This window comes from Macaca fascicularis, chromosome 8 (genome assembly GCF_037993035.2).
Source record: "Macaca fascicularis isolate 582-1 chromosome 8, T2T-MFA8v1.1".
NCBI lineage: Eukaryota > Metazoa > Chordata > Mammalia > Primates > Cercopithecidae > Macaca > Macaca fascicularis.
Window position 1 is genome coordinate 152,239,540 of NC_088382.1, and position 114,842 is coordinate 152,354,381.

At 56.9% G+C, this 114,842-nt stretch overlaps 3 protein-coding genes and 1 long non-coding RNA gene across 7 annotated transcripts; 1 reads left to right on the forward strand and 3 right to left on the reverse strand.

Moving 5' to 3' along the window:
* Window positions 1-40,507: 40,507 nt before the first annotated feature.
* ARC (activity regulated cytoskeleton associated protein) lies at window positions 40,508-43,952 on the reverse strand. Its single transcript, XM_005564182.4, has 3 exons — window positions 41,941-43,952; window positions 41,569-41,713; window positions 40,508-41,318 (listed from the first exon to the last, which is right to left on the reverse strand). Exon 1 carries the CDS (start codon window positions 43,735-43,737, stop codon window positions 42,547-42,549), a length of 1,191 nt encoding a protein of 396 aa, XP_005564239.1. The 5' UTR covers window positions 43,738-43,952; the 3' UTR covers window positions 40,508-41,318; window positions 41,569-41,713; window positions 41,941-42,546.
* A 17,754-nt stretch (window positions 43,953-61,706) lies between these two features.
* On the reverse strand, window positions 61,707-64,671 carry LOC107130733 (uncharacterized). The gene is made up of 3 exons (XR_001493248.4): window positions 64,515-64,671; window positions 63,470-63,594; window positions 61,707-62,621 (listed from the first exon to the last, which is right to left on the reverse strand). It is a non-coding gene; the product is annotated as an uncharacterized lncRNA (long non-coding RNA).
* Window positions 64,672-67,440: 2,769 nt separating this feature from the next.
* On the forward strand, window positions 67,441-114,170 carry PSCA (prostate stem cell antigen). Of its 2 annotated transcripts, none has more exons than XM_073999568.1 (3): window positions 67,441-67,981; window positions 112,550-112,657; window positions 113,372-114,170. In XM_073999568.1, the coding sequence occupies exons 1-3, from the start codon at window positions 67,918-67,920 to the stop codon at window positions 113,581-113,583; spliced, it is 384 nt and encodes a 127-aa protein (XP_073855669.1). In that variant the 5' UTR covers window positions 67,441-67,917; the 3' UTR covers window positions 113,584-114,170. The 2 variants fall into 2 exon arrangements, with proteins under 2 accessions (XP_073855669.1, XP_045254713.1); XM_045398778.2 differs by lacking the exon at window positions 67,441-67,981 and adding an exon at window positions 111,251-111,319.
* On the reverse strand, window positions 75,490-101,526 carry JRK (Jrk helix-turn-helix protein). Of its 3 annotated transcripts, XM_015455281.4 has the most exons (4): window positions 101,475-101,526; window positions 95,517-97,548; window positions 81,006-81,045; window positions 75,490-77,018 (listed from the first exon to the last, which is right to left on the reverse strand). In XM_015455281.4, the coding sequence occupies exons 2-3, from the start codon at window positions 97,095-97,097 to the stop codon at window positions 81,019-81,021; spliced, it is 1,608 nt and encodes a 535-aa protein (XP_015310767.3). In that variant the 5' UTR covers window positions 97,098-97,548; window positions 101,475-101,526; the 3' UTR covers window positions 75,490-77,018; window positions 81,006-81,018. The 3 variants fall into 3 exon arrangements, with proteins under 3 accessions (XP_015310767.3, XP_015310765.3, XP_045254712.2); XM_045398777.3 differs by lacking the exons at window positions 75,490-77,018; window positions 81,006-81,045 and adding an exon at window positions 89,734-89,976; XM_015455279.4 differs by lacking the exons at window positions 75,490-77,018; window positions 81,006-81,045 and having other exon boundaries at window positions 88,512-97,548.
* Window positions 114,171-114,842: the final 672 nt, after the last annotated feature.

The window sequence follows — 114,842 nt, forward strand, 5'->3', positions numbered from 1 at the left end:
GCATAAAATACTAAAAACACAACCCATACGAGAAAGACAGATGAGTTTCCTTAAAATAAAGAACTTCTGCTCTTCGGAAGGCATTGTTAAGAGGATAAAAAGACATGCTGCAACCCAGAAGGAAGTATTTTCAAATCCTAGAGCTGACAAAGGGCTCACATCCACAATATAACATGAACTCTGAAATCTACATAATAATCAAACAAACAACTCAGTTTTAAAATTAGGCACGAGGTTTGAGCAGACGCCTCACCAGAGAGGTTCTGGGGTTGACAAACAGGTGCTGGGACAACGCCCAGCACTATTAGCCAGGAGGAAAATGGAAACTGACGCCAATGAGCTGGCGCAATGCGCATGTTCGACAGCCAACATTTGGAAGACTGACCAGACCAAGCCTTCACGAGGACGTGGAGCAGCCAGAACTTCCACGTGCTGCTGGTGGGGACGTCAAACAGAACAACCTCTTTGGAAACGGTTTGGTGATTTGTTAACACACACCTGCCATAGGACCCAGCTATCCCATTCTTAGGTATGGCCCCCTGCAATTTAAAATACGTGTCTAAAGAAAACCTGTACACAGAGGTTCACAACAGCTTTATTTATAAAGGCCCAAAGCTGGAAACAGCCCAAATGCCATCATCGAATGAGCTATGAACAAATGGTGGAATGCCCACAAATGAAATTCCACTCAGCGATAAAAGGACGCTGCAAGCTACAACACGCATGATCCCAAAGTCATCATGGTGAGGCAGCAGAATCCAGACAAAGATAAGTGTGTCCCATTTGATCCCATCCACAGGGAGCCCTGAACCACACAGACCAGCCCACAGCTATAGACGCCCAAGGTCAGCGTTCACCATTCAATTCCATCCACCCAGAGCTCTGAAACATACAGACCAGCCCACAGCCACAGAAACCCAGCAGTGTTTTCAGTGAAGACAAGTGAGGAGGAACCCCACAGGTGATTGGTGGGGGTGAGGAGGAAGGATCCTGCAGGCGTGAGGAGGAGCGACACTGCAGGGGTGAGGAGGAGGGATCCTGCAGGGGTGAGGGGTGAGGAGCAGAGATCCTGTAACGGTGAGAGGCTAAGAAGGAGGGATCCTGTAGGGGAGAAGGGTGAAGAGGAGGGATCCTGTAGGGGAGAAGGGTGAGGAGGAGGGATCCTGTAAAGGAGGGATGAGGAGCAGAGATCCTGTAGGGGTGAGAGGTTAAGGAGGAGGGATCCTATAGGGGAAAGAGGTGAGGAGGAGGGATCCTGCAGGGGTGAGGGGTGAAGAGGAGCCAAATCTTCCCCAGGGCACAGGGAAGATTTGGGGGTGATAGATTTGACTTCATGATGGTTTCATGCTCACACTTTAAAACATACCGAAGGGCGCATGTTGAACACGGGCAGTGTTTTATATCTTGGCTATGCTTCAATAAATCTGTTGAAACCAAGGGACCCCTGCTCAGGGTCATGCCCTCATGGCCCACCTCTGACGCCCTTGGGATGTCTGCCTCTGGCTCCCAGGGCTCAGGTGATAGTGGGTGCAGTGCCCCACTGGGTCCTCCCCAGGCCTGGCACCAGCCCTCCAGCAGCTGCCAGCTCTCAGAGGGGTCAAGAGGGGGTGTGCAACTGCCAGGGACCAGCCAGTACAGCTGCCGGATGGCCCCAGTTGACGCCCCCAGCACCAGAGCCCTTCGTCTGCCCCTTCACCTGCCACAGGAGGCAAAGCCTTGACAAATGGGCCCAGCCCCGGGCCCCACCACCTGGAGAGAACAGGAGGACAGCCACAGGAACAGGGATCACCGTGAGGTCGCGGTCCGGCTCCTGCAGCGAGGGGCGGTTCCTCAGTGCCTCCATCGGGGAAGCACGTACAAGCTCCTCAGGCGGGTCTGCAGGATCCTGGACTTGACCGTGGGTGTGAGATGGGGCTGCAGGTTGCTAGAAGAAACAGAAGGTTCTGAACTTCTTTGAACAGCCCGTGGTCCTGGGCATGAACGGCCTGGCCGAAATGGGCTCCCAACAGGCACAGGCACAGGTGGATGTGACTTCAAGTGCTGGATATGGGTCTGGACCGCACACAGGGTGAGACTCCGGCTTGTGGGTAAGAGGTGGCACTGCTGGGGACAATGGAGCTTATATGAACTGCAGAGGCCCACAGGGGACAGGGTCTGAACCACTGTGACACATTCAGTCAGTTCTCTCGGCTTCATTGACATGTTTGTGAGAAAACGCAGGGACTATTCTGGGGTCAGGGTTAGGGCTGCGAATGGTATTAGGGGTTAGCTGGTGATGGAGGCCAGGGTCAGGGCTCAAGGGGGCCAAGCCGAGAGCTTCAGGCATGGCAGAGTCAGGGCTCAGCCTAGGACCAGGTTCAGGGGTTCGTGTCTGACCAAGATCAGGGCTCCGTGTGTGACCAGGTCAGGGCTCCGTGTGTGACTGTCACCAGGGCTCAGCCAGTGCCAACGCTAACAACTTATCTTGGATGTAAACCAAAGCCAATCTCACCAGATGGAACGTGGCCCCTGGCCAGAGCCCACCCGGAGCTCAGTTTCAGTCCCTGCCGCCGGTCCCTCACCGCTCACCACCTCCCACGCGACCCCCAGTCCCTGTGCGGAAGCCTGGACTGCGTTCCTTCCGGGGCCCGAGGGGGAGATACCTGAGTCCCATGATGACTAGTATGATCTGCTGCCACGAGAGAGTGACCGGGACGTTGGAATCCTTCTGAAGGATGTGCTGGGATGGCAGAGAAGGAGCCTGCGTGGCAGGGCTGTCCGCCAGACCCACCCTCCCACAACCCTGGTGGCCGTGCGGGCCCCTGCTGGGCAGGACCCCGGGGGACACGCCCCAGGAGGCACTGGATGAGCTCTGGGATCTGAGTGAACTTGTAGCCCTGCGCACCCCGACCCGGCTGAGAGCCTCTGAGAGCATCATGGCCACCAAAAGGAAGCTGGTTTTGAGAACATGGTCCTGCCAGGCGCAGGTGGATGTCAGGGCCAAGTCGGGGTGTCGGCAGAGAGTTCCCCAATATCCTGCAGCAGAACTGCACATCCATGTACCCTGAGTGCAAGTAATACACACACAAACACACACAGCACAACATACACGGAGCACACCCACACACGCAGAACATACACACAGCATGCACGGAGCACTCACACACACACAAAACATACACAGAGGACACATGTATTACATACACAGAGCACACGTGTATACTCATAACACGCAACATAGAGCACACATGCATGCCTACAACACACACAACAAACACAGAGCACATACAACACACAATGTAACATACACAGTGTGCACACACAACATACATAGCACACACAACATCCACATAAGATACACAGAGCACAAACATGCACATCACATACATGCAACACAGGACACACATGCACAACACACATCCCCCTCCTACACAGGTACCCTACCACCCACGCCTCACGCTGCGCACGTCGCACCCCTCCCCAGGCGCCCAGGCAGGTGCAGGCTACTATGCTCTTAGTGTTTCCTATGCAGTGTTTGGATGTGGGAGCACTTGATTTGATGCCTTTTAAAGCAAAGGGCATGCCCACCTCCCTAGGCCCAGGGCTGTGCCGGGAGGGGGCCCCACCACCCTCTGCCTTCTGCCCTGGCCTGGTTAGGCCTCACCCCAGCACCCACAGCCAAGGCGGCCGGACCCAGAGCGGCAGGTGATGGTGGGGTGACCTGGAACTCGGGGAGCAGCACCCTGGGTGGGCTCCACCTGGTCACATCCCCCACCCAAGCCCTGCATCCCTTTGTAAGCGCCGCCTCGGAAGTCAGTGCTGGATTGGGTGAGGTGACGGCAAGGGGCCTGTCTCCTAAGCTGCTCCTTGAGTGTGCGGCCCCCTGGCCCCCACTGCCCTTCTCTGCTTTTCGGTCTCTGCTGTGTGGGGGACTCATGTGGGGGCTGCATGAGAAGTAGTACACCATCCTGGAGGCGACGTTGTCTACCCAGGGCAGGATCTTCTTGGCACGCAGGGCCATCTGTCCCTAGTGCAGCAGGGCAGAGCCGCTGGCCCATCTCCAGTGCCGGTCGAGGCCTGGCTGGTGTGGGATGGGCAGTGGGAGCTGGGCCTTCGGGTGACTCTGCTCTTGGCTCACCCCTGGCACCAACCCAGCTCTTACCCCCTCCCACAGGGAAGAAAGCATCAAGCCCTGTGCTCAGGGTCAGGACAAATGCCAGCCATGTCCATATCCTGCGTGAGACCATGTTCCTGGGACTCGTGCCAGCCCCCTCCTCCAGGAAGCCCCTCTATTGTTACGCCCTCCGGGAACCTCATGCATGCCCGGGCAGCACCTCCTCCTTCCAGTGTCTCTGATCCTCTCCCAGCGAGGCCCCAGGGCAGGGATGGCCAGGACAATGAAGTCATTCCACATGTCCTCCTGGCTCAGGTGCACAGGTGAGGACACTGAGGCCCAGCCACACACACCACCTGGGGTCAGGGCAGGTCCCATGGCCCTGGTCCTCAGCCCAAGTGCAGTTCCAGACCCCACTTTGGGGTCCCAGGACTCACCTCTGTGGCCAAGGCAAGTACAGAGACGCTTTTGCTATGGTCCAGCCTGGGTCCCCCACACCAGACCCTCAGGGAGGGCAGTGGGGCCAGAAACCCATTGTGTCATCAATGAGCAGACCGAGGCTCAGAGACACAGGTGATGTTCCCCAGGCCCAGGGACCAAGGCCTGGGCCCTCCCTGCCACATCACCCTGGCATCAGCCCCGTGCTCAGGGCCTCTCTACCTGGCTGTCTGAGGACGTGAGGGCCGACCTCAGGAACCTGGTGTGGCCCAGGTGCTCCAGCAGGGCCCACACCTCCTCCAGATGCGAGGTGGACGTCCAGCCCACAGCAATCACAATGCCCTGCGGACCGGGACCGGGGGACCCTTTGAGACAGTCCTCAAGAGACAGTGAAGACACTCCCAGCCCTCCCCGGGGGCCGCAGCTGGCACTGGGCAGGGGGTCTCATTCCTCCTAGCAGGGACCCCTCTGCCAGGGTGGGTCCAGGACGCACGCAGCCTGGCAGGTCTCAGTGGTTCCTGACAATCGGTGCCTGACAGGACGCTCCAGGGCCTCGAGGATCACACAGGATTGTGAAGTAAGGGACAGGGGCCTGGAATCAGAAGGGGCCCATCGGAGGCAGGGCCAGGGCTGTGCTGACCAGAGGGTCCCCAGGGTGCTAACCCACCTCCCTTTGGTCGGAGGACTGGTGGGGCATCTCCAGGAGGCAGCCCACGTGCTTCCGCACCAGCTCCACGCCAGCACACTCTCGAAGGACCAGCCTGAACAGGTGGAAGAGGAAGGTCTGGAAGGGACACGAAGGGAAAGGGGACACTGCTGCCTGGGGTCCTGGGCCCACCTCTCTGAGCAGCACTCACAGGTCCGTCTGCAGGGCCACCCCAGGCTGGAGGGACGCAGGTGCTGGGCCTCTGCCCCCGCCCCATGGCTGCCTGTTGCTCCCTGGCTGCTCCGTGGGGGCTGCTCCAGCGACTTCAAGCCTGTGACTCCTGCAGGCAGTGCCCACACTGGCGCCTGAGTCTGGAGCTGGGGGAGCTGCTTTAGAACATGGAGCCCAGGACTGGGCCAGCCTTGCTCCTTGTGGGTCCCACGCACACGTCCCAGCCCACTCTGAGTGCTGCCGTCACCCTGCCTGCTGCTTGGGCCATGCTGTGCACAGAGCCCTGGCCACGCTGGACTCCCAGCCTGGGGACCTCAGACGCCCTGGGCAGAGCTCTCACTGCGGGGACACTGCCTGCTCCCCTCCCCTTTGCACCCCCCAGAGCCTGCACCGGTGCAGGAGCCACACAATGGCAGGTCTCGTGTCCATCCACCACCTTCCGGGTACACAGGGTTTGGGGTTCCTGCAGTCACTTTGGGAGGGGAGGGGACCGACAGCCCCTCCACACCCGGGCACCGACCTTCTCTGAAGCCTGCTGGGGGTCCAGGCTCAAGAGCTGCAGAAGCTCCTGGATGCCACTGTCCTCAGTGTCTGATGCCTTCTCCTTCCTGGCCAGCTGTGGCAGAACAAGGTGCCCAGGGCATGGACTTCCTGTCCCTGGCCCTCCCACCAGGGACAAGACAGGGCCTAGAGTGGACAGAACAGAGATGGTCCTACCAGGACCCGTGGGCAGGTGGAGAACACAGCCGACTCTCAAAGGCTGGAAGGAAAGGGTTGGGGTGAAGCCCTACCAGCAGGTGGGGACTCAGGCTCAAGCGTGATTCTGGCCACACCCTCCTCTGCTTAACACCCCACCACACCAAAGACCTTACCCTTAGGACAGAGGCCGAACCCTTAACAGGGCAGCCGGCAAGCCTGACGCCCCGGCTCTGCCCCCACCTCCTCGGAGTGCCCCCACTCTTCTGCGATGCTTCGTGCTGGCCCCAGGGCCTTTGCACAGCCTGTCCCCACCACCTGGGCAGCTTTCTCTCTCACCTCCTGTGCCTTGGTCAGCGGTCAGCCCCAATGCCCCACTGTGTGTCCCCCTTTGTAAGCACTCGGGCCCTTCTGGGGTGCCTCCACCTGCCTGTTTACAGGGCCTTGGCCCCCAAAGAATCTGTCCCTCAGAGCAGAGGAGGCTGACAGCAGCCCTAGGAGGTGAGGGGCATGAGGAGGCTGCACGTGAATCAGGTCGCAGCAGGAATGCAGAGGCAAGGGGCCAGGACAGCCCCTGCGTGCCTGGGGCCCTCAACAACCTCTGGCAGGGGTCCAGGCCCTTAGCAGGTCTAGAGGACGGCCCTGCAAAGAGGGCTGGGGCACACAGAACAAGGGGGTCCTGCTGCCCCCACTCCCAGGCCTGGTATGAGAACAAGCCCAGGAAGCTGAGCTGGGTGTCCTGAGGACACCTCAGTGCCCTCTCCATCCTGCAGGAGCAGGCAGACCAGGGCTGGGCCCAGAGGTGGCTGCAACCTGGGCCACCCACTTCCCGTTTCCTCGCAGGGAGCGGCAGTGTTGGTCCTGACTTCCTCACCACTTCTGCAACTTCAAGCAGGAAAATCAGGGGCTCTAGGGATGGCCGGGGCCTATAGGAGCCAGAATGACGACAGAATGATGGCAACTGGGCTTGGGAGGCGTGGGCTCCAGGCTTGACAAGGCCACCAGCTGCCCAGTGAGCCCTGCAGAGACCCCCCAGAGCTCCATGGCTCTACATGTCAGGGCCACAGAAGGTGTGGAGTGTGGCTAGGGATCCTACCTGGCTGTGTTCCACCAGCTGGTTTAGGATGGTCTCCAGCACCTGGCTCTGCTCCACGACCTCCATGGCCCTGATCCTGCTGGCCAGCTCTTCCTCCCTGGGGAGGCCCTCACCCGAGGACACTCCCACGAGCCCTGGGTCTGGGCGATCTGCGGGGACCAGGAGGCAGAGAGGCACCCCTTGCCCTGCTTGCCAGCCTGTGGCCTCCTGCCCCCTCCAACCCTGGGACCCCTGTGGGTGCTGGGAGCTCACGGGAAAGTCTGAGCTGCCCTGGAGGCTCCAGACAGCCCATAACTGCTGTCTCTAAAACGCACATGCAGCAAAAGGATGTGAAAGTAGCTGAGAAGCTGGAAGCACCGAATGCAGAGGCCCGATCACCCCTGCGGGGCCGGGACACACCGCAGAGGCCCAGCGGCGGCTCAGGGCCTGGACCAGGTGCAGACCCACACCCAGAGCCTGAAACCAACGCCGGAAGCCTCGGCCGAAACCAACGCCGGAAGCCTCGGCCGATGGACAGCGCCTAAGCAACCGCCGAGCATCTGAAACCAAACTTCACCTGCCTCCTGTCCTATTCCCACCAGACTACATTCCAAACCAAAACTGAACACAGAGGAGATGTGGGTTCCATCACCCCAGTCTCAGGGTAGACAGGGGGTCTAAACATGAAACGGAGGCAGTCCTGAGGGAAGCACCTTCACAGTTAGCAACGTAGACCACAATTCACCCAGAAAGCCCCTCACAGACAGCCTGAGGAGACCATCCCACGCCTGGAACGAGAGGTGAGTGCCGGGGGCACAGGCCTTGCACCACAACCCGCACCAGGCTACGGCCATGGATAGTGGCTTCCAGAAGAAGGCTGACTGGTCAAGAATTAAATCAAAAGATGCTCCACCCCACCAGTAATGAAAGAAATGCAGGTTAAGGCAACAAGGAGATGGGATTTCTCCACTGTCAGCAAGACAAAGACAAGGAGTGTGAGGAAACCATCCTCCTGCCCCAGGACCAGCTGCTCCTCCTCTTTGCAAAATCAGTCAGTGACCAACAGGTCTCCGTGTGGAAATTAAAGAGCCTGCTCGAGCTGCACAGATGATATGACAGGATTCCTGTTTCGTGAACAGAACGAGGCCAGAAGCTTGGCTGTGAAGGCGAGTATGAATTTCAATCTGACAAACCCTTTTGCAAAGATGACCAATGCTTCTGCAATCAGAAAAGAAACGGTAAAGCTGCCCGCCAGGGTCCTGCTGGAAATAGGGATGACGTCAGAGAGAGCCTCGGACAGCCAGCGTTGGCCACCGCCTTGCACGGCGCCCACGCTTGGAGCCCCAAGCCCCAGGCCAGGCCCTGCCTGCCCGCTCAGCCCTGCTCACCATGCTCTGGCCCGGGTGGCCGGCAGGGAGCCCACAGAGGCGCAGAAGGAGGCCATTGCCAGGCGCTGCCGCCATGAGAAGTCCCAAGTCCTGGGGAGACAGGTCCTGCGCAGGGAGCAGAGGAATGTGTCACTCATGCCTGCCGGGCCCAGAGCTCAACTCTGAGAGACCCTCAGTCACCCCAGTTCTTACCCGGTCCCCTCACCGCAGGAGGTTGCCCCCACCCATACCAGGGCCCTCAACACCGCTGGTCACTGCAGCACAGGAGGGCTCTCTGTGGGACCCGGGAAGGAGGGAAGAGGAGGCTGCCACACTGGGCCTAGCGTTGGAGCCCCAGTCACTGGGACTCCTCAGAGGCTCCTGGGGATCCCCTGGGTCCCATGCCTGTCACCCCAGCCTCCCACTCAGCTCAGGGTCTCAGTCCGCACAGCAGGGGCGGTGGTGCATTGGTGGGTAGTCCTGCCTCCTCCCCAGTACTGGGAGCTCAGCTGCAGCTCAGGCAGCCTCGGGGAAGCACAGCCAGGCCAGAGCCTCTCGGGCTGGGTGGACGGCCGCACGTCTCAGAAGCCAGCCAGGCTGCACCTGCCTCTGAGGGCCTCTCTACCACCCCCCAATCTGCCCTCTCCCTTGGGGGTCTGCAGGGCTTGGCACCTTCCTCTCCTCAACCCTGAGCCCCTCCCTGGACTGCCACCCTTAGACCTAGCTTGGAAACATTAGGGGGTCATCTGGGGATCTTGTTAAAATGCACCTTGGGGTTCAGCATATCTGATCTGGGCCAGAACCTGTGTTTCATACAAGCTTCCAGGTGGCCCCTCAACCCAGATGGAGGAGGCCTGGTGCTCACCCTGGCCCCCTAGCCCCAAGCTGACGAGCCAAGGGGCTCCACCCCAGAGGGCCCTCTACCCGAGACCCTCCAAGACCCCTATTCCTTGCTGCCCAGCCACACAGTGGCCCAGAGACTCAGCCCCAGCACCTACCCTGCCCCACTACTGTCAAGGGAAAGGTCCCCCAGACCCTACAGCCCTGTTCACTGCCGACTCCCCTTGCCCCGTGGCCAGCCCAGCCCACTCCCACCCCGGCCAGGCCACAAGGCCATCTTCTCAGTTCTTTAAAAGAAGGCATCTGCCCTGCCCTCCTGACCCGCGGGTTAACGGAAGAAGCACCTGCCAAGAAAGGTCTGTTAGCTACATGTGAGGTTTAAGGGTTAGGAAGGATTGCAGCCAGCTCCCAGGCGCAAGTGCAGGACACGTCACACCTGCCCAGGGAGGACTCCCACAGGTGGCCAGGCGCCCTTAGGACCCCCCGACCACGGCACGTAGGGTTTGGCTGTGAATCCCACCTCCAGGGAGTGAGTCTATAGGAAAAACTAGAAATGCCTAAAAAAATTCACTACTTAAGGCTTCTTTCCAGGTTTAAAATAGCCACGCGTGTTCAAAAATAGAGCAAGAATGGGCACGTTTCTGAAGACTATTTAATGACTGGGACCGCTCAGGATCCAAGTGGAATGAAAAAGCCTCATGATTCTCATTTAAAATTGAGTTATCTCTGGGTGCTGGGATTCCGGGTGATTTTTTTTTTTTTTTGAATCCTTTTCAAAATTATCCAATGAGTCTGCAATGAGCATGGGATTTACCCTTATCAGAGAAGAAAATGCTTATTTAAAGCCAAAATTGATGTGTTTCTTAAGGCAAGAAAAAGATAAACCAGCAAATACTCCCTTTGGGTTGAGGAGGGCCAGCCCGAGAGGACGCCGAGGGGCAGCCGGCACAGGCTCTGCCCTGCCCTGGGGGTGCGAGGTCCAAGAACCTGGTGGCCTCGAGCCTGAGGAGAAGATGGGAGGGGTCAGGTCTTCCGGGAGAAGGTGGGAGAGGCTGGGGTGCTGCCGGCCAGGGAGGGGCCTCAGGAGTGTGGGGAGAGGCGGCTGCTCTGCTCCGGGCAGGACACCAGGCCCTTTCCCCTCTCCGCCTGGGGCAAACTTGCTGAGTTTTCTGGGAGGAAGTTCCAGAGTGTGGCTGTCCTGACCGAGGGGAATTTAAACCAGGCTGGGCCCAGCCATGGGATGGAGCTGGAGATGCCAAGAGGCTGTACCCTGAGCTCACCCTCAGCCTGGGGCTCCCGCTTGTCCCAGGAGAAGCTTTACTGGGGAGACTGATCAACTACGGCCGTGAATGGCTGCCCCGTCTGCCCGTCCACCCCCAAACAGCAGTTGCTTGCTGGGCTCCTAGATGTCATCCGACTAAGGAGAAGGGACCAGGCGGCAGGCAGGGGAGAGCCCCGACTGCGTCACTCTCCCTTGAGGGCGGCGGAAAGGGAGGCATTCTCAGGAGGCGTGTGTACCACTGGGCCCCCAGAGGCCTCTGCTGCAGGGCGGCTGCTGCGGAGGTGCTGGGAAGGGATTCCTGAGGTGAGGTTTGGTTCTCAGCTGCAGGGGACAGACTTCGAGGCACCCTGAGGGAGCTTAGAACTGGACCAGGTTGTCCCGTACCCCCCACAGGTGGGCCCAGCAACTGCCACCGTGCAGGGCTGGAGGTGATACCTTCCCACAGGTGCCTACCCCGGACCCAGCGAGCCACTGTCCGCAGGGTCAGCGAGGATTGCTTCCCGAGAAAGCCTGTCCAGCAGCCAAGAGTTTGCGAGGGACCAGTTCTCAACAGTCTGGAGGTCGGGGGGAACTTCGCCCCAAGGATTCTGGCCTCTACTGACTCTGCAGGCAGCTGAGGGAATTCCTGAGCGCACGTAGCCCTGAGGCTGAGACGGAGGCAGCTCTGGAAACTGAGGGAGCCGCTGCACACTGACCCAGGCAGGGGTTCTGAGACAGCGGAGCCCCCAGTCTGTAGGAGGAAGGGTCCTCCAGGAGGGGCCACCGACCAGGGCTCTGTGGAGGGGCTTCCCTTCCTAGAAACCCTCGCCCGGCCCTAACCATCCCCGGGAAGAGGCTGGAGGGTGCCCAGAACACCACGGATGGGGCGGCCGCCTTGGCTCATGCCATGGGTTTGAGCTCATGTCGTTTGGGATCGTGCGTGTCCTCCCTCGAGTCCCCGCGCCAGCCCCACTGCCTGAGGCTGCGGCCCGAGATTGACTGGAAGAATGGAACCAGTCCAGAGGCGGGGGAGGCTGCCGCCATCGGGCTCATGACCGACAGCCCAGGCATCTTCAGACGGGCTTTCCTGGGATTACAAGCCCCCAGCAGGGACAGCTAGGGCGTGGCTAAACCCACTGCCATGTCAGGAAACTCAGCAGTAAAGCCTTCTCCTGCTCCCCACAATGGGACACGCTGGTGACAGCAGCCTCAGGCCTGGGCAGGCTGGAGAAGGATGTGGCCCCTCAGTCCTGCTGGCAGCCTCGGGAATGACCCCAGCCTGGAACACAGCCAGCTCCTCTGCGGGGTCATCCTGAGTCTTCTTTAGGAGGATCTTAAGAGATAACGCCCCTGAGGAACCTCTGTCCAGTAATAGAGTTTTTTTCCTTTTTTTTTCTAAAGAGCTGTCCTCTGAGAGGCATTTGTCACCACCACCCGCCCTGGGGAGCTGGGAGAGTCCCTAAGAGAATATCCCAGCTTCATAGCTGCTGCAGAGGGGAGCTCCCTGACCATGACCAGAGCCTCTCTCAGGGGCGCATGTGAGACTGGGGGACAGAAGGGAGTGGGGATGTTGGAACCGAACTGTCGATTCCCTCCTGGGCAGGGGCCGCCGCGAAGGACCACCGACACGAGATTCACAGCAGAGAGTTATTTATTACTAGCGCGCTAGGGTCCCAAGCTCTAAGTTGGCCCTGGGACCCCGACTGCTTGTTACAGGCTGTTTATATAGGCAAACACAAGTTCAAACACAGCTTATGGCGTGAAATTCAAACAAAGCTTAAGGCGCAAAATGATTGGGTCTAGCTATGGCCTGAGCAAGGTGTCTTATGCTAATTGGTTAGAGCAGGACCTTATGAGGTTTTTTCCTGGAGTTGTTGATTCCGAGAACTTCGATGCAGGGTGGGACCCCCAGAATTGGCAGGGTGGGACCCCATGAGGTTGTTTCCCAGAATTGGCAGGGTGGGACCCTATCAGGGTGGGTCCTTATCGAGGCAGGGTGGGACCCTATCCAGAGCCACCTGGTGTTAATTTTTTCTATATGAGGCCTAGTTTCTAAGTTTTATGAGGCCTAGTTTCAGGGACATGGCTCCGGGCTCCGGGTGGCCGTGGAGGGGTGTGTGGAGGGCGTGGTCCCCAGGGTTTCTCCCCCCATGCCAACAGCTGCCCCTGGAGAGATAGGCCCGGCGCTTTGAAGAAAACTGGGGGCCTGGGGCCTGGGCCACTGGGCTGGGACCTTGGTCTGGGACCCCGTCTCCGGCCATGGAAAATGGTCCTGGCACAGAGCTGGAGGGCTGGCGGCCCGGCCTAGAGAGAAGGCCCCTGTGTGTAACTCCCTCGGTGGCCAGTGGGGATGACCACAGGTGGCCTCCTTCAGGGGCTTGGGCCCCAAGCGCCCTCCCTGCTGGACAGCCTGGCTTTCAGGACTATACGGAGACCCTGGGGCAGGCCTGCTGCCCCTCTGTTCCCTGACAGGACCCCCAGGCTCACTCCTTCTCCAGACCTCCAGAGGGCATTTGGGGTGAGGGTGGGATGAGGCAGAAGTGGGGGAGGGACAGAAACCCTGACCCAGGCCCCCAGGCTCCGGAGGGACACAGGAGTTTCCCAGTCCCCAAAAACCCTGCAGACAGCAGGGGACCCTCTAGAAGAGGGGCTGGAATTGGCCTGGGAGACCCAGGGACAGAGGTGACAGGGCCAGGCTTGGCTGGGCAGCCATTGGTCTAACCAGGCTTTAGAGGGCCATTCTTAGAGAAGTGGAGCTCAGTGGCACACAGCTTCTCAGGGGCCTGTGGTGCAGCCAGCCAGGCACAGGGACCAAGGGGTCAGAGGCGGGGCAGAGCATGGGTGAGAGTCAGGTTCTCCCGGGAAATACTTGGAGAGGGCCGGGGAGGAGGAGCTGGGGGCGCCATGGGTGTGCAGTGGGGGTGGCGCCATTGGCGGGAGCCACAGCCAAGGCCTAGGGGAGGTTTTGTGGAGAACGGGAGCTGGGAGCAGCAAAGTCAGGACCCTGGGGAGGTGGGTGGGAGGAGCTGCCACCTTGGGGACCCCGAGGCCCTGTGGGGTGAGCACCTCAGGAAAAGCAGGCTGGGGGTTGGGGGCAAGCTCTGCTTTGTCCGGACTGAGGTCAAGGCACCTGTGAGTGAGCCAGAGTGAGGGGAGGAGCGGCAGGGCCCTGGAGTGGAGTCCAGGGGATGCTCTGAGCCCAGGGAGAAGCAGCTGTGTCCTGGAGTGAGGACAGGGCAGAGACAGACTGGGGGTTGGGAGGCCATGAGAAGGGCTGGAGCCAGGCACAGGGGTCTGCCCCACTGGTGTCTGAGAAAGGACTCCCACAACGTTCCCAGAATTTGGTCTGAGTTCCTCAGTGTGCACCAGTCACTACTAGCATGGACTGGAAAGCTGGACGTGGAGTACATGGAGATCCAGACTTCACGGGATGAGGCTGAGCACAGCCACACCTCCCCAACAAAGGGGACACGGAGCCCAGAGAGTGGCTGGCTCTGCAGAGGCCCCCCAGCACCTGCGGTGGCTGGGCTGTGCCTTTCACCTGTGGACGGTGCTCCCCGCCATGCCGCCTGAAGTCCACAGAGGGGATGGGGGGACTGTGGGCCTGGGGCACGGGGTGGCAGAGGCAGCGTGGAGCTCATGCGTAGGGAGGGGCCCCATCTCGGTGGGACACAGGGTGGGCGTGCACAGTTTCCTCCCCTGTCTCGGCTGAGCCCTGCTGCAGCCCACGGCTCCCTGAGCAGGGCTGTCACCCGCCGACTCACGCATCCTGCATAGAATAATTGAGTGCCCAAAATGTTCTGTCCTGCATTGGCTTGGGAAAGGGAGAAAAAGATGTAACCAAGGTCGTCTTCAGCCCTGAGGGCTCAAAGCCCAGGAGGGGAGACAGGCTTGTCAAGGGAGAGCCATCCAAAAAGGCCAGTGGAGAGAATCTGGGCAGGCCTCCCAGAGGAAGGGGCTTTGGGTTGGAGCTGAAGGCACAGACAGGAGTTTGCTAAGTGGTGAGGAAGGAAAAGTTCTTGCAGCAGAGGGAATGGCATTAGAAGGCACGGAGTGGGACAGGTGCAGCCGTTCCCGGGGCCGGAGCACTGGGCGCGATGGCCGGGCCTGGGAGAGCCACGTGGCTTCCGCCGCAGAGCAGCGAGTCGGTGACGGTTGGTAGAGCTCTTTAGAAACGTGGGGCTGGGGAGCTAAGGTTTTATCTTAGGACTGAAGGGAGGCTTCACAGTAGCACAGCGAGGACAGGAGGCTGACGGGCCGAGGGGCTGCACAGGTGGGAGCCTCCCTTCCTTCTGCTGGACTCCACAGGATGCCCTTCTACTCAGCAGCCATGGTGGCCTCCGTGTGGCCCCCGCCGGAAGACAGCACGAGGGGGTCGAGGAGACCCCATCAAACTCCAGGTCCTTCCCTTGCATTTCTCAGGCTCTGCAAGGGGCACTCAGCAGCACGTCCTAAAAAATCCACTGTGCCTCCTGTCCCTGCCCACCCAGGCCGCAGCTGCTTCCGTGTCTGTCTCCTCTGCCTCCCTGGAGTTCTCCCCCACCCCACCCCACACACCACCTGCTGTCTCCCTCCCGCCTCCTTTCTTCCTAGTTCTGGGTCCCCAGATGCCCCGGGACTGGGTGGGGTAGGAGCCTCGCTAGCAGAGGCGGGGGACGGGTGGTGAGGATCAGGGAAGCTGAGCTCTCAGGACTGGAGGCCCCTCCTGCAGCCGTCTCCACAGCAGCACCTTCCTGAGCCCGAGGTGGCCAAGCCTTGGGTGTGACTGTGAACCAGTGCCTGCCGCAGGCCCCGCCCTCAAGACCGTCCTCCACTGTGTGCTGTGAGGCCTGGGGAAATGACTGAACGGCTTAGTGCCTCAGTTTCCCCACCTGTAAAACAGTGGCTGCTGCATGTGTTTGTGATGAAGATGGAGCGTTGATTTGAAAAGCGTTTGGACAGGGCGGGTCACAGGAAAGCTGTGCCATAAACGCGATCTGTCCTTTGCTCAACGGTCTCCTTTCCCCACATCCCTCCTGCCTTCCTTTGACAAATAGAAAATAAGCCCCACCACAGCCAGGCATGGGGGGCAGCCAGAGGACAGTGGGTGTGGGGGTTGGGGCCCAGCAGCCTCGAGGGCTCAGGACCTGGCTGCCCTGATGGGCCTGTTCCCCAGTCCCGAGCTCCTGGATTGTGGCCGCTTACCAAGGCTCCAGACACTTGTCAGGTAGCAGAGTTGGCCACAGGGCTTGAGGCTGACATGTGCTTCCCTTCCCTCAGGCTGCTCGGAGGACGCCCACCCCGAGAATGGAATGCAGGGCCAGCCTGCTGTTGCCCGACCAACCGGAACCTTGAAGAAAAAGCGCACATCCCGGCCGAGGGTGAGGAGGAGCAAAGGCGCTGGGGCCCCAGTAGGGAGGAGGAGTCCCCAGAAGCACAGGCCCAGCTACTGGGTGCAGGAGGTCCTGGCAGGCCAGCCAGCTCCTATCAACCAAAAGCCTCACCGGGAAGGGCCCCACTGGGGCTCGGGAGCTGGGTGCCAGGTCACCCGGCAGGCCCCAAGCTCACCAGCCCTCTGAACTCAGGTGTCTTGGTCAGGAGGGGACTGTAGTGGCGGAGATGACTGAGTGAGGTGTCCTGTGGGACACCTGTGTGGCTCCACACAGCGGGCGCTGGGCAGGACTTAGCAGCTCCCCCTAGGGCAGGACTGCTCGTGGGGTCAGCCAAGGAGGGGCAGCGTGTAGGACGCCTCTGAGACCCCTCTCAGCTCTGGACAGCTTCCCTAAGGGGCAGAAAGGAGCCACAGGAAGGGAAGGAAGGGGATGGAATGCACCTGGGGGAGGAAAGGCTGGCGGGAAGGGTGGGAAGGTCCGGAAAGTCAGGAGTCTGGGAAGAGAAGCAGAAGCTCCCACCCAGCCCTGCCCTTGGGGCTGCTGGGCCTGTACAACCCCGCCAACTGAGCGGCCTCCTCACCTGCGGGAGGGAGTGAGGAGCTGAGGAGTGGGAGGGAGTGGGGGACTGAGGAGCGGGAGGGAGTGGGAGGCTGAGGTGTGGGAGGGAGTGGGGGGCTGCGGAGCGGGAGGGAGTGGGGGGCTGAGGAGCGGGAGGGAGTGGGAGGCTGAGGTGTGGGAGGGAGTGGGGGGCTGCGGAGCGGGAGGGAGTGGGGGGCTGCGGTGTGGGAGGGAGTGGGGAGCTGAGGAGCGGGAGGGAGTGAGGGGTTGCGGTGCGGGAGGGAGTGGGGGTCTACAGAGCAGGAGGGAGTGCGGGGACTGCGGAGCGGGAGGGAGTGGGGGGCTGCAGAGCGGGAGTGGGGGGCTGTGGGGAGGGAGGGAGTGGGGGGCTGTGGGGAGGGAGGGAGTGGTGGGCTGCGGTGCGGGAGGGAGTGGGGGGCTGCGGAGTGGGAGGGAGTGGGAGGCTGCGGAGTGGGAGGGAGTGGGGGGCTGCAGTGTGGGAGGGAGTGGGGAGCTGAGGAGCGGGAGGGAGTGGGGGCTGAGGAGCGGGAGGGAGTGGGAGGCTGAGGTGTGGGAGGGAGTGGGGGGCTGCGGAGCGGGAGGGAGTGGGGGGCTGCGGTGCGGGAGGGAGTGGGGGGCTGCGGAGTGGGAGGGAGTGGGAGGCTGCGGAGTGGGAGGGAGTGGGGGGCTGCAGTGTGGGAGGGAGTGGGGAGCTGAGGAGCGGGAGGGAGTGGGGGCTGAGGAGCGGGAGGGAGTGGGAGGCTGAGGTGTGGGAGGGAGTGGGGGGCTGCGGAGCGGGAGGGAGTGGGGGGCTGCGGTGTGGGAGGGAGTGGGGAGCTGAGGAGCGGGAGGGAGTGAGGGGTTGCGGTGCGGGAGGGAGTGGGGGTCTACAGAGCAGGAGGGAGTGCGGGGACTGCGGAGCGGGAGGGAGTGGGGGGCTGCAGAGCGGGAGTGGGGGGCTGTGGGGAGGGAGGGAGTGGGGGGCTGCGGAGTGGGAGGGAGTGGGAGGCTCCGGAGTGGGAGGGAGTGGAGGGCTGCGGAGTGGGAGGGAGTGGGGGGCTGCGGTGCGGGAGGGAGTGGGGGGCTGCGGAGTGGGAGGGAGTGGGAGGCTGCGGAGTGGGAGGGAGTGGGAGGCTGCGGATTGGAATGGCGTGGGGGGCTGCAGAGCGGGATGGAGTTGGGGGCTGCAGTGTGGGAGGGAGTGGGGTCTGTGGAGTGGGAGAGAGTGGGGTACTATGGAGTGGGAGGGAGTGGGGCTGCAGAGTGGAACTCCTCACTGCCTCGATGGAGAGACTCACTGGGCAGTGCTGGCCAGGCAGCGCTGGTGCAGGAGGGCAGACACGCTGCTCCTAGCGGGGAATGGGGAGGGTGGCCTAGTTCGGCTCCCAGAGGCATCTGTAGAGTGGGCGTGTGTGTGTGTGTCAGGCCCTCTGGAGTGTGTGTGTGTGTGTGTGTCAGGCCCTCTGGAGTGTGTGTGTGTTTCAGGGTCTCTGGAGTGTGTGTGTGTGTTTCAGGGTCTCTGGAGTGTGTGTGTGCGTGTGTCAGGGTCTCTGGAGTGTGTGTGCGTGTGTCAGGGTCTCTGGAGTGTGTGTGTGTGTGTCAGGCCCTCTGGAGTGTGTGTGTGTGTGTGTCAGGGTCTCTGGAGTGTGTGTGTGTGTGTGTCAAGGTCTCTGGAGTGTGTGTGTGTGTGTGTCAGGGTCTCTGGAGTGTGTGTGTGTGTGTGTGTGTGTCAAGGTCTCTGGAGTGTGTGTGTGTGTGTGTCAGGGTCTCTGGAGTGTGTGTGTGTGTGTGTGTGTCAAGGTCTCTGGAGTGTGTGTGTGTGTCAGGTCTCTGGAGTGTGTGTGTGTGTCAGATCCCTGGAGTGTGTGTGTGTGTCAGGCCCTCTGGAGTGTGTGTGCGTGTGTCAGGGTCTCAGGAGTGTGTGTGCGTGTGTCAGGGTCTCTGGAGTGTGTGTGTGTGTGTCAGGGTCTCTGGAGTGTGTGTGCGTGTCAGGGTCTCAGGAGTGTGTGTGTGTGTGTGTCAGGGTCTCTGGAGTGTGTGTGTGTGTGTGTCAGGGTCTCTGGAGTGTGTGTGTGTGTGTGTGTCAAGGTCTCTGGAGTGTGTGTGTGTGTGTGTCAGGGTCTCTGGAGTGTGTGTGTGTGTGTGTCAAGGTCTCTGGAGTGTGTGTGTGTGTCAGGTCTCTGGAGTGTGTGTGTGTGTCAGATCCCTGGAGTGTGTGTGTGTGTCAGGCCCTCTGGAGTGTGTGTGCGTGTGTCAGGGTCTCTGGAGTGTGTGTGTGTGTGTCAGGGTCTCTGGAGTGTGTGTGCGTGTCAGGGTCTCAGGAGTGTGTGTGTGTGTGTCAGGGTCTCTGGAGTGTGTGTGTGTGTGTGTGTCAAGGTCTCTGGAGTGTGTGTGTGTGTCAGGTCTCTGGAGTGTGTGTGTGTGTCAGATCCCTGGAGTGTGTGTGTGTGTCAGGCCCTCTGGAGTGTGCGTGCGTGTGTCAGGGTCTCTGGAGTGTGTGTGTGTGTCAGGTCTCTGGAGTGTGTGCGTGTGTCAGGGTCTCTGGAGTGTGTGTGTGTGTCAGGGTCTCTGGAGTGTGTGTGCGTGTGTCAGGTCTCTGGAGTGTGTGCGTGTGTCAGGGTCTCTGGAGTGTGTGTGCGTGTCAGGGTCTCAGGAGTGTGTGTGCGTGTGTCAGGGTCTCTGGAGTGTGTGTGTGTGTGTGTCAAGGTCTCTGGAGTGTGTGTGTGTGTCAGGTCTCTGGAGTGTGTGTGTGTGTCAGGCCCTCTGGAGTGTGTGTGCGTGTGTCAGGGTCTCAGGAGTGTGTGTGCGTGTGTCAGGGTCTCTGGAGTGTGTGTGTGTGTGTCAGGGTCTCTGGAGTGTGTGTGTGTGTGTCAGGGTCTCTGGAGTGTGCGTGTGTGTCAGGTCTCTGGAGTGTGTGTGTGTGTCAGGGTCTCTGGAGTGTGTGTGCGTGTGTCAGGGTCTCTGTGTGTGCGTGTGTCAGGGTCTCTGGAGTGAGTGTGTGTGTGTCAGGTCTCTGGAGTGTGTGTGTGTGTCAGGCCCTCTGGAGTGTGTGTGTGTCAGGGTCTCTGGAGTGTGCGTGTGTGTGTCAGGGTCTCTGGAGTGAGTGCGTGTGTGTCAGGTCTCTGGAGTGTGTGCGTGTGTGTCAGGGTCTCTGGAGTGTGTGTGTGTGTGTCAGGGTCTCTGGAGTGTGTGTGTGTGTTTCAGGGTCTCTGGAGTGTGCGTGTGTGTCAGGGTCTCTGGAGTGTGTGTTTCAGGGTCTCTGGAGTGTGTGTGTGCGTGTGTGTCAGGGTCTCTGGAGTGTGTGTGTGTGTTTCAGGGTCTCTGGAGTGTGTGTGTGTGTGTCAGGGTCTCTGGAGTGTGTGTGTGTCAGGCCCTCTGGAGTGTGTGTGTGTTTCAGGGTCTCTGGAGTGTGTGTGTGTCAGGGTCTCTGGAGTGTGTGTGTGTTTCAGGGTCTCTGGAGTGTGTGTGTGCGTGTGTGTCAGGGTCTCTGGAGTGTGTGTGTGTGTGTCAGGCCCTCTGGAGTGTGTGTGTGTGTCAAGGTCTGAGTGTGTGTGTGCGTGTGTCAGGGTCTCTGGAGTGTGTGTGTGTGTTTGTGGCGGGTCTATGCCGTGTGTGGCATGTGACTTGCATGGTTTGTGTACATGCTCCAGGTCACTTCTATCCTGAGGGTCACGGCTCCTTCTGGCAATGCCCCTCGGTTGGTGCCCTCTTCAAGGGGATGTTCTGGCTGTGGGTCTGTGTCACCAGGAGGGGAGCAGGACACAGGCCCTCTGAGCCCCTCTGCAGTGGGCCAGTCCTCCGAGGCTGAGCCCATCCAGGGTGGGTCTGTCCTGTCTCCCAAGTCTGAGCCCCTCAGCGGTGGGCCCGTCCTCTGAGTCTGAGCCCTTCTGTGGTGGGCCTGTCCTATGAGTCTGAGCCCCTCCGTTGTGGGTCTGTCCTGTCCTCCGAGTCTTCTTGTTTCCACACTGGGGCCTCCTCCTGGGCTCAGAAATGCATAGCACGCAGGTTGGCTGCGTCAGAAGGGACCACGGGTGGACTTGCCCTGGGAGCTGCTCTCCCAGCAGCCTGACAGCCCTGCTAGGGCAGACCCACCAAGACTGCTCCCCCACCCCTCAGGGAGTCGCTGCCAGCACCACAGAGCCCAGGCATGTCCGGTGGCTCTGGCAGTCCTGCCAATGTGGCCCGTTTCCCTCCCTATGCCCATTGCCCCAGTTATGCCATGCCGCTCATGGTTCCTGGTTCCGGGCAGGGGTTGGAGGCTAGGCCTGGGTTTCCACCGCCACCCTTCCGGGATGTCTGCTTGGCTGGAAGACGTGGAATCCTTCAGCCGGTTCCCCATCAGTTAAGGGCAAAGAGCCAGACAGGGTCCCTTGTTGAGCTGGTCACTCCTGGGGGCAGCTGGGGCCCTCAGAGGGGTGTGTTGCCCTGGAGACAAGGATGCTGATCTATTTACCTACTCACTTCTGCCCCCCATGAGCTGAGGGACCTCCAGGGACACTCATTCCTCTGCATCGCACACTTGCACCTGCTGGTCCGGCCCCATTCTTTGGAGGTGGCCCTGAAGCAAAGAAGAGAGAAGAGGGAGCTTGAGTGGAAAGTCGTGAGCACGCACAGGAGCTGGCGGCCACGGCTGCGGGAGTCAGAGGGGAGCCCAGAGGGTGTAGCAAGGGGTACCAATGGCGTCTGCTCCCATTAGAATTCCAGTCAGCCAAAGTTGACCTCACCCTGACTGTACTGATTTAAATAAGTGGGCATTTTCTCGTGTAACCAGAAAGAATGGGTATTTTAGGACTGTGTTGGAAGCTCCATGCCCCACCAAAGACCCTGCCACTTTCAGTCTTAAGAAGATTTTCTTCCTCCTCCTCCACTTCTTCTTCTTCTTCTTCTTCTTCTTCTTCTTCTTCTTCTTCTTCTTCTTCTTCTTCTTCTTCTTCTTCTTCTTCTTCTTCCTTCTCCTTCTCCTTCTCCTTCTCCTTCTCCTTCTCCTTCTCCTTCTCCTTCTCTTTCTCCTTCTCCTTCTCCTTCTCCTTCTCCTTCTCCTTCTCCTTCTCCTTCTCCTTCTCCTTCTTCTTCTTCTTCTTCTTCTTCTTCTTCTTCTTCTTCTTCTTCTTCTTCTTCTTCTTGCCCCCAAGATGGCTGCTTCACCTCCAACCATCACATCTCCACTCCAGGAAGCAGAGAGGGTGAAGGGTCTTTGTCAGCTGAAACCAACTGCTTTCCTGTAAGCTCTGTCCCATGGCTTCCCCAACATGGCAAGAGCCTGTGAGGTGCTCTGGGAGAGGTGCACAGTCACCTCAGACAAAATCTGATCTCTGCGATGAGGGAGAAGGGGCGTGGGTGTTGGGAAGGCAGCTCTTTCAGAGGCGGATGCTATTATTTTAATGACTTTCCTTTTTCTTTGACACACGGAGCCAAGGACCGCCTTGGCACAAGCTGCAAGTTGCCAGCCGCAGGAAGGAGCATGACGGGAGCCGTGGTGGGGAGGAAGGAGGTATTTCCTCTCATAGTGGCCTCTGCACGCACTTGGCCTCCCTAGAAGTTGACAGTCACATGACAATTCCTTCATTTCTTCCCTTAGCTGCCTCTCTGTGGCTGGGGTTGTACCCACCTATCAGCCAGGCACCTATGAAAGGACCAGCTCACTTAGAGAGATGCTGCCTGGTCTTATCCAAACCTCAGGCCAGTCCCCTATTCCCAGGATAAAAGTGTCTCCCACAGCATCTGTGGCCCAGGGCCATCTGGCCTCTTGGTTACCACCAAGGCTGGGGAGCTCACTACCTCTATAGCATGTGTATAGGCAGGAGAGGGAGGCAAGGTGTGGGTAACATAAAACCCCAGATTCCCCCTCAATGGTTGTGATCATGAAAAACATCTCCACAAAGCCACAGAGGTTTTCAGGAAACACCCTTCCAAGCCCTTCCTTGAGTGGAGATGGGATAGGCATGGGCAGCCTCCCGGAGTCCCCAGGGCTAAAGTGACCCTTTTGCACAGAGGAGACAGCAGAAAGTGTGTTTCAGAGAGGGGCAACCATTGCCCAAGTTCACCAGTGGAGGAATTGGAATGCGGGTCTGAGCACATCCAAGGGAAGAAAGGCAGGAACGGCAAACCACAGTCCCACCCAAGTCAGCAACTGCCAGGACCAGGGCCCATCGAGGCGGTGCTGGTGAAGCTTGCTGGGCTCCTGGCCCACCCTGTTCTCCCAGAGAATCCAGTCAGGTGTGAGGACCCCCAGGAGAGGCTGCCTGCACAGTGCAGTGTAGTGGGATTCATGGGGGCCACGGGGGAGGGGAGGGAGAGGTCTGGTCTGCAGTTGTACTTGGGATTCACCTTTTTTCCGCCTTCCTGGGCAGGCAGGACTGGACTGGGCTGTGCAGTATGAGTCATTTCTGGGTTTTCTACACTACTCTATTTCTGTGTCCTCCTTTCCACCAATACCATACAGTCTTCATTGGCTGTAGCTATTTAAGAAGTCTTGAAATTGGGTAGACATGTTCCTTCCACTTTATTCCTCTTTTCCAAAATTGTTTTAGCTACTTTAGTTCCCTTGCCTTTCTGTACAGATTTTAAAATCACCTTGTCTGTATCTACAAAAAAAAAGAAAGAAAGAAAGAAAGAAAGAAGAAAGAAAGAAAGAAAGAAAGAAAGAAAGAAAGAAAGAAAGAAAGAAAGAAAGAAAGAAAGAAAGAAAGAAAAAAAAAATCTTGCTGGGATTTTGATAGGAATTTCTTTAAACCTGAATATCACTTTGGGGAGGATTGACCTCTACAGTATGTTAAGTCCTCCAATCCATGAATATGGTATTTCCCTCCATTCGCCTCATCTTCTGTGATTTCTTTCACAAGGCTTTTGTCATGGCCATGTTTCACTAGGTTTGCACCCAAGCATTTCATTTTTATTTCAGCAGTTGTAACTGGTATTGTATTTTTGTTTCTGTTTTCCCCTTCTAGCATTTAGCAGTACAATTTATTTGTATATGTTGATTTTGTATCCTGCAACCTTGCTGAACCTGCCCGTTAACTATAGGAGTTTTATGTAGATTCTTTGTGATTTTCTGCACAGATAATTGTGTCATCTGCAGACGCAGACAGTTTTTTGGGTTTTTTGTTTGTTTGTTTGTTTGTTTTTGAGATGAAGTCTCACTCTGTTGCCCAGGCTGGAGTGCTGTGGCGCAATCTCAGCTCACTGCAACCTCCACTCCCAGGTTCAAGCCGTTCTCCTGCCTCAGCCTCCCAAGTAGCTGGGACTACAGGCACATGCCACCATGTCTGCTTAATTTTTTTGTATTTTTTGTAGAGACGGGGTTTCACCATGTTGGCCAGGCTGGCCTTGAACTCCTGACCTCAGGTGATCCGCCTGCCTCAGCCTCCCAAAGTGCTGGGATTACAGGAGTGAACCACCACGCCTGGCCGACACAGACAGTTTTAAATCTTCCTTCTCAATCTGTATGCCTATGATTTATTATTCTTGCTTCATTTTAGTGGCTAGAACTTCCATTACTGTGATCAATAAGAGTTTCTGATCTCAGGAGGAGAATATGCAGTCTTTCATCAACAGCATGATGTTTGCTGTAAGCTTTTTTTGTTTGTGTGTTTTTGTTTTGTTTTTTGTTTGTAGATGCCCTTTTGTCAAGTTGAGAATTTCTCCTCTATTTCTATTTTTTTCTAAGAATTTTTATCAAAAAATGTCGGGGCATCAATTGCTTTAATGTTATTATACAGCCTGTTCATATGGTGGGTTTCGTTGCCTGAGTTTCAGATCGCGCCAACCTTGCATCCTGAGTGAGCCCCACTTGGTCACAGTATTTGATTCCTTTTACCTGACATTGCATTCTATCTGCTAGTATTTTGTTAGGGATTTTTGCTCCTATACTCATAAGGGTTATCAGTCTGTAGTTTTCTTTCTTTTCTTTCTTTTCTTTCTTTTCTTTCTTTTTTTTTTTTTTGTACTGTCTTTGGCTTTGACATTGGGGTGAGATTAGCATCATAACATGAAATAGGGTGAGTTTCCTTCCTTTTCTTTTTTCTGGAACAGATTGTGTAAAATTGGTGCTAATTCTTTAAACATTGGGTAGAATTATCCAGTGAAACCATATGGGCCTACAGATTTTTTTTTTTTTTTTTTTTTGTGACTTTTAAAATTGTGAGCTGGTTTTAATTCCCTACTGGCTACTTCATGAATTAATGGGTTAAAAAATCTCGTTGAGAAGTGTCCGCTTCATATTTAAATGGATCAGGATTTTACTTTTAAAAAAAGTTTTTCCTCTCATATCTCTTCCCTGGGCAGTGGGGCAAGAGGCAAGCTGACTTCTCACGTCCTGAAGGGTGGGCAGAAGGCAGGAGGGCAGGGGTGCCCGGCCAGGCTCTGAGGAGGCAAGTGGGCTGGGAGGGGCTAGAGCAGGGCTTCCCACTGGGCTTTGGGCTGGCAAGTGGCTTCAACCCCCATCGCCTGCATCCCACTTCCTCTGGTCCTCAGCTCCCTGGTCAAAGGCTGCAGCCTGCTCATCTTCCCCGGCCTCCTGCATCCCCACCCCAGGCTCCCTTGGCCAGCCCCTCGGCCCTCCTCTCAACACATTGCAGGGCAGGTGCCCTTGGCCCTGTGCATCCCCAGCCTCCCATAAGAAGGTAGCACCAATACCTGCGGGTGCTAGGCTCGTGCTCGGGCTGTGGACTTACTTGGCTGGCCCTCAGTTCTCTGTGGAGCCTGCCTGGGAGCTCCAGGACCCTGGCACCCAGGAGCCGCTGACAGGGGCTTCCATGGGGGCTCCTGGCACCAGGACCGGGTTGCACTCACCAGCTGGGACATGAGGGTGACGGTGGCCTTAAGGGTGGGGGCATTCAATGGGTAATCACCCAGGACCCCTCAGCTTATCCTAAGTAAGCACTGTGGGTTTTTCCTGTTATCATTACTGGCCCTGTTCTTCTGGCTGACCCACAAGCTCCCAAGGGCAGGGACCCCTCCCCTGACCCCTCCTGGGGAATGTAGAGGTGGAAGATACGTGAAGGCATGGCCGAAGGCTGTCCTGGGAGGGGAGCAAGTGACTTTAAGGTGCCTGGAAATGGAATTGCAGACTAGAGTACTAGGATGGAGGAGAAATTCCAGAGTGGGGGCTTCAGGAGGTGGACTGTCTAGGACCAGGAATGGGAGCATGCAGGGTGCTGGGGTGATGACCCCGACCCCAGCACTGAAGGGGAGTGAAGGCAGGGCAAGGAGCAGGGTCGTCTCTGGTACCCAAGGCCCCTCCGTGCCCAAAGGAGCAACACCAGGGCGCTATGGAGGGCAGGGCTAACAGGACAGAGGCAGGCGCTGCAGGGTCTGTGAGAGGAGAGGGCGGGTGGGCTGAGGACCCCACCCTGGCAGCCCCTGCCCTAGGGGAGCTCGAGGCAGCAGGAGGGCCATGAGCCTAGGTGGGGAGAAGGCTGCTAGGGTGGAAGGTGAGCAGGCACTCTGGGGTCTCTGGTCCAACAGGTGCGATCACAGGACGATGGGTTTTCTACCAAGGGGGACGAGGAGAGATCTCTGAGTCAATGGAAGACAGGGGCCCTTTGACAGTGGGTGGCCAGGATGTTAATGCCCTCTCTGGTCTGCCCAAGCTCTTTGACCCTTCAGCTCTGCCTGGCATGGAGACCGGCCTTGGCCACCGGGATGCCTGGGACATGGCAGGCATGGCAGCCCCCGGCGGGGTGCTGTGAACAGTACATCTGGGGACAGAAGCAGGCTTGTGGACTGTGCACTGTCACTGGGCAGGCCCCAAGGCATCTGAAGCAGGAAGTCCCCTACGGACCCCTGGGCACCAGCATCCAACAGAGCCAGTGTCCACTGTCCAGGACCCAGGCACCACTGGACACCATGAACGAGGGTCCACTAATGAGGCCTGGCCCAGAGAGCCCCCGCGTTGCCCTCCCATGCTGAGGTGCAGGGGGACACTCTCTGAGCTAAAGGGTTATCCTCCAGAGCAGGGGGCTGCAAGCAGCTGGGGCCAAGCCCCTCCTGGTCCTTTGGCCTAACCCTGAGAAAGATTGGGGTTCAGTAGAACAAAAAGGGCCCCAGCCACCATGGGGAGAGGACCCCAGGACCATTTTCCCTGACGGCCAGCTCTGGACTGTCCATCAGGGTGTCCAGGTCAACAGAGGCCCAAAGCGTGGGGCTGTGTGGCCTCCTGTGTGGGGAGAGGGTGCCTGAGGCAGAGGGCAGGCCCCCAGGGTCTGGCGAGAGTCGGGCCTAACTGATCAGCTCCAGCTGGCGTTTGGCTGGATAGATAGGGATGCAGATTCTGCCTTCCTCCTGGAAGGATTCAGGCCGAGCAGGCCTCAGCATCTTTAATTCACACTCCAGGGGGCAGGGCAGCCACCTGCCAGGGCTGCTGGGGAGATGGACCCGGGAGAGAGCCATGGCCAGAGCAGGAGGAGCCACCCACAGGAGGTGGCTCAGGCTGCAGGCAGGAGGACTTGGGAAGGGAAGGACAGGTTGTCTCAGGACAGGCCTGCAGCAGGAGCTGGGAGCTGGGGTGCCCACCCTCTCACACCCAGCCTGCTCTGCCTGCCCCTTAACCGCATTCCTAAGCTCCACACCCATGGCCAGGCAGCGGGCAGTGTGGAGGCTGAGGAGAGAGGAGTGCGGCAGCCGTGGAAGCCCAGCCAGGGGCTCTCCTCACCCACACGGCTCATCCTGGCCTTCCCCAGCGAGATCAAGATCACAAAGGCAGCCCCCGCCCTCCTCTGGGGTTCACCTGGACCCGAACCCAGCCCTGCACCCAGGAAGAAAGCTCAGCCCGGCTGGCTGGCGTCCCTGCCCCTCCCTCCTGCGGGCTCAGACAGCACTGCTGCCAGCCTGAGGTGGCCATGATAAAAAATGAAGAGAAAGAGGTGAAACTAATTTGAATCATATATTTAACCCAAGGCCTGGAGGCCACGGGTACGGGGCAGCCGCAGAGGCAGCTCCTCACTCAGCTCCTTGCCAGCCCTGAGGCTCAGTCACTATTTTTGATAGGATAAGCATGGAGTTGGCCCTGGGCTCCGGAAGCTCGGCTGCTGGAAGAGGGGGTGGCCGACGCTGCCGCTGGCTCCCCCAAGTGACCTAGATGGAAGGGCACCTCCTTTGCCTTTCTGCCACAGGTTGCCTCGGGCCTCACAGGCCTCCCAGCTGTCCTGGGGCCTGGGCGGCCTAGCAGGACCTACTCCAGAGTGCAGGGCCTCCGGGTCACCAGGCCACCTGCTCAAGAGGGGAGGAAGCTGGCCGGGGATGCCCGGGCTCCTCAGCGCACCAGGGACACCCTGTACTTGGCCCTCCCCAGAGAGATCGAGATCACCAAATGCAGCCCCCACCCTCATCTGGGGTTCACCTGGACCCGAACCCAGCCCTGCACCCAGGAAGAAAGCTCAGCCCCGGCTGGCTGGTGTCCCTGCCCCTCCCTCCTGTGGGCTCGGACAGCACCACTGCCAGCTGAGGTGGCCATGATAAAAAATGAAGAGAAAGAGGTGAAACTAATTTGAATCATATATTTTATTTAACCCAATATATCCACCCAATATATCCCAATATTTAATCCAACATTTCCCCACGCAGGAAGCATTCCAGCCTCTGGCTGAGTGCTATCAGGATGCTGTCAGGGCTGGAGTGGGGTCTGAGGGGGAAGAATGTCCTGGAGCCCACCTGGTGGGGTGAGGCCCCTCTTTAGAGCCCCTCTCTGCAGACCACACCTCCGGCCCTCAGAGCCCTCCCACCCGCAGCCTGCCCTGCCTGCCCCTTAACCGCATTCCTAAGCTCCACACCCACGGCCAGGCAGCGGCGGGCAGTGTGGGGGCTGAGGAGGGAGGAGTGCGGCAGCCTCGGAAGCCCAGCCAGAGGCTCTCCTCGCCACCCACACAGCTCATTAGGACTCCAGGCACGGAGCTCCCGGTGGGGGCAGGAGGCCAGTGGCAGGCGGGGGCTGCTGTCAGCGTGAGGATACGCTGCTCCCGGCTGCGGCTGTGGCCTAGCGCCAACTCCACTCGGTCCCTGCCCCCACCCTCTCTCCCCTTTGCTTACCTGCAGGTGGCTTTGGTGACTTGAGAATGGCCCAAGTGCTGCCATTGCAGAGATGGGGAAACTGAGGTGAGAGGAGGGAAAGCCGAGGGCTCTGCAGGGACCTGCACCCAGCATCTGCGGGGAGCCAGTCCCTGGTGTCACCGTATGAATCTGACCACGCCATGGGCGGTAGCTCTGACCACCCCGTTTCACTGTGGGGAGGCGGAGGCCCGGCGTGGGGAGGATGTGTGGCCAGCTCCGTCCCGCAGAGGTCAAAGGGGAGGTCAAAGGGGAGACAGCAGGGACAGAGCCCAGGCCATTGTGATGGAGGCAACCTGGCCAAAGATTACAGGGGTTGGGGCCCACAGCAGTGACAGCAGGGGGTGGTAGTGACAGGGCTGTGCCCTGAGTGGGGACACTGGATGCAGGGCAGGGATGGGTGTCTGACAGCTCTCCCTCCTCTGGACCCCGCGATTCCAACCACAAGACTTCAAGGACCCTTCACAAACACCCCCCTCTCCCTGCCAACAAACCTGCTCCCCTGCCCAGGCCTGAGACCCGTCTATCAAGGATGCTGCAAGGACCTCAGCCCGGTTCCCATAGCAACACCCGGATGGTGGGGGAGGGGAGAAGAATGGAAATGCAGAGACACCAAATAAAGAACAACAACCTCACAAAATGAGCAGTCAGGGAAAGGGCCACAGAGGGATGGCCCCGGCCCAGGCTGAGGAGGCCCCAGCAGGCACAGCCCCCATCACCAGTCATGTAAACAGCACTGGCAGGTGCCAGCCACTGCACAGGGCCTGAGACACAGAAGCCAAGGAGGCAGCCCCCAAGGCTGGTACACAGGGGCCTGGGCAAGGCTGCCAGACTCCAACAGGGAGTCCTCGGTTAGTCCCCTAGGTCTCAGCTCTAGAGCGGGGAGCAGACAGGCAACCCTGCCCACCTAGCACTGACCTGCCCCTCTCCGTGACCGTCCCACGGGAGGGGCTGATCGCGTGAGACCTTATGTGACCCATGTGTCAGCCCTACATCAGCCCCAGGGGGAGGCACCCTCATCTTCCTGTTTCACCAGTGAGGAGGCTGAGGCTCCGAGAGGCCACACAGTCGGGTGAAGGGGAAGGCCGCAGCCAGGCGGGCCCGGGAGTCTGCACCATGCAGGGATGCTGGACAGGCGAGTCTGGCACGGATCAGGCAGCGTGGAGGCTGTGCTGGTCCCCTACTGCCACCGAGCAAGCAACCACAAATGCAGGGGCTCAGACAGCACGCCTTTCTCGCCTCACGGCTCTGGGGGTCAGGAGCCCAGCCCTGGGGCTCACTGGGCTAAAATCGAGACGTCTGCAACCTACGTTCCCCTGGGAGGTTTGAGGGGAGCGTCCTCTTGCAGCCGCAGCAGGTCCAGTCGTGGTCGCCTAGCAGCACCCGGCCTGCTTCATGCCCACACCCTGTCTGACTCGCCTCCCTCCTCACGGATCCTTCGGTCACCCTGGGCCACACAGATGATCCAGGACAACCTCCACATGTCAAGGTCCGCTGAGGAGTAGCTCGAGTTCCCTGCGCCCAGGAGCCTAACGTGAGAATGCTGACATTTTGGAGGAGCGTTCTGACTACCACAGGGGGATGAGGGAGCTTTGCCAGGTGGAGGAGAGTGAAGGGCTGTGCTACAGAGGAGACGGGCACAGCAGGAGACCGAGTCTGTCCTGGGGTGGCTGGGGGTGGGTGTGGGCATGTCAGGGTGGGGCCTCAGCCTCCTCCTGTGCCTGTAGTCTCGGGAAGACTGAGGATCCATGCCCAGCTGTGAAGCAAGTAATGTGTCCAGGGCTGACCTCCTTGGGACTCACCTGGATGGGAGCAAGCATCAGTGGGGCTTCCTGGAGGAGGCAGCTCAGGCTCCACCTGCAGAGGGTGGAGGATTGGGCTGCAGGGGGAGACACTGGTCAGAGGAAGCTGTGCTGAGAAAAGCCACCGGGGAGCCTGTCAGGGTCCCTTCTTGGGGCCTCAGGTGCTGCAGGAAGAATGATTCCAGCTGCCGCGGTGCGGGAAGGGGCCGTTAGTGATGGGCTTTAAGGCCAAGCCAAGGGGACCAAAGGAGGCACGGAAGCAGGGGAGTCCCTGGGTACCGGACAGCTCCCCAGGCAGACTTGAGGGGGGCATAGGGCTTGGCAGCCCCAGAGTCTCGAGCAGGTCCCAGCCTCTGCTCTGCCAGCTGCCTCTGCTGGGCAACCTCGGGCAGACCCTTCTTCCCACCTCTGGCTGCGAAGCCTGCCTCACGCCAGGGCCACTTCCCACAGGTGCCTCCCTCCCCACCAGAAAGGACCTAGAACCCCCACCCACGCCCCGTCTGTACTTGATAGGGAGGCCCCGGACAGCAACGGATTCGCCTGCAGGCGCGGAAAGGAGCAAAGCCCAGTCGGGCTCCTCCCAGGCTGCAGAGGTTGGGGTGCCCCGGCCTCCTTCTTCCCGTGGAGAGGGCTCCAGGAGATGGAGGGGTCTGAGTGGACCACAAGACTTTTGTTTCATCCAGGAATGAGGAGGCGGCTGGGCCCCATGTCCGGGGAGAACATGTGAACAGAGGAGGCTCCTGGACCAACACCCTCATCCACCACGCCCACTCCCAGGGCGTAGGTCCCATCGTCCCCAGGTCCCCTGAGTGTGGAGAGACATACTGACATTTTCCAGCAGGATTGCACCAGGCACCATGGCAAAACAGGCAAGATAATTACGGGGGATAAGAGAAGCTAAAAATAGCCTCCTTCCCAGCCCAGACTCTTGGCAGGGAAGACACCAGACGAACTTGCAGGAGCCCAGGACCTGGGCCCCCGGGCAGGGGCAGCCTGCAGCAGCACCCCTCACCAGGGAGCGTCCGGCAGCGCCAAGGCAGAAGGGAAGAGTCAGGGATGCCCAAGACACAGCAGCGACACCAGGGGTGGGGTGCGGGGAGGAGAGACAAGGGCATGGCTTCGGAGGATGAGTGGAAGCTCACAGGCACTGACCGTTCCCAGAAGAAGGGGTGGAGCAGCTTCGTGGGTTCCAGGGGGCCATCCAGAGGTAGGCAAAGGTGGTGCCAGAGATCACTTTGAGGGCCTCAGGCCTGGCCCTCCCTCCAAGCTGGAGGAATAGTTGGGAACCATCTGCAGGGCTCCCCCACCCCTGGTAGACACCCTGGGCTGAGTAGCTGCTGCCTCTGGGGGCAGCCGTGGAGCATCCTGCAGCACCTGTAACTGGCCCCACGTCAAGGCTGTGTACTGGGTGGTGGCTCAGAGAAAGGACAGCGGCCGGACAGACCCTGCTCTTTCTGGCTGAGCCCCAGCTCCCAATGTGGCTCCTCCCAGCCTGACACTTCCCCTCAGGGTCAGAGCCAGTTGTCAGTGGGACCCAGCCATGGACATGGGAAAGGACTCAGGACCAGACAGTGGGGGAGGAGACAGGGCCAGGCACTGGGGGAGGGGATACCCACCAGCCCTGGTTCTGTCCAGGGCTGAGCTGAGAAGGAGGCTGAGCTCAGAGGTCACTGAGGCAGGGCCTGTGCCTGAACCCCAGGGCTCGGGGAAGAAGGTGGTCAGAGGGAGGACAGAGGTGGCAGCGGGAAACAGCAGTTGAGGCCAGGCCAGGGTGGGCACCAGGCTGGCTAGGCTGGGGGCAAGGGATGAGGGTGGGGGACCCGGGGAACCCGCCCAATCCTCCCCGGGAGCTTTGCTTTTAAGGGATTCTGGAGGGACCAGAGGGGGCAGGGGAGAGTGGGAAGGGGGCAGGGGAGAGTGGGAAGTGGGCAGAGGGAGAGGCAGGGCTGGGGGAAAGCGGGGACAGCAGCAGCCTGGGAGGGAGCTCCTCGCCCCAGCAGTGAGGCAGGGGAGGGCAGAGCCGGGCGGCCTGACGGTTGGAAATGTGGGCTTTACCCAGAGGTGGTGGCCGGCCCCAGAGGGGCGTGGGCCCAGGAGTTCCTCAGTCATCAATTTTAGCTTTTAAAGATGTTTTTATTCCAGGAGGGAGGTTTCCAGGAAACAAGCAAACAGAAAACAGACGCAAAGGTGCCCCTGTGGAATGTTGCGTAGGATGGAGCCCTGCACCGAGGACGGTGAGGAGGATGAGAGGAAGGGACGACCTGAAATTCCGGAGAATAGAGGTATCTGTCAGAAAGGAGCATGATCACAGTCCCCTGCCATGGAAAGAATTTCACCCTGGTGTATTTTCTTTTTTTTTTTTTTTTAGACAGTCTCATTCCTGTTGCTCAGGCTGGAGTGCAATGGCGAGAACAGGGCTTACTGCAGGCTCAACTTCCCAGGCTCGGGTGATTCTCCTGCCTCAGCCTCCCAAGTAGTGTAGCTGGGACTACAGGCGCATGCCACTGTACCTGCTAATTTTATTTTGTATTTTTGTAGAGATGGGGTCTCACCATGTTGCCCAGGCTGGTCTCAAACTCCTGGGCTCAAGTGATCCTCCGGCATCAGCCTCAGTCTCAAACAGTGCTGGGATTGCAGGCGTGAGCCACCACACCTGACCTTTTTATATATATTTATGTTTTGTAGAGACAGGATCTCGCCATGTTGCCCAGGGTGGTCTCAAACTCCTGGCTTCAAGCCATCTCCCACCTCAGCCTCCCTAAGTGCTGGGATTGCAGGTGTAAGCCACTGTGCCCAGCTGGTGGCAATAAGTGAACACTGAATATTAACTTAGCCCCATGGTGACTTGGGAAGAGGCAGGGAGGGGAGGAAGTGCAGTCAGGGTAGGGGTCAGTGCAAGGCTGGCACACGCTAGCTGCTCCCATGGCAATTATAGAAATAGAGGAGCTTGGCCCAGCAGTCTTGTGGAGTGGGCAGACCCTTAGGAGATGGGGATGGGCAGGACCAGTACCCCCAGGAGGGCTGCTTTGGACTTTCTCAGTTGAAGTGCCCAGGATGTCAGTGTCTGCATCCAATGGAGGGTGGGCTGTGACCCGGAGAGAAGACCAAGGCTGGAGGGTGAGGGCACAAGGTCCTGGGGAGAGCCAACCCTGGTGTTCCAACACAAGTTCCCAGCACAGCTTCTGGGACGAGCACGCTGCAGCACCCGCGGTCTGGCTTCTGCCCCATCCTTGGACCAAGTTGCTCTCAGTAGGGTCCCCATGAGGTGGCCAGGATCAGTACTGGGTCATTTGTGGTCATTTGGGCCAGTATTGTAGTGGGTAAAAGAGAGACTGCCAACCTGGGCGGGCATAGCGATGCCCACTTAGGGCCACACAGAATGGAGACACAAGGACCCTCAAGGACGGGTCTGAGAAAGGATAGCTCACTGCCCGCTGCCCACTAAGGCCCCACAGCTCAGCCCAGGCACACACAGACAGACCGAGGAGGCTATCTTGTTCATGCTGGTAATTTTATGCCTCTCCTGGGCCTCAGTTTCCCCACCCATACCAGGGATGCCACTGCAGCCCCGAGGCCAATCCCAGAGAGTGGTGGTGGTCGAGGGAGGGCCAGGGAACCTGTCCTGTGGCTGCTGCATCTAGGCACCCCCAGAGCCGGGGCTGGGTGGGATGCTGGCCTCATTCCTGGAAGAAATGGGCTATTGTGTGTCACCTGCTACCTACAAAAGCAGGGTGCCAGCTGGGATCCCCACAGACGTGTGAGCCACCCTCAGCCACCCCTCCACCGAGGGATGGCCACCCCAAGTCTCAGGTGCCCTTGTGGGAGGGACCTGGACTGCGAGCAGGGCCGCTGGGGCAGGCCCTGGACTGTGTCTGGGAGGAGTGCTGGGAGGAAGCTTTTCCATCCTGTCTGTGTCTGTAATTAGGGGTCAGGGTCACTGGGTTGCCAGGGCCAGGAAACAGTGACCGACTGGAAGCAGGGGCCATGTATGGCCAATGGGAGGCTCCATGGGTAGCCAGGGCTAGGCATCCGTGAGACTGGGAAGCAGATTGTTTCTGGATAGGATAGGAGGCAGGTTGCTTCTGGATAGGAGCCCTACCTTCACCCTAGGGCAGGCAAAGGAACAAAGGAACCAACTGCTCTCTGACCCTCAGCAGAACAGAGGGTGGCAAATTCAGTGGCCCCCTTCCCATCGCCCAAAACCAGGAAGAAACCTTTAGACAAGGAACCTTGTCTAAAAGGAGGTGGCCCAGAAGGTAGAGTAAGTGGAGGGCTTGGAGTCGGACACAGGAGGGTTCAACAATATCCTGTCAAAGTCGTCATTTCAAGCCTCTCCTGGGCACCAGGCATGGGGAGAGGGAGTCTGGCTGGTTCCATGGCAGTCATGGAAAGATTCCTTGCACCTCTCAAGCCTCAGTTTTCATATCTGAAACATGGGGCTGTGGATGGGGGCCCCAGCATAAGGGAGCCTTGTTGTAAGGGGTGCCCTGTCATGGGGGAGCCTGTTCATATGGGGAACCTCAGCTGGTTCATATACGTGTGTCTTAGTCTGTTCTCTGCTGCTATAACAATACCACACACAAGATAATTTATAAAGAAAAGTTTCTTTGGCTCATGGTTCTGGAGGCTGAGAAGTCCAGCAGCATAGTGCCAGCATCTGGTGTGGCCCTGCTTGCTGTGATCTTCCACGGCAGAAAGCAGGAGGGCAAGAGAGTGCACACGAGACAGCTCACTTTTATAACAAAGCCACTCCCACGATAACTCACCACTCCTGAGATAGCAACATTAATCCATCCATGAGAGCAGAGCCCTCATGACCTAGTCTCACAGGTCCCACCTCTCAACACTGCCACAAGGCAATTATTAAATTCCAAAATGAGTTTTGGTGGTAGCTTTAAACTATAGCATTCCACCTAGGACCCCCAAAACTCCTGTTCTTCTCACATACAAAATGCACTCATTCCTTCCCAATAACCCCAAAGTCCTAATACATCCCCGCATCAACTCAAAAGTCCAAAGTCCCATCTTTGGACGGGATTCTTCTGGGAAGGGAGTGTGTGGACACAGGTGCTCAGCACTCCAACAGCACTGAAATAGCAGAGTCAGCACCTGCCCTCCCTGTCACCTCCCCCTCCCAACCCCACCACCTGGGGGTGGCTCTACGGGGAGGGTCTGCAAACACCCAGCCTGCATCCCCACAAAGAGCCACCCTCAGCCACCCCTCCACCGAGAGATGCTACCCCAAGACTCAGGTGCCCTTGTGGGAGGGACCTGGACTGGGAGCAGGGCCCCTGGGGCAGGCCCTGGAGTGTGTCTGTCCTCTGGAGGAGAGCATGGCCCTCTGGACCTCACAGACTTTATGGAGAAGGGCTGGGTGGGAGCAGAGCTGGGGTGGGGAGCCCAGGACCAGGCTGCATTGAGCCCCAGCATGCCCTCTAATGTCACCTGGCATGAGCCTCCTGATTCCGCCCTCGACCCTGGGACCTCAGCCCCACCGGAGCCAAGGCAGAAAGGGAAGGGCTCCTTGGCCTCTGGATGCCTGGCACTTCTCTCCATTGAACTTCCTCTTCCTCCTTATGAAGGGCCTTTCACCCCTTGTCCACCCTCTTCACTCCGTCCTCACCCAACAGCCACAAGAGTCATGCAGCTCTGACCTGTCTCACCTGCCCCCGCCTGTTCCTCCCCCAGCTCCACCGAGAGAGATAGAGACAGAGGGTCAAAGAACGGGAGAGCAGCTGGACACTTGCCGTTGGCATTTTGAGGGGTGCTCCATGGCTTCTAATTGGCCAAATTCTCTTCAGTGTTAAAATGATGTAAAATATAAAACATGTTATTTCTTGACAAAAATAATAATATTTCAGGTTTGATCCTTTTTTAAGTTTCTTTTTTTTTTTTTTTTTTTTTTTTGAGACGGAGTCTCGCTCTGTCGCCCAGGCTGGAGTGCAGTGGCCGGATCTCTGCTCACTGCAAGCTCCACCTCCCGGGTTCACGCCATTCTCCTGCCTCAGCCTCCCGAGTAGCTGGGACTACAGGGGCCTGCCACCTCACCCGGCTAGTTTTTTGTATTTTTTAGTAGAGACGGGGTTTCACCGTATTAGCCAGGATGGTCTCAATCTCCTGACCTCATGATCCACCTGCCTCGGCCTCCCAAAGTGCTGGGATTACATGCTTGAGCCACCGCGCCCGGCCGATTCTTTTTTAAGTTTCTATACTAACTTGAATTCTTCCTGGAGTTAAAAGACCCTTGCCAACTAGAAAAGAGTCCTGCCACCTGGGAGGTTGGGAACAGTCCACACGACTGTGCCACCCTCACTTCCGACACCAACTATAGAAACCCAGGCTCCTGACAGCCGCCTCAGATGTGATGATTCTCTAGGAGGGCCCCAGCACCCCTGAAAGCCATTATACCCGTGACTATGGATTCCTACAGGGAAAAGATGTAAATTAAAATCAGCCTGGCGGGAGGATCACTGGAGCCCAGGAGTTCAAGACTACATTGGGAAACATAGCAAGACACCATCTCAGAAAGAGAAGGGAAGGGAAGGGAAGGGAAGGGGAGGGGAGGGGAGGGGAGGGGAGGGGAGGGGAGGGGAGGGGAGGGGAGGGGAGGGGAGGGGAGGGGAGGGGAGGGAAGAAAAGGGAGAGGAGGGGAGGAGAGGGGAGGGGAGGGAAGAAGTTAGCCAGTTGTGGTGGTGCACACCTGTGTTCCCAGCTACTTGCAAGGCTGATGTGGGTGGATGGCACGAACTGGGAGGTCGAGGCTGCAGTGAGCTGTGACTGTGGCCCTGTACTGCAGCCTGAGTGACAGAGAGACACCCTGTCTCAAAAACTATAAAAAATAAAACCAGAACGGAAAGAGGTGCCTGGGACAGAGCCCAGGAGGGTCCAGACACAGAGCTCTCGGTTGTCCTCCCCTGGGGTCGTGGACAATGTTAGGCCCCACCCCTCCCTTAGTGATGTGGGTCAGGGCACACGGAGCATCGACATTCAGGGTAGCTCCTGCCCTGGGGTCTGTCACATGGTCCTTGTTGGCGCCCACATGGCTGAGCCGTCTCCATCCCTTCTGGAGGCAGAGCTGATGCCACATAGCCCAAAGCCTCCACTGAAGTCACATGAGACCATAGGTGTGGCCCAAGGCCCCAGGTGGACAAGGACATTCTTACCAGGTCGGACGTTCGGGGCCTAGTGATGACCTCCCAGGAGCCCAGGGCAGAGGCCACGCCATCTTTGGCCGAGGTCACACTCTTCACACACACCACCCTAAACAATTTTCAGTGTGGCTTCTCTCCACTGGTTGTCCACCTAGATCCTTCCTCCCTCCTTCCCATACGAATCCAGGCTTTAGGCACTGGGCAGGGGCAAAGGTACCATGGGTGGCCATGGCGTTCCTGGGCTCAGCTTTACAATCGTGGCATGCCCCTCGCTGTCTCTTGTCCCTTCTGGGTAGCAGTCCGGAGTGTCAAGAAACACAGAAGGTCTGGAATGAACAGGTGCCGCCCAGCCGCCAGCTGCATGCTTCCCTGAGCGGAGACTGTGGGAGGCCCCCACATTTGCAGGGCCTCTGTTACAGCACCCTTGCCTTACACTGACTCACACGGTCTCCCAAGCCCGTCGCTTTCCCTGCAACCCCCAGTGGCACCACCAGCCCTCAGCAGTGACCCTGCTGGTACTGGGAGACTTAATCTCAGTTGAGCCTTGAAGGGCAACAGAGGGGCCCGGGTGTCTGCCCTCTCCCCCTTGCACCAGCTCCTTGAGGCTGGCGGGATTTTATGGAAAGGCACCTGCCCCTATGGGGACCTGACATGGGCTCCCTGGCTCAGAGGCCTCCCACCAAACTGGGTCTGTGGGAAGAACATCTAGGGGCTTCCTGGGTGCTACTACCCCCAGACTCAATTCTTCTCCCCAAACTGAGGCAAGCACAGAACTTCTCTGTGCCTCAGTTTCCCCATGCTACAGTGAGGGGGTGAGACTGAGTGGTCTATGATACCTGGATGGGCAGGAGCAGTGAGGGGTAGAGAGGGGCTGATGGCAGGGAACACCCTGTTCCGGGACCTGGTCTTCAGGCTGACAGACATCTGCACAGGGTCTGGGCCCCTCCGCTCCCAACCACCCACCTGCTCCAGCCTCCGGCCTCTTTTCTTGGGAACAGAGTGACACAGCTGAACCTCCAATTAACTGAAGGGTTCTGATAGCCTGTTCCACAATTACAGGGAGTAACTTTTTACTAAAAGGGAAAAGCATCAACAGCTTCCAGCTTTTCATGTGAGAAGTAGTACTTCCAAGACAAATGACTGCTTTCAGGCAGCACGGTGGTGCCCAGCTTCCTGTTCCTGCCAATTTCCTCTCCCGTTCTTCCAGCAGCTTTGTTATTTAAAAGAAATGTAAGGGAAGAATGGGGCGGAGGCGGCCCTTTCACCGTCGAGAGCCCTGCTCAGCGCCCTGCGCCACGGGTGACGCCATTTCCTGGCAGCAGGTGGCTCTCTCTGCTTAGTCTCCTCTTGTTTCCTGCTCTCCCCGGGCCCCTCACTGCTGCAGGAGCCAACCGTGAGCTCAGTGCCAGGACCCCGCAGGTGCAATGCACCCCGCCCCCCAGTGGGGCTGAGCGGGCACCACCCACCAGCTGCCCCCACAGCTTGGCCCAGGATCCCCAGGAGCAGAGCAACCCCACCAGAGGGGAGGGAAGCTTCCAGCAGCAGATGACCATGAAGGTTGTGAGGGTCAACCTGGCCGGGGTACTGTTCTCAGTCACTCAATCAAATCTTAGCAGAGGTGTTGCCCCGAAGGTCTGTCATAGGTGCTTTCAGGAAAAGCATCCTTGGGAACCTGGGTGGCCTGGTTCAGTCCCTTGAAAGGCCGTAAGAGCAGAGCTGAGGCTTCCCTGATGGAGAAGACATTCAACCGGCAGGTGCCTGCCTCAGCCTGTTCCCCAAGGTTCTGGCCTGCCCTGTAGATTTTGGACTGGCTCAGCAGCCCCTACGTTGAGTAAAACAATTCCTTACAATGAATTCGCTGTCTCCTGTTAGGTCTGCTTCTCATTGAACACTGATGGGCAGGGGCTGATCCCTACCCCAGGCCATCTCTTCCTTCCCCTCGGAATCCAGTGTCCCCACAAAGGCAGCAGAGGCTGACCTCCCACAGCCCCTTGGAATCCAGTGTCCCCCCAAAGGCAGGGGAGGCAGATGTCCCGCAGCCCCTCGGAATCCAGTGTCCCCACAAAGGCAGGGGAAGCTGACCTCCCACAGCCCCTCGGAATCCAGTGTCCCCCTCAAAGGCAGGGGAGGCTGATGTCCTGCAGCCCCTCAGAATCCAGTGTTGTCCCCACAGAGGCGGGGGAAGCTGACCTCCCACAGCCCCTCGGAATCCAGTGTCCCCCCAAAGGCAGGGGAGGCTGATGTCCTGCAGCCCCTCAGAATCCAGTGTTGTCCCCACAGAGGCGGGGGAAGCTGACCTCCCACAGCCCCTCGGAATCCAGTGTCCCCCCCAAAGGCAGCAGAGGCTGACGTCCTGCAGGGCATCAAGTTACCCTTGTTTCCAAGTTCTTCAGCACATGTGCTGTGAGGATAGCATGCCCTGTTTTGCAGATGAGGAAACTGAGGCTCAGAGAGACCAAGTTCATGATCTGGCAACCAGGAATGGCCGGGGTCCCCTCCCAGCTGGGGTCTGCACTGACTAGGTCCCCAGGGCTCCAGAGCCTGAGACAGCCGTGTGGGCCGAGCCCTAGTTGTAGTCCCCGCCATGCACCCAGCTGTACACCCCACATGCCAGTAGGACTTACAGAGGGGCAGGCCTCAGCTCAGCATGAATAGGGCTCCCCCAGTCAGCAGTCACCCTCACTGATGGTCACCCCAGGCCTGGAGGCAGGGCTGAGCTAGGCCTAGTGGGCTGCAGTGTGGAGCCTGAAGGTGCTTCCCCCGAGGATCCAGGACCCTGATGGAGGCTGCCCTGTTGGTGCTCCCCCGAACCCCTGGAGACCTTGCACTACACCCATGGGGCCTTCAGGGTCACCCACTGGGCCGGAGGACCTGTGTCTGCAGCTCCACTCCTGCCCAGCCCAAGCACACAGAAGAAGCAACATGAACACTCCAAGAAGTTTCAGTGTTTTATTAACAAAATCTTACAAAAAGAGTCTGTCTTTGGGGTAAGGTATACAGGGCCTGGACGGACATTTAAGGCCTGGTCTGTGCGGGGGTAAGGGGCAGGGGTCGGCCACAGCCTCATGAGGTTTCCAGGGTCTTCACAGGCTCCAGGGCTTCCCCAAAGCCTGTGCCAGCCTGTGAGGATCGGTTATGGCTTATGTGCAAAAATAAAATCTGTGCGGCTGGCAGGGTGTGGGCTAAAGATTTGTCAGAGTGGTCTGTAGGGCTGGTCCCCCAGTGGACAAGGCAGAAAGATGAACCCTGAGCCAGCGCCTGCTCAGGCTGCAGACGCTAGTAGCCCACCAGCACCACGGTTCTGGTGTCGGGGCAGGGCAGAGTGCCTGGAGGAGCCCCAGGAGCAAAGGCTTCTGGGATCTCCTTCCTGCAGCTGGGCTCAGGGCTGCTGGGCAGGAGTAGGAGCTGTGGCCCCAGCCTTGGGGCTCATGAAAGCCTCTGGCAGAGAGGATGGCCTGGCAGCGGGCGGGGTTTCCCTGCTGGGAGGGAGGCAGGGCCCGACTCCTGCTGCAGTGGCTCTGGGGGCAGGCAGCTGGTGGCCAGCGGGGCGGGCTTCGTGGCAGGCCCTGGCCCTCACGCTGGCGCTTAGGGCTAAGCTGGGGCTCCTGCCCTCTGCTGCAGCTGACTCCTCTCTGTAGCACCCCTCTGGGCTGTCCCGGGACTTCGCCTCCCACGCAGGCAGCCTGCAAGGTGAGGGGTGTGTGATGCCCAGCACAGCAGCAAAGACTTTGTGGGAACCTTGAGACCTGAAAGAGAAGGAGAGAGGGCAGTGAGGGACCGTGCACGACAGTAGCCAGGGCTCCACAGGGAGGATCTGGGGCTGGTGGATGGCGCTGGTCTTCCAGGGCAGAGGACCCCCGACCCTGTCAGGGCCTCCCAGCTTGCCTGAGCACTGGGGAGTGGCCTGGGCCCCAGGGTGTCTGGGGTCCGGGGAGGAGTTCATTTGGCCGGGACAGCTGATGGTGGGGTCTGGGTGGGAGGGTGGCGCCCTGTTACCTGTTGTCACTCTCCTGGCTCCGATGGTGCCAGCTGCTGCCTCAGCCGGATTTGAGGACTCAGCCCCTCTGGGACCCTCCGCCTGCCATGGGTGAGTCACGAGCTGAGCTCTGATTCTTCTCCAGGCGGGCGTGAATCACTGGAGCTGGGGGAGAGAAAGCGCGGGTCCATGTGGAGCTGGCTCAGCAAACTGCCCCTGCCTCCCACCTGGCCCACTCTCCCTGATGCCCCCTTCCATGATGCCACCCCCACCCCATCCCTTCTAACTTGCTGGGGGCCCGAGCCTCAGTGGGCTCTCCTCAAAAACAGCCTCCGGGTCCCACTAGCTCTCAGATGCCCCACAGTGGGTGTTGCCTTGGGGCAGGGGCTCACCTGAGGGGCCAGGAAGCACCGGGACATCAGGTCTGCTGCTGCTGCCTCTGCAACTTCTGCTCTCCCCTGGGAGGAGGGGGAGGGGGCCGTGCTGCCCGAGGCTGGCCAGCTGCCCTGGGAGGCAGGGAGGGCGTCAGCTGGCTCTGCAGATGCTGGGAGAGGGCGGTGGCGCCGGAAGTCGAGGCTCCCTCAGCATTGGCTCTGCCCTAGCTTCTGCTCTGGGGTGTCCCATGAGCTTGGTGGCCGCTGGCCCCTGCTATCCGGACACTTGGTTTTCTGGATGCCCGGAGAGCCTGGGCATTGTAGCAGAATGAGGAAGCTGGGGTGTCCTGTGATGGCCTGAGAGTGTGGAGGGTGGGGTCCAGGCCGGGAAGACAGACAGAGGGAGGGTGATGGGCAGAGCCCTGCAGGGGGGAGGGCTCTTTGATGCTGGGGTGCGGTGCCCACATCTGGATGACACGAGTGTGTGAGAGTCCTCCCAGAGCCCGAGGGGGCACCCAGCTGGACCAGGGCTTCCCCTGCAGGAGTCAGCCCCGGCTCAAAAGTCCTGGTGGGCAAAGCCACAGGCTGGATGTGGTGGGCAGGCTGGGGGCTCCGGGATGCCCTCTACTCGGGCTGGGTCCGGTCACTGGCCACGGACTCGCTGTTGGGGGCGGGCGTGAGGGTCTCCGCCTCATCCTCCGCCGGGACGTGGGGGACGGCAGGCTCCGCCGCCTGCTCCAGGTCATCCTGCACCTCCATGCCCCTCTGGATGAGCTGCTCCAGGGTCTTGGGCAGCGGGTGGCGCAGGAAACGCTTGAGCTTGGGCTGCAGGGTGCCCACCACGTACTGGATGATCTCCTCCTCGTCCGCGTCCACGTAGAGCGTCTGGTACAGGTCCCGCTTGCGCCACAGGAACTGGTCCAGCGGCTCGCCCTGCTTCTGCGGCAGGTCTAGCTCACGCTGGACGGCCTCTCGGGACAGCGCGCCCTCGCTGTACTGCAGGAACTCCCTCTTGAACTCCACCCAGTTCTTCACCGAGCCCTGCTTGAACTCCCACCACTTCTTGGCCGGCCCGTTCATGTGGTTCTGGATCTGGGACAGCCAGTACTCCTCAGAGCCGCCCACCTGCCGCAAGTACTCCTCCAGGTGGCTCAGGAATTCTCGAGGGTCCTCGAAGATCTGTGTGTCCACGCCAGGGCTGGGCTGCCCGTCCTCGCCGGGGACCCATGGCTGGTACTGCTGGGCCTCGGCGGGCTCCTGTCCGGGCAGCTCGCCAGCGGCTGGGGGCGGGGTGATGGCGTAGGGGCTGACGGTGTAGTCGTAGCCGTCCGCCTCGTGGCAGTAGCTCTCAGGACCCCCCACGCCCACGGAGACGGTGTGGCGGGCCGGCTCGCTGCCCACCGGGTACTTGCCACCGGTAGACTCCAGGCGGTCGGCCCAGCGCTCCAGGCGGTAGAACACCTCGCGCCACACGTGCATCTCACGCTTGACCCAGCGCTCCAGGTTGGCGATGGTCTCCTGGCAGCGGCACAGGCAGGCCTTGATGGACTTCTTCCAGCGCTGCGAGTCGCTCGTGGGCACGTAGCCGTCCAGGTTGCTCTCCAGCTTCCCCACCGACCGGTGCAGCCCCTTCAGCTCGCGCTCCACCTGCTTGGACACCTCGGTCAGCAGGTGCCGGTGCGTCCGCCGCACGTGCTCTAGCATCTCCGCCCGGCACTTCCCGATCTGCAGGATCACGTTGGGCTTGGCCGCGGGCCCGCCCCGCGGCCCAGGGTAGGCGTGGAGCCCGCCGCTTGTCCGGTGGTCCAGCTCCATCTGTGGGCAGGTGCTCGGGCAGGCGACAAACTCCTCGGGGCGGACGGAGGGAGGGCGCTGGAGTCCGGCGGCGGTGCCCGGCGGCCTGGGTCCCGTGTGGAGCTGCGGGGAGCGCCTGTCTGTCGCTGCGGGCCGGCGGCGGGGCTGGTGGAGCGCGCCCGGAGAGGCAGGTCCAGCTCTGCTGCTGCGGAGGGAGGACGCGGCGCCCGAGCTCTGCGCTGAGTCCCGGCCGCCGGCTCTTTATGCCTCCAGCGCGGCCCGTGGGCGGCCGGCTCGCCGAGCCCCGTTTCTCATTGGCCCAGCCTCAGGCTCCCCGCCAGCGCCCCGCCCGCGCCCCTGCAGGCCCCGCCCCGCGCCCACTCGGCTCCTGGGCGGCGAAGGTACTGGAGGTCCCACCCCTTGCACACATGGAGGGGCCGGGATGACTAATCCCTCCGCTCCGCACCTCCCACCCCGGGCGGCGGAGCTCATTCAGCCTGCGGGGACCGGAGGGACTGAAGCTGGGCACTGGGAGCCCCTCCCACGCCTCCTCCCGGGCGCTGGGCGGGCTGTCATCTCCTGCCTCCCAGGGTCCCAAGGTGGGCTTCCTCCTCTCCACTCGCCTCTCTCTTTGGGGGGCTGAAGGGGGCTGACGCTGGCCACTGCTCTCCTGGGTCCTCACTGCCCCTGACCCTGTCCGCCCAGCTGTGCAGGATGTGCAGCTCAGCCCGGGAAGGACCCTCCCGATCAGCCTCCTGTGCCCAGGGACTCGGCAACTCTACACGCACACATGTGAGCTCCTAGATGCGGCTTTGAACTCCCACCACCCCTGCCCAGGCGGTCCCGAGTCCAGGTCTTGGGCTCTGTTTGAGGGACACACAGCCAGGCCTAGGCGCTCTCTGTCTGACCCTTGCGTTGGTGTGCATGGTGACACCTACCCGTGTGGCTGTGACTGGACAGGGTTGCCCTGTGCCCCCACACCCAGGTCTCTGGTGAGGCCCAATACTTTTCTGTGTTCCCAGGGAAATCTGGAAGCTGCTACCTGGGGGGCTGGGGTTTGGAGGATATGGAGGGGACATTAGCCCCCAGTGAAGAGAACTGGGCCCTGAAGCCCCTGGCTATATCAAGAACCTGGCCAGAGGCTCCAAGACTTCTAAGAAGATGGCAGAGGGGAGGAGAGAGGGAGACAGGGAGGGAGGAGGAAGGAGGAAAAGGAGAGGGGGAGGGGGGAGACAAGAGCAGGGAGGAGGGAGGAGGGCCGGTGCTGGCAGCACAGTGCATCAGGAGAGGCAGAGGGAAGCCAAGCTCCATATAAGGAGCGGGGCTCCGGAAGCCGAGACTCCCTCCGGAGGGAGGCCCCTTCTGCCTCCCTGGCAACCTGGCGGGGGTAGGGACGCCCTTCCTGAGTTACTCCAGTGCTGGCTGGATAGGCATGGGTCTCAGGTCCTCTGATGCTACCCGGGCATGGGTGACACACACCATTCCCCACAGCCAGAGGGCCATGAGCACATCATAGCTGACAATCAGGACACCTTGTCCCCGCTGCCAGCTGCCCTTTCCCTCTCTCAGCCACATACATGCTGCACACTCATATCACCACTCACACCCCCACATACACATTCATAGCCCCCACTCTGACTCCACCCCACACACTCATGCCCTCACTCACAGCCCCCCACACACACACTCATGCCCCCCACTCACAGCTCCCACACACACACTCATGCCCCCCACTCACAGTTCCCACACACACACTCATACCCCCCACTCACAGCCCTCAGTTCCCCCCTGTCTTATTAATACTCCCTGTGTTATTCAGGCACTGAAGGGCACACAGGTACCCACTTGCTGGAATCCCCACTCCCTTCCCACCCTCTGAGGCCCCCCCCACCGGCTCTCCCAGGGAGACCTCTCCCTGCCTCAGAGCCAGTCTGTCTCCTCCTTCCTTCCGCCCCTGGGGGGAATGTCTTTCTGTCAAAAACTCCCCAAAAATGGCTCTCCTGGCATTTCTAATTAAAGGTAAGTGGGCGGACAGAGAAGGGAGGGCGGAGGGGCACCGCAGAGCTGAGAGCGGGGAGCCAGGCAGAGAAGCCTCCAGCACAGGGACCTTCCCACTGCTCCACTGCGGAATCCCGGGGAGAGGAGCTGGGTGGGCACATGCGGGACGGGCAGATGCCAGCAGCCTCGGGTGAGTGCAGCCGGCGGTCACCGAGGGCCACATGTCTGGGTTGGGGCCAGTCTGAGCCTGTAGGTGTTGTCTGGGTGCTGGGCACTGACCATGTATGTGTCCCTGTGAGAGCCAGCACTTCAGTGATCGGGGGCCAGCCCCACCAGGGTTTATAAGCCCGTGTGGCTCCTGACGTCCCCGCCAGGGCACAGCTCTTAGGCCTCTGGCCAGCAGTGGCCTCCAGCTGCCACCCCCACCTGAGGCATCAGCAAGCTGACAAGGAGGCAGGACTGGGGACACGTGAGCCAAGGTCGCAGGAGGTGCCACTGCCTCAGTTCCCTCACCCGTGTGGAGGGAGGCAGGTCTGGAGAAGGGTGAGTGCCCAAGGTGGCCTGGTGAGCAAGGCAGAGCTGGGCAGGAGCCAGCCCCTTGGTGAGGAATCCTGGTGTCCTCTGCTCAATGCCCCATGGCCTGTCACCACCCCGGTCACCTGCTGAACAACAAGGCCAGAAGTGGCCAAGCGGAGACTGGTGGGAGAGCACAGAGCCTGCCCTGGATGGCACGAGGGCAGGCAGTGTCGGGGGTGCCATGCAGAGCCCCATCCTCCCCTCCCCAACCCCCTCCAGCAGGGTCTGCAGAGGCTGTGAATGCTGGCCTGAGCTGACAGGTGACAGGCAACAGCCGCAGCTGCCGGGAACACTTAATCGCTGCCCAATTATCGCCCCAGAAGCCCTCAGCAAACCCCCGCACTGCAGCCTGAGGAAAGGAGGCCAGGCTGGCTCCCATCTACCTGGAGCGGGGGCCTCTCCCAACAGGGGCCCGCCCTGCCCTCTCTCCAGCCCACCCGCACCCCCGCCCATCCCTGACAGCCACTGGAGCTGCATGGCTCAGGGGTGCAGGTGGGGGAAGCAACAGGGGAAGGGGATGGAGGCTAAGCCTGCACAAGGAGGTCAGGAGCACCTGGGGGATCCCCACTCTCAAAGCCAACCCGGTCTGCTGCTAGGTGGGTCTGACAGCTCTGAGGCCCCACCTACCTGAGAGAAAGGGTCCTGCAGGGCAGTGTGAGGTAGCCCATGACCCCCAGGTTCTGTTCACGGTTGAGATCTCCACCAGGCTCACAACAGCCTCAAAGGACCTCTTAGTGCTGGTTCCTGAGCCCCTGCCACCTAGGTCCCCAGAGGTGTGGGGGTACCTGCTCTGAAAGGCAGGGACCACCCTGTGCCCTGGACTCCCTTCTCCTTCTGGGGTGCCCAGCCGCCTCTGCTCCTGCCTGATCAGAGCGAAGGGAGTCGGCTCTCTCCCTGCAGCCCCAGACCGTCTCAGGCCTGGCTGACCCACTCCGGCAGGGCCTTTCTGGATTGCCAGGCTCGTTCACAGGACAGATGCAGACCTTGGGCATCCTGCTGCTCCCCCAGGCTGGCCCTGCTGATCTCGGGTGCCGGAAGTTAGCGCGGCTCAGCAGGGAGAGGCAAACACAGGCCCCTTCAGGCCAGAACTCACGTCCACCCCCACTCACACACATGGGCACACATATGGGCACACGCAGAGGCACACACCTCCCCCATCTCCCCTGCCTCCAGGCTCTGTCCTCTTTGGAAAGAACCCAGACCGCCCCCAACTCTCCCTTAGCCCCCAACACCACCGTCTTCATAAAGGCCCTTCCTCACCTACCCACTGCTGGCCGCACACACCTGCCCACCCCACCCTTTGCACACATTCCAGGGCTCCTGCTGTCCTTCTGTGTGGGCTGTGTGGAGTGAGGAACTGGCAGCAGAGAAGGAATGCGGCAGTCCTAGGGGTTGGTTCGGGCACCCGCCCCCCACATGTGACCACGCCCCAGCCTTGTGGCCTCATCTGTCACCACCCACTGCACGGTGGGGCTGGAAGAGAGGAACCAGGCTGCCCTATGCCCTCCGGGTGCCCACTGCTGGGCCAGGCTGCATGGCCAGACCTGGGGGCCAGTCTCTCAGCCACGTGCTCGCACTGGGTGTCCCTTGCTGTCCAGCCCAGAGCTCCACAGGCTACAGGAGCTGCTGACCGCCAACCTCGCTGGGCTCCTGGGCCCAGGTATCCTCTTTTCACGTTGCCTCTTCCTCACTGGCACAGGGCAAGGCTGTCCCAGCTGCCTGGCCTGGCTGAGTCCCTGCGCTACCCTACAGGTGGTGCCCACAGGTGAACACCTGAGTGTAAGCAGGGCCTGGCCCAGAGCAGGCACTGGCGACGGTCTGAGGCTCGAAAGGTTCCTGTTCCATTCCTTTCTAGTCAGGAAACACTGGAGCCTCAGCTTTCCATCCGTAAAGTGCGTGGCAATGCCAAGGCCTTAAGGGCTGGCGGGAGCTCCGGGGCTCCAGGAGCCTTGTCCCTGGCCTCGTGTCACCTGGTCTGGCGAGGTTTCTCCCAGCTGTTCCTGCTGGAGCGTCTCATCAGCGCCACTCTGGAGCCTCAGAAGTGGTCAGGGGCGTCCCGCCCTCAGCTCCTCGGGAAAGGTTCTGGGGACTTCCTCACCCTGCCCACCTCCTCTGTCCTCTGAGACCTGGCCAGCGCCCACCCCCGGTGTCACTCCTGAGGTGGCAGCACAGACCTGGTGACGAATTGCGGGAGATCTGGGTCCAGCTGGGAGATCTGGGTCCAGGCAGCTGGGAGGACACCTGTGCCCTGCTGTCTTCATCCTGAGGGCCTCCTGCAGTGGGGACGGGCCAGGGTAGGCAGACAGCAGAGCTGGGGGTAAGGGTCCCAGTCCACCTCCAAAGCATGGGCGGGGGGTGGTGCACAGCAGGTTAGGGTAGAGCCTGGGGAAAAGACCAAGGAGGCGGAGAGGACTGAGGTGGAAAGTAGAGGGGCAGAGGAGAGGCTGGGGCGCAGCTGCTCCTGCTTGGCCACCCAGGTAGATGCTCTCGCCTCAGCTTCCACAGGGGTCCTTAGGGGTGGGAGGACCCCCCCAGGCTGCTGAGTGGGGAAGTGACAGAGGTGAGGTCCTCATCCATCAACCCACCTGCCTAACCCCAGCTGCTGCAGCCAGACAGCCTCTGCTAGAGCCCTGGAGGGGACCAGGGTGGAATGGGGCAGGGGTCTTGAGAGACCCCTATCAGTGACGGGAACAGTGCTTGGTGTTCCCAAGGTGGCACCAAGGGCCGGGAAAGACCCTGAGGGATGAGAGGACACCCAAGGAGTGGGCTGGCTCTGGCACTGGTGCGGAAGATGGAAGCTGATGGCCTGGGGGCCAGTTGGAGATGGGTGCAGGATAGGTGGGCCCAGGGGCCTCCTAGCCCCCCTCCCTCTGCAACCTCCCCAGCCCCCTGGGGCTGCGGGAACATTTTCTTTCTGATCCCCCCCAACCCCACCCCCACCCCGCTCCTTCCTTCCTCTTCTCCTGTTGGCAGACTCTGTGCTACTGCGTCCTTGTCCCTGGAACAGGCAGCCTGTTCGTTCCGGGCCCCCACACACCAGACCCTCCTCCCTCCTCCTTCCTCCTTCCTGCCTCCTGCCTCAGCGCCTCCCAGTCCAGCCTCCTAGGAAAGTTCTGTATTTTTCCAGTCAGCCTGGCCCAGCTGCACAGGCGTCCCCTTGGGGCTGGTGGGGTCACGAGAGCCCAGGCCTCCACTGTCCATTGGCAGACAAGGGATGTGCGCTCCTCACCAGCGCCACCCCAGCCATGCACGGAAGGGGAAATCGAGGTCCAGAGAGGGCCAGGGATTAGCCTGAGCCACACAGCAAGGAAGGCCAGAGCCAGGACAGGAAGTGTGTCTGGGGTCTCTGGGATCTTGGGGAGACCTCCAACCTCCCAGAGGTGTCCCATGAACACTTTCATTCCCTGTGTGACTATAGGTGAGTCCCCTAAGCCCCCACGCCCTCTCTGGCCTCAGTTTCCTCGCCGAGGAAGTGCTCCGAGGAAGCTCCAGCTCTGCCCTTCCCAGTCGGTGGGTGATTCCGTCAACAAAAGTTCCCGAGACAGGCTTGGCAGGTACTAAGCCAGACAGAGGCATGACTCTGGGAAGGGGTGGAGTACAAGGAGGTGCAGAGCACCCCATAAAATAAGGAGTGGGCATCACCTTGCCCCCCACAGGCTTTGCCATCCATCAGCACCAGCAAGTCGCCCCGCTCAGAGCTCTGCAAAGAACACCCACAGCTCTTTTCTTCCGGGCGCTCTTGCTGGGGGAGTCAGGCTGGCCCCTCTGACTGGCACTGCCCACACTGGCACACGGGAGGAGGGCCGTCTGGGCACTGCGGGAGCAGATCCTGGGTGCACACGGGGAGACAGGTGTGCTGGTGGGAACAGCAGGCGGGGCTGAGCCCAGGAGGTGCTTCACAGCGGGTTCCTCCAGCCTGGACTGAGCACGGGACGAAGAACCACGCACCGCTCTTTGTGCATCTCCACGAGGCACTGTGTGACCTCATCTAAGTCACTCAGCCTCTTTGGCCCCATGTCCTTGTCCACAGGCGACAGACTGGACTGAATGGAGGCTGAGGTCCTTCTCAGCTTGGGCGGTGTGGCAGAGGGTGAGGAGGAGCCCATGGGTCCTGGATCATCAGCCTCCCTCCACCCAGAATGCCCCGTCCACGCCACTGCCCGCCACCCCCTGTTCAACTGACAAATGTCCCAGTGTTAACACCTAAGCATGAAGAGTCAGCTTTGCTGTAAGTGTTGTCTGAACCTGAGCCCAACACCGCCTCCTCCAGGAAGCCTCCCTGACCTCGTTCCATGTTGATTGAGTCTTCTGTGTGCCTTGGCCTCCTGTGTGTGTGCTACCATTGGAGCCCCGGAGCACAAATGGAGTCTTCCTGCATGTCTCTGTGTGTGTGTGTGCATGTGTGTAAGTGTATGAGTGTGTGTGTGTGTGTGTGTGAGTGGATGGGCCAGGGTATCCTTCTCTTGCACACCTACTGGCATGTGCCCTGAGCTTGCCCTGGGCACATGGAACATGGTTCTGTCTCCATTGAAGGTGCTCTGACCCCCGAGGTGTGTGAGGCCAGCAGTGGGTAGGTGAGGAAGGGCCTTTGTGAAGAGGGTGGTGTGGGGAGTCAAGGAGGAGCTGGGGGGCCATCTGAGTTCTTTCCAAAGAGGGCATAGCCTGCAGGCAGGGGAGATGAGGGAAGGATAAGTCCGGGGCCTGTCTCACCTTGGCCAGGATGCCCACCTGGAGCTGGTGGGGAGGAGGGAGAAGGGAGGACAGTGGGCGCAGAGAGGGGCAGGCAGGTGGGCAGTGGCTTTTCTGGGTTTCAGGGCTGTTTAGGGGGCCAGGGCCGAGTGGGAGCTGGCGGCCCCTTGTGTCGGGTTGCCAGCATGGAGCCGGGGGGGAACATGAGGAGGACTTGCCAGGAGCCACTGGAGTCCGGCCTGGGGGGATTGGAGCCTGGCGCTCCCCCACACTGGGTCCCCAGCCAGGCTGTGTGCCCACCCCACACCTCCCTGGACGCCCACCTGGCCCAGATTGTGCTGCAGGAACCCCGAGGGTGGCTGCCCCAAAATCAGGACGAAGGATTCACTGCCAGCTGGCCAGGCCGGACACCCCCAGAGCTGGGGGTTCAGGATGCCCGTGCCAGGGAGGGGGTGGCGTCCAAGACGGCACGCTGCCCCCACCCTGATGGCTGCGCTTTCCTGCTGTTCTCTGCATCTCCATTTACATCTCTCCCCGGTGCCAGCCAGGCTGCCAGCATCCCCAGCTCACTTCCGGAGCCATAAAAGGAGAGAGACTGAGAATAGCGCGGCTGTGACGCCGCCAGGAGCTCCTCACGCATGCAGGCTCTGCGCCACCTGCCCGCCCGCCTGCTCTCTGAGGTGCTGGCCTGAAGGGACCCCTGCCCAGCCCCAGCCCTACCAGGAGTGGATGACCTGGGCCCCCGGCTGGGAGGTCAGGGGCCAAGAGTCACACAGCCCTGCCTTGGCTCCGGTATGACACCGCAGGCTGCTAGGCTCCCGGAATTTGGCATCACCATCCCCTGCTCCCGGGCACTGGGCCCCACGAGAACATGGCCGCATAGGAGGGGTGCAGCAACAGAGGGTGGGGGGAGACACCCCTCTCCCAAGAGGTCCCGGCCCTGCCCAGTGGCCCTTCAGGCTCCCACAAATTCCCAGGGACCCGTCACGAGGCGGAGCGAGCCGGCTCTGCGGTGGACATGGCTTGGGGCTCACAGATGGGGACAGTCGTTGCCTACTGAGCACCAGCAGGTTCTGGGAGTGGGGTCGGCTTCTCTGCATGGTCTTGCCTACCCTGGGAGATGAGGGAGATGCTGAGACCCAGAGGGCAGAGCCTCCTTCTCGGCAGGTCCCAGCACCACGTCCCCAGACACCATGGGTGCCCACATCTGCCCTGGGCACCCCCAGCTCACTCGTGAGGCTCAGCAGTGAGGAGTGTGTTGGGACACAGGGCTGGCGGCTTGGGTGGTCACGCTGGTCCCTGAGCTCAGGACTGTGCTGGGTTTAGCACTGTGTAATTTTGATTCATTTTTGGACAAAGGGCCTCTGTTTTCATTTTGTGCTGGACCCCAGCCATTATGCCACTGGTCCCTCCTACCAGGGTCTCCTTCCTGGTCCCAGGGTGGGGGTGGGGAGCCCACTGTGCTGTGTGTTTCTGGAAAAGCAGGTGGCAGCAGAGGTCCTGTGGTGAGAAAAGGAGGGCCCTGCTGTGCACCGGCCATCTTGCTGAGTCTCAGAACAGCTGGGAGGGCGATCGGTGTCACCCCACTTTACAGATGAGGAAACTGAGGCACAGAGATGGCAAGGGGTGTGCCAGGTAACCCGGGTCATAGTGAATGACCGAGGTGTGATTTGTACCCAGGCTCTCCTGGCCCTGAGGCCGCCAGTCCTCAGCCTGCTGCCATCTGCTGCTCCCAAGAGCCAGGCCGGGGTCCTCAGGAGCCCCTCTGAGCTGACCATGGGTCAGCCAGCTGGGGAGGCTCAGCTGGTGAGAAGCCTGGGCGGTCTGCGAGGGCAGGACCAGGGCCGGTGCGTCTTGCTCCCACGTGAGCCCATGTCCCTCTGTTGCATCTTGGTCCTAAGGTGCATCCGGTGGCAGACCTGGATCCTGGGAGGGCATGGCAGGCTGAGGGGGCTGCAGAGCCCTGGGCGGGCCGGGGGAGCCCAGTGGTGGAGAGGCGGCTGGCAGAAGCGCATCCATCTCTCTGACACCACCTGATCACTGCACGCTGGCGCTGAGCCTCTGAGCAGCCTGTTGGTGGGTGGGTCAGGGAAGGTCAGGCTGGGGTCAGCACCTGCCCTGGCCACTGGGCTTCTCTCATTGTCCCCAGAAAGGGGATGGGGAGGGGCCTTCTCCTCTCCTTTTTTCCCTCTCCCAGGCCAGTGAACTCTGAGGCCCCGAAGGGTCAGGAATTGCTGAGATCACAGAGGACGGGGTGCACCAAGCCTGCCCTCTGCTCCCCACTCCAGGGGCTATGAAACTCCAATGTCGCAGAGTCCTCTAAAAATGCATTTATTGCTTCCTGGGCCAAGTCAGATCCCCAGTGGAGGGGCAGCACCTGAGGGTGTGGCCTGCCCAAGAGAAGAGCAAGGTGCCCCAGGGGCAGCAGAGGAAGGTGGGTTGTGAGTTCAGGCTGTGTCAGGGCACTGAGCCGGGCAGGGGCTGCTCTGCTCACAGCTGGCAAGCCTGGACCCATATGCAGGTGTCTGCAGGAAGGGCTCTGGGACCCCAGGCCGTCCTCAGGCTCCCCGGACTCTGGTAGCTCAGGCTGTTCTCCTGGGCCGGGTCCTGCCAGCCCTCCCTCTGTCCCGGGTCCGGGGCTGAGCGGACGCCTTTGAGGCCTGCACGCCACCTGCTGGCTGTGCCCCGCCTCACGCGGTCTCCAGCCATCCCTGACTCCCTTTCAGTGGTCCCTGTCTCTCCATCTCTCTATCTACCCACCCCCCCACCCGCCCCCGTCTCTCCCTGCCCCTGCCTCGTCTTTGTCATGCCTCTCTGTCCCACTCTGTCCCCCTCTGTCGGTCTCTAACCCTTTCTGTCCCTCTCTGGCTCCAGCCCTTGGCCCTCCCTAAGGACAGTGGCCGTGCTCCTCACCCCAGAAAGAGGAGTGGAGAGGGGAGGCCAGGCCCTTTCAGGGCGTCCAGATGGAGGCTGTGTCCATAGACTATGGACCCCAAGAGGAGAGGGGGAGCAGGTGAGGGCCAATATGGGGGCAGTTGTCTCACTGCCACAGACACCCTGTCCCCAGAGCTGGCGGTCAGGGAGAAGGCACAGGGCCAGAGGGGTGCATACTCCTCCAGCTTCACCCTTGGATCTGCACCCCACCCCACAAGCATGCCCCACTGAGCTCCAGAAATGTGGGCCTCTCCACACCCCCCAGCAGCCTCTGCAGGCCCCAGACCCACTCCTGGAGACTGAACCCCACCTGAATGTGCCCCTTTCCTTTCCAAAACCTCCAGGACTAAAGCCTCAGCCCTCCTCCTGTCCTCCCTGCCTGGGGGAGCTGAGAACAAGCACCTGAGTGTCTTCGTTTCCACCCAGGCCTCCCCCTACCCTGACAGCCCCACCCCTCATCCCAGGGAGCTCCTTCTTCCTAGATCCCTGAGGCGTTCCTCAGGGCCTGCCTGCCACCCACGGTCTCCCTCAGATCTGAGATGCCCCGTTCCAGGGTCTGTGCAGGCCTGGGAGATCTGGAGACCCTCAGGGTGGAGGTCAGGCTCCCCTAGACACTAAGCTCGGCCCTGGGAAATCAGGTTTTCCATATGCGGGACAGAGACCCACAGACTGACAGAGAGAAGGAAGTGAGATGGGCAACTGGGGCAGACAAGCGGCTTCTCAGCGCCCAGGCATTGCCTGTCCCCCAGAGCACAGGATGGGGACACGGAGAGCCCAGGGCCCCCAGTCCAGCCGCAGGAGCCCTAGGAGCCCACCCTTGCCAGAGGCGGAAGGCTAAGGTGTGCGTGTAGCCACTGGAGAGTGCACTGTCGCCCAATTTTCATAAGCAGGAGCTGCTCCAGGAGCCGTGAATCTCCCAGGAGCCCTGCGACTGGCCATGGGAGGGGCGGGCCAGACCCTAGATGCCTTTCTCACCCAGAGGCGTGCTCACCAGGGTCTACTGCTCTCCCCCGAGTGGCTCAGGCTCGGACCTGAATGTCCCATTTATGAGTTGCCATAATTATTGTCCCAACCACTTCATCCCACCCCACTGCCAGTCATCACCTGCATCATCACCATCCAAACCACCAACTCTCCCACCACAACTATCACTGCTACCACCACCATCATCCCCTCAACTGCCATCAACAACGTGGCCTCCTGGCACTATCACCACCATTATCATCTTAATTGCCATCACCACCATCCCAACTACCATCATCACCATGGCCTCCCATCACCACCACCCCACCACAGCCCCTTCCACCACAGCCATCATAACCATACTCTCCACACTACCCCAAACCATGAGCACCACCCTACCTTCATTCTTGTCCCCAACATTTCCACCCAGGAACTCCATTACAGCCCCACCACACCCACCATCTTACCTGTAAACTTTGTATCATCATCTCCACCTCTACCAACCTCATTCTCTCCACCACTACCCCAGGCAGTCCTACCACCACCAGCAAAACCACCACTTCAACTCTCCATCAATGCAACTGTCACAGCCAGCACCACCAATGATTTCCATCACCACTGTGTCCACCGCCATAAACCCATAACCCTGATCTCCCACTGTCACCCCCATAACTGTGACCTCCCACGGTCCCCACACCATAAACATGACCTCCCACTGTCACCACCTTCATAACTGTGACCTTCCACTATCAGTGCTTCATAACCATGACCCCCCACTCTCACCACCTGATAACCATGACCTCCTACTGTCACCACCTCATAACCACGACCTCCCACTCTTACCACCCCATGACCATGACCTCTCAATCTCACACCTGATAACCATGACCTCCCACTGTCACCACCCCATAACCATAACCTCCCACTCTCACCACCTCATAACCATGACGTCCCACTGTCACCACCTCATAACCATGACCTCCCACTGTCACTACCCCATAACCATGATCTCCCACTATCACCACCTCATAACCATGACCTCCCATTCTCACACCTGATAACCATAACCTCCCACTGTCACCACCTCATAGCCATGACCTCCCACTGTCACCACCCCATAACCATGACCTCCCATTCTCACACCTGATAATCATGACTTCCTACTGTCACCACCTTATAACCATGACCTCCCACTGTCACCACCCCATAACCATGACCTCCCACTCTCACATCTGATAACCATGACCTCCCACTGTCACCACCTCATAACCATGACCTCCCACTGTCACCACCCCATAACCATGACCTCCCACTCTCACACCTGATAACCATGACCTCCTACTGTCACCACCTCATAACCATGACCTCCCACTGTCACCACCTCATAACCGTGAGCCCCCACTCTCACCACCTCATAACCGTGAGCCCCCACTCTCACACCTCATAACCGTGACCCCCCACTGTCACCACCTCATAACCGTGACCTCCCACTCTCACCACCTGATAACCATGATCTCCCACTGTCACCACCTCATAACCATGACCTCCCACTGTCACCACCTCATAACCATGACCCCCCACTGTCACCACCTCAGAGCCATGACCTCCGACTGTCACCACCTCATAACCATGACCCCCACTCTCACCACCTGATAACCATGACCCCCCACTCTCACACCTCATAACCATGACCTCCCACTGTCACCACCTCATAACCATGATCTCCCCCTGTCACCACTTGATAACCATGACCTCCCACTGTCACCACTTCATAACCATGACCTCCCACTGTCACACCTCATAACTGTGACCCCCCCACTGTCACCATCTCATAACCATGACCTCTCACTGTCACCATCTCATAACCATGACCCCCCACTCTCACACCTCATAACCGTGACCCCCCCACTGTCACCATCTCATAACCATGGCCTCCCACTGTCACCATCTCATAACCATGACCCCCCACTCTCACACCTCATAACCGTGACCCCCCCACTGTCACCACCTCATAACCGTGACCTCCCACTGTCACCACCTCATAACCATGACCTCCCACTGTTACCACCCCATAACCATGACCCCCCACTGTCACCACTACTCACTCTTATTCCCATCATCTACATCTCAGTCACCATCACCACACCACAGTGCTTGCCACTTCCCCCTCACTGCCACCACCTTCATTATATGAGCACCCCAACTCCAGGTTGCTTTCTGGCTGACAATGGATTTTACTGATGAAGGTAAGGTTTTGAGGGAGACAGTATTGGGTTCAGATTCCGGTCATGGTCATTATTGACTATGTGTCTGTGGGCAAGTTTTTCGATCCACTTTCCTAAGGCACAGAAAGGACAGGATATCCCAATTCAGACCTTGTTTCCTGTAATAGGGAATCCCTGAAAATCACATATTGGCTGCCTAGCCTTCCAGAGGCAGTGGGTTAGGCTGTGAGTCCCTGCAGCCCCATCTCCTCACCCAGCCATGTGGAGGGTCTCCCAGGAGAGCATGACTCATGGGATGGCTTGGTTGAGCCAGCGATCAGTATGATGGTGTGCTGTCACCAAGCCTCTGAGAGATTCCACTTCATTTCAAAGATCAGATGAAACCCCAGCTGGCGAGCAGCTCCTGCACCCAGAGCTGGGTGTGGAGGACCCTGCCACAGTGAAGGCTTTTCAAGCTTGGCCTTGGAGGAAACTTGCTTCTAGCCCCTGTTTCTTCAAACAAGCTGTCACTAAAGACAGAAGTTTCTCTTTCTGTGGCTACCAGCGCTGAGGGGTCTGATGAATTTCAAAGTGTTTGCTGAAATACCCATTTTGTGTTCTGACATCTGACTCTCAATCCTCTCAGTGCGAAGTTGCTGAGCAACAATCAAGAACCCGCCTGTGCTGCAGTAATCATCGCAGTGGTGACAGCGCCCACCTGGCAGGCGGACAGCAAGGATTAGGTCGGGCAGAACCTGACACACAAAGCACTTGCTCCACATCACTGTTCGACTGTTATTACAATGATTATCACTGGGTGTGGGTTTGCACTGGCCCTGGGCTGGGTCTCCTGTTGAGAAAACTCCACAGCCCTCAAGCTTCCCCCAGCCCAGGACAGGCACATGGCACAGGCAGAGTGGCAGGAGGTTATGGGAGCCATGAGGAACACTTCAAGGGTGCTGTAGACCATGCCTGTTCCTGAGGCTCCTCATGTGTCCACCAAGGGCCAGCTCCAAGTTCCTGCATGGAGGATGCCCTCTGACTCTGAGACACATTTCCTGCCCTGGGCTCCAACAGACCTGGGGCACCCCTGAATGCTCATTGTGCCACCAGCCCTGGAGCACCTTGAGGGCATAGACCATGCCCTGCTCATGCCTGAATGACCAGCACCTGGCCCAGCCCCAACAGGGGATACTCAGTGAGCGTGCTGGGGGGCAGGTGCAGGTGTCATACCCATCTACCTCACCAGGGGTGAGAACAGCAGCTGCTCCACTCCCAGGCTGCTTTGCTGAGCCTCTTGCCAAGTTAGGGGGACCCAGAACCACCCAGCCTGAATCTGAGACTTAGCCCTGGCTAAGCTCTACTTCCAGGATGGTGAGGGAACCCAAGAGTCCAGGAGCAGTGGTGGGCAGCAGCAGCTCAGTCTCTGAAACCCACACTTGTCAAGCTTCCCAAGGACAACGCTTTTTGCCCTTCTTGTTTCTAATTAAAAAGAATTAGTCAGCAGAGTGGCATGCTTACGGACAGTGCCAAGGGACATTACTGCATGGCTTTATTCATCAATGGGAGGGGCAGATGCTGTCCTGCTGGAGACTGGCACAGAATCTCGTTCTCTGCGACTAACTGCTTGGAAGCCCAAGCCACCTCCCAGCTGAACCAATGACTCATTAGACTTTTTTCTGACTCCTTCTCCCGCTCTCTCCTTCTCTCCCACCCGCCTTTCTTCGGGTTTGGCTGGACCCGCCAAGAAAAGGCATCGTGCAGAAGCACTGTACAGGCATCGAACTCCCTCCCCCTTACAGGTGAACCTGCTGAGGCAGGGAGGGGCTCCCAGAGAGGAGGGGGCAGAAGTGGGCACAGAATCCAGGAGTGTGACTCCTCAATTAGGGAAGAGCCTGACACACAAGGTGGGTTTTCCCCAGACAGAGAGGTCCCTGGGGAAGGGAGGTCTCAGGAGCAGGGACTCAGCTTTGAGCTCAACCTGATCACTTTCCCTCTCTGGCCTCAGGTCTCTTCAATGAATACTGGGAACATTAAGCCATGTCACCTGCCCAGGGTACAATCTGAGGACAAGTGGAACATTCAGGAGTGGGGTTGTCATCTTCACTCCATCCTGGCTCTGGAGAAAACAACACTCTCTCTCCCACAAATGCCTACAGGAGGCCGAAGAGATGAAAACTGCCTTGGCAAGGGGTCATACCGGCCCTCAGCCCTGGTCTCTCTTTCTGGGCTGATAGGGAGGGGCCTGAGTCCATTCCACAGCCTCCATGGAAGGCAGCCTTTCAGAAACTAAAGGGAATGTCCCCTGCCAGCCTACAACAGGGATAGGGACTTGAAGAAGGCATGGTCTAAATCTGTGGACAGTCAGGTAAGCCAGTTTTAGGAAGAGCTATCAGTCCACTTGTGGCCTCAGAGCCTGACGGTCAATCGTCACTACCATCATTATCACCCATAACACCCACCTGGCCAACACCCTCATTGCCTCCACCAAAACCAAATGTTACCACCTCCACCAATTCCAACACTGACACAAATGCCCTCATTACCACCCCCAACCTATCACCTTTGACATCACCATGATGGTTATTACTGTCATTACTCTCACCATCGTCATTACTATCTCAGATAATGATATCATTGTCTTCACCATCATAACTATTACCGTCATATGAGCATCAGCATCACCATTATCATAATCATTACTATCATTATTATTGATAATGATATCATCATCACCACCATCACCATCATTATCACCACCATGACCATCATTATCTTCACCATTATCACTATCACCATCATCATCATCACCATCACCATCATAATCTTCATCATATCACCATCATCATCACCACCATCACCATCACCATCATCATCATCAACACCATGATAGATAATAATATAATCGTTGTCTTCACCATCACAACCATCATCATCATCATTATCATCATCACCATCACCACCTCATCATTAACACTATGATGGATAATATCATCTTCTTCACCAACATAACTATCACCATTACTATCATCACCATCACCATCAGCACTACCACCACTATCATCATCATCACCATTATCACCATCATCATCACTATCACTGTCATCATCACCATCATTACTATCACTATCACTGATAGCGATATCAACACCATTATTAGCAGCAGCAGCATCACCATCACAATCATCATCACCATCATCCTCATGAGTTCACCACCACTATCATGATTATCACCACTATTACCACTGTCATTCTCATGACCTTCATTACAACACCATTGTCTCAGGACAAAACCTGAGCGGCTCCTGAGGAGTGGATGGGGAGGTGATGGGCCAGTGGGCAGCTGTGCAAGCCTGGAAGACTCTGTCCCTTTCCACTCTGTCCAGGCAAGGGTCAAAAGGCTCCTGAAGGAATACATCCCTGGGATCAGAGATGGGATGACTCTAAGGTGTGAGGTCCCAGGGAGTCAAGCTCCCCTGACACACCCTCAGCTAGTGAGTCGGATTCCTTGCTCACTCCCAGTTTGCTTAGCAAGGAGCCCTCATGTTGATTTCTTTTTTTGTTCAACAATACTTTATTGGAGACTTCCTTTGGTGACGGGGGCACCGGGGAAGTCCATAGGTGATTCATCACACCCTGACGTTGAGGAGTTTCTGGTTTGCTTGCAGGTGGCCTTTGCCAGAGATAAGAAGTGCTGAGAGTTGCAGGGGTCCAGGGATGGCTCATCCTCAGGGAGGCACAAACACCCTGAGAACTGGGACACCAGGGAGGGGAGATCTGGGCAGGGACCTGTCAGCCACCTCACAGAGAAGAAGACTGGAGTCTAGGTGCGTGCCCCGAAGGAGTTCCATCAACTGTAGCCTCCTTCCAGTGCCTCTAGCACCCTGGACTCCCACCCTCTGCTGGCGTCGGTGCTCCCAGCCTGGTGAGAGCAGGGACCCAGGGCCCTTGATTCCAGCTGTGATCCCAGTTGGGAGGCAAGTCCCCTTCTCCACCTCTCCCCAGACTCGCTCTCCCAGCCTCCTCTCAAGGAAAGCCCACCTCTTGCTCCGGCAGAACAAGGGTGGAGGGCCTGGGTCTTCAACCATGTTGACCATGTTTATTCTGCTCAGGACCTGGCTCGATGGCTTGATTCTACTCACCCCCCACCCCCACCCCACTTCCATTCCTGCGAGGGGAGTGCTGGGTCCAGCCCTGAGCAGAACAAACTTGGCCATGTGCAGAAACATGAGAGACCCACGAGGAATCATCTCTCAGCACCATTTCAGAGGCAGACTCCAGAGGGAGACCACTCTCATCACCCAGGATCCTGCAGAGCGATGGTCAACCCTGCTGAGAACAGCCACTGTCTCAGGTCAGACTCCCTGGAAGGAGAGCATACAATGAGGCCTTTTGTTCAAGAGCTTTGCTAAGGGAGTCTCTCAAAAGAAGCAGGACTGTAAGAGGAAAGAGCTGGGCAAGGCTTTGTTCGTAGCCAGAAGCCAGTTTCAGTTGGCCTCACTGGGGGCTCTGGGGCATGAAACCACTGAGTGAATGCCCCTGGAGGTGGAGGGCGGCTTACCCAATCCCATGCCAGTCAGTGCAACAAATTTCCCAGAACCGCGGAGTGCCAGACAGCAGGAACCGTTTGTACTCTCTCTTGGTTTCTTTAATCAGGAACTCATAAGGGGCTCAGCTCAGGGTGGCTCTGAGCTACAGTGGAGGTGCCAGCTGGGCTGGGTCATCTGAGGGTTCCACTGAGGAGGCGTCTGCTTCTAAGCTTAGTCACACAGCGTCTGGCAGAGGCCTCAGTTCCTCACTCGTTGTCGACTGGGACACACACACACGACAGCTCCCCGGGGGGCCCAGGTCGACTTCCTCAGACCCAAGTCGTTCCTGACCCTTCCTGGCCCTTGCGGGGACATCAGTGAGCAGCAAAACCACCTAGGGCTCAGCGCTTCTCCTTCAGCACCTTGGACAGAGCTCGTCCAGGGCCGCGGGAGCTCTGGAGCTGTCAGGTGCGCAGGCAACAGCCCTGCGCTGTGTGGGCAAGGGGCAGGTGGCAGGGGCCCACCCCTCCAGGTGTTTCTGGACAGTCTGAGGGCCGGACCCCTCTCCCCTGGTGGCCCCAGGGCAAATGCCCCAGGGAACTGCAAGCGAAAGGGGAGTGCAGGGAGGGCGGGGAGACACAGCCATCTCGCTCTGGGGTCAGGGTCGCCTCCGCCCTTTGCTCACTCAGGCTCCTCACGGAAAATGGCAAGGATGGGGCCTTCCCTCAGAGGCTTGTCGGGGGGCACCGCAGGAATGAGGTACAGTGAGGGTCACCGCTCTCTGGTGGTCTGCCCACCCCACCCCTTACCAGTTTCATCCGGTGAAGCCCAGGGTCCCTCTTCTCTGAGTGTGATGAAGGAGGCCCCGCGCACACTCACAGCCAGTGAGGCAGTGGCCACTGTCTGGGGCCATGGCCCTGGAGGCAAGGCTGTGGTGCTGGTGAGGCAGAATCGTGATGCCGGAGGAGGTAGCACCATGGTGCCGTGTCGGGGGACGGCATCCTAGAGGGCACTGGAAGGAGGAGGCTGCTGCTGAGGTTGCCGGGAGAGGGGCCACCCCATCCAGCACCATGGCCCCGTCCCCATCCAGCACCATGGCCCCGTCCCCATCCAGCACCATGGCCCCGCCCCATCCAGCATCTTGGCCCCTCCCCCTTCAACACCAGGACCCTGCCCCATCCAGAACCACGGCCCAGCTCCAGTAACTGCTGGGAGAGGGAAGATCTGTGCCTCTTCTCTGCAAGGTCCCAGTCCCTAGGTTCAGCCAGTGTCCCCACAGGGCCCCTTGATGCAGGGGCTGTCTGAATGGATACAGGGCAAGGCAGAAGTTTGCATCCCCTGAGGGCAACCACCAGCAGGGCATTCTGGGGCCATCCCACCCTGGGACCTCCCAATACCCTGCCAGTCCCTCTTGCCATGTCTCAGGACAGCCTCCTGACCCCTGTAGTAAAGAGGCCACTAGTACTAGCTGGTGACTGAGACAGACCAAAGCCCAGGAACCCATGGCCTCTGAGGGTGGAGCCTGGAGTAAAGGAGTCTTTGTTCTGGTGCCCAGGGGACTCCCCCACTGCTGAGAAGGTGTAGCCCTGGGTGCTCTCCCAGGAGCCACCTGGACAGGCTGGGGGTCCAAACTTGGGGGACTTCAGCTGTGACACCTCTCCTCCCACTACAATGAGTCAGCTCCCCCGTCCACCCCCAGGACTGCTGCCTGTCACCCAGAGGACCTGCACCCTCAGTCAATGTGGAGCTGTGATGGGGGCGAGAGGAGAGGAGTGTGGCCGGGGATGGCACTGAGTCACTGAGGGGGAGGAGGCAGGAAGACAGCTCTTGGCTTCTCTGGGTTAAGAGCAAAGCACACACCTGCGGACACCCATCCCGTGGTCTCACCCTCCATACGGTCCACAGGGGACGGGGCCAGGGCTCAGTGCGTGCCTGGGGTTGGAGTAGAGTAGGAGCCAGGGCCGGGTCTGGTCCTCCTGTCCAAGCTGCCAGAAAGAAGCATCAGTTATTAGGCTCCAGCTCTGGTCTTCGAGCCTCTGTTGGCCCATACATGTCCACGTTCCACACTTGCTACAGGCCCTCAGGTGTGCCCTCCCAGCATCTGTCCCTGCAGCCATGGCCTCCATTCATCCTGCACGTCATGTAGGAAACACACTGCCTGCCCTGTGCCTGGCACTCCAGCCCCCGAGGAACCAGCCTGGTGCGAGCCCAGGAAGGAACAACTTTCCCGTTGACACCGAGGAGTCCGTGCTTGGGCACCGAGGTCTCCCTGGGGGAAGGGGGGAGCCAGAGGAAAGTGGGAAGATTTGAGGGTGGAGTGTTCTGGGCAATGACAGGGACCTGGGGTGGCCATGGGAGGGGACAGCAGAAGGTATGGGAGGGGGGCCATTGGAGGTCTGGAAGGAGAGGCGAGCTTTTCTGAGCTGTCCCTGGGAACAAGGACAGAAAGGCGAGGAGGAAGAAAGCAGGCTGCACAGGCCCTCCTCCCTGTCCCCCATGAGGCCTCAGGGAGCCCCTGCCCGGCACCAGGCCCCTGTCCACCTAGCCCGTCCTGTGGCACAACCTCTAACGCCTGCCCTTCCCTGCATTTCCTGGGCTCTCCCCAAGAACCCACCTCCCCAGGAGTTGGACCCAGGCCCCCGTCCCAGTGAAACTGGGGCCTTTGGGAGCCCCAAGGAAATGCGGCTCCCCCAGCCCTGCTGGCCCCTTGCTGCCCCAGGCCCCACCCCAGCTCCTGCCACAGAGGCCCCAGGCCCCACCCCAGCCCCTGCCAGGTATCCCTTGCTACAGGCCCCAGGCCCCACTCCAGCCCCTGCCACAGAGGCCCCAGGCCCCACCCCAGCCCCTGCCAGGGGCTTCCTTGCTTCCTCCACGTCCCTCCTTTCCTCTGAAATTTGCATCTCACCTTCCTGCAGAGTCACTGCACTCTGCCTTCCAGAGGCCCTCTGGGATCCTCTGATCCTGGCTCTGCTGCCATCCCATAGGTCATACAGTGCCTGTGGCTCACACACGCCTTCACTGCCCAGATCCACGCCTGCCTGGCCCCTGGCTGTCCTGCTTCTGGGCTGATCCGGGAGGAAGCTGCTTTCTGGGTCGGGGGCACCTGCAATCCCTGAAGAGTCCGGCAGAGGGCACTGTTTCCTCCCCCGAGAGAAAACACAGCAAGCCCGGGTCTGTGTGGAAGGGGGTCTGTGCCAGTCACCCATCCGCGGGGTCCACACCCGGCAGCACAGCCCTGCCTCCAGCTGAGAGGCTATCCTGGGAGGGGCTGTGACCAAGGAGGCGACAGTCCCACCTGGCCGTCCAGCCTCTGCCTAAGCAGCAGCCAGTGATCTCAGACACCGGGAGCCGCCATGGCCTCCCACCCTCTGGCCTCTGCCTCCCACTGGTCCACTGGCTGCCCGGGGCTGGCCCACAGCTAGAAGGTCAACTCCTGTCCACGGGCACATCCCCTACCCAGCTCCCGCCCAGCCCTGGGCAGTCTGGGCCACAGCTGCTCCCCCAGGGTTAATCCCTGGCCCTGCTGCTGACACAGGGGCTCGAGGTGCTGAGCAGTATGCCTAGGGCAGTGGGGCCAGAAGGGGATAGCCAGACTGCCAGAGAGGGAGTGTGTGCAGAGGCTGGCATCCCGGGGCCCAGTTCCTGGCAGCCCCTGGCAGTCCCAGGAGACACTGACATGATGGGCATTTGTACCCACTGATGCTGTCGGATACCTGTGGCAGCCCCAGGCCGGCTCCTCCCAGGGTCCGTGGCTCCAGCCTGCTCTTTGACCGGGAAGAGCCATCCAGGCAGAGGCCACTCCACAAGGGCGTCTGGAGTTGGAGGCCTGTGGTGGTCCCTGAGCTCCAACCTACTGTGCCAGGTGTGGACTTTTGGGGCATGAAATTTCTCAGGTAGGGTAGGCACCAGCCAGATTCGAGGGCCAGGGCACTGCCCAGCAACCCCTCCACCAAGGGGCCAGAGAGCGGGACACACCGGCACAGCATCACCCAGAGTGAAGCCAGGGGTCCCTGGAGTGTCCCGAGTCCCCTGCGAAAGGGGCTGTTGTGGGGACACCCCACAGCCCACCACCTGGCCTTGCCCTCTCCACATCTGCTAAGGTGCAAATGTGACCCCTCCAAAACCCAAGTGTTACCACCATGACAGGATTGAGAGGTGATGAGTCCATGAGGCTGCTCTCCTGTGGGCCCAAGGCCCTTACGAGGCTCCACACAGCGCCCCTGCCCTGCCCTCTGCCTTCTGCCATGGAAGGGCGCAGCAGGAAGTCCCTCCCGTGACCAGACCTGGTGCCCAGACCTTGGACTTCCTGCCTCCAGAGCTTTGAGAAACAAATCTCTGCTCTTTAGAAATTACCCAGCCCCAGGAATTTGTCGTTAGGGCACAAACGGACCAAGACGCCCTCCCAACATCCCTGGTACCCACAGGCCAGAGGAGAGTGGGGAGGGAGGCAGCTCTGCCCTAGGCTCCGGCGGGCACAGGAACCATGTGTCGGGAGGCCAGGACTGACTGCAAGCATCAGCCTTGGTCTCCCCACCTAGGCAGTGGGGGACAGGACAGGACTCTGCTCCTCCACCTTGGGCAGAAGAGTCTGATTTTTTTTTTTTTTTTTTTCTTGAGCTAGAGTTTCACTCTATTGCCCAGGCTGGGGTGCAGTGGTGTGATCTTGGCTCACTGCAACCTCTGTCTCCTGGATTCAAGCAATTCTCCTGCCTCAGCCTCCCAAGTAGCTGGGATTACAGGCACCCGCCACCACACCTGGCTAATTTTTGTATTTTTAGTAGAGACAGGGTTTCATCATGTCGGCCAGGCTGGTCTTGAACTCCTGACCTCAAGTGATCTGCCTGCCTTGTTTTCCCAAAGTGCTGGGATTACAGGTGTGAGCCACCGTGCCCCACCAGGAGTCTGACTTTGTCCACAGCAGAGACCCAGCATCCTAGAGGTGCATGCTGTGTGACCTTGGGCAAGGCCCTGCTCCTCTCTGTTCCTGGGGTGTAACTACCTGTCCCCGCTGCCGGTCGTGGACAGCACTGACTGGGAGGAGGTGCTGGGGCGACCAGCGCTCCAGAGGATGGGAGGCACAATTAGGCAGGGACAGTGTGGAGGGGAAGGAGGCTGCAGGAGAACTGGGGACCCGTGGCCCAGCACCCAGTAGAGCCTGAAACCCTTCTCATCATCTTCCTGGCTCTGGGCTCCAGCTCCCTCTGTCTGAGGCCTGTGGGGCGCGCGCACACACACACACACACACACACACACACACACACACACACATATCAAATCCCCTGCTCACCAGGGCCCCAGCCGAGCCCAACTCCTCCAGCTGGCTGTGCAGCAGAGAAGTCCCAGCTCGGCTCAGAGGGGCTGGGCTTGTTCCCTCCCTGCCCTCCTACAGCAGCTCCTCTGCAGGTGCCAGCAGCTAGCGAAGCATGACGCAGGCCACTTACTCACCACCCCAGGCTGACTCACCTCCCAGGTACCCAGACCCTCCTCAGTGGAAGGAGGGCTTTGTGTTTGGGGCTGTGCGTCAGCACAGAGCAGCATAGAGCCCCTGACGTGCCAACAACAGTGGGAGGACGTCCTGGGATGGGCACCTTTGGGGAGCCCTTTCCAGGTGTGGGGGGCAACAGTGCATGGGGCAGAACCTCCCCCTGCCACCCTTCCCCCATGCGCCCTTGTGGGTGGTTGCTGTGAGCTGGAGGGAGACAGTGAGAAGCCTGGAGGCCGTGGGGACTAGGGGGCTGCCGGGAGAGAACGCTGACCCTGGAAACGTCCACGGGGACCAAGGGGGTGCCGGGAGAGAACGCTGACCCTGGAAACGTCCGTGGGGACCAAGGGGGTGCCGGGAGAGAACGCTGACCCTGGAAACGTCCGTGGGGACCAAGGGGGTGCCGGGAGAGAACGCTGACCCTGGAAACGTCCGTGGGGACCAAGGGGGTGCCGGGAGAGAACGCTGACCCTGGAAACGTCCGTGGGGACCAAGGGGGTGCCGGGAGAGAACGCTGACCCTGGAAACGTCCGTGGGGACCAAGGGGGTGCCGGGAGAGAACGCTGACCCTGGAAACGTCCGTGGGGACCAAGGGGGTGCCGGGAGAGAACGCTGACCCTGGAAACGTCCGTGGGGACCAAGGGGGTGCCGGGAGAGAACGCTGACCCTGGAAACGTCCGTGGGGACCAAGGGGGTGCTGGGAGAGAATGCTGACCCTGGAAACGTCCCTGTGGATCAAGGGGGTGCCGGGAGAGAACGCTGACCCTGAAAATGTCCGTGGGGACCAAGGGAGTGCCAGGAGAGAACGCTGACGCGGGAAACGTCCATGCAGACCAAGGAGGTGCCGGGAGAGAACGCTGACCCTGGAAACGTCCAGGCTGTCTGGGGAGGTGAGTTCCTTCACAGGAAGGGTCCTGTGGTGGCCATGACCCCAGTGGCCATGTGGCTGAGGCCCTGGGCAGTGGCTTCGTAACTGAAAGACCCTGAGCCCACCCTGAAGCCCCACAGCTTTTTCTCCACCTCAGAGACTTTCCGGGGCTCAGTCTTGCGGCGGCCCTCGTGGCACTCGGGAGGCAGTGGGTGGACCATGAGTGCGAGTTAGGAAGCAGAACTGCCCACCTCCAAAATGGGTGCCCAGGAGAGCAAACACAGGACCCGCTCCTCCAGGCCTCAGCCCCCCTCTGGAATGGGGTGAGAAGACCCTCTGTCACAGGCTGCCCTGAAGAAGGGTGCAGGAGCCCCGCTCAGCCTGGACCCCAGGCAGCAGAGTCCAAATCCAGACAGCAGGAGAGGAGGGCTCCACACACTACTGGAGGAGCCAGGATCTCAGTTGGCCCGCTCCAAGGGTCATTCACACCTGCAGCCCCACCAATCTGCTGCCCCTCTCAGGGACCCTGTCCTCCACCTGTAAAGTGGGGATGCCGGGCAAGGCGGGTATGAAGTCAGGGGGAGACTGACAAAGAGCACATTGTGAACTCTGGTACTGAGGTCACCAGGGAGAGGCCTGGCCCCACTTCCTGTGGAGTGGGGAGACCTGGCCCAGTAGGTCCAGGAGGGAGCAGTCACAGCAGGCCAGCCAGTAAGGGCCAGGGTGCCAGATGTACAAGCATATGGGTGCTGAACAGACAGGCAGATGGGTGCATGGACTGACGGGGGATAGGTGGATGGTCGGACAGGGGGATGGGTGGATGGATGGACAGGCAGATGAGTGGATGGACTGACAGGGGGATGGGTGGATGGATGGACAGGCAGATGGGTGGATGGTCGGACAGGGGGATGGATGGATAGACAGACAGGCAGATGGGTGGATGGACGGACAGGGGGATGGATGGATAGACAGACAGGCAGATGGGTGGATGGACGGACAGGGGGATGGATGGATAGACAGACAGGCAGATGGGTGGATGGACGGACAGGGGGATGGGTGGATGGATGGACAGGCAGATGAGTGGATGGTCAGACAGGGGGATGGATGGATAGACAGGCAGATGAGTGGATGGACGGACAGGCAGATGGGTTTATGGACTGACAGGGGAATAGGTGGATGGACGGACAGGGGGATGGGTGCCAGATGAACAGGCAGATGGGTGGATGGACAGACAGGCATATGGGTGCTGTATGGACAGGGGGATGGGTGGATGGATGGACACGGGGATGGGTGGATGGACTGACAGGGGAATAGGTGGATGGATGGACAGGCAGATAGGTGGATGGTCGGACAGGGGGATGGATGGATAGACAGACAGGCAGATAGGTGGATGGATGGACAGGCAGATGGGTTTATGGACTGACAGGGGGATAGATGGATGGACGGACAGGGGGATGGGTGCCAGAGGAACAGACAGATGGGTGGATGGACAGACAGGCGTATTGGTGCTGGATGGACAGGCGGATGGGTGGATGGACAGACATGGGTATGGGTGGATGGACAGACAGACTTCTTCCACTCAGCACTGCTTGGTTTTCAATACTCAAACGGCCTGTAGATTTATGTCTACAGCTTCAACACTGGCTCAGCCGGACGCTCATGGTGGAGCAGGAGATGTGGGGAGGGAGGGCCAGCACCAGCGGAGAAAAGGGAGGACAGGGTGGGCCTCTTGGCCCCAGGAGACCCACAGCAGCTGGAGTAGGTTTACAAACTAGATCTGACTGACACAGCCATCCTTTTTAAAGGTTTTAACGGAATCACAGTGACATTTTGATCCCATTTATGAACCAGGAAGCCAGGCCCACCAGCCCACTGCACCATTTAATGTCAGCAAATAAAATTCAGTCAATAAGAAACCCCCGTGAGCCCTTTATCACGGCACAAGGCAGAAGGGGCTCGGCATTGCCGATCGTGGGAGGAGGCACTTAAGGGCTGCGAACCGGGGCTGGGCAGCGTGGCAGCCACATAACAGTGGGGGATCCAGCCCAGGGCCCAGCCAAGGCAGGTGGCGAGCAGCCAGGGTGGGTCTGTTAGGATCACATCCGGGAGTATCTATGGAGCACCCACTGTGGAAGGGCCCAAGCCAAGTAGAGATCAAGGGTGAGGGTCTCCCAGGCTGGGCCTTGTCTAGGGGGAATCTCTGAACTTCTGAGATTTGCTCTCAACCAGTCTCCCCCTGACTTCATATCCGCCTTGTCCAGCATCCCCACTTTAGAGGTGGAGGGCAGGGTCCCTGAGAGGGGGAGCAGATTGGTGGGGCTGCAGGTGTGGATGAGAGTCACAGCAGGCCAGCCAGTAAGGGCCAGGGTGCCAGATGGACAGGCGTATGGTGTTGAACGCACAGGCAGATGGGTGGATGGACTGATGGGGGATGGGTAGATGGACTGATGGGGGATGGGTGGATGGTCGGACAGGCAGATGGGTTGACTCAACCAGCACAAAGAAAGGAGCTGCCAGGGTTCAAGCTTCCTTTCCACAGAGCGGGAGTAGTCTGTGTCGCCTCAAGGGTCTGGAGGAAAATGGCCCTGGGTCATTCCTGGAGAAGACTGAGGCAGGTGGCTGCAGGCTCCTGGTCAGCAGGGCTGGCTGGGCAGGGGAACCTCTGTCCCTCTAGCTTCTGGCACATGCATGTGCATGTATGCATTGCCACAGTGCATGTGTGCATTGCCACAGTGAATGTGTGCATGTACGCTCCCACACACGAGCACATGAGCAGCACACACACGGACTGCAGACGGAGCCCCTCGTGGAAATGGGCACACACTCACATGCTCAGAAAGCCAGGGGCTCCCTCTCAAGTCACAAGTAAGGGGGTCTCTGCCCACCACCCCATGAGCACAGGGGACCACCCAGGCCTTTCCTGGTTTCTCGCTCTGCACCAATGTCAGCGCAAGGATCAGGCCAGGAGCATCCCCTCCGTCAGGCCTCTCCCATCCCACTACTGCCTCCTTCCCCATTCTGGGCACCCGCCAGCTCCAAGGCACCTGCAGCGCTGGCCCTGGTGCCCCATGGAGGGTCCCCAAGGACAGTTGAGGAAAGGCACAGCCTCACTGCGTGCGGTCAGCTTCCAAGGAAGCCTTGAGAGTAAGGGGACACATGCCTGTCCCGAACAGCAGTGCAGAGACCCCACCTCAGCCTTCTCTGGGCTGCCCCCATCTCTTAGTTGTGACTCAGGGTATCACCCAAGAAGCAGAACATGAATACGAATGAAAGAGGAGCCCATAGCATGCCGATGACCCCTGCAGATGTGTTGGAGAGGACAATTCAATTAATTAAACACCATGATTGAGTTCCATAAACAGAAAGGCTGTTTATTTACTTAATTGTTGAGCTGCAATAAAGCAGTTTTTTTCAACTTCTGTCCTTTGCAAGCTGTGGACACAGCCCTGCTCTTACATAAGTGACCCTCATTGGTGCCCTTCTGTGAGGGGCAGGGACCCCGCCACAAACAGAAAGCTCGTGTGTAGGCTGAAGGGGTCACGGGGCACGGGAGGGGTGCTGGAGGTTGAGGCTTTAGGGCCAGTGAGGAGCAGACTCTGGTTTTAGGAATAAACTGTGATGAGGCCACTGGCAAAGGTGGTGGTCAGAAGGCCTGGGACCACTTGCCAGAGGGAGACCCTGGCCCCAGGGTCCCGCAGAGCGGGGGCTGGGCTGAGCCCTGGGGAAGCCAGAGCATTCAGCACCCACAAGGGGCCTCAGAGACACCCGGTATTTCCCCCGTCACACAAGAATCCTCTAAGGCCTCCCAGCCGGGGCTCCTCCCTCTTAGAAGCTGCCCCGAACTCTGTCCTGCTCCCCTCATCTTGAGCCTTAGGGTGGGGGTTTTGAATAATGTCTGTCATTCAGTTCAACAGCAAGGTATGGTGAGAGCTGGCGGCTTCATTTTTGGAACCGGTGGAGGGCAGGGTAGAGAGAGAGAGAGAGAGGTTTGTGAGAGTCCTCATGAGACAGCTCATGATGGAAGTGAGCCTGAGCTGCGGTGAACCCTGTCGCTGAAGAGACAGCCTTCACTCTGGGTCTTGCAGGGGAAAATACAACTCTTCATTAAAATTTATTGCCCTGAAAAATGGGCAGTGTGACTTACTTATCCTGGGTAAAGTGTGTTGCAGGTGGCAGGGCTGAGCCTTGGGAGGGTGCCCCTGTCCACAGGCCAGAGGCCCCTCTATGCAAAGGAGCAAGTGAGCCTGGGGACCTGCCACCTCCCCATGCTTGTCATGGTTGCCACCCTGCCCAGTTCAGGGTGTCTCCTCACCAAGAGTCAGGGTCACAGGAGGATGAACCCAGCTCCTGGTCCCACAGATTTGGACTTAGTTCTAGCGTCCCCTCTCCCTAGCCATGTGACTTCAGCGGCCCCTGCCCACTGAGCTCAGCCCCCATCTACAATGAAGAGGTGACAGCAGCTGCCGCCACCACCTTCAAGTCCAGATTTCTCACCATCCCCAGTCTGGCCAGGCCTTCCTGCCCTTCAGATGGCTATAAGGATGGCACGGCGTCCAAGTGCAGGGCTCCCTGCCATGGAGTCCACAGAGTCCCCGGCTTCCCTCAGGGACCCCAGGGGAACTGCAGCACCACGTGTGCAAGACCCGGGCTTCAGCCACCCCCTTAAGAGAGAGGACCACGTGGCCCGGTTGTGTCTGGGAGGAGGCTGCCAGTCAAGGGAGAGCCTGGGCAGTAGCCTTGGGGAAAGGTGGGCAGGTGGCTCTCCCACCCAGGGAAGGGCCGGCATCTGGGCCATCCTTATGGCCCCCAAAGCCCCAGACACCTCCCCTGCCCTCTGCAGGCAGCAGAGCCTTCGGCGTCTGGGACCCGGGCAGGAGGAAGAGAACTGGGTGTGAGACGGGGAGGCCAGGAGGGAAGGCTGGTGGAATGGGGGCATCTGCTCAAGGCTCATCCCAGGACCTCAGAAGGGAAGTGGGGAGAAAACAGTTCCTCATGAGGCAGCCCTTTTCCACTGGCCCTGCGGCTGCACATCAGACCCAGCCTCTGCCTGCCCATGGGTGTCCTGGGTCCCTTCCTGTGTCCAGCAGAGCTGACCTCTGAGCCAAGCCTGCAGTCAGCTTGTCTAGGGTGACGATGAGGCTACGGGAGGGTGCTGGTGGCTCCTGTCAACCTTAAAAGATCAGGAAGTATGGAATATGGTTAAATGTAGTTTATTTGCACACAATGCTTGAGAAAGGCCACCTGGGTACACAGATTCCAAAGAATGGAAGTTGGTGCTCCCAAGTGGAGAGGTTTAGGGGTCATTTATATAGATAACGTTTGGGAAGCTTAGCGGGACTTCAACACTGTCCACACAGGCCAGCACATCCAATTAGGTGGGGCTGTATTCTTTCCGGCAGAGGCATATTGAACACAGAGGATGGAAGAGTCATGGGGTCTTGTGCGCCTTCTGGTCTGAGTTGGGTGCAAGGTAATACAGAGGGAAAGGTCCACAACCGGGAGAGGAGGAGGGCTTATCTCTCACGTCATTGACTATTAATTGTGAACCTCAAACACCTGAGACAGGTCTAAGTTAATTTAGAAAGTTTATTTTGCCAAGGTTGAGGACACACACCCACGATACAGGCTCAGGAGGTCCTGACGACATGTGCCCAAGGTGGTCAGACCACAGTTTGGTTTTATACATTTGAGGGAGACATGAGACACGAGTCAACATGTGCAAGATGAACACTGGTTCAGTCTGGAAAGGCGGGACAACTGGAAGCGGGGAGGGAACTTCCGGGTCATAGGTAGATAACAGACAAATGGTTACATTCTTCTGAGTTTCTGATTAACCTTTCCAAAGGAGGCAATCAGATATGCATCTATCTCAGTGAGCAGAGGGATGACTGAATAAAATGGGAGACAGGTTTGCCAGAAGCAGTTCCCAGCTTGACTTTTCCTTTAGCTTAGAGATTTTGGGGCCCCAAGGTATGTTCCTTTCACGTCTCCCCCCTTTTTAAAAGTCTTTTGGAGAAAGCATTTTATAAGAAAATGAGTCTCTGGTCTCAGGTTTTGTCTGCTCTCTCATGGCTAGGATGGTTTATTCCTGTACAGTTAGGTCCAGAGTTATTAGAAAACCTCATTTTTAGAAGGTTGTGAAGTGTCATGTCCTGTGAAAAGAAAATAGGGGGAGGAGGGAGGAAAAACAACAACAAACAAAAGAACAAGCTGGGAAAATTCAATATAGGCCACATTACTCTGAAGCCCATACATTAGTAGGCAGGTATGAAAGTGGCTTATGTATGTAAATAGGTTGCTGTTGTTTTCTTCTGAAGTTTAAGTTGCCTGGCTTCAGTTCACAGGGTTTTATGAAAGCACAGCTTAGTTTTCAGTAACTCCAAATTGGGAAACATGGGAGAAAAAGACAGAAGAAAAAAATCAAAAACATTATTTTGAAGAGTTGTAGCCAAGAAAAATTATAATTCAGTCAAAACTGTAGAAAATAATAAAAACTTTAAAACATTAGGCAAGACTAGAATCTAACAACAGGTATACTATAGGTTTTGCAACATAATTTTTCTTTCTCCAGTTTCCCATTTTTAATAAACACAAATCATGGTTGGACTAGTTTGCTTTATTATACTTGGCCTAATTATTTGTATTCAGTGCAGCAAGAATAATTATTTTTTACATAGGCTTTTTTTTTTTTTTTTTTTTTAATGGAGTTTTCCTCTGTTACCCAGGCTGGAGTGCAGTGACACAATCTCAGCTCACTGCACCCTCCACCAACCAGGTTCAAGTGATTCTCCTGCCTCAGCCTCCTGAGTACCTGGGATTACAGGTGCATGCCACCACACCTGGCTAATTTTTGTGTTTTTAGTAGAGATGGGGTTTTGCCATGTTGGCCAGGCTTGTCTCCAACTCTTGACCTCAGGTGATCCACCCACCTTGGCCTCCCAAAGTGCTGGGATTACAGGCATGAGCCACCATGACCAGCCTACACAGGCTTTTAAATTGGCCTTGATGGAACTTTGTCTCAAATAAGACTTTTTTTTTTTTTTTTTTTTTTTTGAGACGGAGTCTCGCTCTGTCGGCCAGGCTGGAGTGCAGTGGCCGGATCTCAGCTCACTGCAAGCTCCGCCTCCCGGGTTCACGCCATTCTCCTGCCTCAGCCTCCCGAGTAGCTGGGACTACAGGCGTCCACCACCTTGCCCGGCTAGTTTTTTTTTTTGTATTTTTAGTAGAGACGGGGTTTCACCGTATTAGCCAGGATGGTCTCGATCTCCTGACCTCGTGATCCGCCCGTCTCAGCCTCCCAAAGTGCTGGGATTACAGGCTTGAGCCACCGCACCTGGCTAAATAAGACTTTTTTAAAGCTGAGTGTAGTCACGGATTCGTATCATCAAATATCTATGAGTTGGGGGATCCTATTCTCTTGAGGTTCCAAGATAAAACTTGGGGCTGGTGGGCCTGTCAGAAAGTGACGTTCTTTACTTACCACAGTTCAGGAACCCTGTACAGAGACTATGTAGACAAACATGAGGCCAGTTTTCCCAAGGGGCTTTTATTGGCTCTGTAAGTCAAGTTTGAGTCCTTAAAGGAAAGCACACCATTCCAGTCAAAGCCTTGGTAGAATAACCAGTTTCTCCAAGTGTGTCCTCTCATACATGAAAAGAGATTCTTATTGCACTTATGTAAATAACTGTATTGCCACAAATAGCTTGCAAATTCTGGAGAAATCAGGAAGAGGAAAAACAAATATGTTATAAATTTTGTTCATAGGAATATACTAAATTGTTAAATCCTGTTAATCGCTCCAAAGAAAAGTTTCCTTGGCTCTGAAAAAGCAAAGCAAAGGATTAGCAACATTTTAAGTGAAAAGTCAAAAGGATTACTTCAGTCTTGTAATAGTTCAGTCGCTGTAGTTAATTCCTGTTCCGCTTGATATTCCTGAACATTTCAGTTCTCCATGGGCCCTGAAAGTTTTTATTTTATTCTGATGTCACCATCTCCAAAGCTGTTAAAAACTTGTATGCAAGAGCACCTGTTGGAGTTTTATAGCTTTTTATAAAATCACCTTCTAAGAAGGACCAAAATAAGACAACAATTGTCTGTGAATGACAAAAGGTTTTAGGGCAGCCACAGTCAAAATAACCATTGACAAGAAAATTCATTACCTCTGTGGCACACGATAATTTAACATAATAATTATAATTACTACTGATAATGTACACTAAGTCATATCAGAATTATAGGAGTTTCCTATGATTTGGGAACACATAACGATAACATGTTTATACAAACACAGCCCAAAGAAACCCAAACACCATTTCATATTTGACAACACTTCCTATATAATTTTTATACCAAATAGGACAAATTATGTCATTTTTGGACTTTATGGAACTTAATATCCTAAAAGATTAATTAAGTCAGAAAAAGACATAATTTATAATTTGATTTTGGAAAGTTTGTCAAAGGTTTAAAACACTTGATATCACAGGCTATTGCAAAATAAGTCATTCATTTAACCAAAGTGCTAACTTGAGGATTTCAAAAAAGGTGAAAACCTTCATTCTTTCAGAGAAAACTTAATTTTCCAAACAATAAACCCTAATAAAAACAAGAAGCCAATTACATTTGTTTTTCAAAATTTTATAATTAATAAAATTTTAATCTTGATCATAAGATATAATTTTCATAAGCCTTTTATAAACTTTATAGCCTTAATTTATTAAGGAGTTTGTTAATGCTTCCAGAAAACCTTGTTAATCTGACACAGGGGTCCATATGCTAGTTTTGCATCAGTGTGCTTTTGACATTAATGATTTATTTATAGAGAAACTGAGCTTATTTTATCTCTCAAAGTCAGCCTTTACAATCTTACACACCCACCTCTTCATGATAGTCCCTGGGCCTTGAGGAATTGAATAGCTTTAATTTCTGGCCTGATGTCTCAGGAATGCAGTTTATTTTGAAGGGCATCTTCTACTGGGTCTGAAGATGGAGCTTTAATTCCTGTCAGTGTTTAAAATTTAGCAGGACTTGGTGTTCTTTTTAGATCCAGGAGTCAAACCCTGTAACTCAATGTCACAAGTACTTTAAATGTGCATACAGAGAGATACATGGATGTAATAACTTTAATTTTAAAAAACATTAATCTCAGTTTTTTTCCTACGCAAACCAAAACTTAATAATAGTATGACAGCATGATCACATAAAAGTTTTTGCTTTTTAAAAAAATACATCCTCTTATTGTGACTTACACAGACCATTCATGACATGCTTGGACTTTTTGGGTTGACCTGAATATCTTTTTTATAAACAACCACTCATTTTACTGTAGGACTAAATTGACCATACAGTATTCTGTCTCATATAAAATTATTTCTCTTTAAGCATAAAAGTTTGGAAAATTTGCAACCTGACAATGTAATAGAAAAGAAAATCCCATTTTCTGAGGAGAAATTCAAGCCAGCTGCAGAAATTTGCATAAGTAACAAGGAGCTGAATGTTAATCTCCAAGACAATGGGGAAAATGTCTTCAGGGTATGTCAGAGGTCTTCACAGCAGCCCCTCCCATCAGGCCCAGAGGCCTAGGAGGAAAAAGTGGTTTCATGGGCCAGGCCCAGGGTTGCCATGCTGTGTGCAGCCTAGGGACTTGGTGCCCTGCATCCCAGCCACTCCGGCCATGGTTAAGAGGGGCCAACATAGAGCTCAGGCCATGGCTTCAGAGTGTGCAAGTCCCAAGCCTTGGCAGTTTTCACATGGTGTTGAGCCTGTTGAGTGCACAGAAGTCAAGAATTGAAGTTTGGGAACCTCCGCCGACATTTCAGATGTATGTAAATGCCTCGATGCCCAGGCAGAAGTTTGCTGCAGGTGTAGGGCCCTCATGGAGAATCTCTGCTAGGGCAGTGTGGAAGGGAAATGTGGGGTCAGAGCCCCAATGCAGAGTCCCTACTGGGGCACCACCTAGTGGACCTGTGAGAAGAGGGCCACCATCCTCCAGACCCCAGAATGGTAGATCCACTGACGGTTTGGACTGTGTGCCTGGAAAAGCCGCAGACATTCAATGCCAGTCCATGAAGGCAGCCGGGAGGGAGGCTGTACCCTGCAAAGCCACAAGGGTGGAGCTATCTAAGACCATGGGAACCCACTTCTTGCATCAGCATGGCTTGGATGTGAGAAATGGAGTCAAAGGAGATCATTTTGGAGTTTTAAAATTTGACTGCCCCATTGGATTTCAAACTTGCACAGGGCCTGTGGCCCCTTTTGTTCAGCCAATTTTTCCCATTTGAAATGGCTCTATTTACCCAATGCATGTACCCCCAATGTATCTAGGAAGTAACTAAATTGCTTTTGATTTTACAGGTTCATAGGTGGGAGGAACTTGCCTTGTCTCAGACGAGACTTTGGACTGTTAACTTTTGAGTAATGTTGAAATTAAGATTGTGGGAGACTGTTAGGAAGGCATGATTGGTTTTGAAATATGAGGACATGAGATTTCGGAGGGGCCAGGGGCAGAGTGATATGGTTTGGCCGTGTCCCCACCCAAAACTCATCATGAATTCCCACGTGTTGTGAGAGGGACCCAGTGGGAGGTAATTGAATCATGAGGAAAGTCTTTCCCATGCTTTTCTCATGATAGTAAATAAGTTTCACAAGACCTGATAGTTTTATGAAGAGGAGTTCCCCTGCACATGTTATCTTGCTCTTTGCCTGCTGCTATCCATGTAAGACATGACTTGCTCCTCCTTCCATTCCCCCACAATTGTGAGGCACTCCCAGCTAGGTGGAACTGTAACTCCATTAAACCTCTTCTTTTGTAAATTGCTTCAGAGGGTGCAAGCCCCAAGCCCTGGCAGCTTCCACATGCTGTTGAGCCTGTGAGTGCACAGAAGTCCAGAACTGAAGTTTGGGAACCTCCACCTGGGTTTCAGAGGGTGTATGGAAATGACTGGATGTCCAGGAAGAAGTTTGCTGCAGGGCTGGGGTCCTCATGGAGAACCTCTGCTAGGGCATTGTGGAAGGAAAATGTGGGGTGGGAGCCCCCACACACAGTCCCCACTGGGGCACTGCCTAGTGAAGCTGTGAGAAGATGGCCACTGACCTCTAGACCCCAGAATGGTAGATCCACAAATAGCTTGCACTGTGTGCCTGGATAAGCCACAGACACTCAATAACAGTCTGTGAAAGCAGCCAGAAGGAAAGCTGTACCCTGCAAAACCACAAGGGCAGAACTGCCCAAGACCATGGGGACCCACCTCTTGCATCAGTGTGACCTGGATGTGAAACATGTAGTCAAAGGAGATCATCTTGCAGATTTAAGATTTGACTGCGCTGCTGGATTTCAGACTTGCATGGGGCCTGTGGCCCCTTTGTTTTGGCCAATTTCTCCCATTTGAAATGACTGTATTTACCCAATGCATGCACCCCCATTGTATCTAGGAAGTAACTCACTTGCTTTTGATTTTACAGGCTCATAGGCAGAAGGGACTTGCTTTGTCTCAGATGAGACTTTGGACTATGGAGTTCTGAGTTAATGCTGAAGTGAGTTAAGACTTTAGGAGACTGTTAGGAAGGCATGATTGGTTTTGAAATGTGAGGACATGAGATTTGGGAGGGGCCAGAGATGGAATGATATGGTTTAGCTCTGTATCCCACCGAAATCCCATCTTGAATTATAACTCCCACAGTTCCCGCATGTCGTTGGAGGAACCCGATGGGAGGTAACTGAATCATAGGGTCAGTCTTTCCTGTGTTGTTCTCATGAGAGTGAATAAGTCTCCAGAGATCTGATGGTTTTAAAGATGAGAGTTTCTCTGTACAAGCTCTCTCTCTTTGCCTGCTGCCATCCATGTAAGATGTGACTTGCTCCTCCTTGCCTTCCACCATCATTGTGAGGGCTCCCCAGCAATGCAAAACTGTAAGTCCATGAAACCTCTTTCTTTTGTAAACTGCCCAGTCTCTGGCATGTCTTTATCAGCAGCGTGAAAATGGACTAATACAAACACATTTCTAAGTGTCTAAACTACAGTCTTCCTTAAAAACCAAGGGTAGTCTCTGTTGCAATAGCTATTTTAGTATAAAAAAAAAAATCAGGTTCACAATACAAAATTAAGTGGTTTAAGGGCTGAAACAAACTTGTCTGTTTAAATTCTTGGGGTTCCATAAGGAAAAACAGAGGTTTCTCTCCCAAAGGGAGTCTAGCACCTTCTCCATTTTCTTTAAGGAACCCCACGCTATTATAAACTATTTTAGGTCCCCCGTGCAGCAGAGGGTGCAAGAGAAAGGAGAGACAGCAGAAGTAAATGAAGAAACTAGAATTCAGTCAACTGAGAAGAAAAAACTTTTGCTCAAAAAAAAGACAAGGTTCTAGGAGAGGAAAAAAACAAAAACAAAAACATGAAGGTCCTTTAAAACAAACGCACACACACACATTTTTGATATTAGCTTTAATTTATCTGACTTTTAACCATTGAGTTCCTTTAAAAAAAGTTTTTAAATCTCATTACCATATTTCAGCTAGAACAAATTGCTGCTATTTCAGAAGTACCAAGTATCAAACCAGAAAGGACTGGATTTAGGAACCAAACCCAGCTTTCATGCTGGAAAAAAAAAAAAAAAAAAAAAAGAAGGCAGAAACTTAGGCATTGAACTGCAGTGTGGGGTAACAGCCATTGCTTTCAGTTTGGCCTGGCTAGCAAAAAGGTGGTCTGGTTATGTAAATAAAGCCCCTTAAGTAGTGAAAATCAAAATCAATCTTTTTTTTTTTTTTTTTTTTTTGGTGGGAATGTAGCCACTTTAGAGGCCTTGTTCCCCATAATTTGAAACTTTCTTTTGGATTTGATCAAGTCAGAGTTGGTCAAACCCAATGGGAAAAAGACTGAAACAACAAAAACAGAAACATACAACAACAACAACAATAATAAAAAGGAGCAAAGCAAAACAAACAATTGAACAACTTACATAATTACTGAGTGCTCTAACAGTAAGGAGAAATTAAGACCAGCTGGCTATTAATTTTACCTTTAGCCAAGACAAACCCCAGTTCAGTTACTTACCTAGGAATGGATCTCAGGCTGAAGACTGCACTCCACCATCCTAGAAGCAGGAAAAAAAAAAAAAAACCTCATCTTCCCTGTTGGAAGTGAGCTCAAACTCAGTTTACCTGCCTTCCATCGTCACAGAAGCAGGAAAAAACTTGCCTGCCTTGTTTTGGAAGCAAGTAAAACTCCAAAAAAAGGGGCGGGGTGGTGGTAGGAGTCGTACAGCAAAATAAAACGTTAAATCTCAACCAAATTTTGGGAGATCAGGGATTCTCTGGAGGGGGTGCTTCCAGGCCTCAGTAAATTGTCCTATTCATTTGAGCCATAAAGATAACTCAAGCTGGTACTAAGCACTCGTAAGACATTTTTTCAAAGGTCAGGGGCACCTCCATTCAGAATCCCTTTGTGATTACCAAAATGTGAACCCAGAAAATCTGAGACAAGTCTCAGTTAATTTAGAAAGTTTATTTTGCCAAGGTTGAGGACACACGCCATGACACAGCCTCAGGAGGTCCTCACGACATGTGGCCAACGTGGTCAGAGCACAGTTTGGTTTTCTACATTTTAGAGAGATATGACACACCAATCAACATATGTAAGATAAACATTGGCTTAGTCTGGAAAGGCGGGACAACTCAAAGTGGGGTAGGGGCTTCCAGGTCATAGGTAGATAAGAGACAAATGGTTGCATTCTTTTGAGTTTCTGATTAGCCTCTCCAAAGAAGGGAATGAGATATGCATTTATCTCAATGAGCTAAGGGGTGACTTTGAATAGAATGGGAGGCAGACAGGGGCCCATTCCATAGGCCCCTCCCCACCAAACTGTCCTTGAAAAATCCTCACCTCTGAATTTTAGGGGAGGCTGATTTAAGTAATAACTGCCCTAAGCAGTTTTCAGCTTGACTTTTCCCTTTAGCTTAGTGATTTAGGAGCCCCAATGTATTGTCCTTTCACATCATCAATTTATAGAACAAGAAAAAAGAGAAAGAGAGGTGACCTACAGCCAGAGAAGCGGAAGCTGCAGCTGCATGCTGCATGGTTATTCCACACAGCCACATTTCCTTCTAGGCTCAATGTCATTTCTAGGGTTCCAAAAATTGATGATGTTTATTCGTTTTTTACACCCCTTTGTGCAGGCCCCAGTACTGACCCAGACTGGCCAGGTACCCCACGCTGCAGAGGGGTATGCAGCCACTCCCCACAGGCCTGGCTTGGGCCACATCTATCACAGGCAGATCATTGTGAAGAGATCTTTGCACAAATTTTAAGTGCAAGAGATCTGACCTAACCAACTCCATCTTGCCTTTAACGTCCAAACTGCCTTTGATCACTTCTGGGCGTGGGCCAAGCTAACTTTGGGAGAAATTTAGTTAGTGATTTAAATGATAACAGCCTTTCCCACAACTAAACCACCTTTGTAATACTAATGAAAGGCCACCAAGTTAAGAGGATGAGAGGGGCCTGGATTCTGCTAAGACGTAGGGATAAACAATTACCAACTATTGTCCCAGAAGTTATAAAGATTTGCAACTTCCCTAATTACTCCTGCAGATAACATCACTATTATAGAAACTAGGATTGGCCTTTTAAGATGTATTTTCAGACAGGGTCTCATTCTGTCACCCGGGCTGGAGTGCAGTGGCAGAATCATGGCGCAGTGCAGCTTTGACCTCCTAGGCTCAAGCAATCTTCCTGCCTCAGCCTCCCAAGTACCTGGGACCACAGGGACGTGCCACCACTTCTGGCTATTTTTTTTTTAAATGTTTTATAGAGAAGAGGTCTCACTATGTTGCCCAGACTGGTCTTGAGCTCCTGGGCTCAAGCACTCCTCCTGCCTCAGCCTCCCAAAGTGCTAGGATTATAGGTGTGAGCCACTGTGCCTGGCCACACTTTTGTACTGCTGACACCAGATGGCTCTACCTGGACCAGCAGACCAGCAGCTCCTTGGTAGCTTTCATCCAAAAGTGGACTCAGTGCACAAGGACCTTTTCTACACCCCTATGATGGCATCCCCCAAAAATCAGAAGCACCCATTCCCTAGGTCCCTGCCCACCAAACTGTCCTTGAAAGATTCTCACCTCTGAATTTTAGGGGAGGCTGATTTAAGTAATAAGAAAACTCCAGTCTCCCATTTAGCTGGCTCTATGTATATTCAACTCTTTCTCTATTGCAATTCCACTATCTTGGTAAATTTGGCTCTATCTGGGCAGTGGACAAGTAGAACTAATTGGGCAGTTACAGTGGGGTTGACTGGCACATGAGAATGCTGGGATTGAGAGGCCTGGGAGCCTCCACCCTGCAGGGTCTGTTGATTGGTATCAAACCCAATAAACCATAAGGTCAGGGGAACCTGCAGGGGAGGAGCAGCAGGAAGGACACTGCTCTGCAGCCCAGCCCACAGCACCCCCACATGGTGTCCATGGCCATTCTAGTGTATCCTGACCTCTCACACTGCTCCAACCCTCACAGCACACCTGCTGCCCTCCTGGGGTGCTGGCCTCCCTTCAGGGAAGGGGAGACTCTGGGCTTACAAAGATCAGGACAGCGGCCAGAGGAAAGATGTGACAGGCCCTGGCTCCCTCCCTCCTGACGTCTGACCTCTCCAGCCAGACTCCAGCCACTCCCTGCTAAGTAAGGGTCCAGCCTGATTCTGTTGAGCAAGGAATGTTTGTGAGGCTCCCAGGCTGGAGGCCAATGTGGTCCCTGTGTCTTGGTGGGATCCTGTTGCCCCACCACCAGAGCTACCCCAGAACAGGCGATTCAAAGAGGAGGGCTGTACCCAGGGCTCAGAAGCACAGACCCCCACCAGCCCTCCTCAGCTGGCAGAGCCCGCCTGACCTCTCTGGGCCCTCCCTGGCTGGCTCAGCTCTCACTGGGCATCTGGAGTCCTCCCCACCCCAGACTCAGGCACAGCCAGTGCAGGTGCCACCTGCTTAATGCTGTCCTGCCCAGGCACCCTGCCCAAGCCCCCAGCCACCCCCCAGCTCAGGGGCCAATGGGCGCAGCCTCCTGGGTGCTGATCTGCTGCAGCCAAGAGCCTTGAGCTGCCTCAGGCCCTCCTCAGTGAAGATGAGGCCAAGAGCAAGCAGAGGACCCAGACCTCCCAACTGAGGTGCGTCTCTCAGCAGGCAGCTGCACTTCTGGAGGTCAACTGCAGAAGCTCCTTGCCCTGCCAGCCTCAGGGTCCTTTCTGAGGCTCTGCCCGCCCCAGGGTGGCTTTGAGGAGGCCTCCCCTGCTCAGCCTCCTAGGGCAGCTTCACGGGCTTCTCGAGCCACCGCTGGAGCCATGAGGGCTGCCCTCAGGTGACCACCCCCAGGCTGGATCCCTCTCTGCCTTTGCACACCCCCTTGAGATGGGTCCTAGTAGTGCCAGTTCTCTTTCCCCAGCAAGGGCTGCTCCAGGTTACTGCCCACCCAGAGACCCTGGGGGCCAGCACTGACTTCAGAGGTGGAACCATTCAATGTCCTCTGGTGGTGACCTTGCTGTGACTGCTGGCCTGGGGCTCCTGAAGAGCTGACACCCCACAGACACCATGTGTTAGGCACTGTGTGAAGGTTAGCCCTGCAGAGTGGCCCCACACGATTCAGACACTTTTGAGAGTGAAAGGGGTATCAGTAATTGTTCCAGGACAACAGGTGCCACCAGGACTGCCCAGGGAAAGCAGGACACAGCGGCACCACAGGCACATCCAGCTCAGCACAGCAGGAGGCTGGCAGACACAGCCAAGGCAAATGCTGCCAGAGGCCAAGAAAAGCGGGGAATCACAGGCAACAGGCAGGGGAAGGGATGCAGTGAGATCCTGGGCTGTGGAGTAAAATGGCTCCGGACTCCAAACTCTGTGTCCCTGACTATCCCTGATGCTCCTGAGCCTCAACTGCTCATCTGTACAAAAGGGATGGCACTAGTGACTCAGCCAGGTGCCAGGAAGATTCGATGAGTTAAGGGCCACCAGAATGTGGACAGCACAGGCCCCACTAAGTGTGTTCTGCCTCCTGTCGTCTTGGATCCTCTCTTCCTCCTTTGCTGCTTTTACACTGGGTATTTTCCAATGTAGCATTTTAATTTCTTTAATGATTTTTTCACTCTATTTTTTGAATTATTTCTCTAGTGGTTGTTCTAGGGATCACCATTTACATTTTATCAGAATCTACTTTGGATCTGCGCTAATTCCAGTGAGACAGAAATGCCGCTCCTGTGCAGTTCCGTCCCCTTTTCCCTTCTGCGGTATTATCGTTATGCACCTATCACATCTCTAAATGTTACAAACCCAGCAGTATGTTGTTATTATTATTATGTAATGTTATGCTTTTTAAGGAAGCTGGGAGATAAAAGAAGACCAAGTACATATTTTTAGATTTTGCCACATTAACTTTCCTTTTATTGTTTCTGGTTCTCTTTATCTGTTCTGTGAATTTGAGTTACTATCTGGACTCACTTCCTAGTCAGATTATTTTGCTTCCACCCATCTCCTTTGGGTTATTATTCACAAATACATTATATTTCTATATGTGATAGGCCCAACGTTATACCCATATTATTTTATATAATTGCTTTTTACATCAATTAAGAAGAAATGTGCATCTATACTGTTTTATACAATTATACAAGTACCTCTGCAAGTATTATTTTCAATGTGGATTTAAATTACCTTCTGGGGTCATTTACTTTCAGCCTGAAAGACATCATCTTTCTGATAAGGTGGGCCTGCTAGCAACAAACTCTCTTGGCTTTTGTATGTAGTATCTGGGTTCATCTTTAAACTGCTTGTTTGTTTGTTTATTGAGACAGGGTCTCACTCTGTTACCCAGGCTGGAGTGCACTGGCCCCAATCTTGGCTCACTGCAACCTCTACCGCCCAGGTTCAAGCAATTCTCCTGCCTCAGCCTCAGCCTCCCAAGTAGCTGGGATTATAAGCGCATGCCACCATGCCAGGCTAGTAGACATGGTTTCACCATGTTGCCCATGCTGGTCTTGAACTCCTGACCTCAGGTGATCCACCTGCCTCAGCCTCCCAGTGCTGGGATTACAGGCGTGAGCCACCATGTTCAGCTGCTTAAATTTCTGAAAGATAGTTTGCTGGATATAAGATTCTTAGTTAATGGTTTTTTTGTTTTTGTTTGTTTTGAGCACTCTGAATATATTATCCCTCTGCCCTCTGGCGTCCACTGTTTCTCATGAGAAGTCAGCTGTTGATCTTACTGGTGTTCTTTTGTAAGTGACAAATCATTTTTCTGTTTTCAAGATTTTATCTTTGGCTTCCAGCAATTTTACTATGATGAGTCTATTTGTGAATCTCTGGTTATCCTACTTAGATTTCATTGAGCCTCTTGGATTTGTAGGCTAACATTTTTCAAAAAAATTGGGGATTTTTCAGCCATTATTTCTTTAAACATTTTTTCTGTTCCTTTCTGTCTCTCCTCTCTTCTGGTTCTCCAAGCGTATATTGGTGCAATTCGTGTGGTATAATACATTTCTCTAAGGCTCTTTTCTTCATTCTTTTTACTGTCCTTTGGATTGCATAGTTTCTATCACTCTATTCTCAAGTTCACTAATTCTTTCTTCTTCCAGTTGAAATCTACTGTTGAGCTCAGCTTGCCTAGTGAATTTTTCATTTCAGTCATTGTACTTTTCAACTCCAGAATTTTCATCTGGTTCTTTTTGAGACAGGGTCTCGTTCTGTCACCCAGGCTGAAATGCACTGGCACTATCACAGCTCACTGCAGCCTTGACCTCCCAGGCTCAAGCAATCCTCCCACCTCAGCCTCCTGAGTAGCTAGGACTATAGGTGTGTGCCACCATGCTGGCTAATTAAAAAAAAAAAAATTGTAAATACAAGTTCTCACTATGTTGTCCCAGACTGGTTTTGAATTCCTGGACTCAGATGATCTTCCTGCCTCAGCCTCCGAAAGTGCTGGGATTACAGGTGTGAGTCACTGAGTCAAGCCTGTTTTTTTTTGTTTTTTTTTTTTTAATACAAAACATGTAATTTCTACCTTCTTAATCTCCATTTGAGGCAATATTGGCTCACACCTTCCTTTAGTTTTACCCCCTTTAGTTCTTTAATCATAACGTCCTTTAGTTCTTAGAACACATTTATGATGGCCACTTTGAAACCTTTTTCTTTTAAATCCAACATCTTGCTCTACATAGGCAGTTTCTATTACCTGCCTTTTCCCCCAGTGTATCGGCCATACTTTCCTGTTTCTTTGCATGCCTCATAATTATCTGTTGAAGCATGGACATCTTAGGTAACCATTGTAGCAATTCTGGATACTAGCCAGCCTGATCTTGGACTATTTTTCTGCTTTCTTTGCTTAGGGACCAGCTAGACTATTTTAGTGGCATCTATTTCCTACCCCACATCCCAGAGCCTCTGACTGCATCTCAGTTTTTCTCCTCAGGGGCACCATCTTGGTTATGCCGTCAGTCGCCCTGGATGACAGTGGTTTGAAAGTGTTGCAAAGCGCTTTGTTTTCCCTGACCACATCCAGCCGTTAAGCTCCACTAATGGTCAGCTGACTGCTCCACTATTTTGAATGCTGCCCTGGACATAAATTGCTTCACAGGTCAATCCAATCAAATTTGGGCTCCTTTGAAGGGATAGTTCCTGAAGTTAAGTGTCTGTGATACTTATATGACCCCTAGCCAGACAATATTTTTGGCATAGATCTCCAATAAATCTACTGATTGACCACAGTTGCCTTTCTCCATCACTTCCACTGTTTTTTGAGAGCACCCTTAGGCTGGAACTTCACACTCTAACAAAGGCAGTTCCTGTGGGGAGGAATGTGGAGCTCTCTGTTCTATGGCCTGCTTCTCCAGTGGCTCTGCTGTTTGGGGTGGGGACAATGTTGTGTCTCCCCCTAACTTTGACAGCTGAGCATTTGATGGGAGAGGAGTCAGCAATCCCAGGTTGTCCGGGCTTGCCTCTCAGTATGGAACCCCCATTCTACAGGTGAGGCCCACTAAGGGTTGTTGCCTGCCTCCATCCCTTACACCCTAAGCTCACCTCGTAAATCGGCCCTGTGCCCAGCCCTGCCATGAGGCAGTTCTCCAACATTATGTCTCTGTGGAAGCCTCTGGGGAGGGCTTAGGAATTGCCAGCTCCTCTGGTGAAGTCACTGCCACATCCACGAAGCCCACAGAACTGCCTGGACCTGAAGCAGGCTGGAACCTCTGCTCTCTCCTTACAGAGATGGGGGAGATCAGACATAATTGCTGGAGCAGGCATGAAGGCACAAGGCCTGGGCCGACTTGCACTGCTAGATGAGTCCTATACTCGCTCACCCATCCTCTACAACCAGGCTCCCCAAACATTTTATAACTAGTTGTACTCGTATGACTGGGACCTGGCTCGAGGGACAAGAGCAGAAGTGGTGTGCTTTCTGGAGGCAGACACAGTGGAGGGGACTGGAGCAGGTGTCCTGTGACATCTTCAACCCTGTGGTTCCCTTCATGAAATACACATGGCGTATCTTGGTCTGTGTGCAAGGTTATAAAGTAACACCTGAGGCTGAGTAATTTATAAAGAAAAGAGGTTTATTTGGCTCACAGTTCTGCAGGCTGTACAAGCAGCATGGTGCCAGCATTTGCTTCTGGTGGGGAATTCAGGGAGCTTCCACTCATGATGGAAGGCAAAGGGGAGCAGCATCACATAGCAAGAGGAGGAAGACGGGAGGGAGGTGCCAGGCTCTCTTTAACAAACAGTTCTCACAGAAACTAATCAAGTGAGAACTCACTTGTTACCACAAAGACGGCACCAGGCTACTAATGAAGGATCCATCCCGATAACAGGAACATCTCCCATCAGGCCCCACCTTCAACACTGGGGATCAAATTTCCATGTACGATTAGAAACGGACAAGCATCCAAACTGCATCATGGCAGGAGGAGCCTGGCCCTGCCAGACAGTTGAGCTGTTTCATCAGCCCTGATTTCCCTTCTCAACTAGTATGTGTGCAAGAACTAAACTGCTATCTTGTGTACACAACTCTGCAGGGTCCCTCTGTTATTGGCACTGGGTAGGGCAGGGTGGGAATCCCCCAGGCCCTGGCCATGAGGTGCTCTGTATTTATCACCGCTGTCCGGGTCGTGGTGGGCAGTGTGGGTCTGCCTCCCCTTCTAGACCAGGTGAACCTTAATGACAGGTGCATGTTTTACTCATCCCAAGTCCCCCAGGGGCCTGGCCCATGACTGGAACTGAGGAATCGAGGGCAATGGCAGAACTGCCTGGACCTGAAGCAGGCTGGAACCTCTGTTCTCTCCTTACTGCCTGTCTCAGTTTGGATTGCTATAACAAAATACCACAGGCTAGGTGGTTTAAACAACAGAAATTAATTTCTCACAGATCTGGGGACTGAAAGTCCAATATCAAAGGCACTGGCAGTCTGGTATCTGCTGAAGGCTCTTTCTGATTTGCAGATGGCAGTTTTCCATTTTATTTCTTCTTTTTAGCGATAAGGTCTTATCATGCCTAGGCTGGTCTCAAACTCCTGGACTCAAAGCAATCCTAATGCCTTGGCCTTCCAGTGCTGGGATTACAGGCGTCAGCCACTGCACCCAGCTTGAAAGATGGCAATTTTCTCATATGATCACACAGCAGAAAGTGACCTCACTCTAGTTCCTTCCTTTTAAGGACTCAATCTCATCGGGGAGCCCCACCCTCACGACCTCACCTAAGCTTAGTCACCTCCCAAAGGCCCTACCTCCTAATACCACCCTACTGGGGGTCAGGGTTTCAACATATAAACTTTGGGGGGAACACAAACATGCAGTTCTAATACCATCATTACGGAGATGGAGGCCACACACCGACCAACACCCATACCCTCAAGGGCACTGGTGGGGACAGAGGGGTCTCACCCAGCACCGCCATGAGGCAGAAGTTCTCCAACATTATGTCTCTGTAGAGGCCTCCAGGCAGCACTTAGGAATTGCCAGCTCCTCTGGTGAGGTCACTACCACATCCTCAGGGCCCACAGCCTCCTGAAACAACAGAACTTTGCTGCTTCGTGGAGGAGCGTCCATATGTCCACACCATAGGGGTGTGGTCACTTCCCTCTGCCAGGGAGAAAGGGGAGGAGAACAGGATTCCTAGTGTATTTCTTCTCTTCAGAACTGACAGCCCATCAAGGTACAATGACACAGAAAAAGGCTGGCCAGGTGCCAAGTCCTGGCTCACACGTGGCAGCTCCTCCCACTGAGTCTCATGGCCACCCCAGAGGACAGGCCTTCCTTTCACACACATCAGAAATAGGGACCCCAAGACCTCGAGAGGGGAAATGGGCCAGGGACACGCCTTGGCTTGGAGTGGCTTAGGACCAGGGAAAGACACCTGACCCCAGAGCAGACCACCCTCTGACACTGGGCAACACATTCCCTGCTCTGGACCTCAGTTCCTTTGGCTGCTAAGGAGGCCCAACAATCCTGGCCTGTGTGGGATGGGACTGCCTACAGACATAGACGGCCTTTGAGCACCTCGTATCTCGCTTCCCAGCCAGCCTGGGTGTGGAGATGGCCATGCTGACAGGTTCCCTGAGAGAGGGACCAGCCATGGCCAGTGGGCCTCCGAGGATTGGCCGCTGGGTGCAGGGCCTGAGCAGGGAGGCCATCATGCTGCCTTTGAGACCAGGACCCAGCAGGGGCCATGCCTAGATTCAGAGGCTCAGGACCACCACGGAACTGAAATGAGGTTCAAGGCCTCACACGAGTGGCCCCTAAAAAGGCTGGTAAAGGAGTGTTTTCGCCTCTGTTTACAGTTGAGGGCACTGCTCAAGGTCATGCAGCTGGTGAATGGCAGGCAGTGAGCAGTGAACATGAGGCTGGTCACCAGGAGCAGGTAGCCGTGGGTCTCCCTCTGCCCTCAGCAACTTCACACCTGCCCCTCCCTGGACCCCAGTCTCATATTTAAACAGGAGTGACCCCACCTCATTTCATGTTATCATCACTGCCCTGCAAGGGAAACAACAGATGTGTAAGGTCTGAGGGTCCATGTGTGGAAGCAGACACCAGAGCCGAGTCCACACGGGCAAAGGAGCGGGCGTGCAGGGCCGGGAGCTGGGGCTCACCTGGGAGGCTGGTGGCTGCAGCTCCTGGCCCTGCAGACAGCCAGGCCTGGGGTCTACAGGAGCTGGATAGGGAAGAGAACAAACAAGGCCTCACAGGTCCATTCTCCCCAGCCTCCCAGCAGGCAGCTGAGCCCAGCGCAGTGCCTGAGAGCTCAGCCCTTGTCAAGGAGAGTCCTCGAACCCAGAGGCGGCAGCGGAAGTGCAGAAGCCCTGCCCAGGCCCTGTCTCCCAGCCCACCGCCCACCCTCACGGCTGCCACACCCACCAGCCACCCCTCACGGCTGCCACACCCACCAGCCCGTGACTGTCCACATCCTGACCCCTACCTCATGACCTCCCCAACTCTGATCTCCACACCTGACCCCAAAGCACATTTTATTATTATTTTTATTAGAGAGAAGGCCTCTCACTCTGTCACCCAGGCTGGAGTGCAGAGGCCATAACTCACTGCAGCCTCGAACTCCTGGGCTTGGGGATCCTCCTGCCTCGGCCTCCTGAGTAGCTGGGGTTACAGGCAACCACCACCACCACACCTAGCTCATTTTCTTTTATTTTCTGTAGAGATGGGGTCTCCCTATGTTGCCCAGGCTGGTTTCAGACTCCTGAAGTAACGTGATCCTCCTGCCTTGGCGTTCCAGAGCGCTGGGATTTCAGGCAGAAGCCACCACCCCTGGCCCCCCATAAGCACATGTATGTGGGGTGAGGTGAGGTCCCTGAGGTGCAGTGTGGATGGGTCTTGATTTGTCCCAAGTTTGGCTGCCTTGTGCCACAGCCTCCCAAGAAAGGATGCAGTCCACACCTTCTGCAAATCTCTGCCTCGAACCCTGTCCCTCTGGAAGCACATCCAGCCACCGGGACCCTGAACCTCCTCCAAATGGACTTTAACTGGGGACAACTGATGACAGTCCTCCAAAACCCTGTCCCTCCGGAAGCACATCCAGCCACCGGGACCCTGAACCTCCTCCAAACTGAGGACAACTGATGACAGTCCTCCAACCCCAGGGAGCTGAGGAAGCCATGAGCAGGGGCTGCGACTTCCTTTCTTCCAGTCAACCTACCACTAGCAATCACTCATTCGGCCCGCTGGATAAGAACAGTGGCCTGCAGACGGGCCCAGGGCAAGGTCCGCTCTAGATCCTCCCATGCAGGAGGCAGACAACCTTCAGCACAGCGTGCCGGGGGTGCCCACAGAGATCCAGGCTGGCACAGGCAGGACAGGTGTTCTGTAAACCAATCCAAGGTAGAAGGGGCTGAAAGACCACCTACCAATCCCAATCCCTGAATTCACCATGCCACCCTGAAAGTATGGCCTCTCCTGGGCACCCTGAGGGATGGGAGCTCCCAGAGTGGAGGCTGCCTGTCCCAACTGAGGACAAAGGAGTGCCTTCAGGCCTGAGCCCTCAGGGGCACCACCAGAGAAGAATGTGGTGGTACAAAGAGGTTCGTTCTACTAGCAGGCTGGAAGCAGCCACGGAGGTCCCAAACCAGACGTCGCAGCACCCGCTGCCCCAGTAGCCACTGGAGAACTGAGGCCATGACCTGTAGGGGCACGGTGAGAAGACAAGGAGTGGCTCCAGCCCCGTGTTCACAGATAAAAGGGAGAGGCATTTAAACGGGACCAGAGACTTGCACGCTTTGCTCTGGCAAGCTCCAGGGCTTCCCAGGGGCCTCAGCAGCCCCAGAAACGGAGTGAGGAGACACAGCCTCACAGGGCTGTGCTGTGGTGTCTGGTGCAGCGGGGATCCACGTGAGAGGGCTTGGGGAACAAGATTCTGAGGCTAAAACATTCCACCACTTGAGCTTCTGAGACTGGTCAGGAAGTGAAAACAAAGTGTTCGGAGGAAACAGCAGTCTCCACAAAGCGTTCCGGGGGACAGGATGGAGGCAGGAAGTATTCAGCAGGCAGCTGGGCCCAGCAGCGCAGAGATGAGTAGGCTCTGGGCTCCCTAAAAACCTCACTCCAGGGAGACCCGCAGCAGCAAGCCCAGGTGAGGAGGGGCTGCAGGAGGAGCAGGGCCCAAGTCCCCTGGGTGGCACAAGGGATTCCAGCCACAGGGGCTGTGCCTAGAGTCAGGTTCCAAGCCTTGTTGCAGTTAGTCTCAAAGAGGGGCACCCTGAGGACACAGCCACTCACTGGGGACAAATGTCTACCCATGAGCCCAGCACAGTCAGCACAGAAGCAGGTCAAGAGCGGGAAGAGCTCAGGTCCTGAAGAGCTACAGTCTGACAGGGACAAGCCATCTCCAGAGGATTCAGGAGAGCCAGCCAGGAGCTCGGCAGGCCTGCCCCGTGCCCTCCTCAGCTCCACCCACCCAGGATGTCCTGCTGCTTCAGAGCCCTCGAGACATGTTCTAACCTCCTGCGTTGCCTCAAGCAGCCGCAATCCAGCAATCTTGGTTATGAGGCTCTGCTAGGAGTGACACGTGAGCCCAGAAATGGCACGAAGTACACGGATGTGCAGAAGTTCCCCAGACACAGGAAGCAAACAGTGGGGGTGACACCACGAAGGCAACGGGACCCCAATGGGAACAACTGGGACTGTCATTCAGCACCGAGATCTTTAGAAACTATTTGGCTTTTGTAACCATCACACATGCATTCAAAGCAAGAAACACACACTCCCAAGACATAGGCAGGGCTCTGTCAGCAATGACTTTTGCCCCTGTATCGGCAGAGATGTGAAAATACAAGAAACCACAGCGAGCCAAATCCTCTCCCTCATGAGAACAAAGGTTTCAGTGGAATCAACAGCAGACGCTGGAATGCAAACTACGTGCTGACTCAGCCAAATGATACAAATTTAAGAGGGGAAAAGAATTCAAGAGCAAAGCACTGAAAATAACATAGCAAGAAAAACCCATTTAGGCCGAGTGCCGGGGCTCACGCCTGTAATCCCAGCACTGTGGGAGGCTGAGGAGGGAGGATCGCTTGAGGCCAAGAGTTCAGACTAGCCTCGGCAACACAGTGAGACTCTGTCTCTACAAAAAAATTAAAAGGTAGGCGTCACGGTGCACGCCTCTAGTCCCAGGTACTCAGGAGGCTGGGGTGGGAGGATCACTCAAGCCAGGGAGGTCGAGGCTGCAGTGAGCTGTGATCACACCACTTCACTCCAGCCTGGTCAACAGAGTGAGACCCTGCCTCAAGAATGAAAAAAAAGAACAGTGCACCTATTTCATGCTCGCTCAAAGACGAGGCTAATCACTGTGGACACAGGGCATTCTGGAATTTCAGCTGCAGGAAGCGAGTGCTGCCCGTGAAATGGAGATGCTGCAAAGCAGCTGCAGACGTGGAGAAAATCACCACATCCTCTTACAACCGCGTCTGTGAACACTGACCAGGACAGACAACTCCTCCCCAAGGTATTACTAACGTGCTAACAGCTGGGGATAAGAGCACAAATATAATTGCTGGAAATCTAAGCAACCTGTTTTACGTTTCCAGTGACTTACGTGCAAACCTAAGACTAATCTCTGAACGCCTGATCAAGATGTATTCATGTAAAGGCCGTAAGTATGAAATTCTGGGCAACATGGCACATTGTACTCTGAGCCAAAATGCCAAAATACCACGCAGGGTCTGTGTCCTGTATCCGGGTGATGAGCAGGGCCTGGTCAGCCACTCCTACTTTCTTCACGGAAAGAAACTCTACCAAGTCAACTCTCCGTGGGGCCCCCCACATCCTGGGGCCAGAGCCCATGGGATGGGATCTGCGGGTAACAGAGGATGGTTCCAGTCATTCTGCTGAACGAGGCCACGACTGAAGTGAGACGTGCGGCCTCTTCAGCCGAGAGCAGGCCAAGAACTGAGTCCCAGCTCTCGGCCATTGGCCCTCAGGCACCGTGCCGGGGTCCACCCAACAAGGGGATGGCCGCCAGCCCAGCAGATAGAGCCTTCTGAGACGAAGCTTGTCCAGGGGCGGTGGGCATGGCCTCCTGTTGGCCTGGAGGGCAACTTCTCTCCACATGGACAGACAGACATCTCCACCCTCTGATACTGCAATGATCAGCCAGCGAACACGAGGCCAGATCAGCCCAGCCTGGCCCCCATTCCAGCCAGAGTGAGGCTCTGGCTTGTTCTAGGCTAGGGTGGACCCTTCCAAAACATTTCCTCACTTTCGGATGACATGGCAAGTGATAAAACCTGTATCGACAGGAACCTCGGGCACAGACTGTCCTGAGCACCCGAGCCACACCGTGGGTGACCCGCTCCTGGAAGGGCTCTTGAGTGTCTGCACACGCCCTCCTGCCTCAGGTGGGGTCGGGGCACAGGACCATGCCACTCCAGGGTGCGTGGAGAAACAGGGCCAGTGGCCAGGACAGGGCAGAGAAGCCATCAGTTGTCACCTGCTGTGGATGAGCAGGGCAAGGGAGAGTGAGCCGTGGCCCCGCAGCCACCAGGGCCCTCCTGGAGGGCTTCAACCTTGACCACAGCCCCGAGGGCGCCACGCCACCTCCTCACCTGCTGCTGGCTCCGGAACACGGCACGCAGCGCTCGCAGCTGCCCCACTTCCTGTGCACTGAAGCACGGCTGCCGCTCCGCAAAGCGCAGGACCGCATCGAAGGCCACGGCTGCCTGCTCCCAAGCCGCCTCCTCACCCTCACCAGGATCTCCTCCACCGTCTTGGTCAGCTTTCGGAGTCTTTTCTGAACCCCACACAACCTCTGCTGGCAACGTGGCAGCAGGGGGTTGTCCCCCTTCTGCCTCCCTTCCTGCTACACCCCAGCCGGCGGCCTGGCGCTGGCGAAGCTGGCCCGGGCAGGAGGAGCCTTCCTTCACAAGCTCCAGGATGTGCGCAAAGGATGTGTTGTGGGGCTTCGCTTGGAAGTGCTCTGCCTCCACCTCCTCCTCAGAGGAGGAGCCTTCAGCAAACACAACTGATGGCCACAGCTTCCTCCAGGCCCGCCTGAAGACATGACTGGGAATTGCGTTCCAGGCATGGGCCATGCTGAATATGGCATCATTCATATTGTAGCGGGCGTGAGGGCCCTGGAGGGGGGTCGGAGGGCTAATGAAGTTCCTCATGAAGTCTCTCCAAATGCCCTGCTCCATGGGCTGCACCAATGAGGCCACGCTGGCAGGCAGGAAGATGGTGAAAACGTTACTGGACACCAGCTCGGCCTCCTGCGGGTGAGCCCGGGAGCTGTCCAGCAAGAGAACGGCCTTGCTGTCTTCCGGCAAACCTATGGTTCTGAAGTGCTCTCTCACCGAGGGCACAAAGATATGATGGAACCAATCGGAAAAAATCTCCTTGTCCACCCAGGCGCTCCCCTGGGCCTTATAGGCGACAGGCAGGTGCTGGATGCCTTTGAAAGCCCTGGGGCCGCTGCATTTCCCGACGGCCAAGGGCTTGAGCCTGTGGGAGCCTGTGGCGTTGGCACACATCAGCACGGTCAGCCGGTCCTTGCTCTGCTTGAGGCCAGGCATGGCCCCGCCTTCTGGAGTGGGATTTGGCAGGCACCGCCAGAAAAGGCCGGTCTCATCAGCGTTGTAAACCTGCTCGGGGGACAGCCCGTGCTCGGCAGCCAAGCTCCTGAAAAACCCACAGAACTGCTCCGCGGCCTGGTGGTCGGCTGCCTGCTTCTCACTGGATGCATCTAGCTTTTTAATGCCGTGTCTGGCCTTAAAGCGCCAAAGCCACCCTCCAGAGAACACACAGGGCTCAGTGAGCTGCATCTGCTCGTAGAAGTCCTTGGCCTTCTCGATGAGCATGGGGCCTGACACAGGGACGCCCTCGGAACGCTTCCCCAGGAACCACTCGTACAGGACGCGGTCCAGGTGCTCCAGCTTGGGCGTGTGCAGCGTGCGCCGCTGCTCCAGTGCCTTGTTGGAGTCCGAGCTGGCGAAGAACCGAAGCAGCTGTGCCTTGTGGGCCCTGATGTCGTAGAGGGTGGACATGCCCACGTTGTACTCCTGCATCAGTGCCTTCCGGCTCTCGCCCTTCTCCAGGCGCGTACAGATGTCAATCTTCTCCTTCAGCGTCAGCACCACCCTCTTCCGCTTCTCCCCTCCGCTCTTCCCGGCAGCCGGCTTGGAGGCCATGGGGAGGGGTAGCTGGTCCTAGCACTTGCAGGACACACGCCTGGCCTGGGCTGCTGCCACTACTCCCCCTCCTCCTGCTCCCCTTCCAGGGCTCCGTCTCTCCCTCTCCACTCTGCCTGCCTGATCCTGAGCACAGGCCCCAGTCCGTCTCGGGTTCCCCACTCCATACGCTGCACCTCCTGCCTCAGGTGTCCCTGGTCTTCCAGGCTCCACACACCCAAGCCTTGGCTCCTGGCAGTGCAGTCAGCTGCCAGTTCTCTCTGTGGAGGAGGTGACCCTGTCAGACTCCCCTCTGCTGCTCCACACGACCGGAACCCCGGCCTCAGTGGATACTGTGGTAGCAGCTCCCCTCAAACTGACCAGGTCTGGGGTGGTCGAGGTTTTACCGCATAAGCTGCAGGGTGCCTCTCCAGGGTCCACGATGGTATCTCCAGGCACAGCACTTCAGGGGCTGGAAAGCAGAGGGAAGAGAGAGGAAAGTGATGGGGCGCGCCCGGGACACACCTGGCATCCTCACGACTCTATCCTCACTGGGACGCTCCAGCTGAAATGCGAGTGCTACTGAGAGGAGCCACACAAGCGCTAGCACGCAGTGCGGGGAGGGCGGCCCCGGGAGTGGCCCAGCCCTGCCCAGCTCCTGGGTGTGCTGCTCAGGTGGACTCTGCCCCACTCCCACCAAGCAAACGGAAGCCATTAGCTAGGGCTAGAAACGAGACGTGGCTCTCATAGGAGTAGCCCGGCCTTTCCTGGGGAAGCGCTCAGGCAGAAGCCATCAGAGGAAGCCAGGAAGTCCGACGCTGGGCAGACCTGAGAACAAACCTCCCACCCGCCCGGACCCGGACTAAGCTTCTTGCTGTAACTGCTCGCTGGGCTGCCTGAGCTGGCCATCTTCTCAAATCCCTTATTCCTCCCTGAGGAGCAGAGGCAGGGGTGGAGGGATGCAGGGAGGAGGAATTCCTCATTACCCTCCCCGCCGAAGATCTTACAAACCCCATCTGCAGCAGGTCTCTAAACTCCTCTAACACAGAGCCCCAAACTGCCTCTAGAAAACGGGGCATTGGAAGTTTCTCTATAACAGCAGGCCTCAAGATCCTCCAAGGGCTAGGAGGTACTGCCAGTTACTCAATCACCCTCTGACCTCCCTGACCACACACACTCAGATGCCTCTACCGGGAGCCTCAGCAGACAGACAGCTGTGACCACTCCAGGCCCCTTTGAGGGAGCTCTCCTCAAGCTCAGCTCAGGGTACCCTGCCCCAGGCAGCCACACTGGGCCGCCAGTCTTTGAAACCCCAGGCTCTAGTGCTGCCCGTCCACCTGACTCCACAACCACGGCAGGGCCGCAGAGCCTGCCAGACACGGACACACACACAACCACTCACCCTCACTCACACATACACGCTCAGAGGACACAGGAACAAGCTAGTCCAGAGCAGGAACTTCTTCAGCATTTGCTAATTTGGGAGGCTCTATGAACAAATGACTAATTCACACCAGAAGCAAATGCCAGGACACCTGATGGCCCGCTGGGAGCAAGGGCTCTTCCTGGGCCAGTTGTGTACCCTATGAGAAGCTTTGCTTTTAAGTTTCATACGCACCTTTGACCAATATGAAGAAAAGCGACAGAGAAACGTCGCAGCTCTAATCAAACACATTTTTCTGTTGGAGTTTTGAAGTATCTTCTCACCCTTCTACATAAAGAGGATGTGGGTCATTCTCATCCCTTCTAGGTGGACAATTCCATCCTCTCCTAACAAATCTGCGAAACACCCCACACCCCTCCCTACACCTGAGCCCACTGGAAGGGCACAGAGGGCACACCCCTGTGAGGCCAGGGCAGCCTATGGAGTCAGGGCCTGCAATGCACTTCACCCAGTAAGACACTGGTGAGGGCTGAGAAGCTATTTGCCCCAACACCGGGCAGCTGAGCTGGCCGGCTCAGTGTGGCGTGCGTGCAGGCCTGGGGTCTCCCTCCCCTCACTCCTCCGCAGGTCAGCAGTACTTGAGGATGGACTCCTGGAGTTTCTACCTCCCTCCTGCGCCCTTGCCATAGCTGCTTCTGCCAACTCCATGCAGAGCATGTGGTGGCGTGCAGAAACGCAGCCCTTTGAGGCCAGAGCTCAAGAGAAATGAGGAGTGCAATCAAATGCAGCAAAAGCTCCAAAGACAAGTTCTAGGCTTGTTGGCCGCCACCTCTGGATGAGTCCTGTCCTCTTCCGGAGTCAGTTTCCTGGTCTGCAAAATGTGGGCTGGTCCCTTAAGGATCCTGCATCGTTCGCTGAGGGTGACGGTGTGACGTGTGTGTCGTCTGGCACAGCACAGTGAGCTATGTGCATCTCACCGTGGGGAACAGGAGGGATGGCAAAGCCACAATCCACCCTCGACATTTTTAATATGAACCCGCTGCAGAAAAACTGGGGGAGACACCGAATCCCACCGTAGCCTGTGAGGGACTAACTGGGGACTGGGATGCCAGGAAAAGTTTCCTGGAGGAGACTCAGCACCAGACACGGGCTCCTTGTGGACACGTCTCCGTGCCTGAAGTGCAGGTGCGGCAGGATGACACAAAGTGGCTGAATTTGTTTCATAAGGAAATCTCTGAATTTTATTTTATTTATTTTTTTTTTTTTGAGACGGAGTCTCGCTCTGTGGCCCAGGCTGGAGTGCAGTGGCGCGATCTCGGCTCACTGCGAGCTCCGCCTCCCGGGTTCACGCCATTCTCCTGCCTCAGCCTCCTGAGTAGCTGGGACTACAGGCGCCCACTACCGCGCCGGGCTAATTTTTTGTATTTTTAGTAGAGACGGGGTTTCACCGTGGTCTCGATCTCCTGACCTTGTGATCCGCCCGCCTCGGCCTCCCAAAGTGCTGGGATTACAGGCGTGAGCCACCACGCCCGGCCTGAATTTTATTTTTAAAGGAAGTTTTTGGTCTTGCAAGTGGGACAGCAGTGTGTTCCAGCACTTTGTGTTATCCTGCCACACCTGCAGCTCACGTATGGAGACGTGTCCACAAGGGGCCTGTGTCTGGTGCTGAGTCTCCTCCAGGAAGCTTTTCCCGGCATCCCAGTTCCGAGTCAGTCCCTCACAAGCTACTGTGGGATTCCGTGTCTCCCCGAAATGAGGGTGGTTTCTTGCCTTGCGACTGGAGAGGAAGCACAGAACCCGGAGGTCACGTGAACACGGGATGAAACATGGAATTCTCCTGTGTCCAAGGCACAGACAAGAAACGGGAGGCCTGGCCGGGCGCGGTGGCTCACGCCTGTAATCCCAGCACTTTGGGAGGCCGAGGCGGGCGGATCACAAGGTCAGGAGATCGAGACCACGGTGAAACCCCGTCTCTACTAAAAATACAAAAAATTAGCCGGGCGCGGTTGTGGGCGCCTGTAGTCCCAGCTACTCGGGAGGCTGAGGCAGGAGAATGGCGTGAACCCGGGAGGCGGAGCTTGCAGTGAGCAGAGATCGCGCCACTGCACTCCAGCCTGGGCGACAGAGCGAGACTCCGTCTCAAAAAAAAAAAAAAAAAAGAAAGAAACGGGAGGCCTAAGGGGTCAGCGCTGAGGCCGACTCCGTCCTGTGTGAGGGGAAGAAGACCTGAGAAACGTGGGGGGAAAGTGGAAAACAACCTTCGCACGGGCATCGTGTGTGTGCGCGCGCGCGTGTTGGGGATGGGGGGTATGGAGGATATGAAAGAGAAATACTCAAAAAACAAGTCGCATTCTGGGGCCGGGGGAAGAGGTGAACTGGGGGGTCAGAAGAGGAGTATGGGACAGAAAAAGATGGGACAGAAAGCCTGGGGCCGTGCGCCCCGCAGAGCGCGCCCAGGAGCCGGCGCCGAGTTCCGCTAGGAGCGCTCCACGCTGGGGGATCCTGGCGCAGGAGACAGCACTGAGGTACCGGCGAGGCTCGCTTAAAACGCACCTCTACCCCAGGGTCCCCGTTTGCGGGTAGAAATTCAGTCTGGGGCAAGAGCAAAAACGAAAATGGAGAAAAAAAGAAAAAAAAAAAGTCTCGGTCTGGTTTTTTAAGGGCAAGCGGATCTCGTGACCAAGCCTCTCTGAAAGTGGAAGCGCAGGAAGGGTCCGGGCTGGGGCGTCAAAGCCAGGCCCTGAGGCGAGAGGTGGGTTCGGCTCGGGGGCCGCGCGCTCAGGCCGCGGGGGTCGCGCGGGAAGCACAGGGCTTCGGGTTCCGAGCGCGGCTCCCGGGAGGGGGCGCTGCCGCCCGCGGCTGGGTCCGGCCCCGAGGCCTCGCGACCAGCCCCGCCCCGCGCGCCCGCCTGCACAGACTGCGGCTCCCACCCGCGCCCAGCAGTGACCGGAGTCCGCCCGAGCCCACCCGGCCCGGCCGGGCCGCCCAGCGCCTCAGGACAGTACCCTACTCACCCTGCTCAGCCGGAGCAGCCACCGCCGGCCGGAAGTGCCGGCCACTCAGTTCTCCACCAGTCCGCGCCTCGTCGCCTTCCGCCAGCTACTTCCGGTACGCTCTAGACAGGCTGGAGGACTCGGCGCTCAGTGGTGTCTGGGAGCCAGACTCCGGCTTTCCCAGAGCTGGGTGGTAACGGAGGGCCTGGGAGGGCAGGAGGCCTGGCGGGGAGGGGAGGAGTGGGAGTCCCAGGGTTGGGGGAGGCGTAGGAGGGGAGAAGCGCGGACAGGGAGGGGAGAGGGGAAACGGGGCCGGGGTGGGCCGCGCGGGCTGGACCCAGGCTCCGAGCTGCTCTCTCCATCTGTAGAATGGGCGCAGGGTGTCACGTTCCTTTCATGACCAGTGACCCCTGAGCTGAAGGCGTTGGGGCTCCTGCAGTTCTGGGGCAGCCACAGGCGCCCAGGGTTTCGTGCCGCCCCGCCCAGGACAGCCTTCCCGGTGCAGTTTCTGATGCGGGGAGGGCAGTGCTGCCTTCCAGTCACCAGGACCAGTGCTCAGCCCGCCTGCTTGACCCCCTTACTTAGCTGGGGCCCAATCCATACCCAATTTAGATGATTCAGATGATGGAATTTGAAACTTTTGAACTGGGTGCGACTTAAGTGAACGTGCACCTGAGTTGATGCTGTGATAAGTCAAGGCTGCGGAGGACCTTGAGATGGGTGCATGCATTTTGCCCATGAGACCTATGCGAATCTTTGGAAACTGGAGGGTGGACTGTGGTGGGCAGAATAATGGCCCTCCAAGGATGTCCACATCCTAACCTCCAGCTCCTGTGAATACATTACTTACATGGCAAAAGGGACGTTGCAAATGCAATGAAGTTAAGATTCTTTAGATGGGGAGATTCTTGTGTTTATCAGGGTGAGCCCAGTGTGCAGTCATCCCTGGGTATCCATAGAGGACTGGCTCCAGCACCTCTCAAGGACGCCAGAATCCTTGATGCTCAAATCTCTTACATAAAATGGCTTAATATTTGCATATAACCTACACACATCTTCCTGTATACTTTAAGTCACCTCTGGATTACTTATAATACCTAATACAATGTAAGCGCTATGTAGATAGTTGTTATACAGTATTGTTCAGCGAATAGTGACAAGAGAAAAGTTTGTACATGTTCAGTACAGACACAGGTTTTTTTTTCTGAATCATTTGTATCCTTGGTTGTTTCAATCTGGATGGAGAGCCCACAAGTACAGATAGGAGGGCAGGCGCCATCACAGGGGTTCTTGTGGGGGTTAGGAAGCCAAGTGAGAGGACAATGGGATGAAAGCAGAGAGAAAAGGAAATGTGACAACCGACACAGGGGTTGGAGTGATGTCCTTTGAAGATGGAGGAAGGGGCCACAAGCCAAGGACTATGAGCAGCTTCTAGAGGCTGGGAGAGACAAGGAATCAAGGCCTCTCCTGGAGCCAACAGAAGGAATGCAGCCTGCTGACCCCTTGATCTTAGCCCATGACACTCATCGTCCCATTAGACTTCTGACCCCCAGAGCTGTAAGATATAAATTTGTATTGTTTTGGATCACCATGTTTATGGTAATTTGTTAGGACAGCAGTAAGAAACAAACACAGATTTGGGTAGCTCACTCCTCCTTTTTCCTTTTTTGAGGCAGGGTCTCTCTGTTGCCCAGGCTGGAGTGCAGTGGTACATTCTCCTCACCGCAGCTCCAACCTCCTGGGCTCAAGGGATCCTCCTGCCTCAGCCCCAGAGTATCTGGAACTACAAGCATGCACCATCTCACCTGTCTTTAATTTTTTGTAGAAATGGGGTCTAGCTGTGCTGCCTCGGCTGGTCTTGAGCTTGTGGACTCAAGCGATCCCAAAGTGCTGGAATTCCAGGCACGAGCCCATGTGACAGCTCACTCATCCTTAGCTCAGTTGTTCCCTGGGCTCCCAGGCCCCTCCCACCCTCTGGGTCTTCTCTTCCTCACCCTCCATTGCTGGTTCCTTACTGACCAGGCCATTCTTTGGCTCTTTTTGTTCAACCAATCCCCACTCCCTGGGTGATCTCCTCTGGTGTCATGCTGTTAAATACCATCCAACACTGTCAACGACCAAATTCATGTCTCCTGCCAGGGCCTCTCCCCAGAAATCCAGACTCCTGTGTGCTACCCAATGTCTCTGCTTAACTTTGATCCTCCAGCCCAGCTTTGCTCCGTCTGCATTGCCCCCACCTTCATGAATGGCAGCTCACCTTGCTGTTCACTCAGGCTAAGCCTCAACAGTCTCCATCCCTCATATCCAGATCCTCTACCCTCAAAATCCAGTCAGTGTTTGGCCTCTTCTCACTCCCTCCAACTTCCCTCCCCCATCCACACCTCTGTGGTCTTGCCTCCTCCCCAGTCTCCGTGTCTGCCCTTACCCCCATACAGCTATCAACTGCTGCATCAGAAACCACCCAAAACTTAGTAGCTTGAAACCAACTGTGTTTATTGCACATGATTCTATGGGGCAGGAATTTGGCTGTGCTAGAGTCAGATGTGTTTCACAGAGGAGGAGGCTGAGTCACGGAGCATACCAGGCACATGGCGGGACTAGAACCCAAGGTCACTGGACTGGGGCTCCCATGGCAGGGTCTCCTGGGACAGCGAAGTCCTCCGTCCCTGGGAAAGCTGGCTCCATCCCTGGTGTGACTCTGCTGCTGAGGCAGCATCATTGTCTGGGGTAAATACCTGGGGTTCATCGTCTCATGCCAAGAAGATTAAGGACATGGACTTGTGGATGGCTTAAGAAGCAGAAAGTTTAATAGACAGAAAAAAGGAGAGGAGAGCAGCCCTCTCTTTCAAAAGAGAGGCGTCCAAAAGAGAAAAGCCGGCCTGCAGCAGACCCCTGCAGATTGTATAGGCCGACTTGAGGAGGCAGTTCTGATTTATGAAGGGCCTACAGGTTGGTATGACCAAGGGTGATATTTACATATGGCGTGGGGAAGGCCGGTCACCCCACCATAATCTTATTATGCAAATGGGCTTTCTACCTGGCCAGCACCATCTTGCCTGCTCCCTACTGTACACATGGCTGGCAAAGAGAAGGGAAGATGGAGCTGCCATTTTGATCATGCCTAGTCTCAGGTAGCTTTTTCCTATTGGCACAGCTGCTGGCATTCACCCGTGCAAGCTTCCAGCTTGCTTGTCTTATGTTTGCAGCTCGATTTTATAGGCTGCTCTTTATTAGAAAAGAAAATGATTTGGGGGCTGCTTTCCATTAAAAGGAACACCTTACTGAGGACTTCCTTACCCTCACTATCTGCCTAAATAATTTATTTTTAGCTCCTCTATCACCCTCACCTCAGGGACATGGAATCACGTGGTCTCCCAGGACTTGGACAGTGCTGGTGGGCAGTGGGGATGGGGCCTGATCCCAAGATGCATCCATTCTGACACTGGGAGGGGTCAGAAAGAAAGGAAGAGAAGGAAGAAAATACACTAGTGTGTAATCACCCAGTGGGTTCATTTTGACCCCTGGCAGGATAGAACTGATTTATCATGACAGGGGAAATGCAATAGAGAAAGAGTTTAATTCATGCAGAGCCAGCTGAACGGGAGACCAGAGTTTTATTATTACTCAAATCAGCCTCTCAGAAAATTCGGACACTGGGGTTTTTCAAGGAGAGTTTGGTGAACCAGGGAATGGGTGCTGCTGGTTGGTTGGGGGTGTGGAAAGTGGTCCCCTGTGCACTGAGTTTGCGTCCAGGTGGGGCCACGGGACCAGCTGCTGGGTTGGTGGACCTCGTTAGAGCCACCCAACAGTCATTAGGCATGCAACAACCTGAAACGGCATCTCAAAAGGTCAATCTTAGGATCACAATAGTGATGTTACTTGCAGGAGTAATTGGGGGAGTTGCAAATCTTGTGGCCCCTGGAATAATGGCTAGGAATCATTTAAGTCTACACCTCAGCAGAACTCAGACTCCCTTCATCTTCCTAATGCAATGGTGGCCTTTCATTAGCTTTACAAACATGGCTGAGTTTTGGGAAAGGGCTATTATGCCCAGAAATGGCTAAGGGCAGTGTGCAGGTTAAAGGCAAGTTGGGGGTTGGTTAGATCAGATCTCCTTCACTGTCATCATTTTCTCACTGTTGTAACTTTTACAAAGGCAGTTTCCAGTGTCTCCTGGGGGCTGGCACTGAGGACTACCTTCCCCCAGCCATGCCCCAAGTTCACAGAGCAGAGCCCCCAGACCATGCCTGGGCCACTGCACCATTCTCCTTCCCCACTGGGTTCCCCATCTCCACCCACAGTCAGAGTGGCCTTTGACAGGGCCAGTCACTCCCCCTGCCCAAATAAGCCGGTGCATTCTGAATACAGCCCAGGTCCTCACTGGGCCATAAGACCACACCGGAGCTAACCCCTTACTGTCCTCTCCCAAGCCCATGGGCCATCCCCTGTGCCTGCTATTCCCTCTGCCTGGAGGTGGGCCTGTACCCAGCAGTGTCCTTTGCTCAGTTTCCGAAGTCCTCAGGTGGGGGCAGTCCCAGCCAGCCCTCCCTCTGGAGGTCTCTGGATGACAGGCCTCCCACAGCAGAGGTGGCTGGGGGGGGGGTGCTGGTGAGGCTGTGCCCAGCTGGAAGGGAAGGGTGTGCCTTGGGTCTCCTCCCCAATCTGAGTTCACTCCAGGAAGGGGGAGTGGCACAAGCGGAGGGTGCAGAGCAGTGGGGGCGGTTCTGAGGGTCATTGGAGGCCAAGGGTCCTGGCTGGTGGGACAGGGGTTGGAGCAGTACCCATCTCCACCTTGGTGCCCAGACAGGAGGGGAGCTGGTTTGAGGCAGGGCCCTGATGGCACCTTTGTGAAAGCCAGGAAAAGGCACCTCCTCTGGGAACACAGGGGCCCTGGCAGAGTTAGAGATGGGGAGGGCCTGTGGGCCCCACCATGGTGGGCTTGGGGGAAAACGCCTCTGAGGGGCTCCAAGCTGCACCCTCAGGACTTGGTGGCCCCAACACACACCCACATTTACACACATGCTTTTGCTCACACAACACACAACCCGTGCACACACCCACACTCACTCGCATTTACACACATGCCACACACTCGCACATTTGATCCACACACACAGATAAGCATCCTCTCTCACACAGCCACACTCCCATGCCCACATGGTTTGCACATACAAACCCTCACAGTTACATATCACACACACACAGCTTGCAAGTCATGGCCTTAATTTCCAGAACCCAAATGGGGGGCTTGGCACTGAGTACCCCCAGCCATCCCATGTGCACCAGCGGATTTTCCTCCTGATCTGCAACGGCGTTTTTCCAAAGAAAAGAATCTACAAACTGACACCAGGATGACTTTGCAAGTGACATGCTAGCTTTATTTTTTTTAATTAATGCTGCATGAAATAAAAAAATTTATACACAGGAATGTGTGTTCCAGCATGGGACTCTGTGGGGCTCCCCGAAGGTGGTGGTGGGACTCCCTGCGAGGTAAGTCGGCTCCCAGAAGCCCCAGGGCCTGGTCTGGCTGCCCTGGCCCCAGCCTCATCCCCTGCACTAGGTGGAAGGCAGGATCTCCAGGAAGCCCAGCTGATTTAGGTCCATGGCGGTGGGGTGGGTGGGTGGAAGGCCAAGAGCAAACAGGAAAATCTAGAGTCCTGGGAGGCAACTAGCAGAGCAAAGGAAGGAGGCCAATGGTGAGTCACACTGAAGCCACACTAACCGTTTTTATTGCACAGGATTCTGTGGAGCAGGAATTTGAGCACGCTAGAGTCAGATGTGTTTCAGAGGAGGACGCTGAGTCATGGGGCAAACTAGGCACATGGCAGGACTAGAACCCAGGGCCGCTGGATGGGGGCTCCCGAGGCAGGGTTTCCTGGGACAGCAAAGTCCTCCCAGGAAGGCTGGCTCCATCCCTGGTGTGACTGCTTACCACCTCAGGGACATGGGATCAGGTGGTCTCCCAGGACTTGGGCGGTGCTGGTGGGCAGTGAGGATTGCCATGGAACTGGGGCCTGATCCCCAAGATGCATGGGGCTCCTCCCCAGGTGCTCCTACCATTGCTCAGGGAACGTTGGGCCTCTTCTCAAAGACCAAGTCCATTCTGGCACTGGGGAGGGATCAGAAAGAGAGGAAGAGAAGGAATAAAATACACTAGTGTGTGATCACCCATTGGGTTCATATTGACCCCTGGCAAGATAGAGCCGATTTATGAAGACAGGGGAATTGCAATAGAGGAAGAGTTTAATTCACACAGAGCCAGCTGACCGGAGGACCGGAGTTTTATTATCACTCAAATCAGCCTCTCAGCCCCTGTCCACTGCATGAGGGTCCACAGGAAGCCATGCCCCTTGTGGCAGAACTTCCCAGAAAGGAGAACTGCCAGAAGATGCAGGCTCAGTTCAGGCTCAGGGCCTAGCATTCGGTGTATGGCCAAAGTGTGAATGACAGGGTCAAAAATCAGAGGATGGCCACAGTCAGGGTTCATTCTGTGACCAGGATCAGGGCTCAGTCAGTGGCCAGGGCCAGGGCTCCGGGTGTGACTAGTCTTATGACTCAAGGTGGGGCCATAACCAGGGCTTGTTAGGTAACCAGGATTAGAGTTCAGACTGACCACAGTGAGGGCTCAGTTTTCGGGTGAGGTCAGAACCCAACCTGTGGTTAGGGCTGGGGCTCTAGGAATGCCGTATAGGAGCCGTGACCATGACGCCATCCTCAGGCCAGCCACACCCTCAGTGCGGCTGATGTTGGGGCCTGCGAATTCTGTGGTGGGGATCCTGTGTGTTGCCCCCTCGTTGGCCTGCACCCACTAGAGGCCAGTAGCACCCCTGAGCTGGAACAAGCAGAGATGCCTCCAGACATCACCAAACATTCCCTGGAGGTGCAGAGTCGCCCACGTGAGAACCACTGCCTTACAGCAATCACTGTGTATCAAATCAGATCAACAAACACTTACACACCTGTAAATATTTGAGAACAGAAAGTCCCAGGCTGGTACCTTGAATACAGAGACAGATAAGAAAACTTACTGTGCAGGAGTGGCCAGAGCCCCAGCAAGCTGGGGCTGGGGGCGGAGGGAGGATGGGACAGGGGCTGTCAGCCACACATGGAAGCAGTTCACGACTGTGTGAGGCTCCTTGTCTTGAGCTTACAGGACATGGGCTGGAGGGCATGTCCAGAGAGTGGGCAAGAGTGGGCAAGGAAGGAGTCTGGGGTAGGCCGCAGTCACCCTGCATGGCCTCCAGTAAGTTCCTGTCCCTCTTGGGCTCAGGCTTCTCACTTGCCAGAGAAGAGACAATTTCCGTGGAAAAGAGCCCAACCCAATGAGTTCCAGGGAGCCATGCGGGAGAGGCCCCAAAAGGACAGGGGATGACCTGGAGCCCCCAGGGAAGCCCGAAGGCAGATTCCTGGTGCCACTGAGTCTCAGGGAGGTTGGGTCTCGCATCATCCTTGCTCCCATCAGTAGTGTCACCTTGACCCCAGACTCAAGGCGAGACAGTGGGAAGCTGATGTCCCCCGAACACCCCAGAAAATCTGCCAGCCTTCCCGGATGGTGCAGGCCTGCTGGGCTGGGAGAGGGGCCGATTCCCCAAGACTTTCTCCTGCAACATCCTCACCACCCCCTAAAATGTGCCAGAGCCCTTTTCAGAGGCAAAATCGAGGAGAGGAGGAAACAATGAAAGCCAGACAACCATGAGCTGGGACAGGAGAGCGTCTGGGGAGAAGGAGCCTGTTTCCCACCAGACACCCCATCAACAGGGACGGGAGAGCGTCAGGGGAGAAGGGGCCTGTTTCCCACCAGACACCCCATCAACAGGGACGGGAGAGCGTCAGGGGAGAAGGGGCCTGTTTCCCACCAGACACCCCATCAACAGGGATGGGAGAGCGTCAGGGGAGAAGGGGCCTGTTTCCCACCAGACACTCCATCAACAGGGACGGGAGAGCGTCAGGGGAGAAGGGGCCTGTTTCCTCCCTCCAGACACACACTTGGCAGCAGGCAGGGCCACGGCCCACAGTGGACCCACCAGCATCCGGCAGGAACAGCAGTATACCCAAGAGGGTTGCGAGGCAGAGTCATCTAACTCAGGCCCCATGTACAAAGGCAGGGGACAGGTTGAAGGAGACAGCAGGGCCACCAGTCCCCCTCAAAATCAGCAGCAGCAGGAAGCCACCGCCCCCATGGGCTTGCAGGAATGAGGGGGAGAGTACAGTGACCAGAGGCTGGCCAGAGCCCTGGGGACAGGAGAAGCCTGGCTGACAGGATGTGGGCCTACTCTAGAAGGCCACAGCCACGGCCACCACCACCCAGCTGGCTGACAGGAGAACCTGGGCCTGCTCTAGAGGGCCAGAGGCACTGCAGCCACCACCCAACCAGCTGGCAGGAGAGCTGGCCTGACCTTGTCTCTTCCACCCTCTCATCTCCTGCCCATGAGAGCTAGACCAGTCTCCCAGGTCATGGAGCAGGAGGGAGAGGGGATCTGGGGCAGACAGAGGCCATACAGCCCTGGGCCTAGCCCCTGCCTCCCGCTATTGCAGAGGCTGCTAAAAGCTGCACTTCCCGACTCCCTTGCAGCTAAAGTTCCAAGCTGAGGGTCACTCACGGTCCTGAGGGTAAAGCTCCTAGCCCAAGGCCCAGCCCACACTGAATGCCCCACAAATGAAGACCTGTCCAACAGGGTCTCCTCCCCAGGGAGGCTGTCCCCTGTGTCAACAAAGAGCCAAACTCTGTAAAATATTTGAAGACATTTATTCTGAGCCAAATATGAGGGACCCTGGCCTGTGACACAGCCCCCAGGAGACCCTGAGAACATGTGCCCAAAGTGGTCAGGGCACAGCTTGATGTTATCCGTTTTAGGGAAACATGAGACATCAGTCAAATACATTGAAGACATACATTGGTTTGGTCCAAAAAGGTGGGCAACTGGAACTGGGGGCTTCCAGGTTATAGGTGAATTTAAATATTTTCTGGTTGGGAATTGGTTGCAAGAGTTATCAATAGAAAGGAATGTCTGGGTTATATGGGGTTGTGGAGACCAGGGCTTTATCATCAGAGGAAGCCTCCAGGCAGCAAGCTTCAGAGAAAATAGCTGGTAAATGTTTCTCATCAGACTGAAGGCCTGTGTTGATGTTAACGCTGGCTCTTCCTGAGTTCTGAAGAGAGGAGGGATAATGAGGCTGTCCAACCCTTTGCTGTCATGGCCTGAACCAGTTTTTCAGGTTCACCTGGGAAAGCCCTTGCCGAGAGGAGGGGTCCATTCAGATGGCTGGGGGTCCTTAGAATGTTACTTTTGGTTCACACCCAGAATAGCCCCTGCCCCTGTCCTTTGCAGCACCTGCTGCTGATCTGTCAGTGACGCTGTGACCAAGACTTATCACCCCGTGGGCCGTGGGCCGTGGGCCCCAGGAGGGCGGCACAGCTTCTGTAGGAGCACAGGGCCCAGGGAGGTGCCCTCGTCCTTGGCTGGAAGGCTGAGGCCTGGAGGAGTCTGGAGAAAGGGTCTCCCTTGTCTGGCCTTGCGCTGTGAGGTTGGGGAGGTGGGAGAGGCATAATCTGGGGCCTGAGGACGTTTCAGCCCTCAGCCCGGGGTGGCTGAGATATGGCCCTGGGCAGGCTCTGTCCTTCAGAGGTGGAAAGAAGGACAAAGGGAGAGGGAGGTGCAGGTCGCTCAGGGAGGAGACTCAGATCTGCCCAGTCCCGGGGCCCTCACTGGCTCCAGGAAACCTGCTGGTGTTGACTGTGGGCAGTCCAGCCTCTCCCCAGCTGTGGTCATATAAAGCCACTCAAGGCCCTCTCCACCGCTGCCCACCCGTGACCATGAAGGCTGTGCTGCTTGCCCTGCTGATGGCAGGCTTGGCCCTGCAGCCAGGTGAGGCCCTGGCTGGCCCCCAGCAGGGAAGGGAGCAGGGGTGAGCCGGGGAGGCCAGAGGGATACCTGCAGGGCACATGGGCGGGGGGGGGGGAAGGAGGAAGGAGGAAGGGGGAAGGGGATGAGGCTTTCGCCCTAGCCTCCATTCCTCCAAGGCAGCTCTTGGCACGACCAGGCAGCGACCTGTTCCCTGCCATCCCCTGTGACCAGGGCTTGCAGGGCCAGCAAGGAGTCACTCTCCTTCACGACCGTGGGGCAGGGCCTGGCTCCTAGGGGGCAGATAGACAGACTGACGGACGGATGGACAGAGATGCTGATGAGGAGCCGGGAGGCACAGGGCAGGAAGCCTCAGGCTAAGAAGTGCTTTTGAGGGCACAAGAGGGGGGTGCTGGGGGTGTCCTGCGAGGACCCGGGGGGTCTACATCCAGCCCAGTCCCAGCACTGCAGCTTCCGAGGGTCCCAGGGAGCTGCTGGCCTGCGCTGCTCTGCTTGGGGTAGGACTCTCCCGACCCAGGGTCCTGGGTCAGTCACCCCCACAGCCGCAGCTTCCTCTTCTGGAACACGAGGTCACAAAACAGCCACCGAGGGATTAAACAGGGCAGTGTTGCAGAGGCACTGAGGAGGGGGCCCTGAAGATGGGGAGGAGATATTGAGGGTGAGGAGCACCGAGGACAGTGCTGGACACCTGCCTACACAGGCAGGTGCGGTTGTTTTGGAGGAGGAGACAGTGGCTATGAGCACCTAGCAGCAGGGCCACCACCCCAGGGGCAGAGCGAGAGCTGACGCGGGAGGCCTGAGAGGGGCTGAGAGGCCGGGCTGCTGGGGACAAGGCCAGGTGGGCCTCCATGGCGGTGGCCTGAGGAAGTCCTGGAAAAGCGTCATCCACCTGTCCAGCCGGGCCCCTGCCAGGTGAGGCGAGCCCCTTCTCTCTTAAGAGCATGGGCGTTTTAACAAAGCTTTAACCTCGCAAGCAGGGGGCTGGGGCACACATGGCAGCTGCCGGGCACCGTGGCAGGAGGCGTGCAGAAAAGCCAGTCCTGGGGGATTGTGGAGAAGTTCGTGCCCCTGCAGAGGACTGTCCCAGCACAGACTGTGCTCTCTCCGGAAGGGCCCGGATCTTGCTCTCTGCACTGCAGAGAAGATGAGGCAGGCAGGCCCCTGCCCAGGAGCCACCATTTCTGGGGAGTGCTATGGGGCAGCCTCTGAGGCCCCTCCCACTCCACCCCACAGGCACTGCCCTGCTGTGCTACTCCTGCAAGGCCCAGGTGAGCAACGAGGACTGCCTGAATGTGGAGAACTGCACGCAGCCGGAGGAGCAGTGCTGGACCGAGCGCATCCGTGAGTGGGGAGACGAAAGTTGCCAGGCCTAGGTCTCTGCCACTGAACTATTCATCCTTCTGGCCATCTGCCCACACCTATGTGCTGTTTTCCTTCCACCCATCCCTCACCCGTCCCACACCTGCCCCCCAACAATCACCCAGCATTTGTTCCTCCAGCCATCCTCCTCCATCTGCCACTCCTCCACCCGTCTGTCCCTCCCCATCCTCCATCTGCCACTCCTCCACCCATCTGTCCCTCCCCATCCTCCATCTGCCACTCCTCCACCCGTCTGTCCCTCCCCATCCTCCATCTGCCACTCCTCCACCCATCTGTCCCTCCCCATCCTCCATCTGCCACTCCTCCACCCGTCTGTCCCTCCCCATCCTCCATCTGCCACTCCTCCACCCATCTGTCCCTCCCCATCCTCCATCTGCCACTCCTCCACCCGTCTGTCCCTCCCCATCCTCCATCTGCCACTCCTCCACCCTTCTGTCCCTCCCCATCCCTGTCCTTGCTCACTCATTCACACCATTGCTGATGTTCAGTGGGTGGTCCACTTGACTTGGGCATCTGGATAGGGCTTAGACTAGGCCCTTGCACTGCTTGCAATCTTGAGGCCAGCCCAGGGGGACTCTAGAGCTTCAGGCAGGGTGGGGACAGGAGGAGGCCTGGGACAGGTCAGGCGGGTGAGCATGCAGGGCAGCCCCATCCCTGGGTCCCGCTGCTCCCCAGGCGCCGTGGGCCTCCTGACCGTCATCAGCAAAGGCTGCAGCTCAAACTGCGTGGATGACTCACAGGACTACTACGTGGGCAAGAAGAACATCACCTGCTGTGACACCGACCTGTGCAACGCCAGCGGGGCCCATGCACTGCAGCCGGCTGCTGCCATCCTGGCACTGCTCCCTGCACTCAGCCTGCTGCTTTGGGGCCCCAGACAGCTGTAGGCTTCCGGGGGCCCTGCTGCAGCCCACACTGGGTGTGGTGCCCCAGGTCCCCGTGCCACTCCTCACACACCCGGCCCAGTGGGAGCCTGTCCTGGTTCCTGAGGCACGTCCTAACACAGGTCTGACCATGTCCCTCTGTGCCTCTGCCCTCCACCCTGACCCTCCCATGGCCCTCTCCAGGACTCCCACCCGGCAGATCGGCTCTAGTGACACAGATCGGCCTGCAGACGGCCCCTCCAACCCTCTCTGCTGCTGTTTCCATGGGCCTGCATTCTCCACCCTTAACCCTGTGCTCAGGCACCTCTTCTTCCAGGAAGCCTTCCCTGCCTACCCCATCTATGACCTGAGCCAGGTCCATGGTGTCCCCCACACCCAGCAGGGGACAGGCACTCAGGAGGGCCCAGCAAAGGCTGAGATGAAGTGGACTGAGTAGAACTGGAGGACCGGGGTAGCATGAGTTCCTGGGAGGCTCCAGAGATGGGGCCTGGAGGCCTGAAGGGAGGGGCCAGACCTCACATTCATGGGGCTCCCTGAACGGCAGCCTCAGCACAGCGTAGGCCCTTAATAAACACCTGTTGAATAAGCCAGAGAGACCTTCTGTCCTTGCACACCCCAGGTGGGGACGGGATCCGGGGCTGTGTCTGGTCCAGGGCCCTGGTCATATGGGCTGCAGCCTCTGCCCTGACAGGAGCAAAGCTTGGCCCCGAAAGGAGGACGTCCCTGCAGAGGGTGGGAGGGCAGTTCCCAGGACTTGCACTTGCTGTGTTGCCTGAAGCATGTGGCCAGAACTCTCTGAGCCTTCCGGCCCATCTATGACCCCTCCCTGCTGGGAGGATGGACCCAGAAAGTTCACAGGAAGGAGAGGGTTCTGAGGGGAGGGGCTACTACCATTCACGCTCCCACTCGTCCTTTTGGCTTCATTTGAGCACCCCCATTTTTCAAAATTTGTTTTAGCGCTACATACCCACTATACAGCATCCAAACACTACAGCAGGGTCCCCAGTGACAGGTGGCCTCCCCCAACCCTGAACCCCAGCCTCTTCCCTCTCTGGAGTGCCGGGGGCTTCTTTCTGGGAGAACCTGTGCCCCGCCATCATCCCCAGGCACCTGAGTGGGAGGACGCCATCCACACTTGCCTCCTGCACTCAGGAGAAGCCTTTGGCACACAGCCTGCCTCCTGCCCTAGGGCTGGGGGTGCAGTCTGTGACCTGAGTGGGGACCTGCTCAGGGTGGGGCCTCCTGTTAGGGGTAGGGCTCAG

What these genes read in the sequence shown, in the direction of transcription:
- ARC (XM_005564182.4), bottom strand. Translation starts at nt 43,737, where the DNA reads ATGGAGCTGGACCACCGGACAAGCGGCGGGCTCCACGCCTACCCTGGG.
- PSCA (XM_073999568.1), top strand. Translation starts at nt 67,918, where the DNA reads ATGCAGACCAAGGAGGTGCCGGGAGAGAACGCTGACCCTGGAAACGTC. An exon ending in CGTCCAGGCTGTCTGGGGAG is followed by an intron (nt 67,982 to 112,549) that starts GTGAGTTCCTTC and finishes TCCACCCCACAG; the next exon opens with GCACTGCCCTGCTGTGCTAC. An exon ending in GTGCTGGACCGAGCGCATCC is followed by an intron (nt 112,658 to 113,371) that starts GTGAGTGGGGAG and finishes GCTGCTCCCCAG; the next exon opens with GCGCCGTGGGCCTCCTGACC.
- JRK (XM_015455279.4), bottom strand. Translation starts at nt 97,097, where the DNA reads ATGGCCTCCAAGCCGGCTGCCGGGAAGAGCGGAGGGGAGAAGCGGAAG.